At 46.8% G+C, this 144,179-nt stretch overlaps 1 protein-coding gene across 2 annotated transcripts; it reads left to right on the forward strand.

Moving 5' to 3' along the window:
- The first annotated feature begins 10,028 nt into the window (after positions 1-10,028).
- On the forward strand, positions 10,029-82,303 carry ASS1 (argininosuccinate synthase 1). 2 transcript variants are annotated; one of them, XM_073555925.1, is made up of 16 exons: positions 10,029-10,141; positions 15,356-15,418; positions 15,873-15,985; positions 16,903-16,971; positions 18,449-18,637; positions 24,259-24,315; positions 24,403-24,477; positions 43,067-43,137; positions 44,093-44,123; positions 49,395-49,485; positions 51,924-52,008; positions 57,365-57,429; positions 69,186-69,317; positions 76,181-76,337; positions 77,791-77,856; positions 81,972-82,303. In XM_073555925.1, exons 3-16 carry the CDS (start codon positions 15,878-15,880, stop codon positions 82,021-82,023), a joined length of 1,248 nt encoding a protein of 415 aa, XP_073412026.1. In that variant the 5' UTR covers positions 10,029-10,141; positions 15,356-15,418; positions 15,873-15,877; the 3' UTR covers positions 82,024-82,303. The 2 variants fall into 2 exon arrangements, with proteins under 2 accessions (XP_073412026.1, XP_073412027.1); XM_073555926.1 differs by lacking the exon at positions 10,029-10,141 and adding an exon at positions 15,104-15,270.
- Positions 82,304-144,179: the final 61,876 nt, after the last annotated feature.

Here is a 144,179-nt window from a genome sequence, read left to right on the forward strand (position 1 = left end):
CAGTAATGGCTGATAGCAGGGAGTAATAGATAGTACTCACCTGCCTACAGTCTCCTCTCCCCAGTAATGGCTGATAGCAGGGAGTAATAGATTGTAGTCACCTGTCCTACAGTCTCCTCCCCCAGTAATGGCAGATAGCAGGGAGTAATAGATTGTAGGTCTTTTTTATTATTATAAAATCCTTCACGACGTTACAAAATAAAACACAACAGAACAAACATAGAACAAAAACTCCAATCAGAAACAATATGACAAAATCAGACACAAACACAAAGAAATAAACCAGAAAGGAAAACAATAAGGGAAATTCTCGACCTACAAACCGGGAAAAGAAAGTTAAATTAAAGAAACAAGAAAAAAAAAGGGACAAGATTACCATAATTACACCAGCACCCCCTTAAAATAATAAATAAAAAATAAATAAAATCATGTAAAACCCCCGACCCAGCTCCATTCACACTATTATATACAACACTGAAGTACATTTACACCGTCCTATATACAATATTATACACTATATACAACATAACCATATGGCACCAGTCCGAATATTGTACATGACACCAGAACACACCAAATACCCTCTGGTCCCACTGCCTTACCTCACAGCCTCCCCCTTACACCGCCACATTCACACTTACGACAAAAATTACAAACATAGTATACAAAATTAACACATGTATATATATTTTTTTTTCTTTTTTTCCTTTTTTTTTTTTTTTTTTTAACACTATATATAAAACACACATTTACTCTAACTATCCCACCACCCCTGATCCACCTCTGGCCACAAAGTTCAGGATTTCTCCGAGCTAGGATCAGGCCCCAAAGTTTTTCCCCAGGCGGGGCCTGGACTAGGCCAGATCAGTCTCTTATCACCGCTGTTGAAAACCCCACATCCCTCCAATCCCCCCACCCAACCTAACTAAGACCCTCTATTATACGCAATATATACAATACATACATTACACTATATACATAAACCAACGTTACAGAACATAACCTACGTACTCACCACTTAAGGCTCAAGTTCGATGCTTGCAAACCTTCTTTTCAGGATACTGAAATTCAAAACAAAACTCTAGAGTGAAAAGGCATCAGCCCACCACCAGGATATAGGAGTACTAACGGACTAAGGCACCCCGAAGGAGAAACCCCTCCAGAGATGGGCCGCCCTCCGGGCACCCAGTCTTTCATACTCCAGAGAACGGACCTTCACCAGGGCACCTAGGATGCTGCTATAAACTTCGTCTACACGGAGGATTTTACTCTGCGTCGAAACTAAAACTCGTGCGTTCCACGTGAAGTACCTGACCACTGCGCTGACTATAAATAAAGTGACTCTGTCCCTTCTCCCGAGGTCTCCGAACGCTCCATAGGCCCACTCGGCATAGGACAGAGTAGCCAGCCGCGGCCAACCAATGGAAGCTCCCACCCTGTTGTACACCTCTGTATTAAAGGGACAATGAAGCAGGAAGTGCTCCATGCTTTCCAGCATGTTAGCACAAGCCTCACGGGGGCAATTCCTGTCCTCGGAGCTCCTGTACTTCAGATTGTCCCTCACATACAACTTACCTTGGAAGCAGCGCCAAGTCAAGTCCCAGTACTTCTTGGGGATCCTATTAGAATTTAACAAACTCAACCCAACCTCTAGATCCCGACTTGGGCAGTCCTTGAGGACCAATGGACTCTGAAAATGCGAAAGCAAGACCCGCATGTCGAGGAGTTTCCTCGGGAGGGACCTCACCTCCCACATTCCCAGACCCCACCGGCGCATCATCTTCAGAACCGGGGTAACATAAGCCGGGAGATGCCCATGCGGTGTGCGAAGATCCTTCAATCTTCCCCCTGTCTCCCATTCCTGGAAGAAAGGCTGAAACCATCCCTTGCAGGAGAATACCCACGGAGGAGCCCTCTCTTTCCAGAGGTTTGCCACGTTGACCTTCAAAAAGGTGTTCACTAGGAACACCACGGGGTTCACCATATTCAACCCCCCTAGTCTCCTCGTGCGGTAAGTGACCTCCCGCTTGAATAGGTTCAGTCTATTCCCCCATAACATCTGAAAGAACAGACTGTAGACCCGAGTCCAGAGAGGCTCTGGCAAGACACAGACGCTGCCCAGGTAGATTAGTAAGGGGAGCAGGAAAGCTTTGCACAGGCCAACCCTTTCCCTCAGGGTCAAAGACCAACCCTTCCATTGGTCCACTTTTTGAGCGACACCTTTGATTCTGCCTTCCCAGTTTTTCGTGGGGTAATCACCCTGACCAAATTCGATGCCTAGGACTTTGGCGTGTTCTTGGGGTTCGGGGAGGGTGTCCGGAAGATCAAACCCGGGATCCCCGCCTCCCAGCCAGAGACTCTCACACTTGCCCTGGTTGACCTTGGACCCGGAAGCCTCCGAGTAGCTCTCCACTTCTGACATCACCACCATCGCCTCCTCTCGCGAAGAAACAAAAACGGTGACATCGTCCGCGTAGGCCACTACCCTCAGGATAGCCTCTGGCGCCACCCCGCCCATCCCCACCCCCGCCAACGGTCCACACTCGATCCTTCTGAGGAAGGGATCGATCGCAAACGCGTACAGCAATGGGCTAAGAGGGCAGCCCTGACGGACACCAGATCCTACCCCGAAAGGTTGTCCAATCCACCCATTTACCAGAGGGAAAGTCTCAGCCCCAGCGTATAAGGTCTTAAGCCAGTCCACAAACCCCCCAGGCAGACCGTACCTCAAAAGAGTGGACCAGAGGTACTCGTGGTCAACCCGGTCAAAAGCCTTTGCCTGATCCAGGGTCAGCAGGAACCCCTTCCAAAGGCCCGCCCTGCCTTGCTCCACGGCCTCTCGGACACCCAGAACAGCACTGAAAGTGCTACGGCCAGGAACGCAACAGTTCTGAGCCTCTGAAAGCAGCCGCGGCGCAAACTTCACCAGCCTGTTGAAAAGTATCTTAGCCAAAACCTTCCTGTCCACATTGAGAAGTGCTATGGGACGCCAATTCTCAATGCGTGACGGATCCTTACCCTTTGACAAAATGATCAAAGCTGACCTCCTTAATGATCTCGGCAGGGTGCCCGAGGAGAGACACTCATTAAACACCTGAGTCAAGAGGGGAACCAAGGAGTCCCTAAAGGTCCTAAAGAACTCGGATGTTAAGCCATCCGGACCTGGTGATTTTTTGGGCCTGAGCCCATCGATCGCCAGTCTCACTTCCTCTTCTTTGATCGCTTCTGCCAAAACGTCCAGCGAGAGGTCAGCCCCTGGCTCCGGAACAGCTTCAGCCAGGAAAGCCGACATCCTGTCACGATCCAGTTCCCTCCTTCCCAAGAGGTGTGAGTAGTATGAACTGACGACCTCCAAGATCCCTGATCTGGACCTCTTCAAGGATCCCGTACTGTCCATCAGCCCCGTCACTATCTTACTATTCACTGACATCTTGCAGCTTCTGTAAGGGTCGGGCGAGTAGTACTTCCCGTAGTCCCTCTCAAAAACCAAAGATGCGTGCCTATCGTACTGACACCTCTTCAGCAAGGACTTCACACCGGAGATCTCCTCGCGGCTACCTCCAGTCGAGACAAGATGCTCGAGTCTCCTCCTCAGGCTCTGATACAGGCGATCCCTGTTCAGGCTTCTGAGGTTCGAGAGTTGCCGGAAGAATTTCGCCACCCGATGTTTGAACATCTCCCACCACTCTGACTTAGTGTTACTTAGGCCCAGCAGCGGTACCTGGCTCTGAAGAAAATCCTCAAAAGACCGTCTTACAGCTTCTTCCTCAAGGAGTGATGAATTCAGCTTCCAATAACCTCTTCCCATCCTAGGAGTCTCTGTAACGTTCAGAGAAAACATAATCAAACAGTGGTCGGAGAACTCCACCTCCACAACCGACAACGGCGAGGAGACGGCTTCCTCCTTCAAATAAAACCTATCTATCCTAGACCTGCACTGACTACCTCTAAAAAAGGTGAATCCCGTGCTGCCTGTGTTGTGCCGGATGTGGACATCCACTAGGCGTGCCTCACTTACTATCCTGTTTAGCGCGACGCAATCATAAGTCAGCCGGTCCCCAGAACCTCCTCTATCACAGGGTCTCGTGACGTTGTTGAAATCCCCTCCAAAGACCACCTGCCGACTTGAAAATAAGAAAGGTTTGATCTTCAAGAAGAGACATTTGCGGTCCCACTTGGATTGGGGACCGTAGATGTTAATGAGCCGAAGCTCCTGTCCCCCCATGGAGACATCTAGGATCAAGCATCTCCCCATTTCTAATTCAATTAATCGTCTGCATTCAACCGCTGCGGTCTTAAAAAGGACCGCCACCCTGCTATACGGCTCGGCCGCAAGAGACCAGTAGGAGGGCCCATGCCTCCACTCCCTCCTTGCTTTATGCATGGTTGATAGGTCAGTCAGCCTGGTCTCCTGCAAAAACAAAATGTCGGCATCAAGTTGGCCGAGAAAATGAAAGGCCGTGTACCTTGCCGCTTCTGACTTTATGCTGGCAACATTAATGGTTTCCAGCGTCAACGGTGTGGGTGCCGCCATCATGATTGATTGGATTAGATAGCCTTTTTCTTCCCACCCCCAACAGCTTCACCCTCTTCCTCAGACAATGATGAGCTTTTAGTGCGCTTAAGACACACAGACTCATCCATTCTCTCCTTACATACACTCTGGCCCTTGTCTGGTGGTCCCGAGGTAGTCCCCCCCCCAGAGGGCCCTTTAATTGCTCCCTGAGAAGAAGACTCAGCGACCCCCTGAGCCCCAACATCCTCGTCCGCAACCTCCGGCTCTGGGCTCCCATCCTCCCCCTCTGCAGGGGAGTCCTGGAGGGCCCCGAACCGGTTGGAGAGATCCACCAGAGGGGGGGCGGCTGGACCTTCCAATGGCACCTGGATCAGGGCTAGAGAATCAGAGGGGTCGCACTCCAGAGCGGAGGCTCGAGACCCGGACCCACTCCTACCCTTGGTTGTTTTCCGGTTACCCTTTTTCCTTTGTTGTGACCATTCCCCCTCTCCCTCATCCAGACTGTCACCGGATGAGGGTTCCTGGGAGGACATGGCGTCCGCCTGCTCCTCCCTTTCAAGTCTCCTGACTTCCTCACTCAATTCGCTGTCTTTAGGATCCTCAGCTGCAAGTGAAGTACCCGGGTCAGGGTTTAGGGTCATTACTCCCTGCCCCCTGTTCACATGGCGTTGCTCCTGCCGCCTGATGTTGGATGGCGGCAGCTTGCTCCTCACCGGTTCCCTGCCTCCTCCGCCCCTACTGGTCCCTTCACCGGCAAGATTAGTCCCGGCTTTCGCCTGTCCCGCACTCGCCGCTTTCAGGACTGCATTGGCAAAGGAACGCGGACAGCGACTGAATGGATGACCGAGGTCACCACACAAGTTACACCTAATCCTGCCACAGGTAGCAGCGAGATGGCCAAGGTCCCCACACAGTGCGCATTTCTGGGTGGTACACTGCGCACTGAAGTGTGTGGGGCTGCCGCACCTGTGACAGACCTTAGGCTGACCCTGGTAGAAAATCAGGATCCTGTCCCTCCCCAAAAATGTAGAGGAAGGTATATGGGTAACAGTGTTTCCTGAAACCTTCAATTTCACCATGAAGGTCCAGGCCCCTGACCAGATACCATGGTCGTCGCGGGTCTTCTCAGGAATGCCGATGATGTCGCCATATCGACCAATCCAGGTGGAGATGTCCATGCAGGAAAGCGACTCGTTACTGGTCAAAACGGTCACCTTCCTGACCGAGTTCTGGCGGGATATTGCGACAGGGACGAAACCTTGCCATTCGGGGCGACCCCGAGCCAGCTCATGGCGAGACCAAAAAAGCTCAAGGCCCTCCGGTCTCACGAAGCTGACATCGAAGTAGGAGGTCCCATAGGGATGGATCAAGGCAAAGATGTCGTATGCCGCGAAGCCCATCCCCAGCAGGAGCTCAGCAACCTTTGACCGATCAGGACAGGCATCCTTGCTTACCCACTGGAGACGGGCCACGTTCCTACAGTTACTCCTCTGCCCCGGTGTCGGCAGAGACCAGACAGTCTCTGCCCGTCTATCTCGGAAGGCGGAAAGACCGTGTCTCTCTATCCAGAAAGACAGATCAACCTCCCTCCCCTCTACATTGATGGAACTCTCCCCTTTCTTCAGGGCGTCCAGGAAGCGCTGCTGCAAGTCACCGTCCTCGGGGCCACCAGACAAGGGCGCACTACTACCCCCAGCAGTGACAGCCCCCGAATAGCTAGGGGCTGAAGCCCTCGCCACCACTGGGGGGGCAGTGGGACCACTACCTACTTCCCCTCCACCAACACCAGTGCTGCTCTCCTCATTCACTCCACCAATACTCCCATCATTTGCGGCACCACAACTCCCATCATTCACTCCACCACTATTCCCACCATTCACCCCAGCAGTACTCCCATCATTTGCGGCACCACATCTCCCATCATTCACTCCACCACTATTCCCACCATTCACTCCAGCAGTACTCCCATCATTTACTCTACCAATACTCCCAACGTTTGCAGCACCACAACTCCCATTATTCACTCCACTACTACTCCCATCATTCACCCCATTACCACTGTTCTCTGCACCTTCCACAGTCACCTCCATTCCCTCCTCCCTTGTGTCTGCAGTCTCTGCACTCACACCTGCTGGGTCGGGGGAGCGGTGCAGCACCACACCCGTTTTCATTAGCTCAGTGCTGACATTGTGCAGTTCTTTTGGAGCACTGTGCCCCTTATTGTCCTGGGCTGCCTGCCCTGTAGCCACAGACTTCGGGGTGCTGGTATCACGTTTAGGGGCATGCTGTCCCCCCGTCACGGCAGAGCGCACAGTGTTCCTTGCTGATGATGTTCCCTGCTTTTGCTGTGTATTTTTTTTTTTTTCCTGTGGCTCTGTCTCAGCTGCGCGCCTCCTCTCCTCTGTTGAGGCGCACTGCGCCCCTGTCACAACAGTGCGCCCCCCTTTTGCCGCACCATGCTCCTCGGCCCTGCCCCCCACAGCCCCAGCGTCGGCCGGCGCAGCTGCAGTGAGCAGGGATGGAGTCTGCCCACACCGTCCCCCTTTCGCAACGGCGTGGACATCCCCCCCGCTCTCCTCGGCCCCGGTGATAACCGGCTTAGCCGCAGCAGGCAGGGAGGGAAACTCCACGGGGTCCCCTATGTCCGGCGCCATGAGTACCTCCACAGCCTCACCCCTGCACTGTTCCCCGCACAGACGGCAGCATTGCCGGACGTTCTCCTCCTCTCCCCACCTTGCCTATGCCCCAGACCCACTGCAGAGCCCGTGCTTTTAGGCATGGTGGGGTTTACACAGGAGGTGGTAGGTGTAACATCAGACATTGGTACATATTTGTAACTCACCACCTCCTGTGTCATCTTCTTTGTCTTCCTCCTCTTTTTGGTCTCCTCCGCTGGCTCGTCCTCCCCGAAGGAGAATCTGGTCAGGTCCACAGGAGACTCCAGCTCTCTGATCTCCCTCAACAGACCGCACTCCTCCTCTTCCTCCGCTGACACTCCAGCATGGGTTGTCGGAGTCCTCTGCCGTGTCGGGAGGCCGCTTCCTTGCTGGCTCTGCGACTCTTTCTCCCGGCTTGTTCCAGCACGAGACACTCCAGCCACGACTTCGTCGTCGTCCTCCTCCTCGCTTAGGACGCCGGCTGGCAGTTCTCCCGAGGTATTTAACCCCTTCATTTCAGAGAACCGCCGCTGGTTCTTAAACCTCTCCAGGAAGGGACCTGCGCTTTTCTCAATCCCCTCCCGGAGGAGCACTAACCGGACCACCTCATCTCTGAGGGCTTTAAACCTCTGGGAGGTCGCGGGTCTTTCCTTGTTAGAGGCACGGGTGTTCAGGATCCGTGCCTCCCGCAGCTGCTCCTTCAGCCCGGTCAGTGCTTTGCCGGCGTCCTCGTACTCTCGTAACATGGCGACCACTCGGGAGGAGAAGGAGCTCGTGGACTCGCTGGAGGTCATCTCGCCCCATGATGTTGCTGGGCTCTTCTTCCTGGGGCCTGGGGTGCCCCTGTCTCCCTCTCTGGGCGGACGATGAGCCGTCTCGGGGTTGGAGTAGGTGGGTACGGTCTTTCTCATCCGACCAGATCTCCTCACGCCCTCCTGGGCCGGTTGCTGTTGCTCTCTGTCCCCCGCAGCACAGACAGGGGAACAGAAGCCTGGGAAGCCATGCCTGGCTCCCAGGAAGCCTGCCTCTCCCTGGGGAGAAGAGAGGCAGACTCTGGGCCTCCTCCTGGAAGTCCTGGAGCTCACAAGACAGGTGCTGCTCTCAGCAGGGTGTGACTGATTGTGGGCACCTGTCCTACAGTCTCCTCTCCCCAGTAATGGCTGATAACAGGGAGTAATAGATTGTAGTCACCTGTCCTACAGTCACCTATCCCTAGTAATGGCTGATAACAGGGAGTAATAGATTGTAGTCACCTGTCCTACAGTCTCCTCTCCCCAGTAATGGCTGATAACAGGAAGTAATAGATTGTGGGCACCTGTCCTACAGTCTCCTCTCCCCAGTAATGGCTGATAACAGGGAGTAATAGATTGTAGTCACCTGTCCTACAGTCTCCTCTCCCCAGTAATGGCTGATAACAGGGAGTAATTACATGGAGGCAATATGGGCAGACACACCAGTAGGGGGATGATGCCCCTTTTTTGTTGTCTCTAGAAACCTGCAGGACAGCTACTGGGAGCTCAGTGGTGGAAGTTGTTGTCCACAGGGCCTGGGGATGAATCTTGGGTTCCTATTTACTGCGGACACTGGTTCCCAGGGTCGCTGGCTTATTTCCTAATTGCTGGTGTGTTGCACAACCTGGTGGCATGCAGCCGGGCACTGTTTGATCTGCAGTCACGTTTTCAGCCGCTTCTTTCTAAATCTCACATCACATGATTGGTGTTTCACTGTGGGGTCAGAGGTCACGTCATCAACTGGGAGATAGAACAAGTGAAGAAGAGTCAGTGACCCCTAAACTGCAGCTAATCCAGAAAATCCCCTGATCTGTAGACTGATACATGTAACACAGTCTGGGGAGCGCTTTGTACTGCCGATCTCTGGAGCTCACAGAGAATTGTCTGGACCAGATACAACTGTGACAAACCCTCAGCTGAGAGAAGTATGAGGTTAAAATGAGAACAAGCATAATTCCATTCACTGCCAGCAAGCAGTGGTCTAAAAAATAGTGACGAAATGAAACACAAAGTATTTGAAAAAACTGTCAAAAATGATTGAACTTTAATTGTAGAAGACTAGGGACCCTTTTTAGGCCAGGGACCGCCAACCAACACACTACACGACACACTGTTATGGGGGATCTGCGGAAGACGGATCTTTATGGGGGATCTGTGTATGATGCACTGTTGCAGGGGGATTTGCGTAATACGTGCTGCTATTGGGAGATCTGAAGATGACTTGCTGTTATGGGGGATTTGTTCTTAACGCACTGTTATGGAGGAACTATAGGTAATGCACTCTTATGGGGGATCTGTATGTGATCCACTGTATGCGGATCTGCGTATGTTGCACTGTTATTGGCGATCTGTTCAAGACGCCCTGTTATGGGGATCTGTAGAAGATACGCTGTTATGAGGGATCTGTAGATGACACATTGTTGTTGGGGATCTGTATGTGACTCTGTTATGGGGGATCTCTGGATGACTCATTGTTATGGGGGATCTGCGGATGACACACTGTTATGGGGGATCTCTGGATGACTCACTGTTATGGGGGATCTGCGGATGACTTACTGTTATGGGGGATCTGCGGATGACTCACTGTTATGGGGGATCTGCGGATGACACGCTGTTATGGGGGATCTGTAGATGACACACTGTTATGGGGGATCTGCGGATGACACGCTGTTATGGGGGATCTGTGGATGATGCACTGTAATGGGGGGATTTTTGGATAACACATTGTTATGGGCAGTTGGCTGATGAATGCTTCCAGGCAGGACGTGGTTAATATGACAGTGACTCTTCCCAGTGCTGTCCCTGCAGCCTGAGACTTTCCCAGGTGACCCCCCTTCTCACTGGGGCAGGTACTGGGCACATGACGTCACAAACACACCCCCTGCCCTCCCCTGCCTTCCCTGCTATAAGGAACTACAGGAGGCAGCAGCACAGGATCCAGCAACAGCAGTCGAACTGTGAGTATTCTGCCCCTCTCTGTGCCCTCCTGTATCTATTTCTGCGCCCTCCTGTATCTATCTCTGCGCTCTCCTATATCTTATTTCTGTGCTCTCCTGTATCTCTGTGCCCTCCTGTATCTCTGTGCCCTCCTGTATCTATCTCTGCACCCTTCTGTATCTCTGGGCCCTTCTGTATCTATCTCTGCGCCCTTCTGTATCTCTGTGCCCTTCTGTATCTATCTCTGTGCCCTTCTGTATCTCTGTGCCCTCCTGTATCTATCTCTGCACCCTTCTGTATCTCTGGGCCCTTCTGTATCTATCTCTGTGCCCTTCTGTACCTATCTCTGGGCCCTCCTGTATCTATCTCTGGGCCCTCCTGTATCTCTGTGCCCTCCTGTATCTCTTTGGCCTCCTGCATCTATCTCTTTGCTCTCCTGTATCTATCTCTGTGCTATCCTGTATCTTATTTCAGTACTCTCCTGTATCTCTGCGCCCTTCTGTATCTAACTCTGGGCCCTCCTGTATCTATCTCTGTGCCCTCCCATATGTATCTCTGCGCTCTCCTATATCTTATTTCTGTGCTCTCCTGTATCTCTGTGCCCTTCTGTATCTATCTCTGGGCCCTCCTGTATCTCTCTCTGTGCCCTCCTGTATCTCTCTCTGTGCCCTCCTGTATCTATCTCTGTGCTCTCCTGTATCTCTGCGCCCTTCTGTATCTATCTCTGTGCCCTCCTGTATCTCTGCGCCCTCCTGTATCTATCTCTGTGCTATCCTGTATCTTATTTCAGTACTCTCCTGTATCTCTGTGCCCTCCTGTATCTAACTCTGGGCCCTCCTGTATCTATCTCTGTGCCCTCCCATATGTATCTCTGCGCTCTCTTATATCTTATTTCTGTGCTCTCCTGTATCTATCTCTGGGCCTTCCTGTATCTCTCTCTTTGCCCTCCTGTATCTATCTCTGTGCTCTCCTGTATCTCTGTGCCCTCCTGTATCTATCTCTGTGCCCTCCTGTATCTCTCTCTTTGCCCTCCTGTATCTATCTCTATGCCCTTCTGTATCTATCTCTGTGCCCTCCTGTATCTCTGCGCCCTCCTGTATCTATCTCTGTGCCCTCCTGTATCTATCGCTATCTCTGTGCCCTCCTGTATCTCTGCGCCCTCCTGTATCTATCTCTGCGCCCTCCTGTATCTATCGCTATCTCTGTGCCCTCCTGTATCTCTGCGCCCTCCTGTATCTATCTCTGCGCTCTCCTGTATCTATCTCTGCGCTCTCCTGTATCTATCTCTGCGCCCTCCTGTATCTATCTCTGCGCTCTCCTGTATCTATCTCTGCGCCCTCCTGTATCTATCTCTGCGCCCTCCTGTATCTATCTCTGCGCCCTCCTGTATCTATCTCTGGGCCCTCCTGTATCTATCTCTGCGCCCTCCTGTATCTATCTCTGCGCCCTCCTGTATCTATCTCTGCGCCCTCCTGTATCTATCTCTGCGCCCTCCTGTATCTATCTCTGCGCCCTCCTGTATCTATCTCTGCGCCCTCCTGTATCTATCTCTGGGCCCTCCTGTATCTATCTCTGGGCCCTCCTGTATCTATCTCTGGGCCCTCCTGTATCTATCTCTGGGCCCTCCTGTATCTATCTCTGGGCCCTCCTGTATCTATCTCTGGGCCCTCCTGTATCTATCTCTGGGCCCTCCTGTATCTATCTCTGCGCCCTCCTGTATCTATCTCTGCGCCCTCCTGTATCTATCTCTGCGCCCTCCTGTATCTATCTCTGGGCCCTCCTGTATCTATCTCTGGGCCCTCCTGTATCTATCTCTGCGCCCTCCTGTATCTATCTCTGCGCCCTCCTGTATCTATCTCTGGGCCCTCCTGTATCTATCTCTGGGCCCTCCTGTATCTATCTCTGCGCCCTCCTGTATCTATCTCTGGGCCCTCCTGTATCTATCTCTGCGCCCTCCTGTATCTATCTCTGCGCCCTCCTGTATCTATCTCTGGGCCCTCCTGTATCTATCTCTGGGCCCTCCTGTATCTATCTCTGGGCCCTCCTGTATCTATCTCTGCGCCCTCCTGTATCTATCTCTGCGCCCTCCTGTATCTATCTCTGCGCCCTCCTGTATCTATCTCTGGGCCCTCCTGTATCTATCTCTGGGCCCTCCTGTATCTATCTCTGGGCCCTCCTGTATCTATCTCTGCGCCCTCCTGTATCTATCTCTGCGCCCTCCTGTATCTATCTCTGCGCCCTCCTGTATCTATCTCTGCGCCCTCCTGTATCTATCTCTGGGCCCTCCTGTATCTATCTCTGGGCCCTCCTGTATCTATCTCTGCGCCCTCCTGTATCTATCTCAGCTGCTCTCATGTAGCATTGCACAACGCCAGATGTCTCCGCCCCCAGCTGCCACCTCAGACTTTAGCCAACCTGTAGGTTTTCAGCTGCTATGAAGCTACTCATCTCATCATACGCGACATTACTTGTCCCCGCGAAACTTTAAAGCTGTTATCAGGATCCTATATAATGGAAGAGAACTAATAGAAGGAATTGTAGTGAATCCGGGAATTGCTAGATTAGCGATTGTCTTCTGTGGCTCCTCACAAGGGATACAGAGATACATGATAAGACAGGGTGAGCTCCCTGTATACAGAGATAAATAATGAGATCCTGTCTGCAGCCTACACTAGGGGGAGCTCCCTGTATACAGAGATACATGATAAGATTCTGTCCGCAGCGACCACTAGGGGAAGCTCCCTGTATACAGAGATACATGATAAGATTCTGTCTGCAGTCACCACTAGAGGGAGCTCCCTGTGTACAGAGATACATGACAAGATTCTGTCTGCAGCCATCACTAGGGGGAGCTCCCTGTATACAGAGATACATGATAAGATTCTGTCTGCAGTCACCACTAGAGGGAGCTCCCTGTGTACAGAGATACATGACAAGATTCTGTCTGCAGCCATCACTAGGGGGAGCTCCCTGTATACAGAGATACATGATAAGATTCTGTTTGCAGTCACCACTAGAGGGAGCTCCCTGTATACAGAGATACATGATAAGATCCTGTCTGCAGCCACCAGTAGGAGGAGCTATCTGTATACAGAGATACGTGATAAGATTATGTCTGCAGCCACCACTAGGGGGAGCTCCCTGTATTCAGAGATACATGATAAGATCCTGTCTGCAGCCACCACTAGTGGGATCTCACTGTATACAGAGATGCACGATAAGATTCTGTCTGCAGCCACCACTAGGGGGAGCTCCCTTTATACAGAGATACATGATAAGATTCTGTCTGCAGCCACCACTAGGGAGAGCTCCCTGTATGCAGAGATACATGATAAGATTCTGTCTTCTGCCACCACTAGAGGAAGCTCCCTGTATACAGAGATACATGATAAGATTCCCTAGTGGTGGCTACAGACAGGATCTTATCATATATCTCTGTATACAGGGAGCTCCCCCTAGTGGTGGCTGCAGACAGGATCTTATCATATATCTCTGTATACAGGGAGCTCCTCCCAGTGGTGATTGCAGTCAGGATCTTATCATATATCTCTGTATACAGGGAGCTCCCCCTAGTGGTGGCTGCAGACAGAATCTTATCATATATCTCTGTATACAGGGAGCTCCTCCTAGTGGTGGCTGCAGACAGAATCTTATCATGTATCTCTGTATGCAGGGAGCTCCCCCTAGTGGTGGCTGCAGACAGAATCTTATCATGTATCTCTGTATACAGGAAACTCCCCCTACAGGTTCACTGAACTCTACCCCGTCTTCATTTGTGTTATTCTCCATTGATTTTGTTTAGCTAGTTGCAGAGCTAGTAATTGCCTTGTATAACATTATCACTTGAATATCTATGTCTTAAGAGCCTCTATATTATAGATGTAATTATACCAGTGGTTTACAATGCTGCCTGTAGTTCCTTCTGTGACCTCTAGATGGGGCTGTAGAAGTCTGTGCCATTTGTCAGCCCCGTGGGGCAGGCGTCCTGTATGCCGCATGTTGTCTCTGTTCTCCCCCCACTTGCCGTATTTGTCTTTGAATCATTCTTCTCTAAGAAGCTGTGAAAGTTTCATCTGCGTTTTAGTCTCTTCTGGGCCACTTGTTTATGAGGTTTATATTTGGTGTGGCGGTTTGGGGTGCCGGTCAGCAGGGTCAGGGGCTCCGCGGGCCCGGTCCCGCTGGTGTTATTTCTAGATGAGTTGCTGTGTTATGGTTATCGCTTATTCCGCTCCAGCCCCTCACATGGACACGTCCCACCCTCCTGCCCATAATGTGAGCTGACATGCGCCATAGAGCACACATGGCTGCCCCCGGGGCTGCACCACCTGACATCACACATCTACCTCTGGGCATTGTGCCTGCCGAGCTTTCATAGGTGGTGATCAAAGTGGTTTTGGGTCCGGGGCGCTGATCCATCTAAGCCGAATAAGAACCTCGTGAAGCAAAACCATAAAGTGCAAACTGAGATGTATTGTGGTGAGACGTGCAGGACCGCATAGCATCCACATGGAGCGTTATCGTCTACAGCCCTGGTGGTCTAGGACCATGTGGGGGTTAATATGAGTATTATTTGTGGTCTAAGGTAATGTAGGGTTATACTGTATGTGAGGATTGTTGGTGGTCTATGGCTTTTAAAAGATTAATGTAAGGATTAACTGTGATATAGGGCAGTGTAGGGAGGGGTTTAATGTGTGTATCCCTGGTAGTCTAGGGCAGTGTAAGGGTTAATATCAGGATATAAAGCAGTATAGGGATTAATGTGAGTATCCCTTATGGTCTTTGGCAGTGTTGGGTTAATGTCAGGATTCCTGATGGTCTATGCATATAAGCATAACTACAGAATAGCAAGTAGCTGCAGTACCAGATGCGGCCACACTCGTACATATGGCGCTATGCTGGGTTACATAATGTCTGGTGAATGCTGTGGCCCCTTTGGTCTACTGATCAGGGAATGTAATTAGTTTTCAACTCAGGTATTGTATCTGGAAGCTCCACCCGGCACAGACCATTATAATAGCTGGCGATTACCGCAGTATCCCTGGTGGTCTAGGGCAGTGTAGGGGTTAGTCCTTCTAATACCTGGCGATTATCCCGCTGCAGTCACCCATCTTTCCCAGACTCAGATATACAGGGGAAACTTATAGAAGAGGTGAGGTCGGTGGCAGATGGTTACTGCTGGTCCTGACTGGTCTCGGACCACCATGGTGACGGACGTGTTTCCTTCTTTTTTTCAGGAGGCCGGTGATCGCACAGCTGATCAGTGAGAAAGCAGATCATCTGCAGGTGCTAAGATCTGGGTAAGTGATAGCAGAGAAGATGGATGGGGAAGATGAGGTACATGGACACCTGACCGGCAGCTCCTGACAGGAGGCGCCACTGTGCACAGGAGCTGACGTGACCGCAGTATATACCAGAGAGTGCAGCCACCGCGCGCACCCAGGCACCTGTACAGTAGAGACTCCGCTCACCCTCCTGCTCCCCTCATACACATCATATATTATTAGCACTGAACCCCACCTGCCATTTTACCCGGGGTCAGTGTCCCATACATGGAGGGCACATGGCCGGTGGGTGCTCTGTCGTCTGTACGGCCGTGGCGCAGTTGACAGTTCTCCGGTCACTGTCTGCTCACGTCGTGGCGCACGATGCTTATGTGCCGCAGTCACAGCCGCTTGTGCCTGTTCACACTTGCTTAGAAGTGGGATGGATAATGGCGCCATATTGCTGAGTTTTCCTCCGTGTCTCCCACAGGCAAGATGTCGCAGAGTAAAGGCACGGTGGTCCTGGCGTACAGCGGGGGGCTCGACACTTCCTGTATCCTGGTGTGGCTGAAGGAGCAGGGCTATGAAGTCATCGCTTACCTGGTGAGCTGATGGATTTGCCCTGAAGTGGGGGGGGGGGGGCGCTGGGGGACATCGTCATGATCTGTGGCAAGTTTGTCATTCAGGAGCCTGGGAAAGCTGTGTTCTGGGCTCTGAAGGACTGGTGCTGGCTGGCGGATGACCTCCGACCTCCCCTGTTATATCCGTGTGTACAAGTGTCGCCTGCCAGCTGTCACTGGGATTCTGCTGTCGCTGCAGATCTGGAGATAAACATTCACCTTTGGGACCAGTCTCACATTTTCTGCGTTGTCACTTTAAATAGCAGATAACAGAGAGGAGTTGCAGGCACTGAAGTCTGAGCATGGGAGAATATTGGGGTCCATGTCTTGGGGTCACCCTCCTCACACCTTGATGCCTCGTAGATCTCAAAAATCCTTCACTACGAAAGACAGAGATCAGTTACTGAGGAGTGGGAGAGGGGAAGTGACAACTAATGAGTGTCGCAGTATAGGGTCTGGGGTTGTCAGATTCCGGTTACATGTGTGGGGAGGGGCAGCTGTGCAGCGTGGATTTTGGAGGAGTAGTAGCTGTGAGGTCCGGGCTCCACATTGAGGAAGCGGAGTCATTTGTCCGGGGTGGGAGCAGCAGACTCATTTCCTTCAGGTTAATCTTGGACGCTGTCCGACAGCGAGTCTGTACAGATGCCAGCAGGGAGCCGACACCAGGGCACCAGCAGACGTACGTCACAGGGCCCAGTGTCCTCTCTGCAGGAGAAGCTGCAGACACAATCCCCCCATCCTGACCTCTGGTTGGCCAATATAGGGACAGGACCCCGTGGTGCCCCATAGGACAGAGGGGGTCTCAGTCAGTTCTAGCTTAGGATTACGATGACTCCATGTTAATCAGCGTCGCTGCCAGAGGTCACCTGACTCGTTACTAATGATACGTCTCCACCACAGGCAAACATTGGGCAGAACGAAGACTTCGAGGAGGCGAGGAAGAAAGCACTGAGCCTGGGGGCGAAGAAGGTGAGGCCACAACCACTAACGTGACATAGGAGGCCGCTAACTAGAGATCAGCGGCTCCGGTCCAACATCCAGGTCAGAGGCACCGAGATGAGAGGCCCCCAAATCACTTAACTTTCTGACGCAGCTTTTTATTAGCTGAGGCTGGTGCAACGTCATCAGTGCATCACATTGTGCCAGCCCCAACAAATGCCACGCCGGGGACACCGGGAGGTCAGAGATTCCTGGGCCTCACGTCTAGCTGCCAGGTATCACTGACATGGACCGGAGTGCTGCTCATCTTTACCGGTAACTTGTATCTCAGCTCCAGCACTATGTACCCCCTTGTTTTTTTGAATCAGATCTTTTTTATTAAACATTCAGGAATCAATACAGAAAGAATATGACATCTTATATAGCTAGTAAAAATTACATTGAGAGCAGATATTATTTAAAGGGTAAAACTCTTCCTGTGTAAGAATAAATAAAAAGAAGAAATCTCAAAACACAGATATTTGCATAAAATTGAGCCTATAAACATGGCTCCACAAATAAACAAAAATCAAAATTATACATCAGTGCCTCATTTCAGCGGGAAAACCATCCCCGCCAGCCGCGCCACTCCGCATCATATTTCGCCCCCCCCCCCCGCCCCCCACGGATATCAGGTCCAATCCACCCCAGCCCCCTCCCACCGCGCCACTCAAAATCTACTTCGCCACAAAGGGCACTAGACTTTATTTTCACCCCCCCAAGCATCCCCTCATCACAAGCACAACAGCAACTGGTCCAACATCGCATCCCGTACCAGTGCGCCCGAGGGGAGACCCGGTGACTCAATCCATGGCTGCCAAATTTTGTAAAACTTGCTTATTGCATTTCTTTTTAAATAAGCCCCCCTTTCCAATCTGATGACATTATTTAGTTCTATGTACCCCCTTGTATCTCAGCACCTGTGGTATGTACCCTCTTGTATCTCAGCTCCTGTGGTATGTACCCTCTTGTATCTCAGCTCCTGTGGTATGTACCCCCTTGTATCTCAGCTCCTGTGGTATGTACCCCCTTGTATCCCAGCTCCTGTGGTATGTACCCACTTGTATCTCAGCTCCTGTGGTATGTACCCCCTTGTATCCCAGCTCCTGTGGTATGTACCCACTTGTATCTCAGCTCCTGTGGTATGTACCCCCTTGTATCCCAGCTCCTGTGGTATGTACCCACTTGTATCTCAGCTCCTGTGGTATGTACCCCCTTGTATCTCAGCTCCTGTGGTATGTACCCCCTTGTATCTCAGCTCCTGTGGTATGTACCCCCTTGTATCCCAGCTCCTGTGGTATGTACCCCCTTGTATCTCAGCTCCTGTGGTATGTACCCCCTTGTATCCCAGCTCCTGTGGTATGTACCCCCTTGTATCCCAGCTCCTGTGGTATGTACCCCCCTTGTATCTCAGCTCCTGCAGTATGTACCCCCTTGTATCTCAGCTCTGCTTTTTCTCCCCCTGCAGGTCTTTATTGAGGACATACGGAAGGAATTTGTGGAGGATTTCATCTGGCCGGCAGTCCAAGCCAACGCCATCTATGAGGACCGGTATTTGCTGGGCACCTCGCTGGCCCGTCCTTGTATCGCCAAGAAACAGGTGGAGATCGCCAAAAGAGAGGGGGCAAAGTACGTCTCCCATGGGGCCACTGGGAAGGTAAATATTACTGCTAATATTCCATTCAGATCACTTCCTGACACCCCGTAGCAGTGACTCCCCCTGCCCCCCCCCCCCCCGACACCCCGGAGCAGTGACTCCCCCCCCCGACACCATGGAGCAGTGACTCCCCCCCCCCCCCCCCGACACCACAGAGCGGTGACCCCCACCACCACGGAGCAGTGACGTCACCCTGACACCATGGAGCAGTGACTCCCCACCCCCCCATCAACACGGGGCAGTGACTCCCCTCTGTCACCACGGAGCCATGACTCCCCCCCCCCCCCCCCCCCCCCAACATCCTAGAGCAGTGATCCCGCTCCCTGACACCCCAGAGAAGTGGCCTCCTGACACCCCTAAAAATTTAATACCCATGGACCGAGCATAAAAACTCAAGCCATGTAATGTAATGCCTAAGAATGGCCACCAGATAGCGAAGCTTATTAACATTTCACTTTTAGTCTGGCAGATTAGAATTCTGTATTAGTAACTGCTGCTGTCAGGACATGCTGGGAGTGGTGGTTCCTACATGTTAGATAACTTCTGGCTGCAGAGCATTGGCTTCTCTCATGAACAAGTACTGATTTATATATAGACTTACATAGCACCCGATGTGTATATATTTATATACTGTGTATATATATATATATATATATATATATATATATATATATATATATATATATATATATATATATATATATATACAGTATATATATATAGCACTTTCGCACTTTCAGCACCACTGTGTGGACAGTTCCTAAAGCACCAAGGCCAAAACTATTCTACTGCACCTCATTACCAGTGATGGACGAACCTAAACAGTAAAGTTCAGGGTCCGTGCACAGACCCCAAACAAAAACTTCTCCTAGAGGTCCGTGTTACTGTTCAGGTTCGGCAGCCCGAACAAAACTTGTTGAAGCCCTGCAGCACAGCCAATCAACAAGCTTTTCCTGCATAGGCACTTCTGACTCCATCACAGCAGTGTATAATGGAGTATTGGCATGGTTGTGATTGGCCGGCACAATATGTAAAAAAAAAAAAAAATGGTGTCCCCTCTATTTGCTTTTGTAACAAGCGCAGGTAAAGCAGACAACTAAACTAAACTGAAGCCCTCAGATGTTTGGTTTATATTGGTTGGTTATCAAAAATACTCTGATCCTCCAAGCCGTTTAAAAAATATATATATTTTAAATAAATAATTAATAAACAACAACGCGTGGAGTCCCCCCCTATTTTTTAATAACCAGCCAAGGTAATGCAGACAGCTGCGGGCCATGGATATTTGTCCTTCCCCAACCTAAAATAGCAGCCTGCAGCTACCCAGAAAAGGCGCATCCATTAGGCCTGTTTCACACGTCAGTTTTTTCTGTCACTTGTAATCCGCCAAAATGGCGGAAAACGGATCCGCCTGCGTACGGACATCAACGTGTGCCACCGGACCGTTTTTTTTTTTTTACGGATCCGGCGAAGGAAGAAATTTAAAGGAAAGAGAGAGAGAGAATAAAGGTCCTTTAATTGTATAAGGCACTCCCCGACCCTCTTTTATGCAGTTATTACCTTTAAAAAATAAAATAATCCAAAGGAGTTTTCCATAAATCCATTCCACGTCCCACGACTATCCCCGACTTTGCTACATCCGGATGCAGTGCTGAGCGGTTACATCATTAATGTGACCGCTCAGCACAGCAGCCTGGACGCACTGACAGTAAGTAGCGTGTTAATCTGGCTGCTGTGATGAGTGATGACGTCAGTAAGATTATTGTAGTTCTCATCTGATGAACAGCGGTAACCTTACTGACATCAACGCTCACAGTATGAGGATGGATTTACGTTGCCCCCTTGGGATTATTTTATTTTTTAAAGGTAATAAATGAGTAAAAGTGGGTAATTTTAGGGGAGTGCTTTTTACAATTAAATGACTTTTCTGTGTGTTTAGTGCTTTTGACTACGGGGTTGGACTCTGTAATAGGGGTGTCTTTCCTTACTAACCCCTAGGCTTGATGTCAGCGAACATTACACAGCTGACAACAACCACAAAACCATTACCCCACTTGCCAGCGCACCAGGACAAGGGGGAGAGACGAGGCTAAGCGCCAAAATTTGGGCATATAATGGTTGCGCCATTTCTGAGGTGGCTGAGGGTTGGTGTTACTAGTCTGGAAGGGGGCCAATACTCATAACTCCTTTCCAGCCTATTAATAGCAACACACAGCTGTCTGCTTATCCTTTTGGTGATTATTAGAAATAGGTGGGACCCCACGTCATTTGTTTTTGGGGAAGGCCCCCTTTTTAATAAGCAATAAACGCTAAGCAGACAGTTGTGAGATGTTATTAATAGGCTGGGAAGATCTATGGATATTGGCATCTTCGCAGAATAATAACACCAGCTCACAGCTGTCTGCTTTCCCTTGGGGTTGTTTTTTCCATTTATTTATTAGTATTTTTCACTTATTTATTAGTAATGAATGAAAAAAAGTGTGGGGACCCCCTATTTTTTAATAACCAGCTAAGGGAAAGCAGACAACTGTTGGCTTATATCAACAGGCTGCGAATGCCCATGGTTATTGGACCATTCACAACCTATAAATATCAGCCAATTCTGGCACTTTGCCTCAGCTCTTCCCGATTGCCCTGATGCGGTGGCAATCGGGGTAATTGTTTTTGAGGTTAGTAACGGAGGCGTCAGTCAGACATCCCCATTACTAACCCAGTAGTAAAAAATAAAACATACACGCACGTACACAGAGAAAAAAAAATGTATTTGAATAAAGACTCCCACACTCCTCACACACCCATTTATTAGTAAAATGATCCCACAAAGTATTCCCGATTCCACTTCCATCTTCTTTATCTCCAGGGCGCCTGTGGATAGCAGTAAAGCTACCACTATGCACAGGTGCCGGCTGGTGAATATGATCATCAGTATCGCCTGCTCTCACTGCTATTAGTAGTAGTAGCCATCAGCTGACGCCTGACCAGCGGTAACTTTTTCACCACTGGTCACAGCCGCTCGCTCACACACTGTACTCTGGGATCTGCGATACCCAGTGGCCGTGACTTCAGTAAGGTTACCACCGATCAGCGCTGGTGTTTCCCATGCTGTCACACATATGACGGCATGGGAACCGCCGGATGTTTGGGCCCTCATTCATTTAAATGTGGTCCACGTTCAGGATCAAATTCAGGTACCGTTGTGGTGTCCGAACAAAACTTTTGTATAAAGTTTGGATGAACCCGAACATCCACGGGTCCGCCCATCCTTACGCATTACATAACTGAGAACCATACAGAAAGAAACTGCATGAATAGCAATTCCTCAATAGCTTCTTATTATAGGGATATTGATTCTCTCTGTCATCCTGGGAGAAAAGGGTAACCTGTACTCTGCCTGTGGAGCCGTAGACACGGAATCTCATAAAATATCCAATCGCTGCTGACCTCCCTATTGTCAGATCCCTCCTGCATATACAGGTGCTTCTCACAAAGTTAGAATATCATCAAAAAGTTATTTTATTTCAGTTCTTCAATACAAAAAGTGAAACTCATATATTATATGGAGTTATTACACACAGAGTGATCTATTTCAACGGTTTATTTCTGTTAATGTTGATGATTATGGCTTACAGCCAATGAAAACCCAAAAGTCATTATCTCAGTAAATTAGAATAAATAACAAAAAACACATGAAAAGTCTTCCTAAGTGTTTAAAAAGGTCCCTTAGTCTGTTTCAGTAGCTCCACAATCATGGAGAAGACTGCTGACTTGACAGATGTCCAGAAGGCAGTCACTGACACACTCCACAATGAGGGTAAGTCACAAAAGGTCATTGCTAAAGAAGCTGCCTGTTCACCGAGTGCTGTATCCAAGCATATTAATGGAAAGTGGAGTGGAAGGAAAAAGTGTGGTAGAAAAAGGTGCACAAGCATCCAGGATAACCGCAGCCTTGAAAGGATTGTTAAGAAAAGGCCATTCACAAATCTGGGGGAGATTCACAAGGAGTGGACTGCTGCTGGAGTCATTGCTTCAAGAGCCACCATACACAGACGTATCCAGGACATGGGCTACAAGTGTCACATTCCTTGTGTCAAGCCACTCATGACCAATAGACAACGCCAGAAGCGCCTTACCTGGGCCAAGGAGAAAAAGACCTGGACTGTTGCTCAGTGGTCCAAGGTGTTGTTTTCAGATGAAAGTGAGTTTTGCATTTCATTTGGAAATCAAGGTCCCAGAGACTGGAGGAAGAGTGGAGAGGCCACAATCCAAGCTGCTTGAGGTCTAGTGTGAAGTTTCCACAATCAGTGATGGTTTGGGGAGCCATGTCATCTGCTGGTGTAGGTCCACTGTGTTTTATCAAGACCAAAGTCAGCGCAGCCGTCTACCTGGAAATTTTAGAGCACTTCATGCTTCCCTCTGCCGACAAGCTTTTTGGAAATGGAAATGTCAGTCTCCAGCAGGACTTGGCACCTGTCCACACTGACAAAAGTACCAATACCTGGTTTACAAACAGTATCACAGTATCACTGTGCTTGATTGGCCAGCAAACTCGCCTGACCTTAACCCCATAGAGAATCTACGGGGTATTGTCAAGAGGAAGATGAGACACCAGAGCCAACAATGCAGATGAGCTGAAGGCTGCTATCAAAGCAACCTGGGCTTCCATAACACCTCAGCAGTGCCACAGGCTGATCGCCTGCATGCCACGCCGCATTGATGCAGTAATTGATGCCAAAGGAGCCCCGACCAAGTATTGAGTGCATTTACTGAACATACATTTCAGTAGGCCAGCATTTCGGATTTTAAAATAATTGTTCCTCTATGTCATGTCTTATATTATTTGAAGTTTATTTAATGTATGTTAAATTGTTAGTTTACACTCTCTTGCATGGGAGTTCATAACTTCGACTTGGTTTAGTAAGTTTCTAAATAAAAATTTATTGAAACTAAAATAATTTACTGAGATAATGACTTTTGGGTTTTCATTGGCTGTAAGCCATAATCCTCAATATTAACAGAAATAAACATGTGAAATAGATCACTCTGTGTGTAATAACTCTATATAATATGAGTTTCACTTTCTGTATTGAAGAATTGAAATAAATTAACTTTTGGATGATATTGTAATTTTGTGAGAAGCACCTGTAGATGTAATTCTTTAACCAACAGTCTTGTGTGCAATGTCTGAGGTTATATCACAATACGACCACTAGAGGGAGACAAAGACCACTCTCCAGACAATCCTGGAATCTCAAGGGGATAAGAAATAATGCAGTAGATGTTACCTGCAGTCCTATGTAACACCATAGATAACACAGTGATAACTCTGAGTACAGATAATGTAGTAGATGTCTCGTGCAGTCCTATGTAATACCACAGATAACTCCGTGATAACTCTCTGAGTACAGATAATACATTAGATGTCACGTGCAGGCCTATGTAACACCATTGCTATGTTGTAATGTCTTTTGTCTGTACAAGTCCCCTCTAAAATGTAAAGTGCTGAGGAATATGTTGGCTCTATAGAACTAAAATTATTATTATTATTATTAACACCACAGAGAGCAGAGTATTATCAGTACAGGGCACCGTGTTCTACTTTCACCTCCGACTTTTTCTTGCAGGGGAATGACCAGATCCGCTTTGAACTGACCTGTTATTCTCTGTATCCGGAGGTGAAGGTAAATGATCAACATCCAATATGATATATAGGAGAGCGAAAATCCTTATAATTTTTTTTTTTACTTTTTTTCCCCCTTTCGTTGTAGATCATTGCTCCATGGAGGATGCCAGAATTTTACAACCGTTTCAGAGGACGTACTGATTTAATGGACTATGCCAAGGTACAGAAATTCTCATCTATATACATATAGTGGGGTAGTATTATAGTAGTTATATAATTGTACATAGGGAGCAGTATTATAGTAATATTCTTGTACATAGGAGCAGTATTATAATAGTTATATTCTTGTACATAGGGGCAGTATTATACTAGTTATATTCTTGTAGATAGGGACGGTATTATAGTAGTTATATTCTTGTACATAGGGGGCAGTATTATAGTAGTTATATTCTTGTACATAGGGGACAGTATTATAGTAGTTATATTCTTGTACATAGGAGCAGTATTATAGTAGTTATATTCTTGTACATAGGAGAAGTATTATAGTAGTTATATTCTTGTACATAGGAGCAGTATTATAGTAGTTATATTCTTGTACATAGGGACAGTATTATAGTAGTTATATTCTTGTACATAGGGGGCAGTATTATAGTAGTTATATTCTTGTACATAGGAGCAGTATTATAGTAGTTATATTCTTGTACATAGGGACAGTATTATAGTAGTTATATTCTTGTACATAGGGGGCAGTATTATAGTAGTTATATTCTTGTACATAGGGACAGTATTATAGTAGTTATATTCTTGTACATACGGGCAGTATTATAGTAGTTATATTCTTGTACATAGGGACAGTATTATAGTAGTTATATTCTTGTACATAGGGACAGTATTATAGTAGTTATATTCTTGTACATAGGGGGCAGTATTATAGTAGTTATATTCTTGTACATAGGAGCAGTATTATAGTAGTTATATTCTTGTACATAGGGACAGTATTATAGTAGTTATATTCTTGTACATAGGGGGCAGTATTATAGTAGTTATATTCTTGTACATAGGGGACATTATTATAGTAGTTATATTCTTGTACGTAGAGGCAGTATTATAGTAGTTATATTCTTGTACACAGGGGCAGTATTATAGTAGCTATATTCTTGTACATAGTGGGCAGTATTATAGTGGTTATATTCTTGTACATTGGAGCAGTATTATAGTAGTTATATTTTATATATAGGGATCAGTATTATAGTAGTTATATTCTTGTACATAGGGAGCAGTAGTATAGTAGTTATATTCTTGTACATAGAGGGCAGTATTATAGTTATATTCTTGTACATAGGGAGCAGTATTATAGTAGTTATATTCTTGTACATAGGGAGCAGTATTATAGTAGTTATATTCTTGTACATAGGGACAGTATTATAGTAGTTATATTCTTGTACATAGGGGTCAGTATTATAGTAGTTATATTCTTGTACATAGGGGGCAGTATTATAGTAGTTATATTCTTGTACATAGGAGCAGTATTATAGTAGTTATATTCTTGTACATAGGAGAAGTATTATAGTAGTTATATTCTTGTACATAGGAGCAGTATTATAGTAGCTATATTCTTGTACATAGGAGAAGTATTATAGTAGTTATATTCTTGTACATAGGAGCAGTATTATAGTAGCTATATTCTTGTACATAGGAGAAGTATTATAGTAGTTATATTCTTGTACATAGGGAGCAGTATTATAGTAGTTATATTCTTGTACATAGGGAGCAGTATTATAGTAGTTATATTCTTGTACATAGGGAGCAGTATTATAGTAGTTATATTCTTGTACATAGGGAGCAGTATTATAGTAGTTATATTCTTGTACATAGCGGTCAGTATTATAGTAGTTATATTCTTGTACAAAGGGAGCAGTATTATAGTAGTTACTGTATATTCTTGTACACAGGAGCAGTATTATAGTAGTTATATTCTTGTACATAGGAGAAGTATTATAGTAGTTATATTCTTGTACATAGGGGGCAGTATTATAGTAGTTATATTCTTGTACATAGGAGACAGTATTATAGTAGTTATATTCTTGTACATAGGAGACAGTATTATAGTAGTTATATTCTTGTACATAGGGGGCAGTATTATAGTAGTTATATTCTTGTACATAGGGACAGTATTATAGTAGTTATATTCTTGTACATAGGAGCGGTATTATAGTAGTTATATTCTTGTACATAGGGAGCAGTATTATAGTAGTTATATTCTTGTACATAGGGGGCAGTATTATAGTAGTTATATTCTTGTACACAGGAGCAGTATTATAGTAGTTATATTCTTGTACATAGCGGTCAGTATTATAGTAGTTATATTCTTGTACATAGAAGTATTATAGTAGTTATATTCTTGTTCATAGGGAGCAGTATTATAGTAGCTATATTCTTGTACATAGGAGCAGTATTATAGTAGTTATATTCTTGTACATAGGAGGCAGTATTATAGTAGTTATATTCTTGTACATAGGGAGCAGTATTATAGTAGTTATATTCTTGTACATAGGGAGCAGTATTATAGTAGTTATATTCTTGTACATAGGAGCAGTATTATAGTAGTTATATTCTTGTACATAGGGGGCAGTATTATAGTAGTTATATTCTTGTACATAGGGACAGTATTATAGTAGTTATATTCTTGTACATAGTGGCAGTATTATAGTAGTTATATTCTTGTACATAGGGAGCAGTATTATAGTAGTTATATTCTTGTATATAGGAGCAGTATTATAGTAGTTGTATTCTTGTACATAGGAACAGTATTATAGTAGTTATATTCTTGTACATAGGGGGCAGTATTATAGTAGTTATATTTTTGTACATAGGGACAGTATTATAGTAGTTATATTCTTGTACATAGGAGACAGTATTATAGTAGTTATATTCTTGTACATAGGGGGCAGTATTATAGTAGTTATATTCTTGTACATAGGGACAGTATTATAGTAGTTATTTTCTTGTACATAGGGGGCAGTATTATAGTAGTTATATTCTTGTACATAGGAGAAGTATTATAGTAGTTATATTCTTGTACATAGGGGGCAGTATTATAGTAGTTATATTCTTGTACATAGGGAGCAGTATTATAGTAGTTATATTCTTGTACAAAGGGAGCAGTATTATAGTAGTTATATTCTTGTTCATAGGGAGCAGTATTATAGTAGCTATATTCTTGTACATAGGAGCAGTATTATAGTAGTTATATTCTTGTACATAGGGACAGTATTATAGTAGTTATATTCTTGTACATAGGGGGCAGTATTATAGTATTTATATTCTTGTATATAGGAGCAGTATTATAGTAGTTATATTCTTGTACATAGGAGCAGTATTATAGTAGTTATATTCTTGTACATAGGGGGCAGTATTATAGTAGTTATATTCTTGTACATAGGGACAGTATTATAGTAGTTATATTCTTGTACATAGGGGGCAGTATTATAGTAGTTATATTCTTGTACATAGGGGACATTATTATAGTAGTTATATTCTTGTACGTAGAGGCAGTATTACAGTAGTTATATTCTTGTACACAGGGGCAGTATTATAGTAGTTATATTCTTGTACATAGTGGGCAGTATTATAGTGGTTATATTCTTGTACATTGGAGCAGTATTATAGTAGTTATATTTTATATATAGGGATCAGTATTATAGTAGTTATATTCTTGTACATAGGGAGCAGTAGTATAGTAGTTATATTCTTGTACATAGAGGGCAGTATTATAGTTATATTCTTGTACATAGGGAGCAGTATTATAGTAGTTATATTCTTGTACATAGGGAGCAGTATTATAGTAGTTATATTCTTGTACATAGGGACAGTATTATAGTAGTTATATTCTTGTACATAGGGGGCAGTGTTATAGTAGTTATATTCTTGTACATAGGGGGCAGTATTATAGTAGTTATATTCTTGTACATAGGAGCAGTATTATAGTAGTTATATTCTTGTACATAGGAGCAGTATTATAGTAGCTATATTCTTGTACATAGGAGAAGTATTATAGTAGTTATATTCTTGTACATAGGGAGCAGTATTATAGTAGTTATATTCTTGTACATAGGGAGCAGTATTACAGTAGTTATATTCTTGTACATAGGGGGCAGTATTATAGTAGTTATATTCTTGTACATAGGGAGCAGTATTATAGTAGTTATATTCTTGTACATAGGGAGCAGTATTATAGTAGTTATATTCTTGTACATAGCGGTCAGTATTATAGTAGTTATATTCTTGTACAAAGGGAGCAGTATTATAGTAGTTATATTCTTTTACATAGCGGTCAGTATTATAGTAGTTATATTCTTGTACAAAGGGAGCAGTATTATAGTAGTTATATTCTTGTACACAGGAGCAGTATTATGGTACTTATAATCTTGTACATAGGGGGCAGTATTATAGTAGTTATATTCTTGTACATAGGAGACAGTATTATAGTAGTTATATTCTTGTACATAGGAGACAGTATTATAGTAGTTATATTCTTGTACATAGGGGGCAGTATTATAGTAGTTATATTCTTGTACATAGGGACAGTATTATAGTAGTTATATTCTTGTACATAGGGAGCAGTATTATAGTAGTTATATTCTTGTACATAGGGGGCAGTATTATAGTAGTTATATTCTTGTACACAGGAGCAGTATTATAGTAGTTATATTCTTGTGTATAGAGGCAGTATTATAGTAGTTATATTCTTGTACATAGGGACAGTATTATAGTAGTTATATTCTTGTACATAGGAGACAGTATTATAGTAGTTATATTCTTGTACATAGGGGGCAGTATTATAGTAGTTATATTCTTGTACATAGGGACAGTATTATAGTAGTTATATTCTTGTACATAGGGAGCAGTAGTATAGTAGTTATATTCTTGTACATAGAGGGCAGTATTATAGTTATATTCTTGTACATAGGGAGCAGTATTATAGTAGTTATATTCTTGTACATAGGGAGCAGTATTATAGTAGTTATATTCTTGTACATAGGGACAGTATTATAGTAGTTATATTCTTGTACATAGGGGGCAGTGTTATAGTAGTTATATTCTTGTACATAGGGGCAGTATTGTAGTTATATTCTTGTACATAGGAGCAGTATTATAGTAGTTATATTCTTGTACATAGGAGCAGTATTATAGTAGCTATATTCTTGTACATAGGAGAAGTATTATAGTAGTTATATTCTTGTACATAGGGAGCAGTATTATAGTAGTTATATTCTTGTACATAGGGAGCAGTATTATAGTAATTATATTCTTGTACATAGGGGGCAGTATTATAGTAGTTATATTCTTGTACATAGGGAGCAGTATTATAGTAGTTATATTCTTGTACATAGCGGTCAGTATTATAGTAGTTATATTCTTGTACAAAGGGAGCAGTATTATAGTAGTTATATTCTTGTACATAGCGGTCAGTATTATAGTAGTTATATTCTTGTACAAAGGGAGCAGTATTATAGTAGTTATATTCTTGTACACAGGAGCAGTATTATGGTACTTATAATCTTGTACATAGGGGGCAGTGTTATAGTAGTTATATTCTTGTACATAGGAGACAGTATTATAGTAGTTATATTCTTGTACATAGGAGACAGTATTATAGTAGTTATATTCTTGTACATAGGGGGCAGTATTATAGTAGTTATATTCTTGTACATAGGGACAGTATTATAGTAGTTATATTCTTGTACATAGGGAGCAGTATTATAGTAGTTATATTCTTGTACATAGGGGGCAGTATTATAGTAGTTATATTCTTGTACACAGGAGCAGTATTATAGTAGTTATATTCTTGTGTATAGAGGCAGTATTATAGTAGTTATATTCTTGTACATAGGGGCAGTATTGTAGTAGTTATATTCTTGTGCATAGGGGCAGTATTATAGTAGTTATAGTCTTGTACATAGGGAGCAGTATTATAGTAGTTATATTCTTGTACAAAGGGAGCAGTATTATAGTAGTTACTGTATATTCTTGTACACAGGAGCAGTATTATAGTAGTTATATTCTTGTACATAGGAGAAGTATTATAGTAGTTATATTCTTGTACATAGGGGGCAGTATTATAGTAGTTATATTCTTGTACATAGGAGACAGTATTATAGTAGTTATATTCTTGTACATAGGAGACAGTATTATAGTAGTTATATTCTTGTACATAGGGGGCAGTATTATAGTAGTTATATTCTTGTACATAGGGACAGTATTATAGTAGTTATATTCTTGTACATAGGAGCGGTATTATAGTAGTTATATTCTTGTACATAGGGAGCAGTATTATAGTAGTTATATTCTTGTACATAGGGGGCAGTATTATAGTAGTTATATTCTTGTACACAGGAGCAGTATTATAGTAGTTATATTCTTGTACATAGCGGTCAGTATTATAGTAGTTATATTCTTGTACATAGAAGTATTATAGTAGTTATATTCTTGTTCATAGGGAGCAGTATTATAGTAGCTATATTCTTGTACATAGGAGCAGTATTATAGTAGTTATATTCTTGTACATAGGAGGCAGTATTTTAGTAGTTATATTCTTGTACATAGGGAGCAGTATTATAGTAGTTATATTCTTGTACATAGGGAGCAGTATTATAGTAGTTATATTCTTGTACATAGGAGCAGTATTATAGTAGTTATATTCTTGTACATAGGGGGCAGTATTATAGTAGTTATATTCTTGTACATAGGGATAGTATTATAGTAGTTATATTCTTGTACATAGTGGCAGTATTATAGTAGTTATATTCTTGTACATAGGGAGCAGTATTATAGTAGTTATATTCTTGTATATAGGAGCAGTATTATAGTAGTTGTATTCTTGTACATAGGAACAGTATTATAGTAGTTATATTCTTGTACATAGGGGGCAGTATTATAGTAGTTATATTCTTGTACATAGGGGGCAGTATTATAGTAGTTATATTTTTGTACATAGGGACAGTATTATAGTAGTTATATTCTTGTACATAGGAGACAGTATTATAGTAGTTATATTCTTGTACATAGGGGGCAGTATTATAGTAGTTATATTCTTGTACATAGGGACAGTATTATAGTAGTTATTTTCTTGTACATAGGGGGCAGTATTATAGTAGTTATATTCTTGTACATAGGAGAAGTATTATAGTAGTTATATTCTTGTACATAGGGGGCAGTATTATAGTAGTTATATTCTTGTACATAGGGAGCAGTATTATAGTAGTTATATTCTTGTACAAAGGGAGCAGTATTATAGTAGTTATATTCTTGTTCATAGGGAGCAGTATTATAGTAGCTATATTCTTGTACATAGGAGCAGTATTATAGTAGTTATATTCTTGTACATAGGGACAGTATTATAGTAGTTATATTCTTGTACATAGGGGGCAGTATTATAGTATTTATATTCTTGTATATAGGAGCAGTATTATAGTAGTTATATTCTTGTACATAGGAGCAGTATTATAGTAGTTATATTCTTGTACATAGGGGGCAGTATTATAGTAGTTATATTCTTGTACATAGGGACAGTATTATAGTAGTTATATTCTTGTACATAGGGGGCAGTATTATAGTAGTTATATTCTTGTACATAGGGGACATTATTATAGTAGTTATATTCTTGTACGTAGAGGCAGTATTATAGTAGTTATATTCTTGTACACAGGGGCAGTATTATAGTAGTTATATTCTTGTACATAGTGGGCAGTATTATAGTGGTTATATTCTTGTACATTGGAGCAGTATTATAGTAGTTATATTTTATATATAGGGATCAGTATTATAGTAGTTATATTCTTGTACATAGGGAGCAGTAGTATAGTAGTTATATTCTTGTACATAGAGGGCAGTATTATAGTTATATTCTTGTACATAGGGAGCAGTATTATAGTAGTTATATTCTTGTACATAGGGAGCAGTATTATAGTAGTTATATTCTTGTACATAGGGACAGTATTATAGTAGTTATATTCTTGTACATAGGGGGCAGTGTTATAGTAGTTATATTCTTGTACATAGGGGGCAGTATTATAGTAGTTATATTCTTGTACATAGGAGCAGTATTATAGTAGTTATATTCTTGTACATAGGAGCAGTATTATAGTAGCTATATTCTTGTACATAGGAGAAGTATTATAGTAGTTATATTCTTGTACATAGGGAGCAGTATTATAGTAGTTATATTCTTGTACATAGGGAGCAGTATTACAGTAGTTATATTCTTGTACATAGGGGGCAGTATTATAGTAGTTATATTCTTGTACATAGGGAGCAGTATTATAGTAGTTATATTCTTGTACATAGCGGTCAGTATTATAGTAGTTATATTCTTGTACAAAGGGAGCAGTATTATAGTAGTTATATTCTTGTACATAGCGGTCAGTATTATAGTAGTTATATTCTTGTACAAAGGGAGCAGTATTATAGTAGTTATATTCTTGTACACAGGAGCAGTATTATGGTACTTATAATCTTGTACATAGGGGGCAGTATTATAGTAGTTATATTCTTGTACATAGGAGACAGTATTATAGTAGTTATATTCTTGTACATAGGAGACAGTATTATAGTAGTTATATTCTTGTACATAGGGGGCAGTATTATAGTAGTTATATTCTTGTACATAGGGACAGTATTATAGTAGTTATATTCTTGTACATAGGGAGCAGTATTATAGTAGTTATATTCTTGTACATAGGGGGCAGTATTATAGTAGTTATATTCTTGTACACAGGAGCAGTATTATAGTAGTTATATACACAAGAATATAACTACTATAATACTGCCTCTATACACAAGAATAGAGGCAGTATTATAGTAGTTATATTCTTGTACATAGGGACAGTATTATAGTAGTTATATTCTTGTACATAGGAGACAGTATTATAGTAGTTATATTCTTGTACATAGGGGGCAGTATTATAGTAGTTATATTCTTGTACATAGGGACAGTATTATAGTAGTTATATTCTTGTACATAGGGAGCAGTAGTATAGTAGTTATATTCTTGTACATAGAGGACAGTATTATAGTTATATTCTTGTACATAGGGAGCAGTATTATAGTAGTTATATTCTTGTACATAGGGAGCAGTATTATAGTAGTTATATTCTTGTACATAGGGACAGTATTATAGTAGTTATATTCTTGTACATAGGGGGCAGTGTTATAGTAGTTATATTCTTGTACATAGGGGGCAGTATTGTAGTTATATTCTTGTACATAGGAGCAGTATTATAGTAGTTATATTCTTGTACATAGGAGCAGTATTATAGTAGCTATATTCTTGTACATAGGAGAAGTATTATAGTAGTTATATTCTTGTACATAGGGAGCAGTATTATAGTAGTTATATTCTTGTACATAGGGAGCAGTATTATAGTAATTATATTCTTGTACATAGGGGGCAGTATTATAGTAGTTATATTCTTGTACATAGGGGGCAGTATTATAGTAGTTATATTCTTGTACATAGGGAGCAGTATTATAGTAGTTATATTCTTGTACATAGCGGTCAGTATTATAGTAGTTATATTCTTGTACAAAGGGAGCAGTATTATAGTAGTTATATTCTTGTACATAGCGGTCAGTATTATAGTAGTTATATTCTTGTACAAAGGGAGCAGTATTATAGTAGTTATATTCTTGTACACAGGAGCAGTATTATGGTACTTATAATCTTGTACATAGGGGGCAGTATTATAGTAGTTATATTCTTGTACATAGGAGACAGTATTATAGTAGTTATATTCTTGTACATAGGAGACAGTATTATAGTAGTTATATTCTTGTACATAGGGGGCAGTATTATAGTAGTTATATTCTTGTACATAGGGACAGTATTATAGTAGTTATATTCTTGTACATAGGGAGCAGTATTATAGTAGTTATATTCTTGTACATAGGGGGCAGTATTATAGTAGTTATATTCTTGTACACAGGAGCAGTATTATAGTAGTTATATTCTTGTGTATAGAGGCAGTATTATAGTAGTTATATTCTTGTACATAGGGGCAGTATTGTAGTAGTTATATTCTTGTGCATAGGGGCAGTATTATAGTAGTTATAGTCTTGTACATAGGGAGCAGTATTATAGTAGTTATATTCTTGTACAAAGGGAGCAGTATTATAGTAGTTACTGTATATTCTTGTACACAGGAGCAGTATTATAGTAGTTATATTCTTGTACATAGGAGAAGTATTATAGTAGTTATATTCTTGTACATAGGGGGCAGTATTATAGTAGTTATATTCTTGTACATAGGAGACAGTATTATAGTAGTTATATTCTTGTACATAGGAGACAGTATTATAGTAGTTATATTCTTGTACATAGGGGGCAGTATTATAGTAGTTATATTCTTGTACATAGGGACAGTATTATAGTAGTTATATTCTTGTACATAGGAGCGGTATTATAGTAGTTATATTCTTGTACATAGGGAGCAGTATTATAGTAGTTATATTCTTGTACATAGGGGGCAGTATTATAGTAGTTATATTCTTGTACACAGGAGCAGTATTATAGTAGTTATATTCTTGTACATAGCGGTCAGTATTATAGTAGTTATATTCTTGTACATAGAAGTATTATAGTAGTTATATTCTTGTTCATAGGGAGCAGTATTATAGTAGCTATATTCTTGTACATAGGAGCAGTATTATAGTAGTTATATTCTTGTACATAGGAGGCAGTATTATAGTAGTTATATTCTTGTACATAGGGAGCAGTATTATAGTAGTTATATTCTTGTACATAGGGAGCAGTATTATAGTAGTTATATTCTTGTACATAGGAGCAGTATTATAGTAGTTATATTCTTGTACATAGGGGGCAGTATTATAGTAGTTATATTCTTGTACATAGGGACAGTATTATAGTAGTTATATTCTTGTACATAGTGGCAGTATTATAGTAGTTATATTCTTGTACATAGGGAGCAGTATTATAGTAGTTATATTCTTGTATATAGGAGCAGTATTATAGTAGTTGTATTCTTGTACATAGGAACAGTATTATAGTAGTTATATTCTTGTACATAGGGGGCAGTATTATAGTAGTTATATTTTTGTACATAGGGACAGTATTATAGTAGTTATATTCTTGTACATAGGAGACAGTATTATAGTAGTTATATTCTTGTACATAGGGGGCAGTATTATAGTAGTTATATTCTTGTACATAGGGACAGTATTATAGTAGTTATTTTCTTGTACATAGGGGGCAGTATTATAGTAGTTATATTCTTGTACATAGGAGAAGTATTATAGTAGTTATATTCTTGTACATAGGGGGCAGTATTATAGTAGTTATATTCTTGTACATAGGGAGCAGTATTATAGTAGTTATATTCTTGTACAAAGGGAGCAGTATTATAGTAGTTATATTCTTGTTCATAGGGAGCAGTATTATAGTAGCTATATTCTTGTACATAGGAGCAGTATTATAGTAGTTATATTCTTGTACATAGGGACAGTATTATAGTAGTTATATTCTTGTACATAGGGGGCAGTATTATAGTATTTATATTCTTGTATATAGGAGCAGTATTATAGTAGTTATATTCTTGTACATAGGAGCAGTATTATAGTAGTTATATTCTTGTACATAGGGGGCAGTATTATAGTAGTTATATTCTTGTACATAGGGACAGTATTATAGTAGTTATATTCTTGTACATAGGGGGCAGTATTATAGTAGTTATATTCTTGTACATAGGGGACATTATTATAGTAGTTATATTCTTGTACGTAGAGGCAGTATTATAGTAGTTATATTCTTGTACACAGGGGCAGTATTATAGTAGTTATATTCTTGTACATAGTGGGCAGTATTATAGTGGTTATATTCTTGTACATTGGAGCAGTATTATAGTAGTTATATTTTATATATAGGGATCAGTATTATAGTAGTTATATTCTTGTACATAGGGAGCAGTAGTATAGTAGTTATATTCTTGTACATAGAGGGCAGTATTATAGTTATATTCTTGTACATAGGGAGCAGTATTATAGTAGTTATATTCTTGTACATAGGGAGCAGTATTATAGTAGTTATATTCTTGTACATAGGGACAGTATTATAGTAGTTATATTCTTGTACATAGGGGCAGTGTTATAGTAGTTATATTCTTGTACATAGGGGGCAGTATTATAGTAGTTATATTCTTGTACATAGGAGCAGTATTATAGTAGCTATATTCTTGTACATAGGAGAAGTATTATAGTAGTTATATTCTTGTACATAGGGAGCAGTATTATAGTAGTTATATTCTTGTACATAGGGAGCAGTATTACAGTAGTTATATTCTTGTACATAGGGGGCAGTATTATAGTAGTTATATTCTTGTACATAGGGAGCAGTATTATAGTAGTTATATTCTTGTACATAGCGGTCAGTATTATAGTAGTTATATTCTTGTACAAAGGGAGCAGTATTATAGTAGTTATATTCTTGTACATAGCGGTCAGTATTATAGTAGTTATATTCTTGTACAAAGGGAGCAGTATTATAGTAGTTATATTCTTGTACACAGGAGCAGTATTATGGTACTTATAATCTTGTACATAGGGGGCAGTATTATAGTAGTTATATTCTTGTACATAGGGACAGTATTATAGTAGTTATATTCTTGTACATAGGGAGCAGTATTATAGTAGTTATATTCTTGTACATAGGGGGCAGTATTATAGTAGTTATATTCTTGTACACAGGAGCAGTATTATAGTAGTTATATTCTTGTGTATAGAGGCAGTATTATAGTAGTTATATTCTTGTACATAGGGACAGTATTATAGTAGTTATATTCTTGTACATAGGAGACAGTATTATAGTAGTTATATTCTTGTACATAGGGGGCAGTATTATAGTAGTTATATTCTTGTACATAGGGACAGTATTATAGTAGTTATATTCTTGTACATAGGGAGCAGTAGTATAGTAGTTATATTCTTGTACATAGAGGGCAGTATTATAGTTATATTCTTGTACATAGGGAGCAGTATTATAGTAGTTATATTCTTGTACATAGGGAGCAGTATTATAGTAGTTATATTCTTGTACATAGGGACAGTATTATAGTAGTTATATTCTTGTACATAGGGGGCAGTGTTATAGTAGTTATATTCTTGTACATAGGGGGCAGTATTGTAGTTATATTCTTGTACATAGGAGCAGTATTATAGTAGTTATATTCTTGTACATAGGAGCAGTATTATAGTAGCTATATTCTTGTACATAGGAGAAGTATTATAGTAGTTATATTCTTGTACATAGGGAGCAGTATTATAGTAGTTATATTCTTGTACATAGGGAGCAGTATTATAGTAATTATATTCTTGTACATAGGGGGCAGTATTATAGTAGTTATATTCTTGTACATAGGGAGCAGTATTATAGTAGTTATATTCTTGTACATAGCGGTCAGTATTATAGTAGTTATATTCTTGTACAAAGGGAGCAGTATTATAGTAGTTATATTCTTGTACATAGCGGTCAGTATTATAGTAGTTATATTCTTGTACAAAGGGAGCAGTATTATAGTAGTTATATTCTTGTACACAGGAGCAGTATTATGGTACTTATAATCTTGTACATAGGGGGCAGTATTATAGTAGTTATATTCTTGTACATAGGAGACAGTATTATAGTAGTTATATTCTTGTACATAGGAGACAGTATTATAGTAGTTATATTCTTGTACATAGGGAGCAGTATTATAGTAGTTATATTCTTGTACATAGGGAGCAGTATTGTAGTAGTTATTTATTCTTAGTAATATGTAATGTTTAGGATGTGGGAGTGGTCGCGGCAGTTGTCCTATGCGCAGGTTGTGTAGGTTTCACCTGACTTGTCGCTTTGCTGTATTTGTGTAATGTGGATCAGTCAGTGACTGTAATGAATCCGGTGATCAATCATCATTAGTGAGGATTGCAGTTGTCATTGACTCCTCTCACCCCTGCTCCTGGCCGGGCAGCTACTGTGTCACATCTAGGGGGTCATTAGCTCTCATACAGATGATCAGTGAGTGGTGGTTTCGGATTTTGTGTCTGTGTGTGGGATTGTGATGAGCTGGTGTCAGGATGTGACACATTTGCCCCCTGGCAAAGCCTGAACTGCTGATTATTACCCATTCAGAATAAACAATGGGCGTCATTAATTGACTAACAAGCTCTTGAAAACTAATGAGTCCAGAGCGGTGGAGCCGCTGGAGCGCATCGCTTCTCCAATTCTCCCTGTGTTACAGCAATGCTACAATCTGCTGCCCTGTCCCATCTGGGGTCCACACTGCCGGCCCGGCTGTGTCATTCACGTACAAGAATGTCAGTCATTTCTTACTTCTGTCTGTTCCTAGGAAAGCTGGGAGTCGTGTCACATGGCCAACATGCTTTCCTGAGCTATCCACCTGTCCCAGAAGTAGATCCATCTACTAATTTAGTGTATCATCCGCCATACTCAGAAGGCTGGGAAAATTCATATATGGCGGTATGATGTGACCATTGTATAGTGGTATCATTCGGTAATATTATTGGAGTGCAGTATGACGGTACAATGTGGGCACTATATGCCAGTATTAGTTGAGTGGGAAAATAACTACGGTAAGTAATAAAAAGTGCACAATAGTGTGATATTCCACATAATGTGGTGATCGAATGGTTGGGCCGCTCACCTGGTAGGGTTGTGAGAGACACGACTCTGGTAAGGTAGTAAATAAGGTCCCAGCTGCTGCACCACCTCTGGGTGGTAAAATCAGCATAGTATTACAGGAAAGGCGATAGCGAGTGTTCTGCAATGAGGTTGTGCAAGGAGTCAGAATCAAGAGAAGATATCAACAGTGCGGTTTAATATCTACACGTTTGGATGTATTACAACTTTTTCTTCAGGAGTACCACAAAGATCTTTGAGGTATCCTGAAGAAGAAGCTGTAATACTTCGAAACACATCGAAATGAAACCGCACTGTTGATTTCTTCTCTTGATTAAGACTCTTTATAACTTGCACAGCAGCAGCGCAGAACACTTGCTATCTCCTTTCCTACAGTATTAGTTGAGTATAGTACTTTGATATTGTGTGACACTGTATAGAGACACTACTTTACCATAGTGCAATACCCATAGAATGCTGCCATGAGATTTCCAAATTACACCTTTATACAGTTCCTCACCACAAAACTAATACCTCTATGTAATGCCCTAATTATACCGCCATGTTGCCACGGAATACTATCACAATGAGACATTGTTTCTTTTTACAGAGGCATTATTTGGCCACTGTATGGTGGTAGTATGGCACTGTAAAGTGATATAAAGTGGGTAGTGCTGTTGGAGTACAATATAACCGCATAATATTGGCCTGGTGTGGCAGCATTAGTTACGTAATAACATATTGCAATGCGGTACTTCTGGACACTATATAAGGCATACTGCACGCTATGTCGGCATTATTTGGATACTGAATACTAGTGGTTTATGCACACTATATGGTCATTTCAATCCTATAAAGACTAGAGGTGACCCACAATGTGCTGTCCAGGTCCCCCCCGCAGTTTGACTTGGTCCCAGATGAGTGCATTACAATTGTTTTATTGGAGTTTTCCATGTGAGGTAATGTAAGTATCCCCCTTCCCTGCATCACATCTCTCCTTCTGCCTTCCCTCCTCTTGCCCCCAGGCTGCCTCTTATCACCGGGATATGAGTAGTGGGCTGTGCAGATCGCTATCAGTAGACCCTCCTTGTCCTTGCAGGGTCTCACCCCCATCATAATTGTTGTCATTCTTGAAATAGATAAACTTAAGTGTTCTGTCAGCACCCCAGGGCCTCGGATGAGTAAAAGCCCCTAAGTTAACTCCAGGCCTGACTTCTGATTAACTGTCCGGGATCACACTGGCCCGGTGGCCTTTCACTGCATTCCTAGGGGCTTCCAGGCCAGTCAGCGCAGGGACAATACATTCACCACAGCAAGAAAAGATACAAATTGGAGTTTTGTTCTCAGATGGTTATAAAACCCACAGAGGAACAATGAGGAAAAGGAAATACAGTAAAGGCAGCAGCCATCGAAGTGGTCCCAGCGGGGAATGTCACAGCCCAGGGCATAGGAGTACCTTATATTATATGGTACAACAAGTTATCTGTGTCCTGGGGATAGGGATCCATTACATTACAAGGTACCACAATGTATCTGAGCCATAGGCATGGGGATACGGTAGATTATATGGTATCACAAGGTATCCGGGTGATCCCTGGGCATTGGGATATGTTATACAGGGTATCACAATGTATCTGATCCATAGGCATAGGGATACGCTATATTGCAGGCTATCACAAGGTATCTGATCCCTGCGAATAGGGATATGTTTTATTATATGGTACTATAAGATAACTAAGCCTATGGCATAGGGGTATGTTATATTGCAAGGTATATGAGCCTTTGGCATAGGGATACATTATATTATATGGTATTATAAGATATCTGAGCCTTTGGCATAGGGATACGTTATATTACAGGGTTTCATAATGTATCTGAGCCCTGGGCATAGAAATACATTACATTATAAAGTACCACAATGCACCTGAACCATCGGCGCATTCAAGCACCAGACATAAGGAGACATTATACTACAGGGTATCTGAGGACTTCTCATAGGAAGGCGTTATATTACAGTACACCATAATGAATGTAATTTATATGTATACTGAGTGATTAGTGTGACTTAGAAGTTAAGATGCTGCCACTTGATCAATAGATTCCAGATATTAAAATAAAGGGGAATGCCTCATAATCGATAAGATGTGCAGTTTTACAGGGTTTATTGGCTATGTCTTACTTCTTTTGCGAGTGTACTTTTACCCACTGAGCCAGATGACAGAAGCAGTGTTTTACTACTTTTATTCACGTTTAAGGTATTTTGCACACTGAGCCGGAGATGCATGCACACCAGCTATCTGTACACTCTGAGCCGAGGGGGAACATGCACTTTGTCTTGCTAGTAGTGTGGATCGTTTTACTCAGTGAGCCAGGGACACATGCACAGCATCTTGCTGCTGTAAGGGGCGATCACCGGTGCGTTATAATGAAGTGAATGAGACAATGAAGTGTCTTCCCGCTGGTGACATCTTCATTGCTTCAGCCCTTTATATAGTGTGGGCTCATTAGTATGAGCGCTGCTCTGGGGGCCGCGCTGCTGAACATCACCTACCGGCCTTTATTCTATGTGTGGGTGGCATCGCTCCATTAGCCGGAAGCTTTGGGTCCTTTGTTGTGTTCATCATGGGTGCATTGCTTACCCCTCATTGCCTCGCCCAATGGAGGGGGAGACGCATTTGGTGAAGCCTGTCGACCACCTATGGGGGTCCACCGAGGCCCCAGTCGGGATCCTTTTTTTCCCATGATGGGTTTGTTAACATATTAGGGTCCCCACTGAGACGAAAGCGGCTCTGAGTTATTCTGATGCTCCGTACCAGACAGGGAAAATGGAGATTTTTACGGATTTTCTGTGGGAAGGGAGGAATACATTTTCTGGCGATTCCATGAAGTGTGAGTGTTTTTCGCTTGTCATTAAATTTCCCCGGTGTTTATAATGCATAGAATCCATCTGTCTGCTCGCTCGCTTGTACATGACGTGCGGCCCTTCGGCGCTGGCGGCACACTATGTCGGCTTTGTTCTTCCATTTACTGCACATTTGTGGAAATATAAAAATGTAAAGTCCAAACAGAGGGTGAATTCATACATTCTGATCAGTGGCGGGCAAGAGTTCTCCAAATCCCCCACGTACCCATCGTGCGGACCTTCAGTGTTGTAGGGCCCATGAAGATGTGATGATTATCCTTCCCTTCAAGGGCCCCATCACCATCATTGGTACCTCTGACTATATATTTGGCCCAGGTGACACGCCTCACACCGCCATACTTATGCTATAGCCAATAGCCCCCATTGAGCCCATTATCCGGCCGTCCCGGCCCCCATAAATCACAAGGATTACTTATAAACCAGAGGACAATGGCCGCCATCACACGGCCACCAGAATGACAGATTGACTAGGGAAGACACAATTCATTTTATAGATTTGGTTCCTGAAATGTTGTCATTGGGGACCTCCCACCGAGCCTCAATAGACCTCCGGATGCACAATAAACGACATTTGTGCTCATGTATATGGCATATAAGGGAAGATGGCCACACAAAGCCCCTCATAGAGTGGTATAATGAACCATGGAGGAAGCTGAGGTAAACACACAGACAAGGCCAGGTATCTGATATCTTAGTGTGTAGGCCGAAATTTTATCTGTGAATGAATAAAGGAATTTTGTTATTTTATATAGAAGTTAAAGATTATGTTTTACATGTGATAGATTCAAACGTCATTTGAACTTTGACTTCTTGTAAAAAACATGTGACTATTGGCGCCAAGTTTCAAATATGGAATGTATTTAGTCTGGGAACAACGCTATTTTTTCATGTCTGTCATCCCCTGTGGAAGAAGTAACTATTACTTCGAAACGCGTTGGGAATAAAACATCAATCTTTAATCTTTACTCTCAACTGGAATTGTGTCTATTGTTAAGCAGCGCACGAAGTACGTAAAAAAGTTCCATATGGTTTGATGTCAGATGCTGTCATAGCAATCATCTACATCAGTGTACAAACATAGCTGCTGGAATGACATACACAAGGCCTACATGTAGACAATTAAGCTGGTTGTTAGGATTTATTGGATTTTCATAAAATATCTGCCCCAGAATAATAATTACCGTAATATATATCCTACAGAAACATGGCATCCCTGTACCGGTGACCCCGAAGAACCCCTGGAGTATGGACGAGAATATCATGCATATAAGGTAAGCGACGCCAACGTGACCCTCGGGGATTCCGGAGAATGACGCTGACACTCGGGGGTACGGGAGTATGATGCTGACACTCTGGGTACGGAATAATGACACTGACACTCAGTGTACAGGATAATGACGCCGACACGCGGGATGTGGTATAATGACGCCGACACTCGGGGTGTGGTATAATGACGCTGACACTCGGGGTACAGGATAATGATGCTGACACTCGGGGTACAGGATAATGACGCCGACACTCGGGGTGTGGTATAATGACACTAACAATCAGGGTACAGGATAATGATGCTAACGCTCGGGTTACAGGATAATGATGCCGACACTTGGGATGTGGTATAATGACGCTGACACTCGGGATGTGGTATAATGACGCCGACACTCGGAGTACAGGATAATGACTCTGGCACTCAGGGTATGGGATAATGACGCTGGCACTCGGGGTACAGGATAATGATGCTGACACTCGGGGTACAGGATAATGATGCTGACACTCGGGGTACAGGATAATGATGCTAACACTCTGGGTACAGGATAATGATGCTGACACTCGGGGTACAGGATAATGACGCTGGCACTCGGGGTACAGGATAATGACGCTGGCACTCGGGGTACAGGATAATGGTGCCGACACTCGGGGTACAGGATAATGGTGCCGACACTCGGGGTACAGGATAATGATGCTGACACTCGGGGTACAGGATAATGATGCTGACACTCTGGGTACAGGATAATGACGCTGACACTCGGGGTACAGGATAATGATGCTGACACTCGGGGTACAGGATAATGACGCTGGCACTCGGGGTACAGGATAAAGACGCTGACACTCGGGTACAGAATAATGACGCTGACACTGGGGTACAGAATAATGACGCTAACACTAGTGGCATGGGATAATGACATTTGGGGTGAGTGCAGATAATACATGTGATCCTCTCTCTTTCAGCTATGAGGGGGGGATCTTGGAGAATCCTAAGGTGAGTGACAATGTAATTATGGACTGGCTGCAATAGGTAACAGGACGATTTTGATCTGATAGTCTTTGGCCTCATAGATCTCCGCTGTGTGACTCCCTCTCCTATTGCCTATAATACCATGAGCGATGGTCACATCCTCTGTCCTGGGAAGCTTACAATCTACCATGTGTTCATCCAGTGTGCGGCATGGCGGCTTCCCCGGATGCAGCTGACATTTTCCTGCAGCTGCTGCCATTTTTGACAGTAGTGAAAACAAATTAGCTGTCAGCACTAATCAGGATGAGCACCCGCAGGGGAGGGCACCGCTGCTCCCATGTGCCACAGCCTGAGGGCAAGATCCACTTTGCTCCAGTATTGTGATAACACGTCAGTCTTTGATCACTGTCACCTGAGCGGCCGCTGTGTAGCACTGGAGCGCAGAACCTTTTTTTTTTTTTTTTTGCTATACGGTCAGCGGGCGCACACTGGCCTTCATGATGGTGGCCGGGAATGTAGGCATTAATCTATATGTGCTGTCTAAATTGACCTCCCCCATTGCACATTTGTGTTTTAGTAAACGTTCCCCTCTTTCTGGTGCTGACATTAAACTAATGAAAAGAAAAAACAATCTAAATGTCTGAGCAAGTAATAGAACAAGTGATTTCTCCAAATTCATTACAAAATTCCACTTTTACTAACTCCAGCAGTCTCACGATTATTCACTTCTTCATGACCTTTTTAAGCACTTTCTGCCCCTTTGGCTGTTATAATCTGCTGCCGAAGTGATACATAGTCAGCATTTCTAAGAAATCTCATCTCATTCCTCATGGGCAATGGCTTCTAGTTCACTAATATTGGGTTGTCAGGAGAGTGGTCCAAAAAGGGCAGAGAAGAAATCATTGCTCAAAGAAGAAGGATACAAAATGCTGCGACAGAGACTGTTCCTACAAATATGGCAGGAAGCAGTGGTCACACAGGAGCAGTTTCTGGACTTAGCAGGAAGAGGAGGCTGTCGCTGCGAGTCACTGCAAGACCTGCAGCAAGATCCGATAGCAACCAGAGCTTAGGGCTCAGTTTCTACAGCGCATACTAAAAGCTTATGATCGCTGTGCCCAAACTCCAAGATGTCCCTTTTACTGACCCACAAGTATAATAAGTCTCCTCCAATGTGCAAAACCATAGAAATGACCTCAGAAGTTCTGTGATTCTGCTCTATGGAGCGATAAAATAAAACTGGAACTTTTGTATGGCTCAGAAGAGCCTGGAGGCAGAGGAATGAAGCATGCGCTGGAAGAACACCCTACCTACAGCCCTACAGTGAAGCATGGCAAGGCCTCAGTGATGTCTACAGTGAAGCATGGCAAGGGCTCAGTGACGCGTATAGTGAAACATGAAAGGTGGCTCAGTGATGCCTACAGCCTTAAGCATGGTGGGGGCTCAGTGAAATCTACAGTAAACCATTGCAGTGGCTCATTGATTTCTACAGTGAGGCATGGCAGGGGCGCGCTGATGTCTACAGTGAAGCATGGCGGAGGCTCGGTGATGCCTACAGTGAAGCATAGCGAGGGCTTGGTAATGTCTGTGGTGAAGCATGGCAGGCCTTGGTGATTCCTACTGTGAAGCATGGTGGGGGCTCCACAATGCCTACAGTGAAGCATGGCGGAGCTCGATGATGCCTACAGTGAAGTATGGCGAGAGCTTGGTGATTTCTGAAGTCCTAAGCATGGCGGGGGATCGGTGATGAATACAGTGAAGCACAGCCAAGGCTCAGTGATGATTAAAGTGAAGCAAAGTGAAAACTTGGTGATGCTGACCGTGAATAATGGCCAGGTGGGCTCAGCAATGCCTACAGTGAAGTGTGGCAAGGGTTTGGTGATGCTCTGGAGCTGGAAACCTGCAGTGTGTGGTGGAGGACATGAAGTGTACAAACAAGTATTAGGAAATCCTAGGGGGACAACTCACATCTTCTGTGAGGAGCTGAATCTCAGGTGCCACTGGACTTTCAAACAGGACAATGATCCCAGCACCTCCCAGTCCAATATGGCTCGGTGTCAGAAGAAATCCTAGAAGATTCTGGAGCAGTCATCAGTCACCTGACATAAACCCCATGGAAAGTGTAGAAGGTCATGGCAGCAAATCCAAGAATATTAGTGACCTGGAGGTTTTTACCTATTAGAATGCTGCCAGAAGTCGGTGCCTGGAGATGTTCCTGCAGCAGGTTATAACAGCAAGAGGGGCAACAGGTTATAGCAGCCAGAGGGGCTCTACTAACTACCAAAGACACTGCTCGTGAAGGCGGGGAATAATCTTGAGACTGCTTGGGTGAGTTAAAGTGCCATTTTGTGGTGAGTTTTGGGAAATCACTTGGTATATTAGTTGTTCGGATATTTTCATTGTTCTTATTTCATATTTCATTGGTTTATTACAAACAGCAGAAATATTATACATTTTACTAATAAACCAAATTTACAATGGCAGGGTGGGGCAATTGTGACTGCATAATATCTATTTATCTTTCCCTCTTTCCCTTCTTTTTCTCGTACCTCGTCTTCCCAACTGCAGGGATTTATGAAAAAAAAAACAGATGGTTGGGCCATTTTCTGCCTCCATGAGACCCGATTGAGGGGCAATGAGGCGTCCTAATGTTAGAAAGATAGAAATTTACTTGCTTTAACTTCATCTGTCGCTTTGAAAGAGTTCATTCAGCCTCGGACACAACAAGATCAGCGGGTGAATAAAGCATTGACGGCAGCGCACCCTACACCAGCCTTTACTTCACGCCCCATTTCCTCCTAACCTCCTTCTCCTCTTCTCTCGCCCTCCCCTGTACAATGCTGCTCTCTTCCACCACACATTTTATCACATTTTCTACATTTTTTAATCTTTATTTTTCTGAATAGTTTTATCTTTTATCATTTTTTTTTTTTTGCTTTAAATCATTTCTCCATGACATCTGTCATAGCCACCCTGCTGGGCCACATACATTGGAAGGCTTGTGATTATGGCCGCTAGTCAGAGATCAGCGACAACAATATGGCCGTCAGGAAGGTGACAAAGTCATTTTATTTTTATTTGGATGTTTTATTTAATGGGAGCTGGGTCAAGAAGATGGGTCAGAGTGACTTTAATTTCTGGGGTTTGGTCAAGGGGCGAGAATCGCATAATTCCTCGACTTAACCCGACCTTCTTAATTAGCCTGACCCCATTACCTAACTAACCACAACCCTCACATTTAGCCCTATTCCCTCTCATAGCATGATCCCTTAACTAAGGCCAAATGAAGTCTGGTCCCTTTTTTCTTACCCTTACCCCTCAATTAGCTTAAATCCATCACATAGTCCAAATCCTTCACTTAGTCCGACCCTCTTGCTAAGCCCGACGCCCTGCCTTAGTCAGGGTCCTTCACATCATCCGATCCATTCATTTACTATGTGCCACTCACATAGTCTGACTGGACTTAGTCTCAGCCCAGGTGGATCTGGACTATTGGAGGGGCTACTGGAGAACTGGAAGCCTTTCATTTATTCCAGACTATTGGAAGGAAGGGCCAGTAATATAGAAAATGACATCCCATATAGAGAATATGGGAGGCTGTCCCCCCATTCGGGCCCCTAGTAGTCCCAGCCCCACTCCCTGCCAATGCTTCTCTGGCACTTTTTTTTTTTTTTTTTTTTAAAGGTGTCTGTGGTTTTTCCAAGCACAGGGTGCTGGAGTGATTGACGGCCATCACCACGCCCCCAAGTCAGGGACCGCGAGCAATCAAACGGCCACCGCAGATTTCAGCCAGTAACCCAGAAAGGGCGTGAATGATGAGCGCGGAGAGAAGGCGCCTTCTCATTGTGCCGCTGCCAAGGCTGGCATTAGGCTGATCTGTTTTTAGATGAGTTTCTGCTTTGTTCCTCTCCGCTCCCCCGGATGTATTAACCTCGGGGACACGGTACGAGTGCGTTCCTGCGGAGCACCTGCTGGGGTCACCCGCTCTGATTTCTTTTTGGATTTCTGCAGAATAAACTGCTGTGGTAGACGCGGCTCATACATCCGTTATGGGCTCTCACCCCCTCCCATCTCGGCCAGCACTTTTACCATTATGTCATTTATTACAGTTATTAGAGGGACATTACAATGGAGGTGTGCTTATAAGTAACCTGTTGCACCCCAGCAGGTGTGACACTACAACTCCCAGCATGATCTGATAGTCTAACATAATAACTAAGTATAGTGTAGTACTAGTACACAGTAGTACAAGTGTAGCCAATCAGATTGCAACTTTCATCGTTTTTGTACAAGTTTGAAAATAATAACAATATCTCATTGGTTGTTGACGGCTGTACCGACCCCAGAGGCCCCATCCATAACAAAATAGTAGCTGTAGCCCAAAGCAACCAATCAGATTTTTTTCTTTCATTCCTGCAGAATGTTTAGAAGTGATCTGATTGGTTGCTGGTTAGGAGGGCCACCTCAGTAACTGCCCCATTAATAACAGTTAGTGTCACCCATAGCAACCAATCAGTTCCTTCTCTCACTCTTTCAAAACCGGTTTAGGAATGAAAGAAGTGATCTGATTGGTTGTTAGGGGCAGCATTTGACTGGAAGCCTCTTCAATTACAGTTAGGCATAATGACCTATCAGATTTATTCTTTCATTTTTAAACCTACTCTGGAAGAATGAGAGAAGTGATGTGATTGGTTACAAATTACAATAGACAGTAAATTGAGAAATAGCCCAACTAGTGGCCTTGCAGTGAGGCTGCGGATTGGTTGGTATAAAGGCCCTGTCTCACATAACGAGATCGTTAGCGAGATCGCTGAAACGTCACAGATTTTGTGACGCAACAGCGATCTCGCTACATGTGACACATAGCTGCGACCGGGCCCCCGCTGTGATCTCGCTGATCATGCTTGAATGGCCCAGGCCATTTTTTGATCACTGGTGTCCCGCTGGCCAGCATGCATTTTTGTATTTGACGCAGATGAGCGACCACGTTGGCGACTCAGAACTCAGGGACGCAGGCGTGAGTCGTCAGAATCGCTGCTGTGTAACAAGGTCCCAACGACCGCCGAGGTCGTTATATGGATCGCTGGATCGTTGCTGCGTCATTGAGTAGATCTGTCTGTTTGGCAGCATACTAGCGACCATGTAGAGATGCACCAGCGATCCTTACCAGGTCGTATCGTTATCGGGATCGCTGGTGCGTCTCGTAGTGTAACGGTACCCTAAGTGTCCGTGTTGCTTAGTTGGTTCTTTCTACCTCTGAACTTCCCAAAGTCCTCAAGTGTTTTTATTTTCTAACAGAACAATGCACCAGACGGGCTGTTTGTGAAAACGAAGGACCCCAGTACCTCGCCAAGCACCCCCGACATCCTGGAGATCGAATTTAAGAAAGGTGGGTGTCTGTGACTGAGTTCCCAACAGTCCCAAATTTTTGTGAACCATTCTGGAAAAATTGGAAAGGCGTCCCAGATGCCTTGTATGTGTGGAGACGGGTCTAATGCTGAGGTCAGAGCCGGGTCCAATCACAGCACTATAACCTCTTGGATGCCGTGGTGAATCATGACAGCAGCATTGAGGAAGTTGTACATAAAGGAGGGCTCCCTTTTGATGCCCATCTGCCCCATGGAGCACAATGGGGGGTCTCCTGAATGATCCCGTGTCTGCCATGTACAAGCCATCATGTGGCCGCAGGTTCACGTCACAATATAAGATGTTAAACCTAAACGAAAACTAAAACATACGGTAATCAAAATGGCCACATTTGGCAACGGCGCGTATTACTGTCAGAATTAATAAAATGGCAGAATGTTTCAGTGAACGCTGAAACTGTAGAATTGCTTATTTTTTTTTAATCACGTTGTTTCCCTAAGAAAATGGAATAAACGGAGATCACAAAGTCGTACAGACCCTAAAATGGTAGTAATAAAAACTACCGCTCGGGCCACAAGAAACAAGCCCTGATACAGCGCCACCAACCAGAAAATAAAACAAATTCTACATCTTGGAAGATGAGGAGGGAAAGTCTGAAGTGAAGAGGGGCCTCTGGGACTCTGATGCCCGAGGGTCCGCATACACCTGATTAATAATGATCATCAGTATAATAATGCTGAGTCTATAGCGCAATATGGTGTATTATATTCACGTCTATAATGATTAATAATACACAAAGCACCATTAATAACTTCATACACTATAACATAATTTTACTCCTATGGTCTGTTACAAAAAATCTAAATGATTATATGCTGATATAACATTTTATAAATCTTTTTTTATATATTGTTTTTTACTTTTATTTATTTTCCCCATCCTCCACATCACGCTCTCGATATTATCGACCCTCGCTATGTGATATGTAGTCCATGCATCCCTAATATCTGTATCTGAACATCCATCTCCACCCCCCCACCATTCCCAAATCCATTACGGGAAAAGCCCATAATGTATAAATGCAGGATTGTGTGCGGATTGATTGTCGGTGCTGTCTCAGTACACCGCTGCCGCTGTCAGCTCTTCTAATACCAGACTGGCAGCTGCTCGGAGCCTGCGCCGTCACGTCCAGTGACTCATTTACACGTGGCATTATAGCACCTTATGCTATTGTCACGGAATTATCCCCGAGAAATTAAAGTCCCATCGTCCTTCCAGCCGGGACAATGGCGTCTCCATTCAGCCGCAGTTCATCAGATTTATCTATTCATCTCCCGAGCTTTATTTATTTGAAGTTTTAATCTAATTATTGACTATTTGAAAACTATAAGCTGCGGATCAAGTCCGGGACGGGCAAAAGTGACGTGCAAAATACGGCCCAAAAAAATAAAACATTCCCCCACCCGGAAAAAAAAACCCCTTTAAATCTAAATAGGATCTGCAGACTGATGAAGGCGGCTTAAAGTTCATTATTGCAAAGAATTACATTTAATAGCATAAGAGAGCGAGAGTGCTCTTGTTAAGAGGTGATTGGCATTGAATGGTGCAATCAATACTAATGGGGGCAACAGATGGAGAAAAGATTAAGCACAAAACTAGTCCTGGCTCCGCTTTGTGGCGAAACAAGCCCTTGTCAGATTGCTGATACATTTATTGCTCATTTCACTTTGCAAAAGAATAATGTGGCCTTTCTTTTCATAGTCTGTCCTCTCCCTCCCACCCGTAGCCCTTCCATCCGAAAATCTCCCCCCAAATCGCCCTCCCCGTACACCACACCCTTCCCTCTGCCTTTCTTGTGGAAGGTGTAATAATTAATTCATGGGGTCTCTCGATGGCTTTAACTTCTTACTGGCGGCCCCCCTCCCTTATTCCCTCTTTGAGTGTTGACAGGTCTAGAACTTGGTCGGCGCTCATTGAAACAGACATTATGGGAGGATTGGATGGATGGGTGGGTCGGAAACCCACCGAGCAACTGGCCACCAGCTTCCCCCCCTCCTCTGTCCCCATTTGTCAGGCTCAAATCTCTGAGTGGTGAGACAGAAGGTGCCGGGCCGTAAGACAATGGCGGACCGTGAAATGCAATTAAGAATGGGGCTGGTGGCAATTTCACAGTGTATGAAATGAAAGACAGGGTGACAGTAGAGACAGGCTCCGGGCCCGGGGGGCTTAGAGAGGGGCTCATTTTATTGCAGTTTCTATTTTATCCTAAATCTGTAAATTCTCCCCCCTCTTCCCTTCTCGTCCCCGCCACCTTCTGGTTCTTAAGGAGTTATTTAGAGTTCATATCTGTCTTATCTATTAAACGCTGCTGTGTGGAGGAGCCGCCGCATCGTTGCGAAGCATTTAGTCCATTCTCTCACATATACCCAATTTATTTAGTACTTTTTTCCTTCATTACAGGTGTCCCTGTACAAGTGACAAACATCCGTGATGGGAGCCGGCATCACTCCGCCCTGGAGCTTTTCTCCTATCTCAACGAAGTTGCGTAAGTCAGAAATGAAGAACTAGTAAAGTGTGAGATATAAAACTATGCACTGTCACTTTAAGAACGGATCCAGTTTGGGGAGCATCGGGACTCGGGTTAGGGAATGCCGTTACCTGCAAACCCCTAATTGTGCAATGCACCTGCAATCTAGAATCTAGAACAGAGCAAAGAAGAGTGAAGCAATCAGTTGAGATCAGGTCCAGTGATGTGGACCTGTCCGTAGCTTCTCTCAATCACATTGTCCTGCTTTACCCATGATCACAGCAGCCTCCATGAAGTCCCACCATATACCTTCCTAATGTGTGAGACCGAGTACCGCTCCTCCTCTCCACATACACCCCAACAGTTGGTGGCGCACACGGGTACATTTTAACTTTCATCAACTTTAAGACCCTGGGACGTTCATGCCCACCTAGCCCTGCCTCTCTCAGCACCTCTGACTTGTCCTAAAATGTATTCTTGGGTTAACTTGGGCCCACCCAGGAGCCAACCTATTATCAATAATTTGGATAGCAGTGTGCCCTATCAACAAGTTGCAAGTTTCCATCAGATACGTTGTAAACCTCCGGACCTTCGTACCATTATTGAGTCACTGCCCACTCAAAAGTCTTCTGGTCCTATGATAAACCAGCACCACCTTGCCCCCCAGGTCAGGTGAGTTTTCCTGACTTGTGACATTTTACAATTGTTTCTTCATGCTTCAAGGTCCTGAACACAGACCTGAATGTGCAAGACCACCATTAGGGCTCTGACCAGACCCCCACCCCTGGAAAATGACATCAGGCAATAAGTGCAATTAAACCAAGGCCTCTATGACCCTGCAGCCGCCTATTAACCTGTGAACCTTCAATGCCACTTTACATTACGGCACGGCTTCCATGGTTCTTTCCAGAAACAATAACCATACCAGCCTTAAAGTGCAGCAGAGAGGATGTTATAATGCACTTTTATACTGCAGAGATAATGAAGAGCCATCACAATAGCAGATCAACCTTGTAATAAATGGCTTATTGTGAATCAAGAGCCTTGTCTTCAGCTCTGGCTAGTGAGCGCACCCTGCAGGGGCATAAAGTCACTGCACCTATCCTGACTGTGGCCTCAGGGAGGACCATTACTCTATATTTCCATTATATGGTGAGCGCCCCCTACAGGGGGATAAAGCCGCTGCGGCTAGTCTGACTGCATCCTCAGGGAGGACCCCTAATCCATATCTCCTTTTATACCACGGGTCTCAAACTCGTCAGAGTAAATGGGCCGCACATAAAAAAAAATTTAAGCTGGAGGGCCACATTCCTTTCAAAATTAATACAATCACAATTGATAGCGGTATCTAAGGGGTTAAACGGCCGCGATCGGTGCTAATACCGATCGTGGGGGGAAAGTCACGCCTCCGCTCTCTGCGCGCTGGCGTGATGTCATTACACAGCGCCAGAGGGATGTCATCATGCAGGGACACAGCCACTACGGAGCGGCGCACTCCTCCTCTCTTCTAGCGTGAGCAGTGGCGTAACTAAAAAGTTATGGGCCCCGGTGCAAACGTTCAAATGGGGCCCACCCCATGCCAAAATACACGCACATCTCCGCTCAGCACACCTACACACGCAGCTCTGCTCCACACACCTCGTACACCATACGACTCCGCTCTGTACACACACCTCGGTCCTTGTACACACACAGCTCCGCTCCATACACCTTGTACACACACAGCTCCGCTCCATACACCTCGTACACACGCAGCTCTGCTCCGTACACCTCGTACACACGCGACTCCGCTCCGTGCACACACTGCTCTGCTCCGTACACCTCGCACACACGCGGCTCCGCTCCGTACACCTCGTACACACGCGGCTCCGCTCCATACACCTTGCATACACGCGGCTCCGCTCCCTACACCTCGTATACATACACGGCTCCGCTCCCTACACCTCGTATACACACGCGGCTCCGCTCCGTACACCTCGCACACACGCGGCTCCGCTCCCTACACCTCGTATACACACACGGCTCCGCTCCCTACACCTCGTATACACACGCGGCTCCGCTCCCTACACCTCGTACACACACGGCTCCTCTCCGTACACCTCGTACACACGCATCTCTGCTCCGCACACCTCGTACACACGCGGCTCTGCTCCGCACACCTTGTACACATGCGGCTCCGCTCCGTACACCTCGGTCTTCATACACACACGGCTCCGCTCCGTACACCTCGTACACACACGGCTCCTCTCCGTACACCTCAGGCTGCGTTCACACGTCGCGGTTTATTTCCGTTTTCGCAGCGTTTTTTAACGTGCGATTTTTCCGCGAAAACGCAAAACAACAGCATCCCATGAAATCCTATGGGATTCCGCAATGCTGTGCTAATGCTGCGGATTTTCCTGCCGGAAAAATATGCAGCATGCTCATTATTTTGCGGAATCGCGGCGATCCCGCACCCACAGGATTGCATTGTTCTGCTTACTTTCCGCATGTGACTGTGCCCACCATGCGAAAAGTAAGCAGAATATTTGCAGCTGGTACCCACAGTCCGGAGGAGAGGAGACTGTCCACTGGCTCTGGGTACCATATCCTTGTAAAAAATAGAATAAAAAATGCTGTTATATTCACCTTCCGGCATCCCGCGCAGCCTTCCCGGGCCTCAGCGACGCTTCCGTTCCCAGTAATGCCTTGTGAGACCTTTGAAGACGTCACGGTCTGGCGATAATGTAGCGGTCCCTATTCCTCGCGAGACCGCGACGTCATCAAAGGTCTCACAAGGCATTACTGGGAACGGGAGCATTGCTGAGGCCTGGGAACGCTGTGCGGGACGCCGGAAGGTGAATATAACACCATTTTTAATTTTTTTAATTATTTTTAACATTATATCTTTTACTATTGATGCCGCATAGGCGGCCTCAATAGTAAAAAGTTGGTCACACTCGTCAAACACTATGTTTGACGAGTGTGACCAAACTGTCAATCAATTCTCCAAGCAATGCTACAGATCGCTTGGAAAACGCTAGCAATTCTGCAAGCTAATTACGCTTGCAAATCGCTAGTTTTTCCGCGGGAAAATCGTGGGAATTTAAAATGCGATTTTCCAGCAGAATGGAATACTTCAGCGAGAGTTCCGCTACGTGTGCACTTAGCCTCATACACACACACAGCTCTGCTACATCCACCCTGTAAACCCCTCCTGACCCCACTCAGAAACTTACCCAGCACCATGACAACCAGTACAAAGACAGCAGCGTTCTGCATACAATGAGGCCCCTGATCATGTGACCCACTGACTCCTCCCCCTCCTGTGACCTCATCACAGGTCCTGTGCACACAGAACACATAGCCATGGTGCGCTCCTGGATGGCTGCGTGGCTTCCCCCTTCTACCTGCCTCAGGGGGTGAGACATGTGGTGCACCGCGGGCCGCAGATGACTGCCTCAGGGGCCACATGCGGCACGCGTGTTTGAGACCTCTGTTTTATACAGTGAGCGCCCCCTACAGGGGGATAAAGCCTGTGACTGTGGCCTCAGGGAGGACACTTACTCCACATATCCATTATATAATGAGTGCCCCCTACAGGGAGATAAAGCCACTGCATCTAGTCTGACTGTGGCCTCAGATAAGACCCCTATCCATTATTATTATTTATTTATATAGCACCATTGATTCCATGGTGCTGCACATGAGAAGGGGTTACATACAAAGTACAGATATCATTTACAGTAAACAATCTAACAATCACAGACTGATACAGAGGGGAGAGAGGACCCTGCCCTTGCAGGCTTACATTCTACAGGATGGTGGGGAAGGTGACAGTAGGTTAGGGGGTTGCAGCAGCTCCAGTATTGGTGAGGAGGCAGCGGGGATCATTGCAGGCTGTAAGTCTATTTTCACATTAGCGTTTTTTAGCGCTGCACTTCGTGCGCAATAGAAACGCACGCAAAAAACGCATGATGCGTTTTGCATGTGTTTGCATTTTTTAGGCGCATGCGTTTTAACCAGTTTCTAGCCATGTTAACTCTTAAAACGCATGTGATTTTAAACGCAGGTGTGCGCATGTCCATGCGCACTACTGCGTTCCCATAGATTGTAATGCGTTATTTTGGAGCATTCCGTGCGCAAGTGTGCGCATGCGTTTTTTTGACACAGTTGGACGGACCCGAAAATGCAACAGGTTGCGTCCGGCGCGCCTAGGCGCACACTACAAAAAAATACATGCGCACGAAAACGCATACGAACGTGTGCAAACGCTAGACCATGCGCCCGCCATGTTAAACATAGGGGCGCATGCGCATGGACGCGCACGATGCCCTGCGCTAAAAAACGTTAATGTGAAACCAGCCTAAGCTTTCCTGAAAAGATGGGTTTTTAGGTTCTGTCTGAAGGATCCGATTGTGGTTGCTAGTCGGACGTGTTGGGGCAAAGAATTCCAAAGGATGGGGGCTATTCGGGAGAAGTCTTGGAGGCGGTTGGGTGAGGAGCGAATAAGTGTGGAGGAGAGAAGGAGGTCTTGGGATGACCAGAGATTACGTGAGGGAAGATATCGGGAGATTAGTTCAGAGACATATGGAGGAGACAGGTTATAGATGGCCTTGTAGGTCAGTATTAGTAATTTGAACTGGATACGCTGAGGGAGTGGGAGCCAGTGAAGAGATCTGCAGGGGGGACAAGTGGAGGAGTAGCGAGGAGAGAGATGAATTAGTCGGGCAGCAGAGTTAAGGATGGACTGGAGAAGTGCGAGGGTGTTAGCAGGGAGGCCACAGAAAACGATGTTGCGGTAGTCGAGGCGGGAGATAATGAGGGCATGCACAAGCATTTTAGTAGAATGAGGGTTGAGGAAGAGATGGATTCTGGAAATATTTTTGAGCTGGAGGCGACAGGAGGTGGAGAGAGCTTGGATGTGTGGTTTGAAGGACAGGACAGAGTCAAGGGTTACTACGAGGCAGTGGACCTCTGGTACAGGGGAAAGCGTGATGTCGTCAATTGTTATAGATAAGTCGGGTAAGGAAGATCTGTGAGATAGGGGAAAGATGATCAGTTCAGATTTGTCTACATTGAGTTTGCGGAAGCGAGAGGAGAAGAAAGAGGATATGGCTTATAGACACTCCCGGATTATCTAGTGAGCGCCCCCTACAGGGGGATAAAGCTGCAGTGTGTAGTCTGAATGTGGCCTCAAGGAGGACCCCTACTCCATATCTCCTTTTATACGGGGAGCGCCCCCTACTGGAGGATAAACCTGCTGTAGAGGATAAAATCTTATGACCGCGGCCTTAGGGAGGACCCCTACTCCCAGCTCCCCCTCTGTATTTTTCTTATTGCCATGTTAATAGATGAAATGTTTGTGATCCACTGATGTGGTTCATCTCTACAGGGGTAAGCACGGTGTGGGGAGAATTGATATCGTGGAGAACCGATACATCGGGATGAAGTCACGCGGTAAGTTCCCTATTAAAATGATGAAAATTAAGGTTACACCACCAAGATCTGGGATTCCCATACTGCTACCTACCACTCATATAAATGCATCCTCTGCCTATACCACTGTCCGTATATCAGCAGCAATACTAAGTTGTCAGCACATTCCTAAGTTGTCAGAAGTATTTCCTGCCTGTCTGCAACTTTATTTCCCCGGTTACAGAATGAATGGCAGCTCTGGAGTACAAACTGCTGACACATTCACATACAAAAGGTTTAGAAACTATGTATAATAATCGCCATGTCTGGATCGATTGCAGCTCTCCTGGTGTGTAGGGAATTGCAATGTAAGCTCTTAACTACAAGTGATCTCTGTTATGTCTGTATACCATCAACCCAGTTTGGAGGCAGGGAAGGCGTTAAATAAGCTCCTAATTTTGGGGGAAAAGTCGTTAAATTTTATTAAATAAAACTTTGGGCCAATTCATTCAATAAACATGTTTTTTTTTCCCCAGAATTCTGATGTAAAACTGTTTCAAATGTTACAATTTTTTTTTATTTACGTGAAGATTTTGGGACTTTTGCCTTTTTTACCCCAGTCCCGGACAATGTTTTGAAAAGTGTATAAAATGCCATCATTGATGACTCTGGGTCTTTGGGTAGCAGTCACCCCACCATTTCCAATAACTCTGCTTGCCATCAGTGAATGGAAACACCATAGATTACATTCTGCAAACCCTGTGCCAGACCTAACACTTCTTACAATTGCACCCAATCTAAACCATCAACCTTGGGGACTGATACATTGTAGCAATCAGGCAGTAGATTTGTGCTGCTGATGTTTGTAGCGCACTGTAACAAAACCTCTGCTGTAAAAAGTATTAGGCCTGTACAGGGTTTTCAGCTTCTGGAAAGAAGCAAATAAATAAAATGACAATATTCCCTCTTACTGACAACAAGCAGAGTTCTTGAAAATGCAGAATTAAGAAGCGGAGCCTGGGCCTGTGGTTTGTGTGGCGGGGGCAGGGCTCGCTTGGCGCTGTGTGTGCGGCGCTCGCTGTGCGCGCCTCTGACAATAGGCTGCTCGGCGCTCGGGCATCTGAAATTACAATAGATTTGATGCATATTCCGTCTTTTCACAATCTCATTATCAAATTATGTTTTTTTGCTCTCAAGGAGGCCTAATTAAGTCAAGTAAATTAAATCTGTGGGAGGGAAAAAGTGCGGCATGTTTCAGCCTTTAATTCTGCCAAAATAACAAAGGCGATTTCTTTTTTTTCTTTTTTTTCTTCTTATGCTTTAATTTCTCTTTTTATCTCCATTTTCCGTTAAGACAAGCAGCAATCATTTACCGTCTGAATGGAGACAAAAAAAAGTTTCTAAAAAGTTTGTTTTGTGCTTTGGTCAAATTAGGGTCGTCCTGGAGGCCGGGAATTTGTGTTGTTGTTTTTTGTTTTCTTTTTTTTTTTCGTTTGTCACACCAAAGGGGAAATTTGTGGAAGAATTGTGCCTGGATAGATCATTGTGGAAGGGTTTTAGTGATTGTCCTAGGTTAACACTAAATATTCCTGATAGTCTACATGGACTTTGGGGTTGATCATATTATACCTGGTGGTCTACGGTGATCTGAAGGACAATGCCTAATATTTTTCATATGGACTGGTGATTGTATTTCCAGAGATCTGGGGTAGTTTATTGGTTAATGATATAGTTTGGCCTTTGGTATTTTTAAAGCTTAATCCTATTTTTCCCTGGTGGTCTAGGGGAGAGGGGAGTAAACAAGTAAGTTAATCTGCTAGTGGACTAAGGGTGCATCTCCGCAACAGAAATTTAATCGATAAAATGTATTGGATGCGGTGAATCCACACAGTTCAGTGAACACATGCAGATTTACCTGCGTTCAGTAGACGGCAGCGCTTTGGACGCAACTAAAATATTTTGCGTCCAAAGCGCTGCTACTTCCCGATCGTGGGCACATGGCCTGAGAGGTTAGTGGAAATGAACCTTGTCATCTAGGGTTGTGACAGTGTTAAGGCCCCGTCACACATAGCGATCTCGCTAGCGAGATCGCTGCTGAGTCACAAGTTTTGTGACACAACAGCGATCTCACCAGTGAGATCGCTGTGTGTGACAGGTATCAGCGACCGACCCCCCTGCCGGTATCGCTGTAGGAAACCGTTGGACATTTCTTTGGTCGCTGATCTCCCGCTGGCCAGCACGCATCGCTGCGTGTGACCGGCGGGAGCCCAGCGATCAGCTGGTAACTAATGTACACATCAGGTATCCAAGGGACGTGCGTCCCTTAGATACCCGATGTGTACGTTAGTTACCAGCTCCCTGCATCAGCGCACTGGTAACTAACGAACACAGCGACGACGTGCGCTCGGCGTCGCTGTGCTGATCGCTGGTGAAGCTGTCTGACAGCTCACCAGCGATCTTGTAGCGACTCACCAGCGATCCTGACACGTTGATATCATTGTCGGGATCGTTGGTGAGTCGCTATGTGTGACTCCAGCTTTACTGATAACATCCCCAAATGGGCTAGGAAAGAGAATTGTTTAATTGTCAATTTCCTGGTGGCCTAGGGCAGTGAAGGAGTTCATTTTAGTATAATAAGGAAATGAATTGTAATTCCCTGGTAACATACTATGGTTTTCCACAGAATAGAATGTGTTAATTGTAAAGTACCTTGTGATTTAAAGTTATAAAAAGGGGTTCAGATTATTCTCACTGGGGGTCTAAGGTAATATAGCAGCCCTTGTGGTCTAGAGTCATGAGTTAATGCTAACATCCTCTAATGGTCTAGTGAAATAAATGGGTACATGAAATTTCTCTAATGGTCTAGGGTTGTGAAGGGGTTACTGGTAACATTACCCCTGTGGTTTAGGGAAAAGAACATATTGATTATAAGTTTCCTGGTGGTCTAGGGCAGTAAAGGAGTTCATTTGAATCTACATGGTGGTCGTAAATAGATTAATCGTAATACTCAGGAGGGGTTAAAGGTAGCATCACCTGATTCTCTACAGAGTATAATGGGTTAACTGTAAAAATCCTTTATGAATTTAGGTTTTTGCAGGGTTAAATTTTATTCTCCTTGGTGTTCTAAGGTAATAAAGAGGTTGGTGTTAATGGCCCTTGTGGTCTAGAGTTGTTAAAGGGTTATTAGTTACATCCCCTAGTGGTCTATGAATGGGTAATTGTAAATTCTTTGTCCTAGGGTCATGGATGAGTTCATTTTATTCTACCTAGTAGCTTAACAGAATACCCTTGGGAAGCACCTGTACCATCCCTTGTGGTCTACAGAAAAGAATTGGTATGTGTAATTATCCTGGTGATCAAGGGTAGTGAAGGGTTACTGATAACATCCCCCTGTGGTCTAGGGAAGACAAAGTGTTCACTGTTAGGTCCCTGGTGGTCTGGGGAAGAAAAGGCATAGATTATAATAACCCAATGATCCCGGGCATTGAAGAGTTTAATAGAAACATCCCTGGTGGCCTAGAGTGGTAATGGCTGCCACCAGGGATGTGGACTTGTCATCTCACCTCAGGTCTGTCTATGGTCAGTATAGGAGTGGTCTAGCGAGTTGGACTTGTGGGGTCCCAGGCATAGATCTCCTGTGCAGCCCCTCTGATTGGTGTGACATTGCCATTCACCACCGCCTCCTCTCTGCTCTATTTCTGCTCTCTCTGCTGTGTAATGTGTTACACTCGTCAGCTCGGCTACAGCAGGGAACAACATGTTTATTCATCAAACGGTAAAAATAATTCAGCTGAACGCCGAGCTTGTAACCGAGCCAAAAATCTGATAAATTACACCCCAAACACGAAAATATGAAGTGCTACCAAGTATAAGGAGGCGATGGGAAGGAGCAGCCGCAGAAAACCCCCATTTACCTACTGTATGCCAGTATTCTACTGATGAGCCGTGTATAGAATCTCATCATGTGTGATACTGTCTGCTGAGCTGTGTATCTAATCCTATCCTGTGTGATACTGACTGCTGAGCTGTGTATCTAATCCTCTCCTGTGTGATACTGACTGCTGAGCCGTGTATCTAATCCTCTCCTGTGTGATACTATCTGCTGAGCTGTGTATCTAATTCTCTCCTGTGTGATACTGACTGCTGAGCCGTGTATCTAATCCTATCCTGTGTGATACTGACTGCTGAGCCGTGTATCTAATCCTATCCTGTGTGATAGTCTGCTGAGCCGTGCATCTAATCCTATCCTGTGTGATACTGTCTGCTGAACCATGTATCTAATCCCGTCCTGTGTGATACTGTCTGCTGAGCCGTGTATCTAATCCTATCCTGTGTGATACTGTCTGCTGAGCTGTGTATCTAATCCTATCCTGTGTGATACTATCTGCTGAGCTGTGTATCTAATTCTCTCCTGTGTGATACTGACTGCTGAGCCGTGTATCTAATCCTATCCTGTGTGATACTGACTGCTGAGCCGTGTATCTAATCCTATCCTGTGTGATAGTCTGCTGAGCCGTGCATCTAATCCTATCCTGTGTGATACTGTCTGCTGAACCATGTATCTAATCCCGTCCTGTGTGATACTGTCTGCTGAGCCGTGTATCTAATCCTATCCTGTGTGATACTGTCTGCTGAGCAGTGTATCTAATCCTATCCTGTGTGATACTGTCTGCTGAGCCGTGAATCTAATCCTATCCTGTGTGATACTGTCTGCTGAGCCGTGTATCTAATCCTATCCTGTGTGATACTGTCTGCTGAGCCGTGTATCTAATCCTATCCTGTGTGATACTGACTGCTGAGCTGTGTATCTAATCCTCTCCTGTATGATACTGACTGCTGAGCCGTGAATCTAATCCTATCCTGTGTGATACTGTCTGCTGAACCATGTATCTAATCCCGTCCTGTGTGATACTGTCTGCTGAGCCGTGTATCTAATCCTATCCTGTGTGATACTGTCTGCTGAGCAGTGTATCTAATCCTATCCTGTGTGATACTGTCTGCTGAGCTGTGAATCTAATCCTATCCTGTGTGATACTGTCTGCTGAGCCGTGTATCTAATCCTATCCTGTGTGATACTGTCTGCTGAGCCGTGTATCTAATCCTATCCTGTGTGATACTGACTGCTGAGCTGTGTATCTAATCCTCTCCTGTATGATACTGACTGCTGAGCCGTGAATCTAATCCTATCCTGTGTGATACTGTCTGCTGAACCATGTATCTAATCCCGTCCTGTGTGATACTGTCTGCTGAGCCGTGTATCTAATCCTATCCTGTGTGATACTGTCTGCTGAGCAGTGTATCTAATCCTATCCTGTGTGATAGTCTGCTGAGCCGTGAATCTAATCCTATCCTGTGTGATACTGTCTGCTGAGCCGTGTATCTAATCCTATCCTGTGTGATACTGACTGCTCAGCTGTGTATCTAATCCTATCCTGTGTGATACTGACTGCTGAGCCGTGTATCTAATCCTATCCTGTGTGATACTGACTGCTCAGCTGTGTATCTAATCCTATCCTGTGTGATACTGACTGCTGAGCCGTGTATCTATTCCTATCCTGTGTGATACTGACTGCTGAGCCGTGTATCTAATCCTATCCTGTGTGATACTGACTGCTGAGCCGTGTATCTAATCCTATCCTGTGTGATACTGCCTGCTGAGCCGTGAATCTAATCCTATCCTGTGTGATACTGCCTGCTGAGCTGTGAATCTAATCCTATCCTGTGTGATACTGCCTGCTGAGCTGTGTATCTAATCCTATCCTGTGTGATACTGCCTGCTGAGCTGTGTATCTAATCCTATCCTGTGTGATACTGACTGCTGAGCTGTGTATCTAATCCTCTCCTGTATGATACTGACTGCTGAGCCGTGAATCTAATCCTATCCTGTGTGATACTGTCTGCTGAACCATGTATCTAATCCCGTCCTGTGTGATACTGTCTGCTGAGCCGTGTATCTAATCCTATCCTGTGTGATACTGTCTGCTGAGCCGTGAATCTAATCCTACCCTGTGTGATACTGTCTGCTGAGCCGTGTATCTAATCCTATCCTGTGTGATACTGACTGCTCAGCTGTGTATCTAATCCTATCCTGTGTGATACTGACTGCTGAGCCGTGAATCTAATCCTATCCTGTGTGATACTGACTGCTGAGCCGTGTATCTAATCTTATCCTGTGTGATACTGTCTGCTGAGCCGTGTATCTAATCCTATCCTGTGTGATACTGTGTGCTGAGCCGTGAATCTAATCCTATCCTGTGTGATACTGCCTGCTGAGCTGTGTATCTAATCCTATCCTGTGTGATACTGACTGCTGAGCCGTGTATCTAATCCTATCCTGTGTGATACTGTCTGCTGAGCCGTGTATCTAATCCTATCCTGTGTGATACTGTGTGCTGAGCCTTGTATCTAATCCTATTCTGTGTGATACTGACTGCTGAGCCGTGAATCTAATCCTATCCTGTGTGATACTGACTGCTGAGCTGTGTATCTAATCCTATCCTGTGTGGTACTGTCTGCTGAGCTGTGTATCTAATCCTATCCTGTGTGATACTGCCTGCTGAGCCGTGTATCTAATCCTATCCTGTGTGATACTGACTGCTGAGCTGTGTATCTAATCCTATCCTGTGTGATACTGTGTGCTGAGCCTTGTATCTAATCCTATTCTGTGTGATACTGACTGCTGAGCCGTGTATCTAATCTTATCCTGTGTGATACTGTCTGCTGAGCCGTGTATCTAATCCTATCCTGTGTGATACTGTCTGCTGAGCCGTGTATCTAATCCTATCCTGTGTGATACTGACTGCTGAGCTGTGTATCTAATCCTATTCTGTGTGATACTGTGTGCTGAGCCTTGTATCTAATCCTATTCTGTGTGATACTGACTGCTGAGCCGTGTATCTAATCTTATCCTGTGTGATACTGTCTGCTGAGCCGTGTATCTAATCCTATCCTGTGTGATACTGTGTGCTGAGCCGTGTATCTAATCCTATCCTGTGTGATACTGACTGCTGAGCCGTGTATCTAATCCTATCCTGTGTGATACTGACTGCTGAGCTGTGTATCTAATCCTATCCTGTGTGATACTGTGTGCTGAGCTGTGTATCTAATCCTATCCTGTGTGATACTGACTGCTGAGCCGTGTATCTAATCCTATCCTGTGTGATACTGTCTGCTGAGCCGTGTATCTAATCCTATCCTGTGTGATACTGACTGCTGAGCCGTGTATCTAATCCTATCCTGTGTGATACTGTGTGCTGAGCCGTGTATCTAATCCTATCCTGTGTGATACTGACTGCTGAGCCGTGTATCTAATCTTATCCTGTGTGATACTGTCTGCTGAGCCGTGTATCTAATCCTATCCTGTGTGATACTGTGTGCTGAGCCGTGTATCTAATCCTATCCTGTGTGATACTGACTGCTGAGCCGTGTATCTAATCCTATCCTGTGTGATACTGACTGCTGAGCTGTGTATCTAATCCTATCCTGTGTGATACTGTGTGCTGAGCCGTGTATCTAATCCTATCCTGTGTGATACTGACTGCTGAGCCGTGTATCTAATCCTATCCTGTGTGATACTGTCTGCTGAGCCGTGTATCTAATCCTATCCTGTGTGATACTGTGTGCTGAGCCGTGTATCTAATCCTATCCTGTGTGATACTGTGTGCTGAGCCGTGTATCTAATCCTATCCTGTGTGATACTGACTGCTGAGCCGTGTATCTAATCCTATCCTGTGTGATACTGTGTGCTGAGCCGTGTATCTAATCCTATCCTGTGTGATACTGACTGCTGAGCCGTGTATCTAATCCTATCCTGTGTGATACTGACTGCTGAGCTGTGTATCTAATCCTATCCTGTGTGATACTGTGTGCTGAGCCGTGTATCTAATCCTATCCTGTGTGATACTGACTGCTGAGCCGTGTATCTAATCCTATCCTGTGTGATACTGTCTGCTGAGCCGTGTATCTAATCCTATCCTGTGTGATACTGACTGCTGAGCTGTGTATCTAATCCTATCCTGTGTGATACTGTGTGCTGAGCCGTGTATCTAATCCTATCCTGTGTGATACTGACTGCTGAGCCGTGTATCTAATCCTATCCTGTGTGATACTGTCTGCGATACTGTGCTCTGATCATACATATGACAGGCGTGTTCCCGCATACAGCCATGTTTGCGGGGTGTAGCGGTGAGGCAAGCGCGCGTTCTGGGGCCGTGTCACCTCGCCGCCATCCTCTTGTGCTGGCGGGGGGCTGCGCCTCCAGTGCTGTCAGCGGATTCAGTGCACTTTCTTTTAACTGTTGACAGATGTCACAGCAGAGAAAACATGTAAACAAGAACCCCCACCATCCGCTGCAGAGAGGGAGGATCGCACACAACAGCAAGCAGGCACCAGGAATGGTCATGGGCCCCCACACCTGCCACATTCCAGGATAATGGGGCCCTACAATGTCTGAGCAGTCAGCAAGACAGACACCAGTATACATGGGTCAGGAGCACATAGTTGGATTTGCTTTAGCACACAGTATCACACAGGATAGGATTAGATACACGGCTCATCAGACAGTATCACACAGGATAGGATTAGATACACAGCTCAGCAGACAGTGTCACACAGGATAGGATTAGATACAGAGCTCAGCAGTCAGTATCACACAGGATAGGATTAGATACACGGCTCATCATACAGTATCACACAGGATAGGATTAGATACACAGCTCAGCAGACAGTGTCACACAGGATAGGATTAGATACACGGCTCATCAGACAGTATCACACAGGATAGGATTAGATACACAGCTCAGCAGTCAGTATCACACAGGATAGGATTAGATACACGGCTCATCAGACAGTATCACACAGGATAGGATTAGATACACAGCTCAGCAGTCAGTATCACACAGGATAGGATTAGATACACAGCTCAGCAGTCAGTATCACACAGGATAGGATTAGATACACGGCTCAGCAGTCAGTATCACACAGCATAGGATTAGATACACGGCTCAGAAGACAGCATCACACAGGATAGGATTAGATACACGGCTCAGCAGTCAGTATCACACAGGATAGGATTAGATACACGGCTCAGCAGTCAGTATCACACAGGATAGGATTAGATACACGGCTCAGCAGTCAGTATCACACAGCATAGGATTAGATACACGGCTCAGCAGTCAGTATCACAGGATAGGATTAGATACACAGCTCAGCAGTCAGTATCACACAGGATAGGATTAGATACACGGCTCAGCAGTCAGTATCACACAGCATAGGATTAGATACACGGCTCAGAAGACAGCATCACACAGGATAGGATTAGATACACGGCTCAGCAGTCAGTATCACACAGGATAGGATTAGATACACGGCTCAGCAGTCAGTATCACACAGCATAGGATTAGATACACGGCTCAGAAGACAGCATCACACAGGATAGGATTAGATACACGGCTCAGCAGACAGTATCACACAGGATAGGATTAGATACACGGCTCAGCAGACAGTATCACACAGGATAGGATTAGCTACACAGCTCAGCAGACGGTATCACACAGGATAGGGTTAGATACACGGCTCAGCAGGCAGTATCACACAGGATAGGATTAGATACACGGCTCAGCAGGCAGTATCACACAGGATAGGATTAGATACACGGCTCAGCATTCAGTATCACACAGGATAGGAATAGATACACGGCTCAGCAGTCAGTATCACAGGATAGGATTAGATACACAGCTCAGCAGTCAGTATCACACAGGATAGGATTAGATACACGGCTCAGCAGTCAGTATCACACAGGATAGGATTAGATACACGGCTCAGCAGTCAGTATCACACAGCATAGGATTAGATACACGGCTCAGAAGACAGCATCACACAGGATAGGATTAGATACAGTCAGGCCGCATGCTGCCTCTGATCCCGGCCCTCTCCCTTCCCTCTTGGTCGGACCTGTCAAACCTCTCTATTTGCAGTACCTCATTTTGCAAAGAATTTTGAGGACTGTAAAGGGAGTAATTTTGGAGACAGTAGAAATGAGAAGATGTCACCCTGATTACTTTGCGGACGGTTTAGCACAACATCTCTCTTGACAACTTCTGTCCATAATAAGCTTTCAGGCTGACCGCAACAGCACAAAGAGGGTTAAACCCAAGCTGTGCCCCCAGGGTCCCCTAGCTGCAGGGCTGCCTCTATGGTATGGACTGTGGCACCTCTGGCACATGGCGAGCGGGCAGGCCTGCAGTCATTCCCCGTCCATAGTGCAGATCATCAGTTGCCTGTGTTGCACTGCGACTCTCATCATTCAGAGAAAATCACATGAGGCTCCTGCCACCAGAGGGTAAAGGGGGCCTGTACTGAATGGCCTCACGGATTGCAGGAGCCGATGAGAAGGGAACAGAGCTGAGCTGCAATACGAGACGCAACCTGTGGACAGAGGTGGCGCTGTTTTAGGAGTTAAGCAGCTATGTTTTTACAATTCTGTACAATCCATTTTAAAACGAGAATGTAGGGTATGTCATCTCTTGGGAAAACTTTAAATATATAGAGAGTGATATCTTAAGAGATTGCCCACATTCGGAGACAATTTTTTTACCTAGGGTATATGTATGTATTTGGGACTAAAAATTATTTTTTGCAATTGGGTTTCAATAAACATTTAGCACCGTTTGCATTCTAGAGCCTCTGTGTTACACTGTCTACTGCTGGTTGGAGAATGAGTTAACAGAGAATCTGTCAGTGAGCTCATTCTGTTGGTCCACTGGGAGAATTGCTACTTTTACCTGTTTGTTTTTCTGAGCTCCTCCCAGCTGATTTATGACTACATCAAAGATGAATGTCCAGGGAAACAAAAGAGCCTATAAAAGCAAAACGGTGCAAAATTTTTAACTAAACCCAATCGCAAAACTGATTTTTGGCTGAAAAGACATGCATTTAAGTAAAAACTCCTTTTGAGAGGGGAAATGACACATCCTGCCCCGATCAGGTTGGATCACAGGCCCGGATGGCTTACTTATGTGTGTCTGACACCGGGCGATGTTTTCCACCATCTTCCCCGCCGCCTCTCCAGACTGGCACTGGCGCAGCGCTCAGAACCCAGCAAGTTACAGGCTTCATGTCCAACATAGTTTAACATTGTTCAGACAGACGGAGAATTAACCTGTCACTCCGCTCGGCTGCCTTCCAAAGCCGGCGGACACTTATCTAAATGATCAGTTATCCTTGAGAGGGAGATACTTTCAGCTTTGTTGCCTGGCGTATCGCTCTCCATCACGGCGTGAGCCGGCGCGGCTTCCAATCACGGCTGTTTTAAATAGTATTATTTCCTAAGCGCTTATGCTTGGCCGAAAGTGAGAGTGAAGTAGAGGGATAAAGGGAGGGGAGGCGAGGAGGGGGGTCCATAGAGAACTGTTATTTCAGGCCCTTCTCCTCCATGCCTCCTCTCCTTCTCCTTGGCTTTAATTACAGCCTTTCTGCGGGAGTCCGGTGGGCTAGAGACGGTGAAGCGATCAGTTCTTGAAACCTGTCATTTCAGCCTCTTCAAAAAAAGAGGAATCTACACATTTTCACCACAAGGTGCGAAGTGGTCTGTCTTTGCCCCCAGCGGGGTAGTAATGACACACACACTTTGCTGCAAGCTGAGAGTGAATGAAGTCCGTCTGCAGTTCTGCTGTCACGGGCCTCATTAATGGTGTCATTTGACAGCAATTTGGGCTTCATGTATCCTTGTCTTTATTATTTTTTTTCTCTATTTTTTTTTCTCTCTCTCTCTGGCTGGGAAAACCCCCCCATCTGACTAGGTATCTACGAGACGCCAGCAGGAACCATACTGCACCACGCTCACTTAGACATCGAGACGTTCACCATGGACCGCGAGGTGCGGAAGATCAAGCAGGGGCTGTCGCTGAGGTTCTCCGAGCAGGTCTACAATGGTAGGTGACCCGTGCCTCTCCCGTGTTACTGACGTGTCGATAGAGTGATAACATGGTAGAACATCGCCACTTGTCATTTCTACACACACCAGCAATGCGGACGATGGGGCTTAAAGGAGAGCTGCACACCAAGCTCAACGTGAGTGAAGATGCACATACAAGACGACCTAAAACGTCACAATGATAAATATCATAATATTACTATAATGGTTGGAGATCTGGTTGGTAAACTGAGAAATGCATTGCCATAGAGAAACAAATATTCTGTCTGCAGCCACCACTAGGGGGAGCTCCCTGTATACAGAGATACATGATAAGATTCTCTCTGCAGACACCGCTAGTAGGAGCTCCCTGTATACAGATATATATGACATTCTGTCTGCTTCCACCAATAGGGGAGCTTATTATATACATAGATGCATGATAAGATCCTGTCTTCACCCACCACTTTGGGGAGCTCCCTGTATACAGAGATACATAAGATTCTGTCTGTACCCACCACTAGGGGGAACTTCCTGTATACAGAGATATATAACATTCTGTCTGTTTGTCCTGCGCATTGTTTGGAATCTTAAGGGTTACTAGACCTGATCTTGTCTGAGTTCAAAGGTATTCTGGATAGCCACAATTTCTAATTTAAAAAAAACTCCTGGAAACACCAAAGGTAATTACATCATGTTATTTCATATTAAAATAATGTCTACCAGCAGTCACCAATAGAGGGAGTTCCCTGTATACAGAGATCAATGATAAGGTTCTGTCTGCAGCCACCACTAGGGGGAGGTCCCTGTATACAGAGATACATGATAAGATTCTGTCTGCAGTCACCACTAGAAGGAGATCCCTGTGTACAGAGATACATGACAAGATTCTGTCTGCAGCCACCACTAGGGGGAGCTCCCTGTATACAGAGATCAATGATAAGGTTCTGTCTGCAGCCACCACTAGGGGGAGCTCCCTGTATACAGAGATACATGATAAGGTTCTGTCTGCAGCCACCACTAGGGGGAGTTCCCTGTATACAGAGATACATGATAAGCTTCTGTCTGCAGCCACCACTAGGGGGAGCTCCCTGTATATAGAGATACATAAGATGCTGTCTGCAGCCACCACTAGGGGGAGCTCCCTGTATATAGAGATACATAAGATCCTGTCTGCAGCTACCACTAGGGGGAGCTCCCTGTATATAGAGATACATGATAAGATCCTGTCTGCAGCCACCACTAGGGGGAGCTCCCTGTATACAGAGATACATGATAAGATCCTGTCTGCAGCCACCACTAGGGAGAGCTCAGCGCTGCTCAAGGTGTGCAGAGCGGCAGTGGAGAAAATCTCTCTTAGCTGAAGACTTCATCCACTATAAGTTCATGCTCAAAACCTATAACTCTGCCCTTCATCCGGCCAAACAATCCTACTTCACCATCCTCATTACCTCACTATCCAACAACCCAAAACGACTTTTTGAAACCTTAAACTCCCTCCTGAAACCTAAAGTACAGGCTCCCATCACCAACCTCAGCGGTGAGGATCTGGCCACTTATTTCCTAGAAAAAATCCACCACATCCATCAGGATATCTCAGCCCAATCTCCTCAGTGCTTGGATCCCCTTCCCTGCCGCACCTCAAGCTCACTAGACATCTTTGAGCCTGTTTCAGAAGAAGAAGTTTCCAAGCTCCTCGCCTCTGCTCGGCCTACAACCTGCAGCAGTGACCCCATTCCTTCACATCTCCTGCAGTCTCTATCACCAGTGGCCACCACTCACCAGACTAAAATATTTAACCTCTCTCTTTCTTCAGGTATATTTCCCTCCTCATTTAAACATGCCATCATAACCCCGTTACTTAAAAAGCCATCCCTGGACCAGAACTGCACTGCTAACTACAGACCTGTCTCTAACCTTCCCTTCATCTCTAAACTCCTGGAACACTTGGTCCACTCTCGTCTAATCCGCTATCTCTCGGAACTCTCTTCTCGACCCCTTACAATCCGGTTTCTGTTATTTACACTCCACTGAAACTGCCCTCACTAAAGTCTCTAATGATCTAATAACAGCTAAATCGAAAGGTCATTGCTCCCTGCTGATTCTCCTGGATCTCTCTGCCGCATTTGACACTGTGGACCACCAGCTCATCCTCACTATGCTCCGCTCTATAAACCTCAAGGACACAGCCCTCTCCTGGTTCTCCTACCTCTCTGACCGCTCCTTCACTGTATCTTTTGCCGGCTCCTCTTCCTCTCCTCGTCCCCTTACTATCGGGGTCCCGCAGGGCTCAGTCCTAGGCCCCCTCCTCTTCTCTCTATACACTGCCCCTATTGGACAAACAATCAGCAGATTTGGGTTCCAGTATCATCTCTATGCTGATGACACCCAATTATATACTTCTTCCCCTGACATCACCCCTACCCTAATTCAAAATGCCAAGGATTGTCTGTCTGCTGCCTCTAACATCATGTCCTCCCTCTATCTGAAAATAAATCTCTCCAAAACTGAACTTCTTGTGTTTCTCCCCTCTACTAACCTCACTCTAACATCGAAATAACCCTGGAGAGTTCAACCATAACTCCCAAGCAGCATGCCCGCTGTCTTGGGGTCATATTTGACACCGAACTTTCCTTTACTCCCTATATCGGATCACTCACTCGCTCTTGTCACCTGCATCTTAAAAACCTCTCCAGAATCCGACCTTTTCTCACCTTTGAAACTGCTAAGACTCTTACTGTCGCTGTTATTCATTCTCGTCTGGACTACTGCAACTCTCTTCTGATCGGTCTCCCTCTTACCAAACTTTCTCCTCTCCAATCCATCTTGAATGCGTCAGCCAAGGTCATATTTCTGTCAAGCCGCTTCACCAATGCCTCCACCTTGCGCTAGTCATTACACTGGCTACCTATTCGCTACAGGGTCCAGTATAAACTCATCTCTCTCACCCACAAAGCTCTCCACAGTTCTGCACCGCCTTATATCTCCTCTCTCATCTCTCTATCGCCCTACACGTGCCCTCCGTTCTACAAATGACCTAACACTAACATCTCCCGTAATCCGAACCTCGCACCTCCGTCTCCAAGACTTCTCTCGTGCTGTGCCAGCTCTCTGGAATGCACTTCCCCAGACGATCAGACTGATACCTAGCCCCGACCTATTCAAGCGCGCTTTGAAAACCCATCTCTTCAAACAAGCCTACCGCATCAACTACTCAGTAAACTAACTTTGCCCTGTTCCCTCCTTCCAAATATTATTCTGAATCTGCACCCTACTATTCACCTGTCTCCACACCCTCCATGCACACGATAACTGCACTTGATACTTTACTATTGCACTTAATTACACGGACTTATGACCGGATCATGCAGCTTTATATGAAAATCCCTATTTATTATAATTGCCAGACCTGAAATAACAAGCACTTTTCACTTACTATGTCCCCCCATTAACTTGTAGATTGTAAGCTTGCGAGCAGGGACATCACTCCTAATGTCACTGTTTAAATTGCCTTAACTTGTATTGAATTTATTGTCTGTACATGCTTAATTGTAAAGTGCTGCGGAATATGTTGGCGCTATATAAATAATTATTATTATTATTATAGCTCCCTGTATACAAAGATACATGATAAGATCCTGTCTGCAGCCACCACTAGGGGGAGCTCCCTGTATACAGAGATACATGATAAGATCCTGTCTGCAGCCACCACTAGGGAGAACTTCCTGTAAACAGAGATACATGACAAGATTCTGTCTGCAGCCACCACTAGGGGGAGCTCCCTGTATACAGAGATCAATGATAAGGTTCGGTCTGCAGCCACCACTAGGGGGAGCTCCCTGTATACAGAGATGCATAAGATTCTGTCTGCAGCCACCACTAGGGGGAGCTCCCTGTATATAGAGATACATGATAAGCTCCTGTCTGCAGTCACCACTAGGGAGAGCTCTCTGTATACAGAGATACATGACACGATTCTGTCTGCAGCCACCACTAGGGGGAGCTCCCTGTATACAGAGATACATAATAAGCTTCTGTCTGCAGCCACCACTAGGGGGAGCTCCCTGTATATAGAGATACATGATAAGCTCCTGCCTGCAGTCACCACTAGGGAGAGCTCTCTGTATACAGAGATACATGACAAGATTCTGTCTGCAGCCACCACTAGGGGGAGCTCCCTGTATACAGAGATACATAATAAGCTTCTGTCTGCAGCCACCACTAGGGGGAGCTCCCTGTATATAGAGATACATGATAAGATCCTGTCTGCAGCCACCACTAGGGAGAGCTCCCTGTATACAGAGATACATGACAAGATTCTGTCTGCAGCCACCACTAGGGGGAGCTCCCTGTATACAGAGATCAATGATAAGGTTCGGTCTGCAGCCACCACTAGGGGGAGCTCCCTGTATACAGAGATGCATAAGATTCTGTCTGCAGCCACCACTAGGGGGAGCTCCCTGTATACAGAGATACATGATAAGCTTCTGTCTGCAGCCACCACTAGGGGGAGCTCCCTGTATACAAAAATACATAAGATTATGTCTGCAACCACAACTAGGGAGAGCTCCCTGTATACAGAGATCAATGATAAGGTTCTGTCTGCAGCCATCACTGGGGGAAACTCCCTGTATACAGAGATGCATGATAAGGTTCTGTCTGCAGCCACCACTAGTTGGAGCTCCCTTTATACAGAGATTCATAAGATTCTGTCTGCAGCCACCACTAGGGGGAGCGCCCTTTATATAGCGATACATGATAAGCTTCTGTCTGCAGCCACCACTAGGGGGAGGTCCCTGTATACAGAGATACATAAGATTCTGTCTGCAGCCACCACTAGGGGAAGCTCCCTTTATACAGAGATACATGATAAGCTTCTGTTTGCAGCCACCACTAGGGGGAGCTCCCTGTATATAGAGATACATGATAAGATCCTGTCTGCAGCCACCGCTAGGGGGAGCTCCCTGTATACAGAGATACAAGACAACATTCTATCTGCATCCACCATTAGAGGCCGCTCCATGCATATAGAGATACATGTGAATGTACCTTCAGTATGTTGATGTTTTCATGGCAACCCCCTGAGCAGGCACAATAGTCACATGATCACAGCAATGTGGTGGTTTGAAGGAGAAAAAATAATCAACACTGGATTTTGTTTATTCTTTTTATTTATTTCACTCAATATTGTCAAAATTAATAAATCAAGTGAAAATAAATGAGAAGGCAGATTGGTCAGATATGAATTGACGTTCATAGACAAGTCACACAGGATTAGATAAACATAGCTGCTTTCTCCAAAAAAAGCAGCTGAGTCTATTTCACTTCAGTGAATCTGAAATACCCAGGGTCAGACGTGACGCTCCTTGAAGTAAGCCGCCATGTTTTAAAAAAAAAAAAAAATACTGTACAGAACCTTTAAATAAAAAAAACCTCCTGGTATGTACAAAATCATATGGCCCTCCTCTGCTGTCAAATTAACTGTCCTTTTTTAGGACTATACATTATGGCCGCCACTAGGCGTAATTACTCAAATGGCTGAGTGGCAGCCATTATCCAGTGGAACTACAGGTGACAACCCATGAGAGCTTGAATTTTGGCCATATAGGTTGCCAAGAAAGGTGGAGATGCCTTATTAAAGAAGCACTATCATCAAAGTTTTTATCCTTTCAGTATACTGCAATCATCATATTATATAGCATGGTGTACTTACAATTGCTCATTTTTCCTTTCTACCCAGCTAATTCTTGTCTTTTCTCTGCTCTATGTAGAAACAGGAAGTCTCTTGTGCTTGCAGAAATCATTCTCCTCTTCAAGTCCTGACCCAGCTGCTCTCTTCTCCCCTCCACCAGGGACTTTTGCAGTGACTGATTCATACAGGGAAAATTGACCTCCTGTTTCTACATAGAGCTGAGAAGGATTCAGCTAGTCAGTTATTAATCTCGTGATGTCATAATTCTTCTGGTTTCCATTAGGTCTAATTGGGTAGAAAGTCAAAATTAGCAATTTTAAGTACACAGTGCTAGGACTGAAATATATTAATAGGATACAAATTTTGATGGGAGGAGCAGTGCTTCTTTAAGGCCTTTTTCCTATTACAAAAAAGAAGGCCCTTTACTGTTAATGTCTCAGTTGCCCGGTTAGTTGATGACGTGTGCATAGCCCAGGGGAACGGCCAGAGACTTAGGGACAGATGTGCTCTGGTATTCCTTTCCCGGGAGGAAAGTTGAAGTCCTTTCTTCTGCCTGTGACTAATGTTACCTTCGGAGAATGCTATGGAAGGTGAGCTCACCTGAGCCGGCTCCCAGCGCACACGTCCATATGGTCTCTGATTCCTGACCCTGATAAGGCGCGGGGTCAGGCCGCAGCCTGGCGTCTTTCATGCAGGGACTAGTTATCCTGTGCAGCCCCAACCCTGCCTATAGATCTCTGCTTTTCTAGGATTACCATCCAAACGTTTCAAGTCACCGCCGCGTTTCCTTCTGCGGTTTAAGGACGTCGATAATTAGAGCACACAGCGCAGCGATGCATGAAAGACGGGAAGTTATCAGGAGTGATCTCCAGCAAATAACCCGTCACTCACATTTCATGTTAAAAAACCCCCCACAATCCCTCGATTTACATAAAGTTAGTAAATTATTGGTATAATTCCCAAAATCTGGCGTGCCATGCTGGACTAGTGAGCTTTCTGGACCGTCGGATCTGATTTGTTACTCTACACAGATGAGATGGCAAAATGCTGGTAGTGCTTAGTACATCATATTGTATGAATAGACCACTAGGCTACATGGGCAAATACCCAATTTTCCAGGCTGCCTGCTCTGTCATCTTAGTGTCTGTAGCCTCTCTGTCCTGATCAATCCCCTTGTCTCATTTCTGCAGGTTTCTGGTACAGTCCTGAATGCGAGTTCGTCCGCACCTGTATCTCCAAATCCCAGGAGCAGGTGGAAGGCAAAGTGCAGGTATCTGTCCTGAAGGGGCAAGTTTACGTGCTGGGCCGTGAGTCACCGCAGTCACTGTATAACGAGGAGTTGGTCAGGTAAGACCCCTTCTGAAATTGTCTGGGTGCTACCATCACTTCTGACCATTGCCTCATTACATTGCAGGAAGATGCAGTATAGAAAACACCCAGATTTGCAGTCATTATCCTTTCTGCATCCACTCCTCTTAATACCATCTGGGGGGCTCTATACTACATAAGTGTCAATCTGTGTAGTCTGACCCTGCCCCATGACATGTATTGTGATGTTGGGGTTGTGCCTTGACAACACAAGAGCACAACCACATATTGAGGCTGCCAAGAACCACGCTGTCATGTGGTCAGTACAATATTCAAGCTGATAATGTTAATGCCTGCACAATTTTGCAAATAAACTGCAGTTTTACCTCTAAAGTAGCGTGGCCGTTACCAAATTACAAAAGGCAGTTTTGGCGCAATAGGATCGGATGGTGCATAGAGCCAAGGAAGGCAACATTGTGGCTACCAAGTCAGCCATGACACCACCACCAATCTATCCCCGAGGGCCTTATTATCGCGGCATAGGCCTGCCAAGAGTAAGAGCAGCACTACCTGTATTTATTTTACCTGAGCGGAGGCCAGAGCTCTCATTATCTCCTCCGTACCCCGTCCCTCCTCCCATCCATTTCCAAATCAGTGGCTTCTCCATCTAAATCCAGCCCCTCTCATTATGTCACTTTCGCTCTCTCTCGGGGAGATTAGATGAATAAAGTGAAAAGAGGAGAAAAAAAATACCAACAACTCGCTAAAGCGAGCGCGATCAGTAGAGAGCCGGCTTTTATACTCGCTGCGGCTCCAACCATTTTGCCTTTCTTCTTCTTGACTTTTGCATCTTTGCTTTGAAAGCTTTTGAATGACAGCGTAACGGGATGCAGGGGGAACGAGCGCGCCGCTGCAACCAGCGCCGGGTGGAAATGCCTCCGCTCAGTGGGTATAAAGTAATGTAATTATAGAGCAGGGCACAGTCACTTCAATGAGCAAAAATAAAAGGCGACGCTTTTCTTCTGTGTCTTTCCTTCATACTTTACTTTCACGTCAGGGGAGGTAAAATCGTTTTGGGAGCGTTTTTTTTTTTTTTTTTGTGGTAATTTCTACGATGGGGGTAGGAGCAGTGCTGGCAGGGCACGCCGGCGGTTTGCTTTTACAATTCCCATGTTTCAATCTCCCCGTAATTGTAAGTTTGATATTAACAGCGAGAGAGAATCGAGTAGGGAGCGGTAGGGACATAGAGATGGGAAAAGAGGGGGCAGGGGGCATCATAAAGGACCTTACTTTTATATATGGATGTCATTGTTATCCGACTTTCCCAGAATTTTGACTAGCCAGCTTTGTAGTGATCAACCTCTGCCCCTACGTCAGTCAATTGCAGACCCGACAACCTAGGGTCAATTGCAGACCTGACTACCAAGGGTCTAGGAAAGCTGGATAACAACCCACTACCATCCTGTACTGACACTCCTCTTTCCCTCCGCAGCATGGACAAGCAGGGAGATTACGAGCCCTGTGACGCGTCTGGATTCATCAGGATTAATGCTGTCAGGTGAGACCCTTTCATTTTTTGGAGGAGGGGTGTATGTGTGCTGCCAATTAAAGCGTGATCACTGGTTGCTAGGCAACAAGGATATGGTAAGAGTCTGCATGTTATGGTGATAGCGTGAAGTGGTCACCCACGGCAACCAATCAGGTTCAGGCTTACACTCTTCTGACCCAGGTTAGTAGTTGTCACTAGAGTTGAGCGACTTTGGTCGGATCGGGTTTCGTGAAACCCGAATGAAACAAAATAAGTTTCAGATGAAACTCGTCCGACTAGAGCAAAAAAAGTCGGAGTTTCGTCCGACTTTTATTTCCCATTGACTTGCATTGGGGTCGGGTTTCGGATGAAACTCCGACTTTGTTTTGCTCTAGTCGGACGAGTTTCATCTGAAACTTATTTTGTTTCATTCGGGTTTCACGAAACCCGATCCGACCAAAGTCGCTCAACTCTAGTTGTCACTGGTTGCTATGAATGACATCTCCAGGTATTTCTTATCAATCACCGCAGCCATGCCAACACTTTCCATAGCTCCTTTATAAAATACTGCCTCGTCTCCTCCATACTAGATCCCTTCTTCAGATTTATTCTATTTTAAACACATTGGGTTTCACTTATAAAACTCATGTACTAGGCCTCGTCTCTCATAGCGACCAGTCAGAGTGCAGCTGTCATTTCCTGCCTTGCTCTGGAAAATGTTACCTGCGCTGTGATTGGTTGCTGTGGGAGCCGACACCTGCTATTATTTGGGTTGGTTATTTAACAGGCCTTAGTAATCAATCACAGTGGAGGTTTCATTTTTACAGAGCAAGATGAGAAATGAAAGCTGCAATCTGATTGGTTTCTAGTGGAGATGAGGCCCATTAGATGGTTTTCCTAAATGTAGTCCAATATATGTGAAGACGAGAATTAAGCTGTAAAGCCGAGGGTTTTATGATGAAGGGGGGGGTCCAGTAATCATGATATTGAAGGAAACAAGTTAATCAAGTGCTGAAAGTAAGCAAAGTTACCCATTGGTGTCTACAAAAATCACACAGCGCTGACCACAATCAAACTTACAGCGTCTTTTTAATAGTCTTTTATAATGTGCCCTCCAAGCGGAGGTGAATGGATCCAAACAGTATATGTGCTTTATGGAGATAGTACTGGGCCTCACTTTTTAATCACTGAATTCAGGTTTCTCGTCTGGTCTCGTTGCCCACCGGTGTGTAACATTCGGCCCCGTTGCCCACGTGTGTGCAACATCCGGCCCCGTTGCCCACCGGTGTGTAACATTCGGCCCCGTTGCCCACCGGTGTATAACATCCGGCCCCGTTGCCCACCGGTGTGTAACATCCGGCCCCATTGCCCACCGGTGTGTAACATTCGGCCCCGTTGCCCACGTGTGTGCAACATCTGGCCTCGTTGCCCACCGGTGTGTAACATCCGGCCCCATTGTCCCTGATGTATAATCTCAGCCTCCCACTCTGTATACCGTCCCGCCTATTATACCTATTACAGTATTTGTAGCTATATACATGTAAAAAAAATTATATACACTATAGCCATATATTATTATATACTCAGTCTTTTCCTAATGACAATATTATTACTGGTGGAACCTCTTGAATTTTTGATTGAACCTGCACAACATAGCACCATATGGCGTCATTTATATGAAAACTTTAAAAAAAATTATGCTGCAGAGCGGTAAAAAAGAAAAACGGAAATTATTTTGATCCTTCAGTTATCTTGCATGTTCTGGACATTGATGTAGAACCTGTAGTCCAATATAATCATTATGTAACATACATAAAATAGCCCAGGGATCACACAGTACTGTGCATAAGCTTTAGGCAGGTGTGGAGTAAATGCTGTAGAGAAAGAAGCGTCAAAATATAGAAGTGTTAAGGCCCCGTCACACATAGCGATCTCGCTAGCGAGATCGCTGCTGAGTCACAAGTTTTGTGACACAACAGCGATCTCACCAGCGAGACCGCTGTGTGTGACAGCGATCAGCGACCGGCCCCCCTGCCGGTATCGCTGATCGCTACAAGAAACCTCTGGACATTTCTTTCGTCGCTGATCTCCCGCTGGCCAGCACGCATCGCTGCGTGTGACAGGCGTGAGACCAGCGATCAGCTGGTAACTAACGTACACATCAGGTATCCAAGGGATGTGCGTCCCTTAGATACCCGATGTGTACGTTAGTTACCAGCGCGCTGATGCAGGGAGCTGGTAACTAACGTACACATCGGGTTTCTAAGGGACGCACGTCCCTTGGATACCCGATGTGTACGTTAGTTACCAGCTCCCTGCATCAGCACGTTGGTAACTAACGAACACAGCGACGCCGCGCGCTCAGCGTCGCTGTGCTGATCGCTGGTGAAGCTGTCTGTGTGACAGCTCACCAGCAATCACATAGCGACTTACCAGCGATCCTGACACGATGATATCGTTGTCGGGATCGCTGGTAAGTCGCTATGTGTGACTCCAGCATTAGGGTCCCGTTTTACTTAGCGAAGCACCAGCGATCCCGACAACGATGCGACCTGCTAGGGAAAGCTGGTGCGTCGCTAAATGATCGCTAGTAAGCTGCCAAACAGGCAGATCTCTTCAGCGACGCAGCAATGATACAGCGATCAAACACAGCGATGCGCGCTGGCCTGCGGGTTGCCTACGACGAAAAAATGGCCCAGGCATTCCTGCACGATCAGCGATATCCAGCAGGGGGGCCGGTCACTGCTGCGTGTCACATGTAGCGAGATCGCTGTTGCGTCACAAATCGGTGCCGCATTAGCGATCTCGCTATGTGAGATGGGGCCTTTACAATAAACTATTAAACAATTAACAAAATGCAAAATGACTGAACAAAAGAGAAATGTAAATCCCATCAGTATCTGGTGACCGCCGTTGCCTCCATCATCGGTATCTGATGACCGTCGTCGCCTCCATCATCAGTATCTGTTAACCGTCGTCGCCTTCATCATCAGTGTCTCGTGACCGCCATCGCCTCCATCACTTCCTCTCATCACTTGCACACAGGTTATGAAGGAACTCACCAGGAGGTTGTGCTAAACATCTTGGAGGACTCATCCCCGAATTTCTGTGTATAAGGCTTGTTCAGATCCTTCTGTCTCTTCATGTGATCCCAGACTGACTGGATCATGTGAGATCAGGAATCTGTGGGCGGTTATCACTTCCAAGACTCCTCTTTATTAATGACATTGGTTGGATATTGTGGTTGTTGACTGGCTGAGGAATAAATTTGGAACCATTCTGATGCCTCCCTGTTGGTATTACATGATGGGGAAAGTATCTGCTGGGATTTCTCAACATTCAGGACCCCATTAAATCCTAACCAAATGCCTGTTTGCTGAAAGCTAGCCCTAGACTTTTAGGACCCTCCTGATAATGCAGCAGATGAAAGACTTAATAAAGATCTCAAGCAGCGACAAATTTCCTTGGCCGACCACTATGGCTACAGGTCCTCAACATTTTCCAATTCTTGGTGCTTGAACAGCATGTCATGGAACCCCAGTCTGTTTGCCTGGGAGAGACCTTGCTGATGCAGTGTAACTACCTGTTTGGTAAAATTGTTTATTCATACACACGACTATAATTCTACAAGAAGAAATGATGACGGCGACGGGTGGTCACCAGATACTGATGGGATTTGCCGCTCTCTTCTTTTCATTCACTTTGCATTTTGTTAATTGATAAAATAAACTATTAACAATTCTTCTATTTCTGAAAGCTTCTTACTCTGCAGCATTTTTTTTTCTAGACCTGCCTAAAACTTTTGCACCTAGTACTGTAGGTCTGAATGACCACGCTGATGGGGTTAACCCTCAGTCCGGTCCTGTTTTGGTTCTTACAGGGTCCCCGCAGTATTTACATAAAAGGCTTTCTCTCCGTTAATTGCCAGTGATCTGTATTCACCTTTGTGTCCTCCAAGGCGTTTTGGAATAATAGCCCCCTCCCCATACAATTCATGCATCCATAATAAAGAGCTTACCTGACTTATTAACAAATAAAATTGACCTTGTAACTCGTTGCCATTGATTTACATGAATGACATCGACCTTTCGCTAATTTACTTTTTCCCTCCCCCACCTTTGTTTTCTTCTCTTCGGTTTCTACAGATTAAAAGAATATCACCGATTAGGGAAGAAGGTCACAGCTCCTGCGAAATAAGAAAAGGAAAAAAAAAAAAGAAAACGAACAAAGCCTCGGCGATAGAAGAGGAGAGCGGCGGCTGCCTGCGTCTTATCCTCATCCCGTCTCTCCTTCCTTACATTGATTTGTTGCCGTGATCAATGAAGATGTTTAGCGCAGTAAATCGCAGGTTAGATGAGTCTACAAGCAGCAATTACCAGGAGGTTGTGCGGGACGGAAGGGGTTAACAACGCTGATATTAAAGGAAATCATTTCTGTAGACTTAATTAAAAATAAATAAAAGCTGTGTATTCAGTGAGATTGTGAGCGATTGCGGCGGCGGTCTGTTACTGACGGGTAATGGGCTGTGCAGAAGAGTACAGCACAAAGCTGCGGTGTATTAATAGAGTAAAGGAACACGTGGATTTCAAGCAGAGGTACATGACACATAGATAAAGTAGCAGAATAGTGAGTGCAGCTCCGGAGTATAATACAGGATGTACCTCATGATCAGTACAGGATCAGTAATGTAATGTATGTACACAGCGACTGCACCAGCAGAATAGTGAGTGCAGCTCTGGAGTATAAGGCTGTGTGCACACGCTGCGGATTTTGCTGCGGTGTACAGTACCATGATTCCCTATGGGAATCAAAAACCACAATGCAGACGGTGCGGAATTTTCCGCGCGGATTATCTGCGGTTTTCGATCCGCAGAAAGAATTGACATGTCAATTCTTTCTGCGGATTCTCCTGCGGTTTGCCATCTCCTCCATTGAGGAGATGAAAAACCGCAGAGCAATCCGCAGGTAAAACCGCAGGTATTTTGACCTGCGGATTTTACAAAATCCGCACCTAATCCGCAGCGTGTGCACACAGCCTAATACAGGATTTAACTCAGGATCAGTAATGTAATGTATGTACACAGTGACTGCACCAGCAGATTAGTGAGTGCAGCTCCGGAGTATAATACAGGATGTACCTCATGATCAGTACAGGATAAGTAATGTAATATATGTACACAGTGACTGCACCAGCAGATTAGTGAGTGCAGCTCCGGAGTATAATACAGGATGTACCTCATGATCAGTACAGGATAAGTAATGTAATATATGTACACAGTGACTGCACCAGCAGAATAGTGAGTGCAGCTCTGGAGTATAATACAGAATGTAACTCAGGATCAGTACAGGAACAGTAATGTAATGTATGTACACAGTGACTGCACCAGCAGAATAGTGAGTGCAGCTCTGTAGTATAATACAGGATGTAACTCAGGATCAGTACTGGATAAGTAATGTAATGTATGTACATTGACTGCACCAGCAGAATAGCGAGTGCAGCTCTGGAGTATAATACAGGATGTATCTCAGGATCAGTACAGGATCAGTAATGTAATGTATGTACACAGTGACTGCACCAGCAGAATAGTGAGTGCAGCTCTGGAGTATAATACAGGATGTAACTCAGGATCAGTAATGTATGTACACAGTGACTGCACCAGCAGAATAGTGAGTGCAGCTCTGGGGTATAATACAGGATGTAACTCGGGATCAGTACAGGATCTGTAATGTATGTACACAGTGATTGCATCAGCAGAATAGTGAGTGCAGCTCTGGGGTATAATACAGGAGGTAACTCAGGATCAGTACAGGATCAGTAATGTATGTACACAGTGACTGCACCAGCAGAATAGTGAGTGCAGCTATGGAGTATAATACAGGATGTAACTCAGGATCAGTAATGTAATGTATGTACACAGTGACTGCACCAGCAGAATAGTGAGTGCAGCTCTGGGATATAATACAGGATGTAACTCAGGATCAGTACAGGATCAGTAATGTATGTACACAGTGACTGCACCAGCAGAATAGTGAGTGCAGCTCTGGGGTATAATACAGGATGTAACTCAGGATCAGTACAGGATCAGTAATGTAATGTATGTACACAGTGACTGCACCAGCAGAATAGTGAGTGCAGCTCTGGGGTATAATACAGGATGTAACTCAGGATCAGTACAGGATCAGTAATGTAATGTATGTACACAGTGACTGCACCAGCAGAATAGCGAGTGCAAATCACAGGGTTAAGTCCAAATGTAATATGTGTAACCAAATACATGTTATATATTAGTTATAGAAAACATCAGGGTGAGGCGGCTTTTTCCCCTTTTAATAGAATCTATGGAAATAACATTGATCATTTCCTTTCATACAAAGGCAAAAAAAACAAAAAAACTCTAGGAAGGGCACCAGTAGCAGTTGGCACTTGACATGATAAACAGGTGCATCTCACAAAATTAGAATATTAACAAAAAATTAATTTATTTCAGTTCTTCAATACAAAAAGTGAAACTCATTTACTATAGAGTGTAATTACACACAGAGTGATCTATTTTGCGTGTGAAGTTTCCACAATCAGTGATGGTTTGGGGAGCCATGTCATCTGCTGGTGTAGGTCCATTGTGTTTTATCAAGACCAAAGTCAGCGCACCCGTCTACCTGGAAATTTTAGAGCACTTCATGCTTCCCTCTGCCGCCAAGCTTTTTGGAGATGGAAATATCATTCTCCTACAGGACTTGGCATCTGTCCACACTGCCAAAAGTACCAATACCTGGTTTACAAACAACAGTATCACTGTGCTTGATTGACCAGCAAACTCGCCTGACCTTAACCCCATAGAGAATCTACGGGGTATCGTCAAGAGGAAGATGAGAGGCAACAAACCTAACTTTGCGCATGGTGGGCATAGCCACATGCGGGAAGTAAGCGATTCTCATGCATTCCTATGGGTGCGGAATCGCGGCAATTCTTTGCGATTCCGCACAGAAGAATGAGCATTCTGCGTTTTTTTTCCACAATGCGATTCCGCTGCGGAAAAAAACGCAGCATTAGCACAGTATGTGCGGAATGCCATAGAAATGCATGGGGGGCGTTCTGTACGAGTTTTTTAAACGTTTTCGCGCCAAAAATCGCAGCAAAAACGCTTAAAAATCGCATCGTGGGTACACAGCCGTATAGTTATTTTCCCCATGTTCTACATCAGCGTACCGTTAAGTGGGCAAAAATGAGAAAAGCAATCAAACTGAACTGGGGTGAATCTGACAGAACCCCAAATTATCCTGGTTCTTAAAGGGCCACAGTACCTTTTTCACAAAGCGATGATTGTCGCTCAGGACTAGATGATTCCAGGTAATAATGAGTGCACACATGCGGAGCAAAATAGTGATATGACGATGAATGCACTGACCTTTTCACACTGTATTGCGCCCCCCGCTGCCTGCTGACAGCTCCTGCAGAGCACCAGTGACATGTCATCAGGAACATCATATTCTAGCTGCAGGTTCCCTTTAAGACTCTGCTCTACACAATCGACAACCGCTATAATTGTTGTGCAATAAAAGATTCTGCACTTCTCTAAACCGCCCCGTCCCGATTCATCATTTACCATTTATTGAAGTCACTTTTTCTATTTTTTTTGTCTTGTGATATTCGCTGACGGTTTTTGCACCACATTCTTCAAAATGGCGCACCCGTTTCATGAATTCGTCTGTAACATGAATTCGTCTGATAAAGAAAACTTGTCGAGAAAAAATAAAAAAAGGCTTAAAAGAAAAGCAACTTAAAAAGTGGCGCAAAACTTATAGAGAATAAGACGCAAATACTAAAAAGCAGCAAATTACTCCAGAAAAGTGAGCAAGCAGCAATGACGAATCAGGGCCCTTATATTTCACTTCCTCACTATTTTCCTGATCACTAGGGATGAGTGCTTCTGTTCACTGACAGCAAGTGGAGGTTGAAAACTAGCGCTGCTCACAGCTGAGGGTTTGTTATACCTGGATCCAGTATAGACCATTCTCTGTCAGCTGGTCGGCTTGTTACAATGTATCGGTGCACATTACATGCATCAGGATGTGTAGGCTGGATACAACTGTAACGACTCCTCAGCAGTGAGACATATTCCATCAGGGCGGGTTTAGGTGAGAGATGAGTGAATCGACTTGCAGGACCCTGATCTAGCAGTCCGGTCAGTAGCTGGGAGCCTCCAGATCCGCATGGAACTGGCCAGGATCCCCGACTCTAGTTTTCAGTAGTCGGCCCCGTTGCGGCCAGACAGGCTCAGGAAGCCATGCCAGGCCTATGAATCAAGAGTCACCGGAGAGCGCACCAGGTAGGATGCGGTTTGCAGGGCTCCCATCCGACAGCTAAAGACTACCGATGTTGAGATTATTATTACAGGTGCCGATCAACGAGCACGGCAGACGGAGTTACAGCTTTGCTCTTTAGTAGTGATGGGCGAGTATACTTGTTGCTCGGGTGCCCTCCGAGTATTTTGGCGTGCTCGGAGATTTAGTTTTCGTCGTCTCAGCTGCATGATTTGCGACTTGTAGACAGGCTGAATACATGTAGCAATTCCCTAACAAACAGGCATTCCACACATGTATTCAGGCTGTCTAGCTGTCGCAAATCATGCAGCTGAGACGACGAAAACTAAATCTCCGAGCACGCCAAAATACTCGGAGGACACCCAAGCAACGAGTATACTCGCTCATCACTACAGTCTTAAGGCTGAGGAAACGTGCAGTTGCGCGGATTCCATGGAGTGACAGACAGCCACATGTGAGCGGGAGGTGCCGCGCACGGGGACAGTACGCGGCTCCTGAATTGTCATTTTCTTGGTTATCACCCACGACTTGTCCTATTATCGGCCCGATGCAGAGCAGGTCACGGCCCCCCCGCTGGCGCACATCTCGCCTCTCGGCGCGGCGGATTCCCAGGCTGATCTGTAAGCGTGTCAGGCCTTGTAAGATGACCTCGATCAATATCTCATCTCTGGGCCTCTCCTAGCGGAAGTGATAGTCTATTGCCCGGCTCTAATGGATCCTCTCTACTGGAAAAGGCTAATCTCCCTCAGCTGCTCTGTCACCGCAGGTGTCCTGGATCTTCACAAGGTGCCACTGTCCTCACCGGAGCCGCCAGGGGGGAGAATAGGACATCAGCAGCCGCCCGGCGGCAACCAACCGAGGCGCAATGACAGCGGAGGCAGCCGACCAGATAACACCTTCTTAATGGCTGCTCTATAGCTTAATCCTTTACTGGCTACAGAGAAATCTATACAATATATACATATATGACTCCGGCGACGGAGAAAAGGCCAAAAATCTTAAAAAATATTTCCCACGGTCGCATAATAGTACATAAGCTCATTGTCAGAATATCTACTGGAAAAGTGCACTACCAAGCTGTGTATCTAATCCTATCCTGTGTGATACTGTCTGCTGAGCCATGTATTTAATCCTATCCTGTGTGATACTGTATGCTGAGCCGTGTATCTAATCCTATCCTGTGTGATACTGTCTGCTAAGCCATGTATTTAATCCTATCCTGTGTGATACTGTATGCTGAGCCGTGTATCTAATCCTATCCTGTGTGATACTGACTGCTGAGCTGTGTATTTAATCCTATCCTGTGTGATACTGACTGCTGAGCCATGTATCTAATCCTATCCTGTGTGATACTGACTGCTGAGCTGTGTATCTAATCCTATCCTGTGTGATACTGTCTGCTGAGCCATGTATCTAATCCTATCCTGTGTGATACTGACTGCTGAGCTGTGTATCTAATCCTATCCTGTGTGATACTGTCTGCTGAGCCATGTATTTAATCCTATCCTGTGTGATACTGTATGCTGAGCCGTGTATCTAATCCTATCCTGTGTGATACTGACTGCTGAGCTGTGTATTTAATCCTATCCTGTGTGATACTGACTGCTGAGCCATGTATCTAATCCTATCCTGTGTGATACTGACTGCTGAGCTGTGTATCTAATCCTATCCTGTGTGATACTGTCTGCTGAGCCATGTATCTAATCCTATCCTGTGTGATACTGACTGCTGAGCTGTGTATCTAATCCTATCCTGTGTGATACTGTCTGCTGAGCCATGTATTTAATCCTATCCTGTGTGATACTGTATGCTGAGCCGTGTATCTAATCCTATCCTGTGTGATACTGACTGCTGAGCTGTGTATTTAATCCTATCCTGTGTGATACTGGCTGCTGAGCCATGTATCTAATCCTATCCTGTGTGATACTGACTGCTGAGCTGTGTATCTAATCCTATCCTGTGTGATACTGTCTGCTGAGCCATGTATCTAATCCTATCCTGTGTGATACTGACTGCTGAGCTGTGTATCTAATCCTATCCTGTGTGATACTGTCTGCTGAGCCATGTATTTAATCCTATCCTGTGTGATACTGTATGCTGAGCCGTGTATCTAATCCTATCCTGTGTGATACTGTCTGCTGAGCCATGTATTTAATCCTATCCTGTGTGATACTGTATGCTGAGCCGTGTATCTAATCCTATCCTGTGTGATACTGACTGCTGAGCTGTGTATTTAATCCTATCCTGTGTGATACTGACTGCTGAGCCATGTATCTAATCCTATCCTGTGTGATACTGTCTGCTGAGCTGTGTATCTAATCCTATCCTGTGTGATACTGTATGCTGAGCCGTGTATCTAATCCTATCCTGTGTGATACTGACTGCTGAGCTGTGTATTTAATCCTATCCTGTGTGATACTGACTGCTGAGCTGTGTATCTAATCCTATCCTGTGTGATACTGTCTGCTGAGCCATGTATCTAATCCTATCCTGTGTGATACTGACTGCTGAGCTGTGTATCTAATCCTATCCTGTGTGATACTGTCTGCTGAGCCATGTATTTAATCCTATCCTGTGTGATACTGTCTGCTGAGCCGTGTACCTAATCCCATCATGTGTGATATTGGCTGCTGAGCTGTGTATCTAATCCTACATGATACTGGCTGCTGAGCCGTGTATTTTATTTTACTCACTTATATGGCGCCATTATTTCCACAAAACTTTACAGACATTATCACCTCTGTCCCCACTGGAGCTCACAATCTAGATTCCCTATCAGTATGTCTTTGGAGGGTGGGAGGAAACCCAAGCAAACACAGGGAGAACATACAGACTCCTTGCAGATGTTGTCCTTGGTGGGATTTGAATTCAGGACCCCAGCGCTGCAATGCTGCAGTGCTAACCACTGAGCCACTGCGCTGCTCAGCTGTGTATCTAATCCTATCCTGTGTGATGCCGTCTGTTGAGCTGCTATATCTAAACCCATCATGCATGAGCTTTAGGGACCCCTGGACAAGTTCTTCCCCAAGTGCAGGGTCCTGTGCAGAAGTTTCAGCACCCTCCTGTGTACAGGCGGTCTGTGGTCACATGTTGCTCTGTAAATGAATAACAAGGTGTCTTTGTGTGGGCTGTGGTGCGCAGTCTCCTTCTTCTTCTTCTCAGGCCCTGTAACCAGTCCCTGAAAGGACACATTATGTGCTTGCCTTGGGGACAGGCCGCCGTGTGGGGGGGGAGAGGGGGGACTTGGTCCTTTTAAAGTGAGATGAGAGGTTTGGCAGGGTAAATACACACACACCAGTCCACATATCAGAGGGCGGCTGCCCCAGGGGACAGCATTCATACATACAGTGTACAAAGATGACAAGGACTTCATAGATGGAGCAGGGGCTAAGATGCCCATCTGGATCCTGAGTGTGAGGGGCTTAGAAAACACTGTGACAGTTCCCAGCCCCTCTTACCTGCCCTTCTGACCTGGGGGCAAGTGGACAGTAGGGGGAAGGGGACCCGCTACTGAGAAGTATTAGACAGGTAGAGTTTTGTACCTTTTGTATAACAATGCAGTACGTAATGATGGAGGGGGGCAAAGGTCACACCTGCTGACCCCAGACCGTACAACACCCTCATCACTGCCGCTAATTAGTGTTCCAGGAAACCTTAACCTGCAGCAGGTACTCTGGCCATTATGTGACTTCCAATTTGTACCATGCTCCAGTGCGACCCTCACTATTCTGCTGGTGCAGTCACTGTGTGCATACATTACATTACTGATCCTGAGTTACATCCTGTATTATACTCCAGAGCTGCACTCACTATTCTGCTGGTGCAGTCACTGTGTGCATACATTACATTACTGATCCTGAGTTACATCCTGTATTATACCCCAGAGCTGCACTCACTATTCTGCTGGTGCAGTCACTGTGTACATACATTACATTACTGATCCTGTACTGATCCTGAGTTACATCCTGTATTATACTCCAGAGCTGCACTCACTATTCTGCTGGTGCAGTCACTGTGTACATACATTACTGATGCTGAGTTACATTCTGTATTATACCCCAGAGCTGCACTCACTATTCTGCTGGTGCAGTCACTGTACATACATTACATTACTTATCCTGTACTGCTCCTGAGTTACATCCTATATTATACCCCAGAGCTGCACTCACTATTCTGCTGGTGGAGTCACTGTGTACATACATTATATTACTTATCCTGTACTGATCCTCAGTTACATCCTGTATTATACTCCAGAGCTGCACTGACTATTCTGCTGGTGCAGTCACTGTGTGCATACATTGCATTACTTATCCTGTACTGATCCTGAGTTACATCCTGTAGATCTTTTATTATAGAAATGAAAAACATAACAATAATAACAGAAACATAACAAGAATATCAGCCAGAAAAATAATCCGTATACTGAACACTGGTCCAGCCGCTCATTCTCTCCTGTCACACATATTATACATAATATATACAGAATAATAACTAATAATAACTTACACCTTCCGGTCCGGTCACCAAACACACTAATAACAAACAATAAAATAAACAAAGGCCGACATAATATAGACACACATTTTTTTTTTTAAATAAATATATATATAAAATAACCAAACTATACAAATATATGCAAGACTAACCTAAACACCCCACACTCAAGCCCACCATTCCCAACCCCCGCACTGACCTGAGAGCTGGTCCTGCGTCTCATGCCTCAGTCCATGTTCAACATCCATAGGCCAGATCAGGCAGTGCCAGTGTTTCCCCAAACACCCCAGTGTCCCATAGTCCCACAAGATAAACCCACCTCCCCCCTTTTCCCACCACCCAACCTAATACCTAGACCCAAATCTATATCCCTTTATACAATATATACAGAAACAAACACTACAACACCCACAAGTCACAAAGCCCAAGTTTGGCGCCTGCAGCCATACATCACTGTATACCGATCACAAAACGAAAATCTACAGTGTCAGCAGCAGCCCTCCACCATGAAAGGAGATGACCAGACTAGGGCACACTAAAAGAAAAGCCCCTCCAGAGGAGAGCGGCCCTACGTGTGCCCAGTCTCTCATACTCCAAAGAGCGCACCTTCACCAGGTCACCGAGTATGGTCCTAAACACATCGTCCACTGGGAGGATTTTCCGTTGAATTGATACTAAGCACCGTGCGCTCCACGTGTGATACCTAACCACTGCACTAACTAGAAATAAGGTGCAACGGTCCCGGCCACCAACGTCTCTAAATGCTCCATAAGCCCATTCCGCATAGGAGAGACTGGCCAGCCGAGACCAGCCAATGGAGGCGCCCACCTTGTTGTACACCTCTGTGTTGAAGGGACAATGAAGCAGGAAATGGTCCATGCTTTCCAGCACGGTACCACAATGCTCCCGAGGACAGGAACTGTCCTCAGAGCTCCTACACTTCAGATTGTCCCTCACACACAGTTTCCCATGGAAGCAGCGCAAATTACCTTCAGAACCAAGGTAGCGTAAGCCGGAAGATGTCCATGCGGTGTGCGAAGATCCTTCACTTGCCCTCCTGTCTCCCATTCCTGGAAGAAAGGCTGAAACCATTCCCTACAGGAGAATACCCATGGAGGAGCCCTCTCTTTTCAGAGGTTTGCAATATTGATCTTAATGAAGGTATCCACAAGGAATACCACAGGGTTGACCTTACCCAACCCTCCTAGTCTCCTCGTACGGTAAGTAACCTCCCTCTTGACCAGGTTCAGTCTATTCCCCCATAACAGTTGGAAGAACAAACTGCAGACCTGAGTCCAGAGAGACTCCGGCAAGATGCACACACTGCCCAGATAAATCAATAAAGGGAGCAGGTTTACCCTTTCCCTGTGGGTCAAAGACCTACCCTTCCATTGGTTCACCTTCTGAGTGGCGATCTCTAGCCTGCTGTCCCAATTTTGTTTGGGGTAATCCCCCTGGCCAAATTCGATGCCAAGGACTTTTGCAGAGACTTTGGGTCCTGGAAGGGTGTCCGGGAGATCAAAACCAGGATCTCCTCCTCCCAGCCAGAGACTCTCACACTTATCCCGGTTGATCTTGGATTCGGATGCCTCCGAGTAGCGATCTACCTCTGACATCAGCCACGCTGCCTCCTCGTGAGAAGAAACAAAAACAGTAACATCATTGGCATACGCCATCACCCTCAGAGTGGCTTCCGGTGCTGCCTGGTCCATCCCGATCCCGGCCAACGGTCCACGCTCCACCCTCCTAAGAAGTGGATCAATCGCAAACACATACAGCTGCGGGCCCAAGGGACAACCCTGGTGAACACCAGATCCAACCTCAAAAGAGCTGTCAATCCAACGTTCACAAGCGGGAATCTCTCTGCCCCACTGTACAAGGTTTTAAGCCAATCAACAAACCCCCCCGGCAGGCCATATCTTAGAAGGACAAACCAGAGGTACTCGTGATTAACCCGATCAAACGCTTTTGCCTGGTCCAGTGACAGCATGTACCCCTTCCAGTGACCAGCCCTACCCTGCTCCACCACCTCCCGGACACCGAGCACAGCACTAAATGTGCTGCAACCTGGAACAGAGCAATGCTGGGCCTCCGAAAGGAGTCGGGGTGCAAATTTCACCAGCCGATTAAACAGCACCTTTGCCAGAACCTTCCTGTCTAAATTGAGAAGCGCTATGGGAATGCCAATTCTCAATGCACGATGGGTCCTTACCCTTTGACAAGATGATCAGGGCAGACCTCCTCATTGACTTTGGCAGAGTGCCCGAGGAAAGACACTCATTGAATACCTCAGTCAAGAGGGGAACCAAAGTGTCCTTAAAGGTCTTATAAAACCCAGATGTTAAGCCATCTGGACAGAGTGTTTTTTTTTGGGCAAGCCCTTCAATCGCCAACTTAACTTCCTCTTCCCTGATCATCTCTGTCAAAACGTCAAGAGAGGGGTCTACCCCTGGTTCAGGAACAGCTTCAGCCAGGAAAGCCGACATCTTATCCTAATCAAGATCCCTCTTCCCCCCAAGAGGTGCGAGTAGAAGGATCTGACAACCTCCAGGATCCCTGATCTGGATCGCCTCAGGGACCCCGCAGTGTCGACCAGTCCTGTAACAAATTTACTATTCACTGGCATCTTGCAGTTTCTGTAAGGGTTGGGCGAGCGGTACTTCCCATAATCCCTCTCAAAAACCAAAGATGTCTGTCTATTGTACTGACACCTCATGAGCAAAGATTTCACTCTGGACATCTCGCTGCTACCTCCATTTGAGACAAGATGCTTGAGTTTCCTCCTCAGACCGTGATACAGGCGGTACCTGTTCAGACGCCTGAGGCTCGAGAGCTGACGGAAGAATCTCGCCACCCTTTTCTTGAACATCTCCCACCACTTTGACTTACTACTACAAAGATCCAGTAAGGGTACCTGGCTCTGAAGAAAATCCTCAAAGGACTGTCTTATGTCCGCTTCTTCCAAGAGAGACGAACTGAGCCTCCAAAAGCCTCTTCCCATCCGGAGGGTCTCTGTAGCATTCAGAGAAAACAAAATTAAACCGTGGTCGGAGAACTCCACCTCAACAACAGACACTGCTGAAGAGACAGCTTCTTCCTTTAAATAAAACCTATCTATTCTGGACTTACAGTTACCTCTATGATAGGTGAACCCCTCGTGGCCTGGGGTGTGCCGAATGTGGACATCCACCAGGCGAGCCTCACTAGCTATACAATTAAGGGCGACGCTATCATAAGTCAGTTTGTCTCTGGAACCTCCTCTATCTCGGGGCCTTGTGATAGTATTTGTAACGTCCGTCTGCGGTTCTGGGCTGCAGCCAGGCAACACCCCGAGAAACACTGATACCCTTTACCCCTATACAGGGATCTGGATTTACAACAGAGCCCAGGAGGTACTGTCTGAATAGGAGCAGCGGCCAGAGCAGGATGGTCGTCAGAGTGAAGTACAAAAACGGCAGGCAATAGCAGAGTCAATTTCAGGCCAAGGTCAGAGTCAAAAACCAGGAGGGCGGCAGAGGTACAGAATCGTTAGGAAGTAGCAGAGTCAGAATATCCAGGCCAAGGTCACAAACCAGGAGAGTAGCAGAAGTACAGAATCGTCAGGCAAAAGAGGGGTCAGAAATCCAGGCTGAGGTCAGAGTCAAACAGAAATCAATCACTAAGTAACACACAGGGGAACCAAGAATATATCCGGCGGCTTGCAAGACCAGTCCCAAGGTATTTGAGGGATCAGGTCATCCCTCACAGGTTCCTGGACTGGTGATGTCATTAGGGCCGCCCCCAAGACCAGGCCAGATGGAGTTGCAGTAACCCCCTGATGACTGACAGAGGGGCGGAGCCTGCGCCCACCAGATGCCTGCGCAGGAGCCACTTCTCTGTCACCACCATAACTCACGGGCGGACCACGGCGCCTCCCAGTGGCCGAGGCAGGAACAGCCGTCCCCGAGTCTGACAGTGAAGTGGCGGTCTGGCGCCTCCTAGTGGCCGTGACCGGAACAGCAGGCCTTGAATCCAACGGTGACGTGACAGACCGGCGCCTCCTAGTGGCTAAAGCTGGGACCATAGGCCCTGAGTCTGACGGCGACGTAATAGAACCACGGCGCCTCCCAGTGGCCGAGGCAGGAACAGCCGTCCCCGAGTCTGACGGCGAAGTGGCGGCCCGGCGCCTCCTAGTGGCTGCGACCGGAACAGCAGGCCCCAAATCTGACGGAGACGTGACAGTACCCCCCCTTCCAAGAGGGGCCTCCGGACCCTCAAAACCTGGTTTGTCAGGGTGAAGGAGGTGAAACCTTCTAATTAGTGCTTTTGCATGGATGTCCCGCGCAGGGACCCAGGACCTCTCCTCCGGGCCGTAGCCCCTCCAGTGTACCAGATACTGTACGGACCCTCTTACAAGGCGGGAGTCAAGGACACCCTGGACTTCATACTCCAAGGACCCTCCGACCGAAATGGGAGGAGGAGGGGACGGGACAGGGTGAATTGGGGAGCGATACAACTTGAGGAGAGACTTGTGGAAGACATTGGGAAATTTGAAAGACTGAGGGAGTTTTAAACGGAAGGCCACCGGGTTAATCACCTCTATAATCTCGTATGGACCAATAAATCTGGGACCCAGTTTGGCAGACGGTACTTTAAGCTTGATGTTTTTGGTGGAGAGCCAAACCTTGTCTCCAACTCCCAGGTGCGGTCCTTTGGATCGCCGTTTGTTCGCTGCCGAGGTCTGTCTAACCCGGGCCCCTTTCAAGTTAGAGTTTACCTCAGACCAAATGGTTTTTAAACGATGTATATTTTTCTCTACCCCAGGAAGCTCCGACATTCTGGCCGAGAATGAGCCAAAGCGCGGATGCAGCCCGTGGTTGCAGAAAAAGGGGGTAGACTTAATGGAGTCCTGATACTGATTGTTTAGGGCAAACTCGGCTAGTGGCAGATGTTCTGCCCAATCGGACTGGTGTTCTGAGATGTAGCAACGAAGGTATTGCTCCAGAGCCTGGTTGACACGTTCGGTTTGCCCATTGGTTTCAGGGTGGTAAGCCGAGGAAAAAGATAGCTCAATACCAATGCGTTTACAGAACGCCCTCCAGAACTTTGACACGAATTGGGTACCCCTGTCAGACACAATATTGACCGGGGCACCGTGTAAACGTACCACATGTACAATAAACAGTTTACTCAACGTTTCCGAGTTAGGTAACCCCGACAGGGGGACAAAATGACATTGTTTACTGAACCTGTCCACCACCACCCAGATACACGTCTTTCCATCTGAGGACGGTAGGTCCGTAATGAAGTCCATGGAGATGTGGGTCCATGGACTCTCGGGGGTGGGCAAGGACTGGAGCCAGCCGGCAGGGCGAGTATGGGAGGACTTGGCGCGGGCACAGACCTCACATGCTAAGACATATTCTTTGCAGTCCTTAACCACCGTCGGCCACCAAAAATTCCTAGTTATCAATCTGGCGGTATTATTGAGACCAGGATGGCCTGCCAAGACAGAGTCATGTGATTCTCTAAGCACTTGTAGGCGAAACGCAGGTGGAACGAACAATTTGTTGGGTGGCGTAGTGTCAGGGGCTTGTTCTGGGGATTTACGGATCTCCTCCAGAAGGTCCAATGACACTGCGGAGACAATGATCCCAGTGGCCAATATCGGAACTGGTTCACAGTCCTCGGCTTGTGAGGGGCAGAAACTGCGAGAGAGGGCATCGGCCCTCACATTTTTTGTACCAGGGCGGAAGGTGATTATAAAATTAAACCTAGAGAAAAACAATGCCCACCTTGCTTGTCTAGGATTTAACCTTTTTGCTGATTCTAGGTATGTCAGATTCTTATGATCGGTAATTACCGTGATCTTGTGTTTGGCGCCCTCGAGGAAGTGACGCCATTCCTCGAAGGCCCATTTAATTGCCAATAGTTCCCGATTCCCAATATCATAGTTTTTCTCCGTGGGAGAGAATTTGCGGGAAAAAAACGCACATGGACGAAGCTGAGTGAGGGATGTAGTGCCTTGTGATAGCACTGCTCCCACTCCGATTTCAGAGGCATCCACCTCCACAATAAATGGACGGTCCAGATCCGGCTGAACCAAAACTGGGTTGGCCACAAAACTCTCTTTTAACGTAGAAAACGCCTGAATTGCCTCAGGATTCCAGTTGGCCACGTCCGCCCCTTTCCGGGTCAGATCCGTGAGTGGCTTGGCAATCTCTGAGAAACCTCTAATAAACTTGCGGTAATAATTAGCGAACCCCAAAAATCGCTGCAGCGCTTTCAGCGATTTTGGTTGCACCCAAGCCTTAATAGGCTGGACCTTGGCAGGATCCATGCGGAAGCCTTTACCTGAAACCATGTATCCTAAAAATTGTACCTCCTCAGCAAAAAAGACACATTTCTCCAGTTTAGCAAACAAGGAGTGTTCACGTAGTCTTTGTAGCACAGAACAGACGTGTTGAGAGTGTGTCACAGGGTCAGCAGAGTAAATCAGAATGTCATCTAAATACACCACGACATACACCCCACAAATGTCTCTAAAAATATCGTTAACAAAGTGCTGAAATACGGCAGGTGCGTTGCTGAGTCCGAACGGCATAACCAGGTACTCAAAATGGCCAAGGGGTGTATTGAAGGCCGTTTTCCACTCATCCCCGTCTCTTATGCGGACTAGATTGTATGCCCCCCGGAGGTCAAGTTTAGTAAACCAACGGGCTCCTGTTAGCTGATTAAAAAGATCAGGGATGAGTGGAAGCGGATACTGGTTTTTTATAGTGATTGCATTCAACTCCCGATAATCAATGCAGGGTCTGAGACCACCATCTTTCTTCTCCACAAAGAAGAACCCAGCCCCAACTGGAGAAATGGACGGTCTGATAAACCCTTTTCTTAGGCTATCTGCAATATAGTCATTCATGGCCTGACGCTCTGGGCCAGAGAGATTAAATATTCTTCCCTTAGGGAGACGGGCATCCGGAATCAGATCAATAGGGCAATCATACTCTCTGTGAGGGGGTAGCTTTTCAGATTCTACAATAGAAAAGACATCCTCAAAATCTCTGAAAGCAAACGGTATGCGGGGGGTTTTAACCTTAACTTGGTTTACTGCCAAGGATATGCAATTTTTCTGACACTGTGGGCTCCAGCGTACAACGTCACCCAAGTGCCAGTCGATGACAGGATTGTGCTGGCGTAGCCATGGCATACCCAGAATAACTGCAGAGGTTAAATTGTCCATCACAAAAAATGACACCAGCTCGGTGTGTAAGGCTCCCACAGACATGGCAACCTTGGCAGTAACAAACTTAACCCCCTCCTGAATAATGGACGTGCCATTAATAGCCGTGGTTTTAATAGGGGCATTAAGTTTTAGTAGAGTTACACCCAAATTCCTAGCAGTCAAGGAATCCATAAAATTTCCTTCAGAACCACTATCCACATACGCGTTTAAACACAGCGATTTCTGACCACATGAAACTGAAATGGGTAATAAAACTTTAGCCGCATCTGCGGGCAATACCTGAACCTCTGGGCAACCATAGCCAGAGTAGTTGCCCAGAGGTCGACGTGCCAGGAGCATGGATCTCTGAGGTGCAGCTCTCTCCCTGAAGACTCCAGACTGCCGCATAGTTGTCCAAGAAAATGAGAGAGATCTTCCAGGCTGTGCACTGCAACAGGTGTTCAGGCCAAAAATCAGCTCAGTCAGAAGAAGAAAAAAAAAAGTTCAGGGAGACTGCTTTTGTATATGTTGGGTATATACACAAGAAGCAGTTAATTTTATGGCCGGATATAATGTAACGTCCGTCTGCGGTTCTGGGCTGCAGCCAGGCAACACCCCGAGAAACACTGATACCCTTTACCCCTATACAGGGATCTGGATTTACAACAGAGCCCAGGAGGTACTGTCTGAATAGGAGCAGCGGCCAGAGCAGGATGGTCGTCAGAGTGAAGTACAAAAACGGCAGGCAATAGCAGAGTCAATTTCAGGCCAAGGTCAGAGTCAAAAACCAGGAGGGCAGCAGAGGTACAGAATCGTTAGGAAGTAGCAGAGTCAGAATATCCAGGCCAAGGTCACAAACCAGGAGAGTAGCAGAAGTACAGAATCGTCAGGCAAAAGAGGGGTCAGAAATCCAGGCTGAGGTCAGAGTCAAACAGAAATCAATCACTAAGTAACACACAGGGGAACCAAGAATATATCCGGCGGCTTGCAAGACCAGTCCCAAGGTATTTGAGGGATCAGGTCATCCCTCACAGGTTCCTGGACTGGTGATGTCATTAGGGCCGCCCCCAAGACCAGGCCAGATGGAGTTGCAGTAACCCCCTGATGACTGACAGAGGGGCGGAGCCTGCGCCCACCAGATGCCTGCGCAGGAGCCACTTCTCTGTCACCACCATAACTCACGGGCGGACCACGGCGCCTCCCAGTGGCCGAGGCAGGAACAGCCGTCCCCGAGTCTGACAGTGAAGTGGCGGTCTGGCGCCTCCTAGTGGCCGTGACCGGAACAGCAGGCCTTGAATCCAACGGTGACGTGACAGACCGGCGCCTCCTAGTGGCTAAAGCTGGGACCATAGGCCCTGAGTCTGACGGCGACGTAATAGAACCACGGCGCCTCCCAGTGGCCGAGGCAGGAACAGCCGTCCCCGAGTCTGACGGCGAAGTGGCGGCCCGGCGCCTCCTAGTGGCTGCGACCGGAACAGCAGGCCCCAAATCTGACGGAGACGTGACAGTATTGAAGTCCCCTCCAAAGACAACCTGCCAACTTGTAAAAAGGTAGGGCTTGATCCCCATAAAGAGACACTTCTGGTCCCATTTAGATTGGGTACCATAGATGTTAATAAGCCTGAGCTCTTGTCCCTTCGTGAGGACATCTAAGATCAGGCACCTCCCCATTTCTAACTCAATAACCCGTCGGCATTACACCGGTGCGGTAAAAAGGACCGCCACACCGCTATACGGCTCGGCCGCAAGAGACCAATAGGAGGGCCCAAGTCTCCACTCGATCTTGGCTTTAAACACGTCTGCCATGTTTGGCAGTCTGTTCTCTTGCAAAGAGAAAATGTCAGCTTCAACAGGGCTGAGAAAATCAAAGGCCGCAAATCTAGCTGTATTTGATTTTATGCTGGCGACATTAATGGACGCCAGCGTCAACGGAGTGGGTACCGCCATTATTGGTGATTGAGTTAGATGACTTTCTTCTTCCCACTCCCCTTATCCTCTGCCTCAGAGGAATCCTTCCCCCTCTTTAACGACACAGAGGTGTCCATTCCCACGTGTTTTTTCTTTTTCTCTTCCTCGTCTCCAGACTCTGGGCCAGTCCCTCCAAGGACCTTACATTCCCAGAAGAAGGAGACTCGGCACCCCCTGTAAGCTTTGCTGAAGCCGGAACCTCACCCTCAGCTTCCTCCTCAGAGGAAGAGATGTTCTCAAGGGCTTGGAACCGGTTAGAAAGACCAACCAGAGGGGAGTCAGTTTTTCCTTCCTTAGGTACCTTGGTCATAGCGGGAGAAGATGTTTTATCTCCCATCTTTCTCTTCTTTTTGGTGCCGAGCTTACACTTGTCCTCTAGCCACTGCCTTTTATCCTCATCCATACTTTCATAATGGGAGGATTCGGACGCAGTGGCAATTTCCTCCCTGTGGATCCTCCTGACCTCCTCATCCAACTCATCATCCCTCGGGGTCTCAGCAGCAAGACTGGCATCCAGGACAGGGGTCACCTCAGTAGCACGGGGTTCACCCAGCTCCCTCTCCTGTCTGCACTTGTCTAAACGCCTCAGCTGGGCAGGCGTCTTTTTATTGCTTTTCCTCCTTGGCCCCTCAGCTCCCTCACCCCTGCTAGTCCCTTCCCCAGCAGAATCAGCCTCACGGCTTTCTCCCACCGGGGTCACGACTGCATTAGCGAAGGAGCGAGGACAACGGCTGAATGTGTGACCTAAGTCACCGCACAGGTGGCACCTAATCTCCACACAAGATGCAGCAAGATGGGCGATATCCCCACACAATGCACATTTCTGCACAGTGCAGTTTGCACTGAAGTGTGTGGGGTCGCCGCACTTATGACAGAGCTTTGGTTGCCCCTGGTAGAAGACCTTGATACGATTTCTATCTAGGAAGGGAGATGATGGAATGTGGGCAACTGTACGACTTGAACGCTTAAGTTTTACCATAAACGTCCAGACCCCTGACCAGATACCATACTCATCACGGTTTTTCTTTGGCATCTCCACCACTTCTCCATATATGCCAAGCCACGTCATGATGTCAAAACAAAAAAGCGACTCGTTACAAGTCATCACGGTCACTTTCTTGACTTGATTTTGGCGAGACATCGCCTGGATGGCAAAGTCTCGCCAGCCGGGCTCATTTTTTGCAAACTCATAATTCGATCAGAAGAGCTCAAGCCCCTCTGGCCGAACAAAGTGGACATCAAACTCAGGCGTGGAATAGGGATGTATCAAGGCATAGCTGTCAATAGCCTTGAAGCTCCTCTTCAGCAGGTGCTCCACAACCTTAGACCTTGGAGGACACGCATCACTGCCCCTCCACCAAAGATGGACCACATTCTTATGCACACTACCTGGCCCAGCTGTCAGAAGGGACCACACTGTATTTCCCCCATTTTGCTCTCGGAAGGCCCTGAGGCCATGCCTCTCTATCCAGAAGGATAGATCAACCTCTCGACCCTCTACCATTAGTGATCTCTCCCCCTTCTTTAGAGCCTGGATGGCTGCACTTATCAAAGCCGTGCAGTCCCTGCAGATGTCCTCCAAGGAAAAGATCCAGCTTGCTTCCAGTCCAGAGGATGTCCCATGGCTCCGGAGGAGGAGAGCCCCGCCACTTCGAGGAAGGAACAACGATCGCTATGACCAGGACGGATGTCCCATCTGTCGTCGCTGCTACAAGGCCGGTCATCTTGCAAAATTTTGTCCTTTAAACGAGCAACCCCTGGGGCAGAGGGCCAACCCCCAGGAGTAGGACCACAAGGCCCAAGAAACTGGCAAGCCAAATATGTGGGAGGGAGACCGATCCTTCCTGTGGTGATTGACGGCATCCCCATGAACGCTTTGCTGGACACTGGCTCCCAAGTGACCAGTATGCCGAACATTCTTTACAAGAGGTATTGGGCTGATTCAGAACTTACCTGTGGCCCAACTGATGAACTGACAGTAGTTGCCAGTAATGGTCAGTCTTTGCCGCAGATAGGATGTAAAGAAATTACTGTTAAAGTGGGTCGGGTAGAGCTAGAGTCTCAAGGTCTGATCGTTGTTGATATTGATCGACGTGAATGTAATCCCATGATGACTCTTGGTACAAATGTAATTGAAAACTGTCTGTCCGAGGTTATTGTCTTGTTGCAACAGGTGGCTGAGACTGCTGGTTCCAGTGAACAACGAGTCCTGCAGAAGGAGATCAGAGCCCTGATGCAAAGACAACAGGTAGAACTCTCTGGCGGAGAAATTGGCAGTGTCAGAGTGAGTGATCCCTTCCCCATTGCAATACCCCCCAGATGTGAAATGTTGGTTTGGTGTCAGGCAGCTATAGGTCTTAGAGGGAGAGATTACCAGGCATTGGTAGAACCAGTATACTCCGATAGCAGGCCCAATGTCCTGACAGCCAGAGGGGTGGTTGACGTACGAAAGGGGAGAGTACCTGTACGCCTTTTGAATTGTGGGGAGGAGGAGGCCACGATACCTCGGTACGCCACAGTTGCTAAGCTGCTCACTGTCAATAACAACTCTTTGCAGGCAGCAGAGCCCTTGGTCTCATCCGATCAGGTGGGGGACAATGGCTCTGTGAAGCAGATGGAGTGGTGCCAGCAACTGCAGGTGGGAACTGACTCTACGCCCTCCTACCAGAAAAATGGGGTTTACAGAGTGACACAAGAGTATGAGCGGGTATTCAACAAACTCCCACTAGATTTTGGGCAGGCAAAAGGTGTTCAACATCATATCCCCACGGGAGACCATCCACCCATAAAGGAGAGGTACCGACCTATACCCCCCAACACAATACCAATGTGCTAAGAGTATGTTGAGGGAGATGAAGGAAGCAGGCGTTATCAGAGACAGTTGTAGCCCATGGGCTGCTCCCATAGTTTTTGTAAAGAAAAAGGATGGTACCATGAGAATGTGTGTTGATTACAGGAAAATTAACAGCATTACACATAAAGACGCCTACCCACTACCTAGAATTGAGGAATCATTAGCTGCACTTAAAACTGCTAACTACTTTTCCACCTTAGATCTTACTAGTGGGTATTGGCAGGTTCCTGTGGCAGAGGCAGACAAGGAGAAAACAGCATTTACCACTCCAATGGGTCTCTGTGAGTTCAATTATATGCCATCCGGGCTCTGTACAGCCCCAGGAACATTTCAACGGCTGATGGAGTGCTGCCTGGGACACATGAACTTTGAGACGGTCCTGGCCCATTACACGAAACACACAAGGTCCATCAATGTTCATGGCCTATCACATCTATCTCTTGGCAACAACAGTTTATGCTCCAAGAGGAAAACCCTCACCCGGCTCCACCCAAAACCTATGCTATTTACCACGTGGTCCATTCTTCTTTTCCTTTCCACGATTTGTCCATCCACTTTCCCTTCGGATAAAGGTCCTCTTTTCCCATTCTCACCCCCCATTCACCCCCCTCCCAACCTCACTACACCCTCCCATGCACTCCTAACTAAAACAAAAGAAAGTATGTACATATGCATAATACACAAAAATAATACAAATATACAATATATAGTATCTACATATACACCACATAACATTATTACCATATTTGTTTTGGCTTGCCACCACACACTTTCCTTTGCAGACCCAAGATCAGTGCCTGCAAGCCCAATATCCATTTTGCCTTTATCTCAAAACAAAAATCTAGGCGTGCCATGCAGTAGCCCACCACCAGGAAATGGGAGTTCAAAAGGCCCCGTCCCTCACTAACTCATTCACCCTGTCCCTTAAAACTAAAACTGTCCCTACCTCTGTCCCTAAAGAAAACTGTCCCTGTCTGTCCCTTCCTGTCCCTACTCTACCTAACTTAACATAACTAACTCTCTATCTGTCCCTCAGTGCCTGTCCCTCCCTGTCCCTATCTGCCCCTACTTCTGTCCCTAACACACCCAGTGAAACTTATGCTATCCCTACCCTCATTCACACGGAGCTAGCTCTCCCTTGAGTGCGTTTTTAAAAGGAGAGGCCTCTCCAAAGCCAAGAGGCCTTCCTCACACCCAACCTTTCGAACTCCAAGGAACGGACCTTCACCAGGTCACCCAAGATGTTTCCTACCACCTCATCCCTTGGGAGGGTTTTTTTCTGCGTCGAAACTAGGCACCGTGCATTCCAAGTGTAGAACCTAACCACTACACTGACTAGGAATAAAGTGCACGGGTCCCGGCCACCCAGGGATCTGAATGCTCCATAGGCCCACTCAGCGTAGGAGAGGGACGCCAGCCGCGGCCAACGTATGGAAGCACCCACCCTGTTGTACACCTCTGCATTAAAGGGACACTGAAGCAGGAAGTGCTCCATGCTTTCCAGCACATCGCCACACTCCTCACGGGGACAACCCCGATCATCGGATTTCCTGCACTTCAAGTTATCCTTTACATACAGCCTCCCGTGGAAGCAACGCCAGGTTAAGTCCCAAAACTTCATGGGGATCCGCTTAGAATTTAAAAGCCCCAGCCCGACCTCCAGATCCCGGCCTGGGCAATCCTTAAGGGCCAGGGGCTTCTGGAAATGGGTCAACAGGACCCTCCTGTCAAGGCATTGCCTCGACATGGTCCTGATTTCCCACATTCCCAGACCCCACCGGCGGATCACCTTCAGAACCGGGGTAGCGTAAGCCGGGAGATGCCCATGAGGTGTGCGTAGGTCCTTCACCTGCCCTCCTGTCTCCCATTCCTGGAAGAAAGGCCAAAGCCAACCCTTGCAGGAGACTACCCACGGAGGAGCCCTCTCTAGCCAGAGGTTGGTGATGTTAGTCTTAAGAAAGGTGTTTACTAGAAACACCACCGGGTTGACCATACCCAACCCGCCTAGTCTCCTCGTACGGTATGTAACCTCCCTCTTGATTAGGTTAAGCCTATTCCCCCATAACAATTGGGAGAACAGGCTATAGACCCGTGTCCAGAGAGGTTTCGGCAAGATGCACACACTGCCCAGGTATATTAATAAAGGTAGCAGAAAGCCTTTAGCCAGGGCAACCCTTTCCCTCAGGGTTAAAGACCAACCCTTCCATTGGTCCACCTTTTGGGCGGCGATCTTAAGTCTGCCCTCCCAATTTTGCTGGGGGTAATCCCCGGGGCCAAATTCGATGCCTAGAATTTTGGCAGTGGCCTGGGGCCCTGGAAGGGTGTCCGGGAGATCAAACCTGGGATCTCCCCCTCCCAGCCAGAGACTTTCACACTTATCCCGGTTGATCATGGACCCGGATGCCTCCGAGTAGCGCACTACCTCCGACATGACCTAATCTGCCTCCCCTCTCGAGGACACGAAAAGGGAAACATCATCGGCGTACGCCACCACCCTCAGAGAGGACCCAGAGCCCGCCTGGTCCATCCCGACTCCCGCCAACGGTCCATGATCTACCCTCCTTAGGAAGGGATCGATCGCGAACACGTATAAAAGCGGGCTCAGCGGACAGCCCTGACGGACCCCAGAACCCACCTCAAAAGGGCGACCTGACCAACCGTTCACCAGCGGAAAAGTCTCAGCCCCTTGGTACAAGATCTCTAACCATTTTACAAACCTCCCAGGCAGACCATACCTCAAAAGGACGGACCAGAGGTACTCGTGGTTGACCCGGTCAAAGGCTTTCGCTTGATCTAATGACAGCAAGTACCCCCTCCAGTGACCTGCCCTACCCTGCTCCACTGCCTCTCGGACACCGAGCACAGCACTAAAAGTACTGCGACCTGGAACAGAGCAATGCTGGGCCCCTGAAAGGAGCCGGGGTGCAAACTTCACCAGCCGATTAATCAGCACCTTGGCCAGAACCTTCCGGTCCGTATCGAGAAGCGCTATGGGACGCCAATTCTCGATACGGGACGGATCCTTACCCTTTGACAGAATAATGAGGGTTGACTTCCTCATTGAGTCGCGAAGAGTGCCCGAGGAGAGACACTCATTAAATACCCCTGTCAAGAGGGGGACCAAGGAGTCCCTAAAAGTCTTATAGAACTCGGATGTTAAGCCATCCGGACCTGGCGATTTCTTGGGCCGAAGCCCATCAATGGCCAGTCTCACTTCCTCTTCCCTGATTTCCTCTGCCAAAACACCAAGAGAGGGATCACCCCCTGGCTCAGGGACGGTTTCAGCCAGGAAAGCCGACATCCCGTCCCGATCCAGATGTTTCTTCTCCAAGAGGTGTGAGTAGAAGGATCTGACCACCTCCAGGATCCCTGATTTGGATCTGTTCAGGGACCCCGTACTGTCGATCAGTCCTGTTACCATCTTACAATTCACTGAAATCTTACAGTTTCTGTAAGGGTCGGGCGAGCGGTACTTCCCGAAGTCCCTCTCAAAAACCAAAGATGTGTGTCTATCATACTGACACCTCTTGAGTAAAGATTTCACTCTGGAGATTTCCTCACAGTCACCTCCAGTCGAGACAAGCTGCTCGAGTTTCCTCCCCAGAGCCTGATACAAGCGGTGCCTGTTCAGACTTCTGAGGTTCGAGAGCTGACGGAAGAACCCCGCCACCCGGTTTTTGAAGATCTCCCACCACTCTGACTTACTACTACAGAGATCCAACAGCGGTACCTGGCTCTGAAGAAAATCCTCGAAGGATTGTCTCACCTCCGCTTCTTCCAGCAGGGACGAATTGAGCTTCCACAGCCCTCTTCCCATCCGAGGAGTCTCTGCAACATTCAGAGAAAAGAAAATTAGACAGTGATCGGAGAACTCCACCCCAATGGCGGACACAGCAGAAAAGATGGTGTCCTCCTTCAAAAAAAACCTGTCTATTCTAGACCTACTGCTACCCCTATGGTAGGTGAAACCCCCGTGACCTGGGGTGTGCCGGATGTGGACATCCACCAGGCGAGCTTCACTGGCTATGCTATTCAACGCAACGCTATCATAAGCCAGGCGATCTCCGGGACCCCCCCGGTCACGGGACCTCGTAATGGTGTTGAAGTCCCCACCGAAGACCACCTGCCGGCTCGTAAAAAGAAAGGGCTTGATCCTCAGGAAGAGACATTTGCGGTCCCACTTGGACTGCGGGCCGTAGATGTTGATGAGCCGGAGCTCTTGTCCCCTCATGAAGACATCTAGGATCAGGCACCTCCCCATTTCCAACTCAGTAACCCGTCGGCATTCAACAGCTGCAGTCTTAAAAAGGACTGCCACCCCACTATACGGCTCGGCCGCAAGAGACCAGTATGAGGGCCCGCACCTCCACTCCCTCCATGCTTTATAGATGGCCCCCATGTCTGTTAGTCTGGTCTCTTGCAAGAATAAAATTTCTGCCTCAATCCGGGAGAAAAAATCAAAGGCCGTGAAGCGAGCCGCATCTGACTTTATGCTGGCAACATTAATAGATGCCAGCGTCAACGGGGCGAGTTCCGCCATCATGGGTGATCAAGTTGGATGGCCAACTTCTTACCACTGCTATCACCTCCACCTGGGGAGGGGTCGGACACCTTCCTTTTCAGGGAAGCTCCCGTTGTGTCCATCCCACTCCCCCGGTGTCCTCGCCCCTGGGTTCCAGGTCTGTCCCCCCCCCAGGAGGAACACTGCCCCCTGAGGGACGGACCCCACCATCCCCCGAAGGACCCTCCGGTGGTACCCCCGGCCCAGCATCCTCGTCTTGCGGCCCATCATCCGAGCCTCCGAGGACGCTGAACCGGTTGGAGAGATCAATCAGAGGGGGGTCAGCGGTCCCTTCCTTGCGCACCCTGGTGGTCGGGGGCAGGGGCGATTTTGAAGGCTTGCCAGCCTTCTCCCCCCCCCCCGATTTATTACGATTGGCACGTTTGCTTTTGCCACCCGCTGCTGTAGGCTGCTCCTGGACCTCCTCATCAACACTTTCATACTGTGAGGACCCGTCCGAGTCAGCCGCTTTATCCTCCCTCTCCATCCTCCTGATCTCCTCTCTCACCACACTCTCCCTCAGGACCTCAGAGGCTTTTGCCACGGGCCTGGAGGGAGGAGCAGGCATCGACCCGGTTGCCCAAGACTTCACCTGCCCCCCACCCCCATGGCGTTTTTCTTTCTCACCTTGGCATTGTCCTTCCTCACCAGTCCCTCAGCCCCTTCCCCTCCGCCACCACCTGCCACAGCTGCAGGAGCGCCGCCAGAGGTTTCTCCCTCACGGACTCCTCCTGCCGGGCCTGCAGCGGCATTAGAAAAGGAGCGAGGGCAGCGGCTGAGAGGGTGACCTAGGTCACCACACAAGTGACACCGAATGTCTTTACATGAGGCGGCCAGATGACCTACCCCACCACACAAGGCACATTTCTGTACCTTGCAGCTAGCGCTGAAGTGAGTGGGGTCGCCGCACTTGTGGCAGACCTTCGGTTGCCCCTGGTAGAAGACCAGGATCCTGTCCCTTCCCAGGAACGCCGAGGAAGGGATGTGGGTGACCGTGCCGCCGGAAACCTTCAGTTTAACCATGAAGGTCCAGCCCCCCGACCAGATGCCGAATTCGTCCCTGTTCTTTTTGGGGACCTCGGTGACTTCCCCGTAACGGGAAAGCCACGTCATAATGTCCACGCCAGCAAGTGACTCGTTACAAGTGACCATGGTCACTCGCTTGACGGAATTTTGGCGAGACACCGCTTGCGCAACGAAGTCTCGCCATCCGGGCTCTTCCCGCACCAGCTCATAGTTAGACCAGAAGAGCTCAAGCCCCTCTGGCCGCACAAAGCTGACGTCGAAGAAGCGGGACACCGAAGGATGTATCAGGGCAAAGATGTCATTCGCCCCGAAGCCCATGTTAAGGAGGAGCTCCACCACCTTGCTCCTAGGTGGACAAGCTTCACTGCCCCCCAACCTAAGACGGACCACATTCCTCCTTTGCGGCCCCTGCCCGGCTGTGGGGAGAGACCAAACAGTCCCTCCCTCCCTTTGGTTTTGGAAGGCAGCAAGGCCGTGTCTCTCTATCCAGAAAGACAAGTCCACTGTCCTCCCCTCTACCACTATCGACCTTTCTCCTTTTTTGAGGGCCTCCAGGAAACGGTGGTGCAAAGCGCCGTCCCTGGAGCTCGGAGGCGAGGAGACCCCCCCAGGACCACCCCGAGGACCACCCCGACCCCCAGCCGCAGCCCCCGCATAACTATGTTGGGGTCTTGCGGCCGGGGGGGCAGACGGGCCAGCCCTCCCACCACCACTCGTGCTTGCACCCTCATTTATCTGCCAACTCACTCTCCCATTCACTCTTTTATTATTGGCATTCACTCCAGCACTTTCAGACCCATTCACACCCGCACTCACTCCCTCATCCATGTCACTCATATCTCCATTCACCTCTGCAAACATCTCTTCAAAAATATCCACGCCACTCTCATACTCACTATCACTCACACAAATGGTGCTTGCATTATTTACAGTATTACTTTTTTCCCCGCAGTTCTCCTTCCCACCTGCTGGGGGCCCTCTCTGGCTGCCCGGTGCTCCTGGTCTGGCCTGGACAGTGCTGCTGGCCAGGAGTGCTGCTGCTCCTTTAAGGGCCTCCATGTTAGCCTGCATGTTACTCTGGCTGGGCCTGGGAGCAGCAGCTCCTGGTTTTTCCTTTTGTCCAAAGCACCACAGTCGTCCTTTCCCGTCTGTACTCTCTGGGCAGGGACGGCCACTGGCACCGCTCCCTGCCCTGCATCTCCTCTCTCCGCCCCCGCCACTGGCATCCCAGGAAGAGCCGGAGCCCCCGCACCCCCAGATGACGGTAGGTGGGCCGGGGACCCGACAACTCCCCACCAGTTTCTCGGGGCCGTGCTACATTGCTGAGAAGGGTGGGTGGGACAGAGGGCAGCGGGCCCGCCGTGGCCACGCTCCCCCCGCCGGTCGCAGTCACTCCAGGCTGGGCAGTGACCCCTTGCGAGACCACGCCCCCCGGGTGACGCGAGCACAGCGGGCGGAGCCGCGACCGCCGAGGCCATGCCCCCCCCGCCAGCCACAGCCACCACGGGCAGAGCAGCGGCCCCTTGCGAGGCCACGCCCCCCGGGTGATGCGGACGTAGCGGGCGGGACTATGGCCGAGGAGGATACGCCCCCCCGCATGCCGCAGCCTTTGCAGGCCGGGCAACACTCGGGGAGGCCTCGCCCCCCTCACGGACCACCGCCGCCACCCTGTGCCCACCGCTCGACACGGGCAAGGCCGGCCACTCCCCCTCATCACCCAATGGCGGCGGAGCCCCCTGCACGGACCCCATTTTGGGTCGACGTGCCGGAGACCCCGCTCTCACCACGGGCGCCGATAGGGGAGCTACCAGCACCTTGCACCGCTTGAGCTGCGATTTAATTGCTGGATCGCCCTTTCTTAGCTTCTGGACCCCCACCAGCGATCCAGACCTAACGGATCCGTACGTGGGGGCCAGAAGCCCCAGCACTCGCCGCCGGAGGTGCGGCCCTGGCTGTACCAACTTTACCTGGTGCCAGGCCAGCCCCCCCTGCCACTGAGGGCTGAGCCTGGACACCACCACCACAACCAGCACCGACCTCCATGTCGCTGCCCTGGTCTGAACTGTCACCAGATGCGACAGTCAGGTCACAACAGTCATCTCTCTCCCCGCTCCCTCGCTGCGGACCCACCACAGGGCCCGAGCCGGGGTGGGTAGCGGGTTCCACACAGCGGGACAGAGGGGCCCCGGGAAGAGGAGCAAAAACCAGTTGCTCCTCCACGCCTTCAGAGGCCTTACGCCTGCGCCTCCTGTTTCTCCTCCTCCCGGTTGCCTCATCCTCTGGGCAGACTTCATACCCAAACAACAGCGTGCCAAACCGTGCTGGGGATTCCGTCTGCCGTACTTGTTTAAGGATGAGGCAGCCCCCCTCAGAACTACTCCCGCTCCCTCCATCCTCCCCCTCGCTCCCGCTTTCCTCTGCGTTACTGGAGTCCAGCGGGAGGGCCACCTGCTCGGGGGCTATCCCACTGCATGTTACCTGGCTCACGCTGGTGTCCGCCAGGTCTTCAGGTGGAGGTGGCCCGGGTGTGGTGTGGGCGCCATCTTGCTCTTCTTCCTCCTCGCTTTCCTCCACCTGGATGGGGACTCCTGACCCCCCAGGAGACCCACCGGCCATGGCCCTGAACCGGTCCTCATTCTGCAGCTTTTCCTGGAAGGGGCCACTGCCGGCCATGATGGAACTTCGCCGGTCCTCCAGGGCCCGAATCTCCCCTTTCAGCCGCTTGACTGTGGCGGCGACCTCTGCTCTCTTTGAGGCAGGGAGCTTGTTTTTACTGATAACCCGGGCTCCCTCCAACTCCCCCCGGAGTCTCCTGAGCTGCTTGCCGGCCTCCTCGTACTCGGAGAGGTGGGCATGAATGCGGGAGGCGTAGGTGGTAGCCGGCTCTCCCGCAACCTTGGAGCCCCAGATGTTAAGGGGGGGCCCCGCCTCACCTCTGCCGGCTGCTGCACCTCCGGGGGAAGGGCCCGCCACAGCCTTCACTTCAGGGGTCCCGGACCCTGGAGCCTTGCAGCCCCCTGGGGTCCGCTTTTTCCCCATCCCTGGGACTGGCTGGCTGTGCCTTGGGCCTCCTGGTGGTGGATGAGGCCCCCCACCCCCAGCTGGCTTGCCGGGGGGTGGGAGCCAGGGGCACAGCCCCGGCACTAAGTCCCAGGGAGAGTCCTCTTTCCCGGGAAGGGGGCAGATGGAAAGTCCTTGCAGGAAAAAAAACCTCCCTTCCCAGGAGCTTAGCAAAACCCTAGCCTGCAGAGCTCAGCTGCGACGCTCCTCCTCTTCCTGGGTGTGTCCAGAGCTGCACTCACTATTCTGCTGGTACAGTCACTGTGTACATACATTACATTACTAATCCTGTACTGATCCTGAGTTATATCCTGTATTATACTCCAGAGCTGCACTCACTATTCTGCTGGTGGAGTCACTGTGTACATACATTACTGTTCCTGTACTGATCCTGAGTTACATCCTGTATTATACTCCAGAGCTGCACTCACTATTCTTCTGGTGCAGTCACTGTGTACATACATTAACATTACTGATCCTGTACTAATCCTGAGTTACATCCTGTATTATACCCCAGAGCTGCACTCACTATTCTGCTGGTGCAGTCACTGTGTACATACATTACTTATCCTGTACTGATCCTGAGTTACATCTTGTATTATACTCCAGAGCTGCACTCACTATTCTACTGGTGCAGTCACTGTGTACATGCATTACATTACTTACCCTGTACTGATCCTGAGTTACCTCCTGTATTATACTCCAGAACTGCACTCACTATTCTGCTGGTGCAGTCACTGTGTACATACATTACTTATCCTGTACTGATCCTGAGTTACATCCTGTATCACATCCCAGAGCTGCACTCGCTTTTCTGCTGGTGGACACTCAGATTTCCTTTTTTAGCTGGCTTCTCATTTATGCAGTCGCCTGGTGAATTCTTAACCAGCATAACTTGCGCTCGTCTCGGCTCTGGTCGCAGTTAACACCGGCACGTCGTCATTATGTCAGATTGCATTGAGGATTAGGCTCCTGGGCCTGGCCGGTGCTGCCAGTCATAACACAGATTTACGGTCACACATGAGGCATGCTGGGGTCAGGGGTCACGCCAGCCTTCCCTATCCCAATATTGATCTGTTTTTACCGGCCTCTTCTCAGGCTTTCTGCCCCCCAGTCCTCGGTCCCCTAGAGCCGTATCATAGTACACTAAGGGCTGCCCTGTACTGAAGGATGCCCGGGCTGGGATGCCAGGAGACAGATGTGAGGCCAAACCTCTGACCTGCAGCAGTCTCCGGGCCCATCGATCGTTCCATAAGGCGCAGGGGAGGCCACAGATCGCACGTCTGAGGGTCCGTTACTATTGATCTGACCTCTTACATTACTGTTTATGGAGCTTTAGATCTTTAACCCGCATTGTTTACAAATATCATCAACCTGCTGTGTGGAATGCAAGCTACACTGGGTGCAGAATTATTCGGCAAATGAGTATTTTGATCACATCATCCTTTTTACACATGTTGTCCTACTGCAAGCTGTATAGGCTTGAAAGCCAACTGCCAATTATGTAAATCAGGTGATTTGCATCTCTGTAATGAGGAGGGGTGTGGTGTAATGACATCAACACCCTATATAAGGTGTGCTTAATTATTAGGCAACTTCCTTTCCTTTGGCAAAATGGGTCAGAAGAAAGATTTGACGGACTCTGAAAAGTCAAAAATTGTGAGATGTCTTGCAGAGGGATGCAGCAGTCTTGAAATTGCCAAACTTTTGAAGCGTGATCACCGAACAATCAAGCGTTTCATGGCAAATAGCCAACAGGGGTCGCAAGAAGCGTGTTGATAAAAAAAGGGGCAAAATCACTGCCCATGAATTGAGGAAAATCAAGCGTGAAGCTGCCAAGATGCCATTTGCCACCAGTTTTGCCATATTTCAGAGCTGCAACATTACTGGAGTATCAAAAAGCTCAAGGTGTGCCATACTCAGGGACATGGCCAAGCTAAGGAAGGCTGAAAAATGACCACCTTTCAACAAGAAACATAAGATAAAACGTCAAGGCTGGGCCAAGAAATATCTTAAGACTGATTTTTCTAAGGTTTTATGGATTGATGAAATGAGAGTGACTCTTGATGGGCCAGATGGATGGGACCGAGGCTGCATCAGTAAAGGGCAGAGAGCTCCACTCCGACTCAGACGCCAGCAAGGTGGAGTTGGGGTACTGGTATGGGCTGGTATCATCAAAGATGAACTTGTGGGACCTTTTCGGGTTGAGGATGGTGTAACGGGGTCTTCCAAGCTGGGGTACCTCTTTCAGTACCACCTCGTGTTTTCGGAGGTCCGCTCTGCGTTGGCTGGAGTCTGAATGAATGACGCTGGCTGGAATTCCTCTGAGTGCATGGGCGCATATAAAAGATCACTGCTTCTCCATGTATTTCCAGTCTGACAACACTTTACTCACAGGACACAGAATATATCACACAGATACAGAGGGCAGGCCAATAGACAAGCATCAGGCCAGACATGCATTACAAAAGCCGCAGGTGGCCGGAGCCTGCGGATGTTTACTGCAGGAATTACAAAGGTGGGGGGAGGGCGGACAAAAGGAGAATATCATGTCCCCTCTGCCCAGAGGTGCAGTCTGTGGGCTGATACATTAGGGACATGCATCTCACATGGAACCTATTATATACACATATAACTGCACAACATATTCTGGGTGCTGAGTGGTTCTGTAACACGACTCCCCCTTTTCAGCGACGCGATCGGCATACACAGTCTGATCCTCAACGGATCGGTTTGGGGATGACCGAAGTTTATGGGGTTGGTACAAGTTCTGTTTGTCAACTTAGTCCATCGGCGTTACCATTTTGTTTGCCGGTTCTGTAGTGGATGGTGAAGTCCAGAGGTTGTAGGGCTAAACTCCACCGCAGCAATCTGGCGTTGTCTCCGGAGACCCGATTAAGCCAGACTAGGGGATTATGGTCTCAATCTTGGCTGGTTCTGGTTGCTGTTTCCCACTTCCCACCCAATGCCCTAAATACTGAACCTCTGATTTGCCCACGTGACACTTGTTTGGGTTCAGGGTGATTCCGGCCTGGTGGATCCTGTCCAATACTGTCTCTAGGTGATTTAAATGCTCTTCCCATGTCACACTGTAGATGGCGATGTCGTCCAGGTAGGCACAAGCATAGTCCTGGATACCATCCAGAAGCCGGTCAGCCAGCCTTTGGAAGGTCGCCGGAGCATTCTTCATCCCGAATGGCATAACTCGAAACTGGAATAAGCCGAATGGGGTGACAAATGCCGACTTGGGAATAGCGTCAGGACTAAGGGGAATCTGCCAGTAGCCTTTGCATAGATCGATGGTGGTCAAATACTTTGCCCCCGCCAGCCGGTCTAACAACTCATCCACACGCGGCATGGGATATGCATCCATCACTGTTTTCTCATTGAGCTTACGATAGTCTACACAAAACTGTGTAGTCCCATCCTTCTTGGGCACTAACACTACGGGGGATGCCCAGGGACTATCTGACTCTTCAATGACCCCTAAACGCAACATCTCTTGTATTTCTTGTCGCATCCCCTCTCGTACAGATTCAGGGACGCGGAAGGGGTTTTGTCACAGGGGGATCTGATCCTGGGTCTCAACCTTGTGTTGTGCCAGGCGAGTGTACCCCGGTCTCTCTGAAAACATCCTCTGTCGCAGGCTCAACAACGCCTCCGCCTGCTGTCTCTCCCGGGGGCCTAAGTCTTCACCCAAGTGTACCTGGTCCCATGTTTTAGACTGAGTCCTTTCCCCTAAGACATCCGGTAAGGGAAGTCCGGCTAAATCCTCTGCTTCAGGTGCACAGATGGCCACTACCTCTGCGGATAACCCTGGGGTCGTCACAATCGGAGACATTATAGGTTGTGTCAGCTATTTTCCCCACTACCTGGTAGGGCCCCTGCCATGCAGCTTGGAACTGGTTCTGCTTAGTGGGCCCTAACACCAGGACCTTCTGTCCTATTTCCAAGGTGCGCTCTCTGGCCCTCCGATCGTACCATACGCCCTGGCGCCGCTGGGTCGCCTGCAGGTTCTCACGTACAACCTGTAGGCGGTCCCAGAATTCCAGCACATAGGGTACAATAGGTACCCCTTCTATGAGGCCCTCCCCTTCCCAGTGTTCCAGCACTAAGTCTAGGGGTCCCCTTACCCGTCTCCCGTATACCAGATCGAACGGGGAGAACCCCATGGATTCTTGGGGCACCTCCTGATAGGCAAACAGGAGGTGTGGCAAGAATTTCTCCCAGTCCCTGTAGGTCCTGGTAAAAGTCCCAATGAGCTGTTTTAATGTCCCGTTAAAGCGTTCACACAACCCATTGGTTTGCGGGTGGTACGGGGCGCTTCTAATGGACTTTACGCCGCACAGCTTCCACAGTTGGTTGGTCACCTCTGCTGTAAACTGGGTACCCTGGTCCGAGATAATCTCCCGGGGAAATCCAACCCGTGAGAAAACCTGGAGCGGGGCGGCCGCCACTGTCTCTGCCAGTATGTTAGGTAACGCAACCACCTCTGGATACCGTGTGGCATAATCTACCACTGTCAATATATACCTTTTCCCTGACAGACTGGGCTTGGCTAACGGCCCTATCAGATCAACCGCTACTCGGCTAAATGGTTCCTCCACAATGAGGAGGGGGCGTAATTTGGCCTTGCATCGATCCCCCCTCTTGCCACTGCGCTGGCAACTGTCACAGGTCTGGCAGTACTGATGAACATCATAGGTTACCCCCGGCCAAAAGAAGTTTTGTGTCAGACGATGCCTGGTGCGACTGACGCCGAAGTGCCCGGCCAAGGGTATATCATGAGAGATTCACAGTAACTCCTGCCTATACTTCTTGGGAACTACCAGCTGTCGTTTTATAGTGGGGCTCGTCCCTGTGTGGTGCTGCTCTGTGATCCGGTAGAGGAGTCCCTGCTTCCATACAAACTGTTCCCCTTTCAGTACTCCTCTCCCCTCCTGTGCCTTCCCACGATATCCCTCTAATGAAGGATCCTCAAGTAACTCCCTCTTAAATTCATCTGGGGTGGCCCAAGAAATGTGTCTGGCTATGGGAATACGTGTAGGGCTGGAATGTCTTACCTGGGCCTCTGAGTGTGATTCCGCCTCCGCAGCTCGAGCTTGTCTCCGATGTTGTGAGTTCATTTTCCCCTTCACCGTTGATGTCTGGTGAACTCCCTCTGCTGGTGAGGAGAGGTAGTGAAATTGATTGGGTTGGGAAGAACCTGTCATCTGAACAGGTGGAGCCTGATTGGACACCCGGAATCACTGAGTGGATATAAGGCAGCCGACGCCCTACAGGGGTGCTGGTGATCCTTTCTGCTCTGAGCTCTTGCAAACCAGTTCAGTACCTGTCTTCTGAAAGCTAAGTTTTTGCTCTCTTATTTTTCCATGAGATTGTGTCTGTGTTTGTGTTCTGCCTCCCCTTGTTGATACAGGCTGAGCTCCATTTTTGTCTCTGGTCAAGTTGATCTTTTGCTCAGTCTTCAGAATATACCTGAGTGCTGATATAGTGATTTTGAAGTCTAGTGACTTCAGGGCCTTTTTTCTATCAGACGTGTTGGACATTATTTTGGCAGAATTTTTGCGGATTGCAGCCAGCATCTTTTCTGTCCTTTCCTATTTAGTTAGTTGGGCCCCATCATTTGCTCAACCTATCTTTCTGTGTGTTTGTGTTTTCATCTGCTTTTCACCGACAATACATGTTGGCGGCTGTCTATTGCTTTGGGGTCTGCTCTGGGGCAGTTTAGATTTCCCCTTTCTTTCTTTAGGCTTATTTAGTTCTCTGGCTGTGAACGAGGGGTCTAGGGCACCGTAGGAACCCCCCACGGCTACTGTTAGTTGTGTGAATAGGATCAGGGGTCTGCAATCCGATAGCTACCAACCTCTCCGGTTTTCTGGACTTAGCTTGTATTTTTGTTTTTTCCTCCTTCGGTGACTCATTCATAACAGAATCACCAGCCATACCGCAGATTCTAGGGTACTCAATAGCAGGTAAGAATTGTAAAAAAATGTCTTTGAGGCCATAGGGGGAATTTTTTTCTTCTCAATGGAGATGAAGCAATTGTCTGATCGTGTGGAGCTGCTCGCTGCTGAAGTGCGGGGAATTTCCGCCTATCTTGCTCATTCACATGTTGCAGAACCAAAGATCCCTACTCCTGATGTGTTTTTTGGGGATCGGTCTAAATTTTTGAACTTTAAGAATAATTGTAAGTTATTTTTTGCCTTGAAGCCTAACTCATCAGGGAGCTCCGCGCAGCAGGTTAAAATTGTCATCTCTGCTGCGCGGCGATCCTCAGGATTGGGCGTTTTCTTTGAAACCCGATGATCCTATTCTAGCTAATGTGAACGCATTTTTTCAAGCCTTAGGGCTGTTGTATTATGAACCTAATGCTATTGATCAGGCTGAAAAGGCCCTGTTGGCATTGAGCCAGGGTCAGGATTCTGTAGAGTTGTAGAGTTGTACTGTCAAAAATTCCGAAAGTGGGCGGTCCTTACTACTTGGAATGATGGTGCCTTGGCAGCTCTCTTTCGGAAGGGTTTGTCAGAAACCGTAAAAGATACTATGGTGGGATTTCCTGTTCCCTCTGGTCTTGACGATTCTATGTCATTAGCCATTCAGGTTGATTGGTGTTTGCGCGAACGCAAAACTGCACGTGAGGTGTTGCCACCTGTTGAACAAATGTCTGAACCTATGCAATGTGATAGAGTTTTGTCTAGGGCGCAATGTCAGGAGTTCAGAAGGCGTAGTAAGCTGTGTTTTTTCTGTGGAGATGCCTCGCATGTTATTTCTGTCTGCCCTAAGCGAGAGAGACGTTTTTCACACACATTTGCTGTGGGTGGTATTCAACCTAAGTTTCTTCTGGCAATTACTCTGATCTGCTCCCTGTCCACATTTTCCGCTAAGGCTTTCGTGGATTCGGGAGCAGCTCTGAACCTGATGGACTTGGATTTTGCTAAACGTTGTGGATTTCCTATGACACCTCTGCGGATGCCCATCCCTCAGAGGGGTATTGATGCTACTCCTTTGGCGAAGAATAAACCTCAGTTTTGCACCCAGGTGGTAATGCGCAGTGGCGTAGCAACTGTTTGTGGCGCCCGGGGCGGTCGAAAAATTTGACGCCCCTTTGGTCGTTGATAATTCGGAAGCATCCGAAGAGCCCACACTACACTCAAAGATCTAATTTTTAGTCTGCTACTAACTCTGCTATTATTTCTAAATTTCTAGACTTTCATCTTCTTGCAGTTCTCTATATATATGTATGTATTAGCTTGATGATGCTGGATGAAGACCTAATGGCTTTTTTAATCATAATTTTTAATAATGTGACAGAAAAAAAAACAGAAAGTACAAATTATTTTGGAGGACAGGGGGCGGACACTGACAGCTTGGGGCCCCTGTGCAAGAAATGTGTCCGGGCCCCCCTCCTTTTATGGCGTCAAAGCTACGTGTGTGTGTGTGTGTGTGTGTGTGTATATATATATATATATACACATATATATATAGATGTATAGATAGATAGATAGAGAGATATTGATATTATATAGCCACACACACACACATACAGGTATATATATTACATAGTCTCCTTTATTATGTATATTGCTGTCCCTTACGCAGTGCCCTCTCTTGTTATGTACAGTACCGTCCCTTACATATTGGATTATATAGAGCCCTGTTATTTATTACATACCGTCCTGTCTTGTTGGCTGTATAATGCAATGATGGCTGATGGAGCATGGGAAAGCTTCCTTTCTAATGGAGGAGCTGATGGACTGGTAGTTTGGCCTCAATCAGCAGTCATTTTATATCTAAAAAGAGAAGGGACTATGTAATAAGAGGGCACTGTAAATAACAACATTAACAAGAATACACTATGTAAGAGACAGCACTATACATAACAGCAGAGGAAGCTATATAATAAGGGACGGCATCATATATAAATAGAGAGGATTATACATAATAAGGGATGGTGTTATACATAATAAAAGAGGAAACTATGTAACTAAGGATGGTGTTATACAGAATTAGTGAGTACACTATATACTAAGGGACTGTGTTAGACATAATAAGCGATAATGTCTTCCTCCACCTCCCCCTGTTCCTAAGGCCATTATAAGTCCCCCTTCCTCCCATCCCAATCCCCCACACCCCTCATTGTCCTTCTCCCCTCGCATCCCATTATTGTCCTGTCCCCCACCCCATTGCCCTCTTCACCACCTCCATCATTTTCTTCTCCTCCACCACTCCCATCATTGCCCATTCCACCACCTCCATCATTTCCTCCTCCTCCACCACCCCCATTTATTGCCCTTTCCACCACCACCATCATTGCTTTCTCCCCCACCACCCCATCATTGCCCTCTCCATCACCCCCATCATTGCCTTCTCCTTCACCCCATCACTGCCTTCTAGACCATCACTCCCATCATTGCCTGCTCCATCACCCCATCATTGCCTTCTCCATCACCCCATCACTGCCTTCTCCCCATCACTCCCATCATTGCTTGCTCCATCACCCCATCACTCCCATCATTGTCTGCTCCATCACCCCCATCATTGCCTGCTCCATCACCCCATCACTCCCATCACTCCCATCATTGCCTTCTCTGCATCACCCCCATCATGGCCTTCTCCCATTACCCCCACATGGCCTTCTCCCATTACCCTCACATGGCCTTCTCCCATTACCCCCTCAAGGCCTTCTTCCATTACTCCCTCAAGGCCTTCTCCCATTACTCCCTCAAGGCCTTCTCCCATTATTCCCTCAAGGCCTTCTCCCATTACCCCCATCATGGCCTTCTCCCGTCACCCCAGGCATCATGGCCTTCTCTCCCCATCACGATCTTCTCATGGCCCCATCTCCTCCAGGGCCAGGCTAACCTACACACACACAGACACACACACACACCCACAGACACACACACACACACACACACAGACATACACACACACAGACATACACACACACAGACAGACACACACACAGACAGACACACACACAGACAGACATACATACACACATACATATACATACAGTGCCTACAAGTAGTATTCAACACCCTGCAGATTTAGCAGGTTTACACATTCAGAATTAACTTGGCATTGTGACATTTGGACTATAGATCAGCCTGGAAGTGTGAAATGCACTGCAGCAAAAAAGAATGTTATTTCTTTGTTTAATTTTTTTTAAATTGTGAAAAGTTTATTCAGAGGGTCATTTATTATTCAACCCCTCAAACCACCAGAATTCTGTTTGGTTCCCCTAAAGTATTAAGAAGTATTTCAGGCACAAAGAACAATGAGCTTCACATGTTTGGATTAATTATCTCTTTTTCCAGCCTTTTCTGACTATTTAAGACCCTCCCCAAACTTGTGAACAGCACTCATACATGGTCAACATGGGAAAGACAAAGGAGCATTCCAAGGCCATCAGAGACAAGATCGTGGAGGGTCACAAGGCTGGCAAGGGGTACAAAACCCTTTCCAAGGAGTTGGGCCTACCTGTCTCCACTGTTGGGAGCATCATCCGGAAGTGGAAGGCTTATGGAACTACTGTTAGCCTTCCACGGCCTGGACAGCCTTTGAAAGTTTCCTCCCGTGCCGAGGCCAGGCTTGTCCGAAGAGTCAAGGCTAACCCAAGGACAACAAGGAAGGAGCTCCGGGAAGATCTCATGGCAGTGGGGACATTGGTTTCAGTCAATACCATAAGTAACGTACTCCACCGCAATGGTCTCCGTTCCAGACGAGCCCGTAAGGTACCTTTACTTTCAAAGCGTCATGTCAAGGCTCGTCTACAGTTTGCTCATGATCACTTGGAGGACTCTGAGACAGACTGGTTCAAGGTTCTCTGGTCTGATGAGACCAAGATCGAGATCTTTGGTGCCAACCACACACGTGACGTTTGGAGACTGGATGGCACTGCATACGACCCCAAGAATACCATCCCTACAGTCAAGCATGGTGGTGGCAGCATCATGCTGTGGGGCTGTTTCTCAGCCAAGGGGCCTGGCCATCTGGTCCGCATCCATGGGAAGATGGATAGCACGGCCTACCTGGAGATTTTGGCCAAGAACCTCCGCTCCTCCATCAAGGATCTTAAGATGGGTCGTCATTTCATCTTCCAACAAGACAACGACCCAAAGCACACAGCCAAGAAAACCAAGGCCTGGTTCAAGAGGCAAAAAATCAAGGTGTTGGAGTGGCCTAGTCAGTCTCCTGACCTTAACCCAATTGAAAACTTGTGGAAGGAGCTCAAGATTAAAGTCCACATGAGACACCCAAAGAACCTAGATAACTTGGAGAAGATCTGCATGGAGGAGTGGGCCAAGATAACTCCAGAGACCTGTGCCGGCCTGATCAGATCTTATAAAAGACGATTATTAGCTGTAATTGCAAACAAGGGTTATTCCACAAAATATTAAACCTAGGGGTTGAATAATTGACCCACACTTGTATGTTTAAAATTTATTAAAATTTAACTGAGCAACATAACTTTTTGGTTTGTAAGATTTATGCATCTGTTAATAAATCCTGCTCTTGTGTGAAGTTTGAAGGCTCTAACTTATTTGCATCTTATCAAACCTGCTAAATCTGCAGGGGGTTGAATACTACTTGTAGGCATTGTACACACACACACAGACATACATACAACCAGACACCACCTCTCTCCTCTCACCTGCCCGCAGCATCGCCAGCGCTTCCTCGCTCACACAGCAGCGGCCGCTGAATGATGACGTCATTCAGCGGCGCTCCTCTGTGTCAATCAGGAAGCGCGGCCTCCGGGCAGGAAGCAGGATGGGTCCTTGCAGCTCCGCTCCTGCTATTCCCTCTTGCAGGCAGCGGAGCTGCTGTGATCGCTCTCTGCCCATCGCTGCACTGCGCCTCCGCGCTTCTCCCACAGGGTGGAATTGCGGCTGCGCCACCCCCACACACGTGCCACCAGGGGGGACCGCCCCCCCACGCTACGCCACTGGGTCAGTCTTTACCGCAAGTGGGATGTAAAGAAATTACTGTTAAAGTGGGGAGGGTGGAGTTAAAATCTCAAGGTCTGATAGTTGTGGATATTGATCGACGAGAATGTAATCCCATGATGACTCTTGGTACAAATGTAATTGAAAATTGTCTTTCCGAGGTTATTGTCTTGTTGCAACAGGAGGCTGAGACTGCTGGTTCCAGTGAACAACGAGTCCTGCAGAAGGCGATCACGGCCCTGATGCAAAGACAGCAGGTAGAACTCTCTGTCGGAGAAATTGGCAGCGTCAGAGAGAGTGATGCTTTCCCCATTGCAATACCCCCCAGATGTGAAATGTTGATTTGGTGTCGGGCAGCTATAGGTCTCAGAGGAAAGGATTATCAGGCATTGGTAGAGCCAGTATACTCTGATAGCAGGCCCACTGTCTGACAGCCAGAGGGGTAGTTGATGTCCGTAAAGGGAGAGTACCTGTACGTCTTTTGAATTGTGGGGTGGAGGAGGCCACAATACCTCGGTATGCCACAGTTGCTAAGCTGCTCACTGTCAGTAACAATGCAATGTAGGCAGCAGAGCCCTTGGTCACATCCGACCAGGTGGAGGACAATGGCTCTGTCAAGCTGGAGGAGTGGTGACAGCAACTGCAGGTGGGAACTGACTCCACACCTTCATACCAGAAAAATGGGGTTTACAGAGTGACCCAGGAGTATGAGCGGGTATTCAGTAAACATCCTCTAGATTTTGGGAAGGCAAAAGGGGTTCAACATCATATCCCCACTGGGGATCATCCACCCATAAAAAAACGGTACCAGTCTATACCCCCAGCACAATATCAATGTGCCAAAAGTATGTTGAGAGAAATGAAGGAGGCTGGGATGATCAGAGACAGTTGTAGCCCCTGGGCAGCTCCAATAGTTGTTGTAAAGAAAAAGGATGGTACCATGAGAATGTGTGTTGATTACAGAAAAATTAACAGCATTACACATAAAGATGCCTACCCATTACCTAGAATTGAGGAGTCCTTAGCTGCACTTAAAACTGCTAACTACTTTTCCACCTTGGATCTCACTAGTGGGTATTGGCAGGTTCCCGTGGCAGAGGCAGACAAGGAGAAAACAGCATTTACCACCCCAATGGGTCTCTATGAGTTCAACTATATGCCATTCGAGCTCTGCACCACCCCAGGAACATTTCAACAGCTGATGGAGTGCTGCCTGGGACACAAGAACTTTGACACAGTCCTGTTGTACCTTGATAATGTCATTGTTTTCTCCAAGACTTATGAAGACCATCTGAAGCACCAGGCACCAGATCCTGACAAAGTCACAGTCATCCGGGACTGGCCAAAGCCCAGCAACCTCCATGAAGTACGCCAATTCCTCGGGTTGGTAGGCTACTACTGAAGGTTCATCAAAGGCTTCACTGAAATAGCCACTCCTATGCAAAATCTTCTGGTGGGGCAGTCCAAGAAAGCCAAACAGAAAAGTTCGACATTTGAATGGAGTGAGGAGTTGGAGAGATCCTTCACCCGACTGAAGATGGCTCTCACAGGAGATGAAGTTCTGGCCTACCCAGATTATGACCAGCCCTTTGTGTTGTATACTGATGCCAGCAACGTGGGACTGGGAGCATTACTATTACAGGTACAGAATGGCAAAGAAAGAGTGATCTCCTACGCCAGCAGGAAGCTTCGTCCCACTGAAAGGAACCCTGACAACTACAGTTCCTTCAAGCTGGAGTTCCTTGCCATAGTCTGGGCTGTGACTGAAAGATTCAAGCATTACCTAGCTTTAGCCAAGTTTACCATCTTCACGGACAACAACCCGTTGACTCACTTGGAAACTGCAAAACTAGGTGCACTGGAACAGCGATGGATGGCTCGGCTGTCTAACTATGAGTTTACCATCAAGTACTGAGCAGGGCACAAGAATGCCAATGCTGATGCGCTGTCCAGAATGCCGAATCTGCCAGATGCAGGAGAAGACCCTGAGGCTCTTGAAGAAATAGAGTTACCTCCCTTCCACCGGCCAATTGCGGCCAAACGTGCTCAAGGAGTGAGAAACAGGCGGTCTGGCTTGAAAGAGGTCACCCCATTGCCCCATCACAATTGGGCAGAGACGCAGGATAGTGACCCCGCAGTCCGCATGGTGAAGGAGCTACTGTCACAAGCTGACTCACGCCCAGAGTCGGATGCTCCTGAAGAAACCCAGCAGTTGTGGAAGGAGAGAGGCTGGCTGTTCATTTATGAAGAAAAGCTGTGTCAGAGGAGTATCAATGCCCGCACTCATGAGCTGGTCTGGCAGGTGGTAGTCCCAAAGTGAGAGGCATCAATGGTCTTGGAAGCATACCAGAATGGAGCTGGACACTTCGGATGGAAGAAGTTGGAAGCCTTGCTCCGGTAAAGATTCTACTGGGCTGGTATGAGGAAAGCCATTGAAAAGTGGTGCCGGGAGTGTGGACAATGTAACCTGCGCAGAAAGGATTGAAACAGCTAGAGAGCTCCTCTACAGCCAATAATAACCAAACAGCCACTTGAGTTGGTGGCCTTAGACCATGTGAAGCTGGTCCCAAGCCGTTCAGGCTACATCTATGCTCTTACCATCGTGGACCACTACTCAAGATTCCTGGTAGTTGTGCCTGTCAAAGATCAAACAGCCAGGACAGCAGCCAGAGCTTTTCAACAGCACTTCTGTAGACCACATGGATATCCTGAGCGAGTGCTTACAGATCAAGGTCCAGCCTTTGAGGCAGAAGTGTTCCAGGAATTCTGTAACTTGTACGGTTGTAAGAAAATCCGGACAACACCATACCATCCACAGACCAATGGCATGTGTGAAAAGATGAACCAGGTGGTGATCAACCTGCTGATGACCTTGCCTTTGGAAGAGAGGAATCTGTGGCCAGAAAAGTTGCCAGACCTGGTAGACCTCTACAACCACATTCCTGTGAATTCCACCAACTGCACTCCAGCCTACCTAATGAGAGCGAGGCCTGGTAAACTGCCTATTGATTTGGATATGGGAGTCCTGACACCTGAAGTAACATCACCAGATGCTGACTGAGATACAGAAAGACAACAACAGTACCGTAGAGTACAAGAGTGTGTGGAGAAGAGTCTAGCTCAGGCAAGACAAAAACAAGAAAGGCACTACAACCAACATGCACCTGCAGTCCCCTTGTCACCAAGAGAACAAGTCCTCAAGAGGAAAAGAAGGCTGCATAAATTGGATGACCAATGGGAAGCTGAACCCTACACCATTCTACCCTCAAACTTTGACAATACAAAGGTGTGCCTTATTAGTAAAGATGGAGGAGAAACCTCAGCAGCAATATCAAGGGATCATTTGAAATTATGCCCTGACCAGCTAAAAGAAAGAATGGAAGAACAAAATAACATCCAACCCATAGAAGAAGAAAAGATCAGCACTATACTTGGAGAATTCCCTGCCAATTGGACTAAAGTAAATGATGCCATAGTGGTGCCAGTGTTGACATTTCCCCAACTGGTAGTACAAGAAGAAATGACTCATGAGAACTCTGAGAATCAGGGACCTCAGGTAGCAGATGCCATACCAGCAGTGGAGCCAGAGAACCCTCGCACTGCCAGTGGTGAATCTGTCATACCCATGGTGAGTCTAAGAGTCTGTAGGAGAATACTACCCAGTTTACCCACACCAGAGTTACGCAGGTCTACCCATACTACACAAGGTATACCGCCCATCAGATATCGTGTATAGATAAGTTCATGTAAATGTTGAAATTGTGTGTATATATGTAACTGTTCAAGTTTTGTGCCTACAGATATTCTGTAAGAAATCCCTTTTTGAATATTCCAGTTTAGTTTTGACGGACATTCTGGCCACAGGACTGTGTGTGGTCACTAACTTTATATATAGTTCACCAATTACCCAGGCATTGCCTTCCTCCAGGGAGGGTGATGTCAGGCTTGGAAGCAATGAAGGGTTTCTCTAGCAGTTAACCATGTCATGCAACATAGTTCCCACTCCAGGCCAGCAGAGGGAGCTCTGAACCAGAATTGGGGGAGGAGAACTCTCTGAGGGCCAGGAATGGAAAAGAGGAGTTAGTGTGAGGAGGGCAACGAGTGTAGACGTGTGGAGAGAAGCTGGAGGTTGAGCTGAGGATAGAGAGCTCCCTCCCAGTGATAGCGCATGATCTGGAGCCTGGTCTCCACGGTTGTATGGATACTGAAGGTCCTGCAACAGAAACCAGAGGAGTAGGAAGCTGTAAATGCTCTATTCCCACCTAAGACTCGGAGGTACAACAGCGACGGGTGAGCCAAGAGAGATAGAGGACTACAGCTGTCTGCCATACGAGGTAGTTCTAAGAGAAGATAAGAAGGAGGAACTTCAGTGTAACACAGTACTGGATGTACCTCAAGCCAGCGCTAGGAAGGAGACTACACAACCCATCTGATAGAGAGATCCCTGAGTTGCTTACAGGCTAGCCTGCTCCTGTGCCATCTGTAACCAGGACTCTGGACTGTGTTTGCCAAGTAAAGGTAAAGAAACTGCACCCTGTTGTGTCCTTGCCTCCTTCCTGCAACATCCTCAGCACTGCTACATCTCTGTGCCATACACTGCACCCTCTTCCTAAACATTCCGCTACACTGCCCTGGGACCAACAGCCCTACCTGTGGAGGGCTACAACATCATTGCTGCACTACACCATCTGTCCCAGAGGATCTGCTTGCAGCGTCGGCTTAACACCTCCCTTGCCAAACACCACAGGTGACGTTCACGAATCACTTATAAACTTTATTCCCAACTCAACCCCTTTTACAAGGGCGCCCAGGGCCACGGACCGGGTTACCGCTGCTGTGACAATCCCCTCTGAGAGACCGGCCCGGTACCGAGTATCCCACAGCCCTGGGAGGGCGACCCAGATGCCCTTAAGGCGTATCTGAGGGGTTGCTTATCCTTCATGATTTCTTATATTAAAAGGATAACCTCAAGGGAGGATGATGAGATGGAGCGGCGATTGAAAGATTCAGAGGCTGCATATATATCTAATCAATCTAGCGGTAACAGGACTGAGTGGTTGGCTGCTCAGAGGTTATATGCTCAGCATACGGACACTAAGTCCAAGCGTAAACTATTCTTTACTCGCCAATCTTATTTTGAGCTGGGAAACCAGGCAAGCAAACTCTTAGCCTATTTGGTGTGCCAACATAACATTGGGTCGCCCTCCCAGAGCTGTGGGGTACTCGGTACCGGGCCGGTGTCAAGGGGATGTGTCACAGCAGCGGTGACCCGGTCCGTGGCCCTGGGCGCCCAAGCAATGGGGAGATGTAGTTAATGGTAGGATAGTTCGTGACGCCACCTGTGGTGTTTGGCAAATATGGTGTTAGGCCAACGCTGCATACAGATCCGCTGGGACTGATGGCATGTGCAGCTTAGATGGTAAAGCTCCCCACAGTTGGAGCTGTAGTCCCAGGGCAGTGTAGATGTAGCTGGCATGGGGATGTAGCAGTGCCGAAAGCGTAGGGAACAGACAAGACACAGCGGTTGTAGTTTCTGTACCTTTACTGAGTATATGCAGTCCAGAGTCCTGATTACAGATGGTATTGGAGCAGGTTATCCTGGAAGCAGATCAGGATTCTCTCTCAGCAGAAGGGCTGTGCAGTCTCCTTCCTAGCGCTTTGTAGTGCGAAGCACTCCAGTACTTAGTTACTCTGAAATGCCTCTCTTCAGATGTTCCTAGAACTTTACTTGTATGAGAGACAGCTGTAGCCTCTCTCGGGGACTCCTCTCCTGAGTCCTGGCTCACTAGTCAATTGCTGTTGTGTCCCAAATCTTTGCTGGGAGCAGGGCATTTACAGCCTTCTACTCCTCTGGTATCTGTGATAGGACCATCAGTATCCGTACCACCGTGGAGACCAGGCTCCAGTTCTGTGTGCTCTCAAGCTGAGGGAGCTCGCCTTCTGCAGCTTAACCTCTCAGCTTCACACCTCCCGTCTGCACACTTCACCCTCCGCAGACTATCTGATCTCTTTCCCTCCTGGCCCTCAGAGGACACCCCTTTCCAGAATCCTGGTTCAGAGTTCCCCCTGCTGGCCCGGAGTGGAACTGTGTTGCATGCATTAGGTTAACTGCTGGAGAGACCCATCACTGCTTCCAAGCCTGGCATTACCCTCCCCTGGAGGAAGGCAAAGCAAGTGTGGCGACCATACCCCTGGGGGCGCCACATTCCCCCTTGGTGAAAGTCAGCACTCCTGGGCTGAACAAAAACATGAAAAACAACATATAAACATTTAAACAACAATAATTGTACAAGATTTGAAAAAGAGGAAAATGTACAAAAACCAAGAGCTCAAAAATGGTCCTATGATGATAAGTCCAGCATCAATGTCCATGGTCCATCCCTGGGCAAATGGTAAAAGTTTTTGACCACACACAAGTCCTGTGGTTCAGTGTCCATAAAACAAACCAAAGAGAACTCTTACAGGTCACCTGTAGGTACAAAACTTGAAAAACAGTTACATATTTACACAATTTCAACAATTACATTACTTTATATATGATATCTAACTGGTAGTATGCCTTGTGTGGTGCGGGTAGATCTGCGTAAGACTGGTGCAGTGGGTAATGTACTGGATACACTACTTGGTTGTTCCACATGGCACAGGAATTCTAGATTGTCTAGTAACTCTTGGACTCACCATGGGCATAACAGGTTCACCACTGGCAGGGTGAGGGTTCTCTGGCTCCACTGCTGGTGTGGCCTCTGTTGCCTGATTTTCTCGATCTTCAAGGTCTTCTTGAGTCCTATTCTTCTGTGCTTCTACTTGGGGAAATAACAACACCGGCACCACAATTGCATCATTAACTCTAGTCCAATTCGCAGGGAACTCTCCCAGCACGGTACTGACTGTCTTTTCTTCCTCTGTAGGTGGGATGTTATCCGATCCTCCCTCTTTTTCTTTCAACTGGTCAGGGCATAACTTCAGGTGATCCCTGGATACCGCTGCTGAGGTCTCGCCTCCATCTTTGCTAACAAGGCATACTTTGGCATTATCAAAGTTCGAGGGCAGAATTGTATAGGGCTCCTCTTCCCATTGATCATCCAGCTTATGCAGTCTTCTTTTTCTCTTGAGAACTTGTTCTCCCGGCGAAAAAGGAACAGCAGGTGCATTTTGGTTATAAAGTCTCTCCTGCTTCTGCCTTGCCTGAGCCAGACTCTTCTCCACACACTCCTGTACCCTTCTGTACTGCTGCTGCCTCTCCTTGTCCAAGTCAGCATCTGGTGACGTTACTTCAGGCGTCAGGGCTCCCATGTCCAATTCAATTGGCAGCTTACCAGGCCTTGCTCTCATCAGGTACGCTGGAGTACAGTTGGTAGAGTTCAATGGGATATGGTTGTAGAGATCTACCAGATCGGGTAACTTTTCTGGCCACAGATTTCTCCAAGGGCATTGTCTTCAGTAAATCAATCACTACCTGGTTCATCTTCTCGCACATGCCATTGGTCTGTGGGTGATAAGGTGTTGTCCGGATCTTCTTGCAACCATTCAAGTTGCAGAACTCATGGAACACTTCTGCGTCGAAAGCTGGACCTTGATCTGTGAGTACTCTATTAGGATACCCATGTGGCCTACAGAAGTGCTGTTGGAAGGCTCTGGCCGCTGTCCTGGCCGTTAGATCTTTGACGGGCACAACCACCAGGAATCTTGAATAGTGGGCCACAATGGTAAGGGCATAGAGGTAGCCTGACCGGCTTGGAACCAGCTTCACATGGTCCAGGGCTACCAACTGCAAGGGCTTTTTGATGATGATTGGCTGTAAGGGAGCTCTCTGGCTGTCTCGATCCTTTCTGCGCAGGTTACACTGTCCACACTCCCATCACCACCTCTCAATGGCCTTCTGCATGCCAGTCCAGTAGAACCTCTCTCGGAGCAATGTTTCCAACTTCTTCCAACCAAAGTGTCCAGCTCCATTGTGGTATGCTCCTAGGACCATTGATGCATCTCTCTTTGGGACCACCACCTGCCAGACCAGCTCATGTGTGCGGGCATTGATTCCCTTCATAAATGAACAGCCGACCTCTTTCCTTCCACAACTGATGAGTTTCTTCAGGAGCATTCAACTCTGGGCGTGAGTCACCTTGTGTCAGCAGCTCTTTCACCAGGCGGACTGCAGGGTCATTATCTTGCGCTTCTGCCCAATCATGATGGGGCAACGGATGCAGAGTGACTTCCTTCAAGCCAGACCGCCTGTTTCTCACTCCTTGAGCTCGTTGGGCCGCCAGTGGCAGGTGGAAGGGAGGCAATTCTACCTCTTCCAGAGCCTCAGGGTCTTCTCCTGCATCTGGCAGATTAGGCATCCTGGATAGCGCATCAGCATTGGCATTCTTGTGCCCTGCCCGGTACTTGATGGTAAACTCATAATTGGATAACCGAGCCATCCATCGCTGCTCCAGTGCTCCTAGCTTGGCAGTGTCCAAGTGGGTCAACGGGTTGTTGTCCGTGAAGATTGTAAATTTGGCCGAAGCTAGGTAATGCCTGAACCTTTCGGTGACAGCCCAGACTATGGCAAGGAACTCCAGCTTAAAAGAACTGTAATTATCAGGGTTCCTCTCAGTGGGACGCAGCTTCCTGCTGGCGTAGGAGATCACTCTCTCTTTTCCATTCTGTACCTGCGACAGTACTGCTCCTAATCCCACGTTGCTGGCATCCGTGTACAGCACAAAGGGTTTGTCATAATCTGGGTAGGCCAGAACTTCGTCACCTGTGAGAGCCATCTTCAATCTGGTGAAAGACCTCTCCAACTCTTCAGTCCATTCAAATGTGGAATTCTTCTGCTTGCCTTTCTTGGACTGCCCCACCAGAAGGTTTTGCATCGGGGTGGCTATTTCAGTAAAGCCTTTGATGAATCTCCGGTAGTAGCCTACCAGTCCAAGGAATTGGCGTACCTCATGGAGGTTGCTGGGCTTCGTCCAGTCCCGGATGACCGTGACCTTGTCAGGATCTGGTGCCACACCTTCTGCACTGACCGCATGACCGAGGTACTGTACCTTAGGATTCAGGAGGTGGCATTTTGAAGGCTTCACTTTCAGGCCAAAATTGGATAAATCTTCAAACACTTCGGCCAGGTGTTCCAGATGCTCTTCATAGGTCTTGGAGAAAACAATGACATCATCCAGGTACAACAGGACTGTTTCAAAGTTCATGTGTCCCAGGCAACACTCCATCAGCCGTTGAAAGGTTCCTGGAGCAGTGCAGAGCCCAAATGGCATATAATTGAACTCACAGAGACCCATTGGAGTGATAAATGCGGTTTTCTCCTTGTCTGCCTCTGCCACGGGAACCTGCCAATACCCACTAGTGAGATCCAAGGTGGAAAAGTAGTTAGCCGTTTTAAGTGCAGCTAATGACTCTTCAATTCTAGGCAATGGGTAGGCATCTTTATGTGTGATACTGTTAATTTTTCTGTAATCAACACACATTCTCATAGTACCATCGGTTTTTTTTTACAAACACTATTGGAGCTGCCCATGGGCTACAACTGTCCCTAATGACCCCAGCTTCCTTCATCTCTTTCAACATACTCTTAGCACATTGGTACTGTGTTGGGGGTATAGCTCTGTACCTCTCTTTTATGGGTGGATGGTCTCCTGTGGGGATATGATGTTGAACCCCTTTTGCCTGCCCAAATCTAGTGGGTGTTTGCTGAATACCCGCTCATACTCTTGTGTCACTCTGTAAACCCCATTTCTCTGGTATGAAGGTGTAGAGTCAGTTCCCACTTGCAGTTGCTGGCACCACTCTTCTAGCTGCTTCACAGGGCTATTGTCCTCCACTGGATCGGATGAGACCAAAGGCACTGCTGCCTGCAATGAGTTGTTATTAACTGTGAGCAGTTTAGCAACTGTGGCGTACCGAGGTATTGTGGCTTCCTCCTCCCCACAATTCAGAAGGCGTACAGGTACTATCCCCTTTCGTACATCAACCAACCCTCTCGCTGTCAGGACAGTGGGCCTGCTATCTGAATATACTGGCTCTACCAATGCCTGGTAATCCTGCCCTCTGAGCCCTATGGCTGCCAGACACCAAACCAACATTTCACATCTGGGGGGTATTACAATGGGAAAAGCATCACTCACTCTGACGCTGCCAGTCTCTCCGCCAGAGAGTTCTACCTGTGCCTTTGCATCAGGGCTCGGATCTCCTTCTGTAGGACTCGTTGTTCACCGGAACCAGCACTCTCAGTCACCTGTTCTAACAAGACAATAACCTCGGACAGACAGTTTTCAATTACATTTGTACCAAGAGTCATCATGGGATTACATTCACGTCGATCAATATCAACAATTATCAGACCTTGTGATTTTAGCTCCACCCGGCCCACTTTAACAGTAATTTCCTTGTATCCAATCTGTGGCAAGGTATGCCCATTACTAGCAACTACTGTTAGTTGATCAGTTGGGCCACGGGTGAGTTCAGAATCAGCCCAGTACCTCTTGTACAAAATATACGGCATAGTGGTCACCTGGGAGCCAGTGTCCAGCAAAGCTTTCATGGGGATGCCGTCAATCACCACAGGAAGGATCGGACTCCCTCCCACATACTTGACTCTCCAGTTCCTTGGGCCTGGTGATCCTACTCCTGGGGGTTGGCCCTCTGCCCCAGGGGTTGCTCGTTTAAAGGACAGTACCTTGCAAGATGACCTGCCTTGTAACAGCGGCGACAGATGGGACGTCCATTCTGGTCGTAGCGATCGTTGTTCCTTCCTCGAAGTGGCGGGGTTCTCATACTCCGGAGCCACGGGACATCCTCTGGACTGGAAGCAAGCTGGACCTTTTCTTTGGAGGAATCCTGCAGGGACTGCACGGTTCTGGTGAGTGCAGCCATCCCTTTGGTCAGCTCCTGGACTTGAAGACGCAGCTCCTCAGTTGGATCTTTATCCAGGGTCTGGGCATCAGCCTCCACAGGGATGGAAGGAAAGGATGTAGCTTCCTGATGGTAGGTGATCGCTGGGCGCCTAGGGGGCGCTGGACGGCTGTCAGAGGATTCCTGTAGTACCCGGATAGCCCTGTCCTTGAAATTAGCAATGTCCAGATCAGGGTCTTGCAGGGTTAAAATACGTAACTGCCCTCTGTGGGTACTGGACAGGAGCCCTTCAATGAACTGCTCCTTTAACAGTTGATCTTCTTCCTTTACACTGTCAGGGTCAACTTGTTTAACTGCTCGCAGCGCCTCCTGCAGGTTGAGAGCATAGTCTCTGATACTGTCCTGTGCCCTCTGTTTACAGCCAAAGAACCTCATCTTGATTTCAGCTGCAGTGCGGGTGTCAAAAGTGCTCTTCAGCTTGGCCAGGACCTTTGCAACAGTCTCTTTATCAGTGTCCTGCCAGGCTTTCACCTCCCTCAGTGCTGCACCCGTTAGCTGTCCAATCAGGATATTCACTTTCTGGCTTTCAGACAGGGGGTAAACTTTAAACAAGCTGCACAGTCTCTCTTTAAATTCAATCAGGGTATGTGACACACCCGAGTACTGCGGTAGCCAGGCCGCTCCCGGTATGTAGGGCATGGATAGCGGCATTATGGGGACCGCTGCGGCGGGTGCTCCTCCTGGCGGTACCGCGGGGTTGGCAGCCGGGCTGTAGGCCTCAGCTCCTCCTCCTCTCGTGCGCTGTCCTCTCCTCCCGCACGGCACTTCTCTTCTTCGCGCTCTGCGGCAGGCTCCGCGCTCTGCAGCAGGCTCCGCCCACGAAGGTCGCCCCTCTTTCTTCCCGCGCGTGCCAAGCAGCACGGCAATGGCGGCAAATGGCGCCAAATTCACACAGTTCACAAACACAGTCTATGGCACACAGGACCCGGGGATATCGGGCTCCGTAATCCTGTTCGTGACGCCAAATTGGGTCGCCCTCCCAGGGCTGTGGGGTACTCGGTACCAGGCCGGTGTCAGGGGGATGTGTCACAGCAGCGGTGACCCTGTCCGTGGCCCTGGGCGCCCAAGCAATGGAGAGATGTAGTTAATGGTAGGCTAGTTTGTGACGCCACCTGTGGTGTTTGGCAAATATGGTGTTAGGCCAACGCTGCATACAGATCCGCTGGGACTGATGGTATGTGCAGCTTAGATGGTAAAGCTCCCCATAGGTGGAGCTGTAGTCCCAGGGCAGTGTAGATGCAGCTGGCACGGGGATGTAGCAGTGCCGAAAGCGTAGGGAACAGACAAGACACAGCGGTTGTAGTTTCTGTACCTTTACTGAGTATATGCAGTCCAGAGTCCTGATTAGAGATGGTATTGGAGCAGGTTATCCTGGAAGCAGATCAGGATTCTCTCTCAGCAGAAGGGCTGTGCAGTCTCCTTCCTAGCGCTTTGTAGTGCGAAGCACTCCAGTACTTAGTTACTCTGAAATGCCTCTCTTCAGATGTTCCTAGAACTTCACTTGTATGACAGACAGCTGTAGCCTCTCTCGGGGACTCCTCTCCTGAGTCCTGGCTCACTAGTCAACTGCTGTTGTGTCCCAAGTCTTTGCTGGGAGCAGGGCATTTACAGCCTCCTACTCCTCTGGTATCTGTGGTAGGACCGTCAGTATCCGTACCACCGTGGAGACCAGGCTCCAGTTCTGTGTGCTCTCAAGCTGAGGGAGCTCGCCTTCTGCAGCTCAACCTCTCAGCTTCGCACCTCCCGTCTGCACACTTCACCCTCCGCAGACTATCTGATCTCTTTCCTTCCTGGCCCTCAGAGGACACCCCTTTCCAGAATCCTGGTTCAGAGTTCCCCCTGCTGGCCCGGAGTGGAACTGTGTTGCATGCATTAGGTTAACTGCTGGAGAGACCCATCACTGCTTCCAAGCCTGGCATTACCCTCCCCTGGAGGAAGGCAAAGCAAGTGTGGCGACCATACCCCTGGGGGCGCCACAACACCTCCAACACAATACTACAGATTCGTAAGCCTGATGATTCATTGGTATCTTCAACCGAAGAAATACTTGGCTGTTTTTATGATTATTACAGATCATTATATGAATCTAAAAGTGACTTTGACAGCTTGGGGTGTTTAGACTATTTGTCAGATGTGACATTCCCTACATTAGACCCTGAACAGCGGGCCCTTATGGACGCTGAATTTACTGCGGAGGAGATAGAAAATGCCATAACAGACATGGCCTCCGGGAAGGCTCCTGGGCCGGACGGATTTCCTATTGAATTGTACAGAAAATATCGGGATATATTAACGCCACTGTTGGTTAAAGTATTTCGGGGAATTTGGGAAGGGAAATCTATGCCTGAATCCTTTTACGAAGCCAATATCATAGTACTTAAGAAGGAGGGGAAGGACCCCTTGGAATGTGAATCCTACCGCCCTATGTCGTTAGTAAATGTGGACTATAAAATTTTCACTAAGATTCTAACTACCAGACTGAATTCCATTATATTTAGCATTATATATTCTGATCAAACAGGCTTTATGCCTGGTAAGAGCACTTCCATTAACATCAGACGGCTCTAGTCAATAGCCCAATATAGCTCCCTAATGCCAGATAATAAGTGGGCATTGGCATCGCTAGATGCTGCCAAAGCTTTTGACTCTCTTGAGTGGCCTTTCCTCTCCACGTGCTTACAAAGATATGGCTTTGGTGATAAATGTATAAAATGGATCAAATACTATATATGGAGCCCAAAGCCCATAACACAGTGAATGGCTCTGTGTCTGAGTCTTTTCCATTACATAGGGGGACTCGTCAAGGGTGCCCCCTTTCCCCGGCCCTATTTGCCCTTGCGATTGAGGCACTGGCAATACGTATTAGGTCTTCCCCTGGCATTAGAGGTATAAATATAGCGGGTCAGGTAGATACCATTGGTCTATGTGCTGACGATGTGGTGATATTTAGGGATGACGTGGAGGAGACTCTACCACAAGTAATTGCCATTATAGATAGATTCAGTAAATACTCAGGTCTATATATAAATTGGGAGAAGTCCGCTCTGTTACCCCCTTTCCCATGCCCCAATACCCCAGCTAGAAGCTCACTCTTCGCTGTCTATTGTATCTAGTTTTAAATATTTGGGTATATACATATCTCGAAATAATACGCTTGACTCACAACTCAATATTCACCCACTGCTGGAACTAGTTAAAGTGAAATTTAGAACTTGGAGCAAATTCCCGCTGTCTGTGGCTGGACGTATTAACCTGATTAAAATGATATTACTCCCCAAGCTCAGCTACTCCCTTCAGCATAGTGCCGTAGTGGTACCCAAATCCGTCTTTGTAAATCTCAATTCCCAGATCACATCTTTCATCTGGGGGAAAACTAGGACTAAACTTAAATTGACCACCCTGCAGAGACCAAAAAAGGAAGGTGGGGTGGCGTTACCAGATTTTTTCTTATACTATTTGGCTGGGCAGACTAAAGTTTTAAATAAATGGATACCGAGTAATTGCCTCCCCAAGTCTGAGGGCCACCTACTCCATGCTGCACGAACTGCCTGCCCAATAGGCTTCCTTGAGTTGGAGAGGACTAATGTCCCTCGTCTACTACACTTACTCCGACTGGCGCGATTAGTATGGAGACAAATTAAGAAAGCGATTGGGTTTAAAGATTTTATAGCTGAAATGCCACTGTGGAATAATGATTATTTCCCGGAACTACTGAACCACCCGTCCACTGATTTTTGGATGCAACATAATGTCTCCTCGATGGGAGACTTGTATGACCAGGGGACCTTGGTGTCTTTTGAGCAATTACAGGTTGCACATGATATTTCGAGATCCCAGTTTTTCCGTTATTTACAGCTGAGGTCGGCTCTTCAATCACACATGAGATGTAGGGGTGTGGACCGTACTATCTCATCTCTGCCTCTGATAGGAATCCTTAATTCGCAGGGTCCCCAGGGTCTCATCTTCTCTTTATACACGTACATGCTGTCGGTGGGAACGGAATCTGCTATAAGCTCTATTAACAGGAAATGGGAAAGACTCATCCCTGATACTCAGGGAGAGGAGTGGGAGGGGATCCTGGAGTCTCCAATTGGAGTATCACCATCTATTATTAATAGAATGATACAGCTGTATATAATTAACCTGTGCAAACCCCTCATCCTGCTGATACCCCAATACTGAGCCGCTTCTGCTGCATGTGTCCCTATTACTGCACCTGCTGTGTGGTTCTGTGTGACCTCTAAATTCTAAAGCAACCCTCTATAATATAGTAATGCCGGATGCAAGTGCCCTAGAAAACAGTGCCCACATTTTGCCCCCTAGAATATAATATTGCCCTGTGTGTGCCCCTTTGACAATCACAGTAACCTGAGTTCCCCTATAACAATAAGTACCCACTTTACATTTAATAATGTCCTGATCTCCCCCCTGTACAGCTCCCCTATACACAGTATAATGCCCCTTCATTGTATACATACTGATGCCTTAATATCCCCCAATGATGGCTCCAACACTGTATGATGGCCCCCTCACTGTAATCCCCACACTGTATGATGGCCCCCTAGATAGCCTCCATATAATATAACACACCAGATAGTCCTAAATATAGTATAATGCAGCCCCCATAGGCAGACTGTACAGTATAATACAGCCCAGCCCATAGGCATACTCAATAGTATATTGCAGCCCCCCATAAGCAGACTGTAATGTAAGGCAGCACCCCCTATAGGCAGACTGTAATATTAAGCAGCCTCCCCATCCCCTATAGGCAGACAGTAGTATAAAGCAGCCCCCCCATCCCCTATAGGCAGACTGTAGTATAAGGCAGCACCCCCATCCCCTATAGAAACAGAGAGAGAGAGAAAGAACAGAGAAAGAAAGAAACAGAGACAAAGGAAGATTCTATAAAGATACTATAGCAGCCCGGCTGCCATTGTAGTGCCCACCTGAGCCTCCCGGTGCAGGACATATCATGATCCGCTCACATGTCCGGCATCCCTGATTCCAAGGCGATCCCGCTGTCCGCGCTGTCAGAGGACATGGTGATGGATCTGAAGCATTCCCTGAAGCCTCCTTGATTCCGTCACAATCTACTCCCGAAATTACCTAATTTCCGCTTCCATCACATCACTTCCAATCGAACATCACATGTGAGTTTTAAAGTGCTCCTCGGGGCTCCGCCGAGTACTTCTGTGTCCGGGGGAAAGTAATCTCCGAGCCGGGACAGCGGGGCAGCTCTCAAAATCGGGACTGTCCCGCTGGATCCGGGACGTTTGTTAGGTATGAATGCTCCCCACCATACACCTTGTGCATGCACGGCTCCGCACACCTCATACACACACGGTTCCTCTTTGTATGCTTCGTACACACACGGCTCCATACACCTTGCACACATGGCTCCACTCAGTACACACATGATTCCACTCCGTAAACCTCGTACACCCCACACATACACGGCTCCACTCCGTAAACCTCGTACACTCTCTGCTGCTCTCTGTACACACACGGCTCAGCTCTGTACACTTCGTACACACATGGCTCCGCTCCGCACCCCCTATACACACACGGCTCCGCTCCATACACCGTGTACACACATGGCTCCGCTCCGCACACCCCATACACACGCAGCTCCGCTCAGTACACCTCGTACACACGCGGCTCCGCTCCGTACACCTCGTACATACACGGCTCTGCTCCATACGTCTCGTACACACATGGCTCTTCTCCATACACCTCGTACACACACACGGCTCCGCTCACCCCATACACACAGGACTCTGCACACCCCATACATACGCGGCTCCACTCCTCCGTAACCTCATACACGCATATCTCTGCTCCGTACACCTTGTACACACATGGCTCCGCTCTGTACACCTCATACACACGCAGCTCCACTCTATACACCTCATACACACGCGGCTCCACACTGTACACCTCATACACACGCGGCTCCGCTCCGTACACCTCATACACACGTGGCTCTGCTCCGTACACCTCATACACACGCGACTCCGCCCCGTACACCTCATACACACACAGCTCTGCTACATCCACCCTGTAAACCCCTCCTGACCCCACACAAACTTCCCCTCATCCAGCACCATGACAACAAGCACAGCAGAGTCCTGCATGCAGAGGCCCCTGATCATGTGACCCCTGACTCCGCCCCTCCTGTGACCTTATGATAGGTCCTGTGTGCACAGAATAGCCCAGCAATGTCATTGCTGGTTGTGAGGTGGGGGCCCACTGCTGGCATCGGGGCCCCCCTGCCTGCTCAGGGGCCCATAGCGGCCGGGCGGCAGAGTAGGGAGATTGATTCTCCCTGCTCTGCTGCAGAATGTAATTGTATCGCCGATACAGTTACATACCTCCCAACTTTTGAAGGGAAAGAGAGGGACAAAGGCTGCGGCACGCTCAGCCACAAATTTTAGGTCACGCCCCGACCACACCCATTTTGTGACTAGTCACACCCATGTCCACACCCAGCCGCACCCATTTAGCACTGCTGATCACACTGACTGGTACTGGTGGCATAGTGGCTGGCATTATGGGCACAGTGGCTGGTACTGTGGGCACACTGACTGGTACTAAGGAAAAGAAAGAGAAAACAGAGAGAAAAAAGAAAATAGAGAGCGAGAGAGAAAGAAAGGAGAGCGAGAGAGAAAAGACAGAGAAGAACAGAGAGAGAAAGAAGAAAGAACAGAGAGAAAGAAAGGGAAAAGAAAGAACAGAGAGCAAAAGAAAGAAAGAGGGGAAAGAAAGAACAGAGCGAAAGAAGGAACAGAGAGAGAGAAAGAAAGAGGGGAAAGAAAGAAAGAACAGAGAGCAAAAGAAAGAACATAGAGAGAGAAAGAAAGGGGAAAGAAAGAACAGAGAAAAATAAAGCGCGGAAATAAAGAAAGAACAGAGAAAAAGAAAGAAAGAAAGAAAGAGAAAGAAAGAACACAGAGAGAAAGAAAGAGGGGACAGAAAAAAGAACAGAGAGAGAAAGAAAGAACAGAGAGAACGTAAGAGGGGAAAGAAAGAACAGAGAGAACAGATAGAAAGAAAGAGAGAGAAAAAAAAGGAAAGAAAGAACAGAGAAAAGAAAGAGGGGAAAGAAAAAAGAGAGAACAGAGAGATAAAGAAAGAACAGAAGAAAGAAAGAGGAGAAAGAAAGAACAGAGAGAGAGAAAGAAAGAGGGGACAGAAAAAAAGAAGAGAGGGAGAGCAAAAGAAAGAAAGAGGGAAAAGAAAGAAAGAATAGAGAGTGAAAAAAAAGAAAGAGAAAAAAGAACGAACAGAGAGAAAAAAGAAAGAAAGAAAGAAAGAAAGAGGGGAAGAAAGAACAGAGAGAGAGAGAAAAAGAAAGAAAGAGAAAAAAATGAAAGAAAGAACAGAGAGAAAGAAAGAAAGAACGGAGAGATAGAAAGAAAGAGGGGAAAGAAAGAACAGAGAGACAGAGAATGAACAGAGAGAGAGAAAGAAAGAAGTAAAGAAAGAAAGTAAGAAAGAACAGAGAGAAAGAAAGAGAGGAAAGAAAGAGAGGGGAAAGAAAGAACAGAGAGAGAGAAAGAAAAAAAAAGATTAGAGAGAAAGAAAAAGAGAGGGAAAGACAGAACAGAGAATGAGAAACTGAGAGAAAGAAAGAACAGGGAAAGAAAGAAACAGAGAGAGGGAGAGAAAGAAATAAAGATTCTATAAAGATACTATAGCAGCCCGGCTCCCATTGTAATGCCCACCTGAGCCTCCCGATGCAGGACTTACATGATCCACTCACATGGCCGGCATCCCTGATTAGAAGGCGATCCTGCTGTCCGCGCTGTCGGAGGAGGACATTGTGATGGATCTGAAGCATTCCTGGTTCCGTCACAATCTCCTCATGAAATTACCTAATTTCCGGTCAGCTTCCAGCACATCACTTCCGGTGGAACGTCATGTGCAAGTTTTAAAGTGCTCCTTGGGGCTCCGCCGTGTACTCCTGTGTCCGTGGGAAAAGCCCACTTTGTATGCCCCATACATCCAGTACATATATGGCTCCACTCCGTACACACGCAGCTCCGCTCCGTACACCAAGTACACACACGACTCTCTCCGTACACCTCGCACACGCGCAGCTCCGCACACCTCATACACGCGCTACTCTGATCCGTACGCCCCGTACACACGTGGATCCGCTCCGTACACCTCATACACACACAGCTCCGATCCATACACCTCGTACACACACGGCTCCGCTCCATACACCTCATACACACACGGCTCCGCTCCATACACCTCGTACACACACGGCTCCGCTCCATACACCTTGTACACACACGGCTCCGCTCAATACACCTCGTATAAACACGGCTCCGCTCCATACACCTTGTACACACACGGCTCCGCTCTGTGCACCTCATACACACGCGGCTCCCCTCCCCACACCTCATATACACACGGCTCCACTCCGTACACCTCATACACGTAGCTCCGTACACCTCATATACACAGCTCTGCTCCGAACACCTCGTACACTCGCGGCTCTGCTCTGTACACCTCGTACACACTCAGCTTCGCTCCGCACACCTTGTACACACACAGCTCTGCTACATCCAACACTGTAAGCCCCTCCTGACCCCACACAGAAACTTTACCTCATCCAGCACCATAACAAGCAGCACAGCAGAGTCCTGCAGAGTGCAGACAGACACGGACGGAGGCCCCTGATCATGTGACCCCTGACTCCTCCCCTCTCACAGGTCCTGTGCGCACAGAACACACAGCCCAGCAACATCATTGCAGGCTGTGGTCGGTGCATGGGGGGGGTGTAGCGGCTCAGTGCAATGCTGAAAAAATAGCATCCCGGGCGGGACACGGGAGGGGGGTGTCAAAAACGGGACGCTTAGGAGCTATGCAGTTACGGTAGTGTAGCTCCAGGTGGGCCCCCTCAGAGCGCGGAGCCTGGGGCCACCGCCCCCTCTGCCCCCCCCGGTAGCTACGCTACTGCATCATGGATGAAATCATTGATGATTGCGTCCAAAAGTCTTCGCTGTGGAATAGCTGAAATATGACTGCGAGGTGTGAATAAGCCCCTATGCTCCAATTACACCCAGAGCTGCCATCACTTCTGCTGACGGTCCGTCATATCACCTGACAAGCGGTGCTGTGGATTTCGCTTTGAATGTGAGCGGGGTAGAAAAGTAAAATGTGTAAATATTCCAGTTAGCTGCTGCTGCCGCGTTCATCATCCAGTCATTTTTCGACAAGCTGATATGATGGCGATGGGTCGAGACCTCCGCCTGCGTCGGCTTCACATGTGCTCCCTTCTCGACTTGTGAAATGTTTCCCGATATAGCGATGTCCTTGACGGGCCTGGAAGCGAGCGCTGGTTTTGGTGAAGTGCTCAGACGAGGGAGGAGAGGCAGTAACGTCTCTGCTGTATTATGCCCATAACAATATAATGCTCAGCTAATTATTTGATGCCGCTTTATTTGGCTCCGGAGCTGCATTCTTATTTAAAGCTGCCCCAGCTGAAATGGCGGGTCCCATCTGGTAACTCGGGTCCTCACTATGGCGGCCCATTATCCCATCACTGGAGTCGCTCGGAATCTTTTCATGCCTTTTATTCTTGCTTAGCTTTTTACTTTTTAAGCTTTTTTATCTCTTTTTTTTTTCCTCCACTTCCACCGGTGGCGGCCGAGCTTAATAGAGTAATGTCAGATGTGCGCAAAGCAGACCAATAAACCTAATGCACTCGGCCTTTGTGTGTTAGCTCGCTCACACAGACATTTTCCACTCACATAAAAACACTTAAAACACATCAGCAACAATCCAACACAAAACAGCCACTTGTTAGCTAATTGTGTCCTTACCTGCAGGGACCCCGCATCTGCAAACATGCGCCCACCTAAACAAACAGAGGCTCCCCGCCAGGAGAGAGCGCCACAGCACACCAGGACATATCGGTCCATCTTTTATCCTCAGATTTATCAAACCTCCACATCCATAGACATAATATGGAGAAAAGTATGTGCCCCTCACATACCACTACGAGGGGCTTCTCTGTCCTCCCTCTACATCCATAGGAATAATACGGAGAAAAGTATGTGCACCCCACATACCCCACCGGGGTATTCTCTGTCCTCCATCTACACCCATAGACATAATATACATCCGTTGAAATAGTATGGAGAATAGTATGTACCCCACCACATCCAGGGCTTTTCTGTCTTCCATCTACATACTGTGAGACCAGGCGTTACTTATCTATCTTAACTCCATTTTGGTTATTCTTCATGTATCTCCTCTTGTGTGAAATGCAGTCTGAGCCACTATGTATGTTTTGAGATAAGGAGTTTCAGGAATTTCTTTGCCTTAGAGTAATTATGCAAATTGTCTCTTCAGAGAGGAAGAGAACTAGAACTCTAGTGCCACCTATTGGAGGTAGCAATCCTAAAAGTCAATGTTGACCCTTTAACGAGCCTAGTTACATGACTTAGGATAAAAGCCAAGCCAGAATCTCCATTTGCAGACACTGTGTTTCGGGGTACTGCCCCTCATCAGTGCAAAGTGGGAGAAGATCTGGTTTGGCTGTGAGAGAGGCGTCTGACCGATATCCAAGAAGTATCATTTCTCCTTGCGGAGAATGCCAAACCAGATCTTCTCCCACTTTGCACTGATGAGGGGCAGTACCCCGAAACACAGTGTCTGCAAATGGAGATTCTGGCTTGGCTTTTATCCTAAGTCATGTAACTAGGCTCGTTAAAGGGTCAACATTGACTTTTAGGATTGCTACCTCCAATAGGTGGCACTAGAGTTCTAGTTCTCTTCCTCTCTGAAGAGACAATTTGCATAATTAGCATATTTGCCTTAGAGATAACACATCATACACCAAAAGACATGAGTCTAAATTGCCAAATGTATAAATTTTATTAAATGCAATAGCATGATATACATCACTCACTAAAGAACATGAATAAAAAAGGAACACTGCTATCCAAATAGGGAGCCTCCTGACGAAGAAGCGAAACGCGCGTTGGG

The sequence above is a fragment of the Dendrobates tinctorius genome, unplaced genomic scaffold (genome assembly GCF_039654945.1).
Source record: "Dendrobates tinctorius isolate UK_male_01 unplaced genomic scaffold, ASM3965494v1 ptg000231l, whole genome shotgun sequence".
Classification (NCBI taxonomy): Eukaryota; Metazoa; Chordata; class Amphibia; order Anura; family Dendrobatidae; genus Dendrobates; species Dendrobates tinctorius.

Bases quoted from the DNA above. Each gene is read 5' to 3' on its own strand.
- ASS1 (XM_073555925.1), top strand. From the start codon at position 15,878: ATGTCGCAGAGTAAAGGCACGGTGGTCCTGGCGTACAGCGGGGGGCTC. The intron at 16,972-18,448 runs GTGAGGCCACAA...CTCCCCCTGCAG, and splicing joins TGAGCCTGGGGGCGAAGAAG to GTCTTTATTGAGGACATACG. The intron at 44,124-49,394 runs GTGAGTGACAAT...ATTTTCTAACAG, and splicing joins GGATCTTGGAGAATCCTAAG to AACAATGCACCAGACGGGCT.